The sequence below is a fragment of the Dama dama genome, chromosome 20, assembly GCF_033118175.1.
Source record: "Dama dama isolate Ldn47 chromosome 20, ASM3311817v1, whole genome shotgun sequence".
Classification (NCBI taxonomy): Eukaryota; Metazoa; Chordata; class Mammalia; order Artiodactyla; family Cervidae; genus Dama; species Dama dama.
This window is the reverse complement of record NC_083700.1, coordinates 114168357-114311460: the sequence shown is the minus strand read 5'-3', so window position 1 is coordinate 114311460 and position 143104 is coordinate 114168357. Positions and strand designations below refer to the sequence as shown.

The window sequence follows — 143104 nt, the reverse complement described above, 5'->3', positions numbered from 1 at the left end:
CCAGACAGATCACACAGTGATCCTGTGAACTGCTGACCCCTACGACTTCACGCTGTTTCATCACTCATGGAAACTGGATTCAAACCCTGCACAAGCTCCCCACGTGCTAACCACCAGAGTACACTCAGTTTCCCCACTTCTGTGGGCCTTCCATCATTTTATTGTTTGCCATCACTGACAAGCATGAGGAATGCCGAAGACGCTCAGAGTCAGCCACCAGAGAGAGCCCCTCCCCTTGATTTACAAATGAGGAAAGCAGGACCCAGAGCACAGATGACCTTTCTGAGACAGGAGTCCCAGGTGGCCCCAGGCCTGCAGCCCCCGAAGCCCCTCCGGCAGGTTCTCTGTCCACAGGAAGACCTGCTTTAGGTCAGGTGCATCCATCTCCTTCAGCATGAAGACCATACGGGACTCAGACACTGTGACCAGCCCCAGCAGCCTCTGCTTGATGTCTTGGCTCTGCGAAGTCACTGCTTTTGTTTTTCATTTCATTTTCTGTAAAGATTATGATAACGTCCTCAAGGTCCTTCTAAGCATCAGTGATGAGGTGACACTGGGCTGAGGGCTTTCCCTGAGGTGGTTGATGAGCTACGACATAGACTTCAAGTGTTAGTCGCTCAGTTGTGTTCAACTGTTTGTGACCCCAGGCTCCTCTGTCCATGGAGATTCTCCAGGCAAGAATACTGGAGTGGGGATTTTCCCACCCCAAGGATTGAAACCGTGTCTCCTGCGTTGCAGGCAGACTCTTCACCATGTAAGCCGCCAGGGAAGCCCTATAGTCTAAAGGAAATCAGCAGGGAATTCCCTGGCAATCCAGTGGTTAGGACTTGGTGCTTTCCCTGCTGAGGGCCTGGGTTCAATCCCTGGCCAGGGAACTAAAATCCCAGCATGCCTGCCTCCCCTCAAAAAGGAAATCAACTTACACATCATTCAAGGCACGGTCAGAGGAGGCCTCATGCAGAGCCAGGACTTTCACCACTGCCCAGTGGTTACAGGGCAGCCACCCTGCCCCTACAGGGTCCCAGGGGAGGCATCCCCTCCAGCCCCCATGGAGTCAACGGGGCCCAAGAGTGGTACCCAGACCTCAGTCCCAACTGACAGGAATAAGGCCACACTCCCTTCTCCCAGTGACAAGGTGGCAGAGGGTGCCTGCTTAAATAGGTTTTAATAAAATCCTGAATACCTAAAATGTCTGGAATACAACTGAAAATCACTAATCACATTGAGGAAATCTCAACTTGAATGAGGAAAGACGGTCAACAGATGCCAACACCAAGATGACACATGTGCTGGAATTATCTGACAAAGCTCTTTTTTAAAAATTTTATTTATTTACTTGGCTATGCTGGGTCTTAGTTGTGGCATGTGGGATCTTAATCATGGCATGCAAATTCTTTAGTTGCAGCATGTGAACTCTTTGTTGCAACATACAGCATCTAATTCCCTGATCAGGGATCAAACCCTGGCCCCGTACAGTGGAAGCACAGCGTCTTAGCCACAGGGCAGTTCCCTGACAAGACTTTTAAAGCAACCATCATAACAATGCTTAAACAAGGAACCATAAATACACTGGAAATAAATTTAAAAACAAAAGCCTCAACAAATAAACAGAAGATATGAAGAAGAAGCTAATGAAAATTTTAGAACTGAATAATATAATAACCAAAGCTTGAGGGTCTTGGGGGGTTTTTTTGGAACTCACTAGATGGCTTCACAGCAGACTAGAGAAGGCAGAGGACATAACTGGTGAACTAGAAGAGAGAACAACAGAAATTAGCTATCTCAACAACAGGAAAAAATACTTAAAAAATTAAAACAGCAGAGCCTCAGGGGTCTGTGGGAATTATTAATGAAAGATGCCACATTCGCATCATCAGAAACCTGGAAAGAGGGGCAGACTGACAAATCCTCAAAGACGTAACGGCTGAAATTTTCCCAAATTTGGCAAAATACACAAACCTACAGATTCAAGAAGCTAAGCAAGCACCAAAGAGGATAAACCCAAAGAAACCTGCACCAGAACATGTAACCTCTATGAGAAAAGCAATCTGAAAGACATGGTTTCTCATCAGAAACTGCAGAAGCCAGCTCTTCACAAAGACAGCACCGATCTTGAAGAAAGAAGCCCCTGCCCCTCCCAAAGCCCAAGCCAAGGCCTTGAAGGCAAAGAAAGCAGTGCTGAAAGGCGTCCACAGCCACAAAAAAGAGAAGATCCAGGCATCACCTTCCATTGGCCAAAAACACTGCGACTCAGGAGGCAGCCCAAACGTCCTGGGAGGAGCACTCCCAGGAGTAACAAGCTTGACCAGGATGCCATCATCAAGTTCCCCCATCACCACCAAGTCAGCCACGAGGAAAACAGAAGAAACCAGCACACTGGTGTTCACTATGGATGTCAAGGCCAGCAAGCAACAAGTTAAACACGCTGTGAAGAAGCTCTATGACACTGATGTGGCTAAGGTCAACACCCTGATCAGGCTGATGGAGAGAAGAGGCATCTGTTCGGCTGGCTCCTGACTATGGTGCTTTGGATGTTGCCAACAAAATTGGGATCATCTAAACTGAGTCCAGCTGGCTAATTCCAGATATGAAAGTTCTCACTATGTAAAATAAATAAATAAAAAGAACCTGCAGAGGCCATAAGGAAGTGGGACAGTATTTGTCAGGCACTGAACAGAACCGTCAGTGCAAATGCCCTTCAGAAATGAAACAGGATCCAAGACATTCTCAGATGAAGGAAAACTATGAGGATCTGTCGACAGCAGAGCTGCCCTAAAGAATGACTGAAGGAAGCGCTTGAAATGGAAAGGAAATGATAAAAGAAGGATATTGAAACAACACAAAAAGTAAATCTGTAAGTAAATACACCAGGTCAGGCTTTAGGAAAATATTTTGCTAAATATTCATATTTTTTCAGACTTTTTCAATGGTTACCATTATCAGAGGCATGGATGGTGAGCACCTGGGAAATAACTGATGCTTTTCTTATTTTTTAAAGCTAATTTAGAAGAGTTTCATTCAATTTTCATAAATTAAAAACAATGTATCTCTGGCTACTTTGTTTGCTTCTCAAAATACTCCCCATTCCTATCTATAGATCAGATTTCCCACTGACAGAATTACATATTTGTAAAAGCTTTAATTTTATCCCCAAGTTCACTCCAAATAGAATTGCCATATTTAACAAATAAAAATATGCGGTGCCCAGTTAAATTTAATTATTACATGGGACACAGTTACAAACTATTCCTTGCTTATCTGAAATTCAAATGCAACTAGGCATCCTGTACTGTCTGGCAACCCTATAGGGTTTAACTCACTAGTGTCTATAGGATAGGAGCTCTTCCTGGCAGGAAAACAACCCTCCAGGGTGCGGAGCATGGGGGACTGGGGGAGGCCACCACTTAGCTGGGAGGGAAGAGAAGGCATCCCGGCAGAAGTGGTACTGCCCCCCAAGAAGGTTTCCAGCACCGCTGTGGGAAGGAGCTGGCATGTGGTGGGTGGGAGGCAGGGAAGAAGTGGCTCCGGGTACCTAGGGGGTGGGGGTGGGGGGGCAGCGGGGCCAGGAAAGAACTGGAGATGATGCCATTTACACCCGCCTGCAATGCAGAAGACCCTGGTTCGATCCCTGGGTCGGAAAGATCCCCTGGAGAAGGGATAGGCTACCCACTCCAGTATTTCTGGGCTTCCCTTGTGACTCAGCTGGTAAAGAATCCACCTGCAATGCAGGAGACCTGGGTTCCATCCCTGGGTTGGGAAGATCCCCTGGAGGAGGGAACAGCTACCCACTCCCGTATTCTGGCCTGGAGAATCCCATGGACTGTATAGGCCATGGGGTCTCAAAGAGTTGGACACGACTGAGCAACTTGCACTTGCACTTTCACACGGGCAGGTGGGAGGTGAAGCCACCTTCAGGGAAGCTCCTTCCAGCAGTGTGGGAGGACGGAGTGGAGCAGACAGGAGGCAGGACAGGCTTGAGGATGCTGTCCCAGCTGGCATAGGAGCACCCAGGCAATGGACGTGGTGAGGATGGAAGGGAAGAGTTGGGGCAGGAGGTGTTGCAAGGCACCAAGGAGCCCCCACCCACCTCCCCACTCAAGCCTGGTTCAGCAGAATCTCTCTTGCACAGCATTCTCTGAGTCCCTGCCCTGGACCTGGTGGTGGGGACCATCCCTGAGTTGCCATAGCAACAAAGGGGGAGGCGGGAGATAGCTGAAGTTGGCAATGCAGCTCTACCAAGCTGTTCAAGGTCTGTCCTCAAGTCGCCCACCCTGGCTGTTACGTGCACGTTAAGTGTGGTTTCATCTCGCACACCTGGAATTCCGTTTGGGTTTTATAGGCCTGGAAACTCGAGCTCTCTGGGGCCCTGGGCCCCTCCATGCTCTGGAGCCGCCCTCGAACCCACTGCTCACCACAGCTTGGCTCTCATTCCTTCTGAAACCGTATGGATATGGCATTTGGATTAAGTGCACATTTTCCAACCCCCCCTCCCCAGGGCTGCTGGTCAAGAAGCCAGACACCCCAGAGAGGAGACCCTGGGGGGAGGCGGAGCCTGGGGACCCACCGCTGCACGCAAGGGTCTTAGCAACCGGCTCTCCAGGGGCTCTTTCAATCCACAACATGCTTTCACTTGTGTGGAAAGACATCACTTGCCAGCATCTATGAAGCACCTACTGGAAGCCAGCCATGTACGAGGGGCCAAGGACACACAGCCAATGAAGGGGCCGCCTCTTCAGAACAAAGGGCACTGGTTTCCTGAGAAAACCCCGGTTACTGTTCCAGCTCATTTCCCCCCACCTTAATCCCATTTGCAAAGTCCTTTCTGCCCCTCGCTGCTGGCTCAGATGGTAAAGAATCTGCCTGCAATGTAGGAGACCTGGGTTCAATCCCTGGGTCGGAAAAATCCCCTGGAGAAGGAAATGGCAACCCACTCCAGTATTCTTGCCTGGAAAATCCCACGGACAGAGGAGCCTGGCGGGCTGCAGTCCTTGGGATGGCAAGGAGTCAGACATGACTGACAGACTAACACTTTTCTGCACCTCAAGGTATCATATTCACAGGCTCCAGGGACGAGAGCACAGACATCTGAGGAAAGCCGTTATTCTGGCAGTCACAACATAATAGAGAGAATTTTCAATGAAAACTTCAACATAAACAGTAACTGGTAAACTACAAGAACTCTGAAGCCCAGACACACTGCACCCTGTTGCCGCTGGCAGCCCTGGGAGGTAACACAGCCTTGTTCTGCAGGCCTGTGAAGCCTGCAGGATGTGACCACTGAGCTCCCGAGAAGGTCTCTGAGAAGCCCACCGTCTATCACTCCCTTCAGACTGTGAAACGAATGCAATCAATGCCAGCTCCCTGGACTTTTTATGAACCTCTCCGGCGTGTTTCCTGAGGCTGCCAGGAGACCCAAGGGCACATGTTGAGAAACATCGTCCTGTGGGGCAAGACCTAAGCTCATCTCCACACATGCTCTCTGGGGCTCCATCTGCTTTCGCTCCAGTGCCCCTGCCCCTAGGGGGCACCCCAGCCATTCTGGATCTGCAGAATCTCCTGACGGCCACCTCCCTCCTTCTGGGACACCAGGCCCTTCCCGTTGCCCCTGAACACACACCAGCAGGCCTCCAGGCTCTGCCCAGGCCACGCTTCATCCCATGCATGACAGACCCTCATCCTGGGGTGCCAAGGGCATTTAGGGGCCTGTGTGGGCCATCTGAAGGTGTCAGGGGGTGGTCAGCATCAGGGGACTGTGGTATGCAGAGGGGCAGGGGTGCAAACAGCACGGGGGGCAGAGCGGGGTGGCGTGCCATGCCCAGGGGAGATGGCCTTTCTCTCCTCAGCTGTGATGGGCAGGAGATGGCACTGGGGGCCGACATGGAGGGCTTGGCAACCACCCCCCAAGCCAGAGCACCCACCAGGGGCTGCAGTCAGAGCTGGAGAAACGGGTTCACTGGAAACTTACGAGGCTTTTACTTTAAAGTAATTTGCAGTGCATACTATCGCAGTCTTCTGATCAGGCACTGGCAGAGTTGTGTGGTTTATTTTCCTTCTTCTTGATGGAATACAAGGTGTGTGGTTTTAACAGCCCTACTGCGAGGTAAAGCGACACACAGTAAATCGCACACGCTGAAAGTGTACCGATCTGTACCCTTTGGCCTCCACGTCCCCCCGGGCTGCCCTCACCAGGTTCAAGGCAGGGAACAGGACCGTACATCCTGGGAGTGCCTCATGTCCCCTGGTGACCCCTCTTCTGCACCGCTTCACTGCCTCACACCAGGTGACGCTGGGCAGCTTTCCATCACTATAGTTGGCGTTGTTTAAATTCTATGAAAGTGGAATCCTGGAATATTCGGACTTTTGTGTCTGGCTTCTCTCACCAAGCATGTTTCCAGGGTTCACGTCGCTGCAGTAGCGCTAGTCCGAGCCCCTTTAATCACGGGGCCGTTCTCCTTCATATGGGTGCATCATGGTTTACCTCCTCTCAATAGATACTGGGATCTTACCAATTAGAGAAAGTCGCTCAGTCGTGTCCGACTCTTTACAACCCCATGGACTATACAGTCCATGGAATTCTCCAGGCCAGAATACTGGAGTGGGTAGCTTTTCCCTTCTCCAGGGGATCTTCCCAACCCAGGGATCGAAACCAGGTCTCCCACATTGCAGATGGATTCTTTACCAGCCAAGCCACAAGGGAAGCCTTTACTAATTAGAGACTTATAAATAAATATGAATATGTGAATACAAGTCTGTGTGGACAAATGTTTTCATCTCTTTGGGGCAAACCCCTGGGAGTGGAATCGCTGGGTGCTATGGTCAGAGGATACCATGGGTAAGTTTACCTTTTTAGAAGCTGCTGCACTGTTTTGCAAAGTGCTAGGGCTAGTACTTGGATGCCATCTCAAAAATGACAGAATGATCTCTGTTCATTTCCAAGGGTTAGAACCGTGAACTTCCAGATGTTCAAGCTGATTTTAGAAAAGGCAGAGGAAGCAGAGATCAAATTGCCAACATCCGCTGGATCATCGAAAAAGCAAGAGAGTTCCAGAAAAACATCTATTTCTGCTTTATTGACTAGGCCAAAGCCTTTGAATGTTTGGATCACAACAAACTGTGGAAAATTCTGTAAGAGATGGGAATACCAGACCACCTGACCTGCCTCTTGAGAAACCTGTATAAAGGTTAGGAAGCAACAGTTAGAACTGGACATGGAACAACAGTCTGGTTCCAAATAGGAAAAGGAGTACATCAAGACTGTATACTATCACCCTGCTTATTTAACTTATATGCAGAGTACATCACGAGAAACACTGGGCTGGAGGAAGCACAAGCTGGAATCAAGATTGCCGGGAGAAATATCAATAACCTCAGATATGCAGATGACACCACCCTTATGGCAGAAAGTGAAGAAGAACTAAAGAGCCTCCTGATGAAAGTGAAAGAGGAGAGTGAAAAAGCTGGCTTAAAACTCAACATTCAGAAAACTAAGATCATGGCATCCGGTCCCATCACTTCATGGCAAATAGATGGAGAAACAGTGGAAACAGTGGCTGACTTTGTTTTTCTGGGCTCCAAAATCACTGTGGATGGTGATTGCCACCATGAAATTAAAAGATGCTTGCTCCTTGGAAGGAAAGTTATGACCAACCTAGACAGCATATTAAAAACCAGAGACATTACTTTGCCAACAAAGGTCTGTCTAGTCAAGCCTGTGGTTTTTCCAGTAGTCATGTATGGATGTGAGAGTTGGACTATGAAGAAAGCTAAGCGCTGAAGAATTGATGCTTTTGAACTGTGATGTTGGAGGAGACTCTTGAGAGTCCCTTGGACTGCAAGGAGATCCAACCAGTCCATCCTAAAGGAGATCAGTCCTGGGTGTTCATTGGAAGGACTGATGCTGAAGCTGAAACTCCAATACTTTGGCCACCTCATGCTAAGAGTTGACTCAATGGAAAAGACCCTGATGCTGGGAGGGATTGGGGGCAAGAGGAGAAGGGGACGACAGAGGGTGAGATGGTTTGATGGCATAACCGACATAATGGACATGGGTTTGGGTAAACTCTGGGAGTTGGTTATGGACAGGGAGGCCTGGGGTGCTGCAGTTCATGGGGTCACAAAGAGTCAGACACGACTGAGCAACTGAACTGACTGAGGGCCGTTTCACGTTCCCACCAACAGTGAGGGCTCTGTGCTTTCTGCCGACCGGTTAGGTGTGGGCTCCCACTGTGGTTTCCACCTGCATGTTTCCCTGATCACCACTGAAGGGGAACAGTCTTCATGTGTCCACTGGCCTTTTGCATTTCCTCTCGTATGAAGTTCCTGTTCAGATCTTTTCTATTTGGTTATCAGTCTTTCCTTCTTATTGGTTTGTATAAATTATTTACTTATTCTAGATATAAGACCTTTGTCTCATCCCAAGTATATCCTCCCACTTACTGCTTTGTCTTTCATTCAATTTATAGTGTCTTTTGAAGAACAGAAATTCATTTTAATGCAGATTAATTTGTCAGTCTTTTGCTCTGTGGTTTATAATTTGTGCCTTTTTTAAGACCCTGAGGTCATGAAGATTTTCCTTTTTATTTGCATGTTTTGGCCTTTCTCCTATCTATCAATAATGCAACTGGAATTGACTTTTTAGTATGGTGAAACATGGAGATTCATTTGTGCACGTGTGTGTGTGAATATGGATCCCCATTGTTCCAAGACTATCATTCAGTAGACCATCTCTCCTACTACTCTGCAGTGTCCGTTTCACCGTAAATCAAGCACAAACATGTGTACGTTGATCCATCCCTGGGCTCTCTGATCTGGCCCAGTGGTCCTCTTGTCTCCCTGCCTACATAACTCCACTCTCTCTTCAGCTTGATGCTAAGTCTTGATATCCGGGAGAGCATGACCTCTCAGGAAGTCCTTTTCCTTCCAGAACCTGTTGACTTTTATGCTTCCTCCTTTTATGCTGCCACGTGATTATCAGAACTGTCTTTCAAATTCAAAAAGAAATCACTAAGGATTTTCATTAGGATTGTGTAAATCTATACAGGTCAATGTGGAGAAATTTGACATACTTTATACTCTCTTTGTGTCTTCTCTGAATATTTCCCAAAGTTTTCTTACGTGTCTTTTGTTACACATATTCCTAGGTACTTGATTTCTATGCCATTGTAAATTGAACTTTTTAAGCCATTGTAAATTGAACTTTTTAAGTCTTAATTTCTAATTTTCTGGTTTTGGTGCACAGGATGCAATTGGCCTTCTAGTTGATTATGTATATTCAACAACCTTATAAGCTTTCTTATTAATCTAAAAATGTAACTGTAAATGCTTTTGGATTTGCTACACCTATTGTCAAATAACGAGTTCTGCTTTCACCTTTCCAATTCTATCATTTGTTTTCCTTTGTTTGACTGCTAATTGCCTCAGTGGACCCATTCAAAAGCCCGGCTCCGGGTGCCTTCCTTCCTCTTGGTTCCCCAGGTGCTTAACAGGACCGCTGTAAACCCAGGAGCTCAACCCTGCAGTGAGCCTGAGATGGAGCTCAATGTGCCCCTGCAAGTAGCTTCTAGTGGGTTCAAGGGCACCCCCTGGAGGGTTTCTCAGCAGCTCTCCAGCAAGTCCAGTCATGCCCCAGAAGGCTCCTAAGCAAAGTGGACAGCACCTCCCTCCACCATGCCAGCTTCCAGATGAATCATGCAGGCATCCCAAGTTCGGGGAAAGGGAGTGCTGGCGATGGAAGTTCCCACCTTCTGACAGCTCAGAGCTCTGGCCCATCAGTCTTGGACCAACGAGCATGGGCCACGGCTGGTCTAGATCAACCCTACCAACTTTTCTGCCATCTGTTGAGTTAAAACAACGCCGTCTCCAATAAAGTCTCGATCCAGCCTCAGGGAGGGCTCCCCACCCCCCTTCCCTGTCTGTTCCGTCCTTGGGTGCTCTCCCGTGAGGTATCTTAGAATCTTCTTTCTTCCCCCTGGAAATAATTAATGATCCTTCCTGGCTCAAATTATTGTGTGGTTCCTGTCTGCTAGACTGGACCCTGATACAGAACTGATGCCAGGAGTGGTGGCAGGAGATAAGACTGGCAGAGACGAGACCTGCGGATTGACCTGCTGTGATTTTCAGCTCTAGCAGTGTTGAGCTGTCAGTGGGAAACAGAATGCCCACAGGCACTGGCACCAGTTGATCAAGCCGTGGTCTTGGGTTGTTCGTGAAGTACTGACAGAAGCAGGGGACTCGGAGCACCTGTGACAGCTGAAGCTCTCTTTTCTTCCTAAATGGTAGTAACGATGACTACAGGGAGTACAGTCTGGAACAGAGCCTCCAGGGCACGAGAGTGTACACAGAGAAAAATTAACAAGTCATGGTGACTCAACTTCCAGGACAAGCAACAGTGAGAACCAGAATACTTCAATTCTCAAAATGATCTCTTTTTTCTTGCAGTCACAGGGCTGATAACTCTAAAAATAATACAGAAAAGTTCATTATGTTGCTTGTGAACAACAGCTGGATTCAGTCTCACCAGTGTCTCAAGGGAAAATCAGACATTGACTGGGAAAATGTGGGCGCATGAAGCTGGGAATGGGGACCTTTGGCTGGACCCAGGAAAACTGAACATCTTAAGCCCAACAGTTGTCCTTAGCCTCCCTCACCAGGAGAAGTCATTTGTCCATTACGTCTTAAAAGATTCTTCTTCCTTTGTTTGTAAAACCTTGCCAAGGGTAGATGCCTTGAAAGGGGCCTTGTGGGTCTCAAGACCCACAGCCACCGCTCTGTTGCCACCAGACACGTGACAGGTCAGATCACATGTTCCAGCGGGCCAGGAACACACCTGGTAACACCAGGTAGAACAGCTTACACACCTAGAAAAGTGTTGTTGTTCAGTCACCCGGTCATGCCCGACTCTTTGCGACCCCATGGACTGCAGCACGCCAGGCTCCCCTGTCCTTCACCATCTCCCAGAGCTCACTCAAACTCATGTCCATTGAGTCAGTGATGCCATCTAACTGTCTCATTCTCTGTTGCCCCCTTCTCCTCTTGCCCTCAATCTTTCCCAGAATCAGTGTCTTTCCCAATGAGCAAGCCCTTTCTAATATACATCTCGGGAACGTATATCAAAAACATGGGAAACATGTCAAGTGGACTCAGGATGTCAAACCACGGAGGGTAGAACATAACACTAGTTGAGGCCAAATTCATGGAGGATGGTGAAGTGACTAGAGTCCAGATTTAGGGCACTCGGGCAGCTGGAGGTGTTTCTAAACAACATGTCTGGTTGTCTGGCAAAGTTGCTACTCAGGAACAGTCTACATTTAGCAAGACTGAGATGCCAGAGCTGCCCTGGCACAGAAAAGGGAATCCAAACACCTAGAGACACAGGACGGTTGGACTGGATACAGCCTGTGTGACCCGCACACCCATCTCCCAGCTACAGCCTTCAGGAGATCCAGGAAGACTAAGGCGCTGAGAAACATGAGGAAGAGGAGCGCTCACATCCTTGGAAAGCTTCGCAGCCGCTCTCCTCAGCAGCAGATGGGATGGGGGGTTGCTGCACCGAGATGGGCTCCCCAATTTTAACAGAGATGATGAGATTCCAGACGAGTAGAGCCCAAATGGCAGGAATTGACCCTCAAAGGCCAGGGGCGGGGGGCGGGCAGGCATGTCTGCTAAGAAAGACAACAGATGTGCACCCATAATCAAAACAGCCTGATCCACAGGGATCTGACAGCAGTTAATTGAACATGGTACCCCAAGAATCAGCTTCCCAGATGGCTCAGCAGAGAACCCACCTGCCAAAACAAGGGACTCGGGTTTGATCCCTGGGTCGGGAAGATCCCCTGAAGGAGTGCATGGCAACCCACTCCAGTATTGTTACCTGGGAAATCCCATGAATGGAAGAGCCTGGTAGGCTATAGTCCATGGGGTCACAAAGAGTCAGATATGATTTAGTGACTAAACAATAAAAAAAAAAACCCTCAGACTATGAGCACTGGCTAATCTATAAAACAGGAAACAGTCAAACACCCGACCTAAGTCACAACTGTAATAGAGACTACCTCTCACCCAGTGCCCGGACCTAATTCAACTCACAGGCCAGACTCCCTGACTGAAGGGGAGGCTGGGGCCCCTGGAGGAAGAAGCCTGCCACGTTGCCTCGAGAACACTACATGAATCCTCTTCCAAAGCTTCCCAAATCCAAGCTCCACTGCTCGGCTGTGAGCCTGGAGCATTGCTAACTTGCCAGCTGGAACAATGTGAAGCTTGTCAGGAGTGGCTGCTGGAGGGACACTGGGAAGGAGGGCATTTCTCTTCGTGGTTCCACTGCACTTCACTTTCTCTGATTCCCTCGGTGCTTGGTTACCATGAGACACGAGTGGAGTTCAACTCCCAGCAGCACCCAGCAGGCAGCTTCCTGATTGGGGTCTTTAGGAATCCTAACTGGCTTCCCACCAAGTTCAACTTCCCCACAGGCAGCTTCCCAGCTCTCCCCAGGAGTCTGGCCTGCTCCCACCAGCTTCCCAACAAGTTCAGCAGAAGCCCCTGCAAGCAGCTGCCTGGCGGATTTCTTGGGCACGCCTACAGGTGGCCTCCCGCCCACCAGCCTTGGCCCAGCGGCCCAGGGCCGCCCAGTGAACCTCTCTGCCCTGGACTAGGCACTCAGCCACTGCAGAAACTTTATTTACTGACAGTGAGCTTGGTCGTAGGAGAGACATGCCATCTGGAGATCGTGAGAACTGCTGTACACTCTCATTTTTCAGAGCCAAAGTTACCCAAACATTTGTGAATATCCATTTAAAAGGGGCACATGCCCCCCAACTTTGGCACTCTCCCCTACTCCCTACTATCATGCCTAGTGTTTCTGCACTAGTTATGGCTCCTACACAGCCCCGCGGGCCTTACGGCCAATGACATACGCCTGTCAGTTTCTGAACTTCAGGGAACATGGCTCCTAGGCAAGCACTAGGAAAAAGCTTCCCGTCAGCAGTGCTGGGGAATGCGAGACACACCCTGCATTCAAGGGACCAAACTCAGGCAGCTTTGAGAGGCACTGGGGGTGTCATACCAACCATCCCAACTCGGGGTGACCTTTCTGTCCAAAAACAATCCTGGTTAAAGACCAAAAGACTAAGCCTCAAAACTTCAGTCATTCCCAGGAGGTCTTGGGCAGCAATACAAACCAGGCCAAAAGCAGAGAGAGTTCTCTCATTCTTTCCCCTCCCTCACCTGCACCCTTAATGCTGACAGCCCCCAACTCTGTTCTAAGCTCACCCTACACAGTAAGCAGAAATTCCCAGGCTCAAGGTGGCTTAAATAACGCCTTTATTTCCACCCCAGCAGAATAATAGGAAGCGAGAGTTCCCAGGAAGTTTAAGTCAGAAGTTGGACAGATTTATCCAGTCACCTGGGGACAACAGTGTCCCTGAAAAAAAGGAAAACCATCCTGAGAGCCAGAGAGGCCGGCTGAGGTGCTCCTGGTCTACACAGGTCACACCCATGCCTGAACTAGTCAGGAAGGGGATACAGCCCATCCATGTGCTCAAGCTGCTAATGGGGGCCTCCAAGGACCCAATGGATCACAGGTAACAAGTCCCTCCCGACTAGCAGAGAGGTGGTATGGCTTCTGCCACAGACACTGACAGTGAGAGAACTCTGGCAAGAGCCCCAGCGAGGTGAGCAAATCTGACGCTGCACCTCAAAGATCCCCATGCACACAGCACTCCTTAGGAATATCCTGTGTGGGCGTCTGACCACATGAAGCTCAACATCCAGCATCTTCACAAAGGCTATCAAAGCTGTGGCTGACACACAGCCTCTTCCGCTGAAGGAGAAGACACGTTCCCTGCATACTTCAGGCCTTTCTCTGGCACGAACTTCCTGATGCTTCACAAGGTGAGGCCTTTTGTGGAAGGTCTTCTCACATCTGCTGCTGGTTGGCCTTAATCTACGGTGAACCTGCCAGGGGTGAATGAGGTTGGACCTACAGCTTCAAACTTCCTTCCACTGGTCATACCTACCAAGCTTTTGTGCAGCACAAGTTGGACATTTGGGCAGGAGGCTTTCCTACGTTTGCTGCACTCCTAGCACTTTTCCAGGCTGTGAACTTTCCAGTGTAAATCGGGGCACACCTTTGGAAAAAAGCTTTCATTTCATGAACTCAAAGCGGTTTTCTCTGGTATACACTTCCTGCTGCTGAATGAGCTTAGACACGTGACTGAAGGTTCTCTGATAGTTACTGCATTCATCAGGCCTTTCTGCTGTGAAGCTTCTGATGGCAAAAAAGAACGGGTATCCTTCTCTGAACGCATCCTCCCCACGGTTTGCGCTCAGAAGGCTCTTCTCCAGCCTGGCTTCTCTGGTGTCAAAAAGAGGCCGGAGCTATTGCATTCACACCTGCCTCCGGTGTGGCTGCCGTGGGCTTCCCCACACCTGCTGTTCTGTCCAGGGAGTGGGGAGTGGGGGTGGTGAACGGCCCCCCCGCCCGCGGCGATCCGGGGCCGTCCTCCCGGAGCACTAAGGGTTTCTCTGACACGTGGACCCCACAGCGCTTCGCCTGGAGGCCCTCCCCTGCCCGCGTCCGCTCAGGAGCCGGGGAGGCGGAGGCCGGACCGGAGCCTCTCCCACACGCCTCCCCGCCGTAGTTCCTGCCCACGGCGGCTTCCCGGCGCTCAGCCTAGGGGCAGCCGGTCTTTCCAGCCTGGGCCGCACTTCTCACAGGCCGGGCCTGAGCGGGCTACACGCGCGGGGGAGTCCAGACCTGAGACGCTCTTACAAAAGCGCCCAGCGCGGGAGCGGCCTCCCGCTCTGCTCCACACCAACCACGCCGGGGACGCAAGAGCAAGTCCCCGCCGGCCCACCTCCCCGCAGCAGGGCCCGCAGCAGGAGAAGCACGGCCCACGTCCTCAGGGAGCATGCGCCCTACAACCAGGGAACCCTTCAGAACGGCCCCACCCAGCTCTCAGGAACCAGACCATGGCCCCATGGCCGTACCAAGGGCGGGCCGCGTCACCAGAGGACGGCTCAAGAAGCCCCGCCCCTACGTAGCCGCACGCACGAAAACACGCCCCTCCTGGGTCCTTCCAGGCCCGGCCCAGTCGGAAAGTTACCGGAACGGCGCAGAGAAGTGTTTCCATATGGGGCGGGGCTTCACTTTCTCTTAAAGGAGACGCGCCGAGATTTCCGCGGTAAGGACTCCAATACGGCTTCCTTCCAGTGGTGGCCGCCCGGATGGCTGTCCCAGCATTTCCTTAAATTAGAAGAGTTCTATTTTTCTGGGAATGTGTCCGTTTCCTCTGCATTTTCACATTTACTATCATAAAGTTGTTTGTAATATATCCTGTCTTTTTACGTAATTTATAAAATTGCCCTTTAAATTGTAGCTCAGTGGGTAAAGAATCTGCCTACAATGCAGCAGACGCGGGTTCGATCCCAGGGTCGGGAAGATCACCTGGAGAAGGGAATGGCAACCCACACCATTATTCTTGCCTGAAAAATCTCATGGACACAGGAGCCTGGTGGGCTGCCAGTCCATGGGGTCGAAAGAGTCAGGCAGACTGAGCGACTGAACTGAACTGAATTGAATGCCCTTTTTGCCTTCTGTGGAGGTGTATCAATTTTCTTTAGAAAGAAGCAACACTGGGCTTTGTTGCTGCCCGCCATTGGTTGTAATGAATTCTGCTCTTTTTTAGCTTTCATTCATACGCACGTCCCCACCCCTCCATCCCCACCCCCCCAACCCAGAGCATTTATGGTCGTAGGTGCATGTTGTATGACTACGTGAACACTAATCACAGCTGAGGTGTCTAGTATTACCATGGTAACTTTTTCTTTCTTCCCCAACCTTTTCTTTTCCTTAGAGTTATGTCCCTTGGTTTCTCAGGTATTTGTCAATAAGTCACTCCGAACTCCTATCTAAATATGTTCAGAAACGACAGGTATCCTAGTAATTAGGATGTCTTCTCTGGGGTCTCAGCCCCTCGCCTCTGGCCTAAACACACAGCTGCCATCCCCAAAGCTTTCACTATGCTTCTGGATTCACCTTCCTCTTTTGTGTTGGATCCACAGTTCCTGAATATTAGGTTTTCTCCTTTCTTCGTGTACTCTTTTGTCTAGAAGAGTACATCCTCCAAGTTTCTTAAGAAAGGGTGAGTGGAACAGACATTTTCAAATAACTACAAGTCTTTAGCATGACTTTTATATGTATTTCCTTCCAAATTTTGAGGATTCTGAAAGGTCTGATTCCTGTTTTGTCTGATGTCATATTTGAGGGTTCCAAAGCTATTTGGATTCCTGATAACCTGTGTCCTGATAACCTCAGTGATCAATGCAAAGAAATAGAGGAAAACAATAGAATGGGAAAAACTAGAGATTTCTTCAAGAAAATTAAAGATACCAAGGGAATGTTTCCTGCAAAGATGGGCTCAATAAAGGACAGCAATGGTATGGGCCTAGCAGAAGAAATTAAGAAGAGGTGGCAAGAATACACAGAACTATACCAAAAAGATCTTCACGACCCAGATAATCATGATGGTGTGATCACTCACCTGGAGCCGGACAACCTGGAATGAGAAGTCAAGCGGACCTCTTAGGAAGCATCACTACCAACAAAGCTAGTGGAGATGATGGAATTCCAGGCGAGCTATTTCAAATCCTGAAAGATGATGCTGTGAAAGTCCTGCACTCAATAGGCCAGCAAATTTGGAAAACTCAGCAGTGGCCACAGGACCGGAAAAGGTCAGTTCTCATTCCAATCCCAAAGTCAATGCCAAAGAATGCTCAAACTACTGCACAATTGCACTCATCTCACATGATAGCAAAGTAATGCTCAAAATTCTCCAACCCAGGCTTCAACAGTACATGAACTGAGAACCTCCAGATGTTCAAGCTGGATTTAGAAAAGGCAGAGGAACCAGAGATCAAATTGCCAACATCCATTGGATCATCAAAAAGCGAGAGTTCCAAAAAAACATCTACTTCTGCTTTAGTGACTATGCCAAGGCCTTTGTGTGGATCACAACAAACTGTGGAAAATTCTTTGAGAGGTGGGAATATCAGACCACATGACCTGCCTCTTGAGAAAACTGTATGCAGGTTAGGAAGCAACAGTTAGAACTGGACATGGAACAGACTGGTTCCAAATCATGAAAGAAGTATGTCAAGGCTGTATATTGTCACCCTGCTTATTTAACTTATATGCAGAGTATATTATGAGAAGTGCTGAACTGGATGAAGCACCAGCTGGAGTCAAGATTGCAGGGAGAAATATCAATAACCTCAGATATGCAGATGATACCAAACTTATGGCAGAAAGTGAAGAATTTTGATGAAAGTAAAAGAGGAGAGTGAAAAGTTGGCTTAAAATTCAACATTCAGAAAACTAAGATCATGGCATCTGGTCCCATCACTTCATGGCAAATAGATCGGGAACAATGGAAACAGTGACAGACTTTATTTTGGGGGGCTCCAAAATCACTTCAGATGGTGACTACAGCCATGAAATTAAAAGATGCTTGCTCCATGGAAGAAAAGCTATGACCAACCTAGACAGCATATTAAAAAGCAGAGACATTACTTTTCCAACAAAGGTCCATTTAGTCAATGCTATGGTTTTTCCAGTAGTCATGTATGGATGTGAGAGTTGGACAATAAAGAAGGCTGAACCCTAAAGAATTGATGCTTTTGAACTGTGGTGCTGAAGACGACTCTTGAGAGTCCTTTGGACATCAAGGAGATCCAACCAGTCCATCCTAAAGGAAATCAGTCCTGAATATTCATTGGAAGGACTGATGCTGAAGCTGAAACTCTAATACTTGGGCCCACCTGATGGAAAAAACTGACTTGTTGGAAAAGACCCTGATGCTGGGAAAGACTGAAGGCAGGAGGAGAAGGGGACAACATCGGATGAGATGGTTGGATGGCATCACCGACTCAATGGACATGAGTTTGAGTAAATTCTTGAGAGTTGGTAATAGACAGGGAGGCCTGGCGTGCTACAGTCCATGGGGTTGCAGAGTTGGACACAACTGAGTGGCTGAACTCAACTCACTCAACCTGTGTACGTCCTATTCTCTCCAGAAATTATAGCAGCAGTCCCCAACATCTTTGGCATCAGAAACCGTTGTGGAAGACAATTTTTCCACGGATGGTGGAGAACGCAGGATGGTGCACACAGGGGTGGTGAGCCTCCTGAGAAGTATGCAACCTGGATCCCTTGCGTGCACAGTTGACAGTAAGGTTTGAGCTCCCATGAGACTCTAATGCCTCTGCTAATCTTATAGCAGGTGGAGCTCAAGTGGTAATGCCAGTGATGGGGAGCAGCTGTAAATACAGGTGAAGCTTTGTTCGCGCACCTGCCACTCACCTCCTGCTGTGCAGCTAGTTCCTAACAGGCCGCAGGCTAGTCCGGGAGGTTGGGGACCCCTGAGTTATAGAATCTTTTCTCCCCAGTGATCTGGAATCCCACAGTAATGTGTCAGGGCTGGTCACGTGCCATAGTTAGTACTAGCTGATCCTTGTAATCTGGAGACACGGCCTTCATTCTCAGGAGTCTCTCGAATTCTTTACCGGTATCCACTGTTTGAAGTGTATGGTTTTTTTTTGGTCCCATTCAGTACTGGTATCTTTTGAGTGTTTCCTTTTAGGCTGGTAAGACTCCTTAAGAAGCCTCCTTCTCCTTTATTTCCTGCCTGGAGGACACGGCCTGTTTCCTGTGCTGAGGACTTTACGTACTGAAGGCTGATGTCTCAGCTCCCAGAGGGACAGCAACAAGTGCCTGACTGTGTGCAGAGGAGACTTACAGCTGCTTCCAAACTGGCATTTGGCCAGTCCTGCTGCTTTCACTCCTCACATCCACTTCTAGAGGTGCCTGGAACTGCCAACCCCATAGCTTCCCGGAGCTCTGCAGTAAAACCAGGTTCTCAACTGTTCTCATTTCTTTCCTACGAAGTCGTTTTCTCAGGCACTTCTAAGTCACTTACCATTCATCTATTTTCTTGAGAGTTTCCAAAACTTTGTTGCCATTTATAGGCATCCTAGTGGATTGATGCTTTTTTAAAAAATTAAAATTCCCTGTAATTTTAATGGGATTTCAGGAAGGAACTATGATAAACAACCACATGTAGTTATAAGAAGTCTGGGAAGTGAAGACTTTATTCAGAGGATTCAAGTCTCCAGCTATAACTGTGCATTCTGTTATCACAGACACAGACAACAGATAATGAAGGAGAACCAGCAATCCCTGCCACACAGGCAGCTGGTTTTTGAGACAAACTGAGGCCATTTTTCAGTAGAGCAGGAGAGGTGTACGTCTGCGGGTGGGTCTTGGGGACTGGTGTGAGGAACGAAGGAAATATCTGAAATATTAATAACAAATACAGAGACGTGTCACGGAGAAATGAATAAATGCTTTATTTAGTTCATTCATTCCCGAAGCTTCACAACTCACCCTCCCACTGTCAAATAAGTCACATATAACACAGTCCCTACCACCTCCCCACCCAAGAGAGCACTGTAGGGACAGTGTCACCATGATGGAAAGTCATGTGTTTCAAACATTTTAGAGGCACTTTCTCTTCAGACTAAAAACCCACTAAATAAAACAGGCTCATCCCAGTTTAAACCTGTGCAACACTATGAGTGCCTCCCTGGAGCACGGGGGCCCCCAAGCAGTGGAGAGAAGCCGTTTAGACTCCCAGTTAGAGATGCCCCTCTCTGCAAATCATGAGCAGCTCTCCAGAGAACCGCTGCCTCTACCTGAAGTGCAGCATATACAAAGATGTCACGTGATCAATTCTCCTCTCCAATGAGATAAACAGTACACAGAATTAAGGCATTTGGGGGGAGTCAACGGGGAGTAAAGCATTCATTACAGTTACAATAACCTACCAAAGATGTCCATCCCATTTCTGAAAGCGCCTAACCAAGCCCAAGTGCAGCAACAGCCATGGTCCCAGCTGCTGCAGATAAGTGTGGTCACTACCAAAGAGAAAGCAAAGACCCAGGGCTGATGCCAGTGCTCCCACAGCACGTGAGCATGTCACACCGCACGTGCACAACACCAGACAGAAACCACGTGGCTGTGCAAACAGTGCAGGGAGGAGCAGGGGTGCTGCTGGCTAAACCACAGCAGCAAACTGAGGTGATGACACACGGGAGAGCCACGCTCAGACACCACACAGACCTGGACATGTGCACACGCACACATCACATGGTAGAGGTCTGAGATCCATGCAACTTAATAAAGAAAGGATCCTCATGCCCTCCAGACACTGAGCAACTATGAGTTAAGGCAACAGAAGCCACCTCCACCCTCGCTCACTTCCCCATCCAACCGTCTCCCTACAATTTACGGCGTATATTCCGCAGACCACTGCACTTTAGAACCTGCGTGTCCCTCCCGCGGAACTCTCCGAGGACAGGATCCCACTGACCACTCGTGTGCATTTCAGTCATTTTATTCCACATCAAAGGAGTCAGGTTGGAGGATGGGGAGCGTGAGAAGGGGAGTGAGGCCTAAGTGAGTGAGGGAGAGATGCCAGGCAGCCGAATCAGACACTTCCAGGAGGGAGAGCCAAGCTGGTGGGGCACCCAGACCCCTTGGGCCCGGCTGCTGAGTGCCTGGCAGGCAGCCCCAGGGGCAGGGGAATAGCCTGAGCCCTGGCACCCGAAGGCCCACCCCACCACCAGCGCCAAGCCTTGAGGTGCCTCAGATGCCCAGGGTAAGCGGCAGCCCCACCAAGGAGCCACGCTAGCTTCCTGGGAGTGTCCTTCGGGGGTGGCCAGAGGCCCACCTCCCAGGGACAGTGCTGTCATCGGCACACACAAGCACGCGCTCCTGACCCGCCTGGGGACTGCAGAGCCTGTGCCTGGACTACCAGGCAGTGGAGCCATGGGCTCTCCTTCAGCCACAGACAGGCCACTGGAGACTCCAGGAGGAACTCCTCAGTCATGAACACAGGCTGTAGACAGACTGTGGGTCCCGACACTGGGTCTCAGAGCCTGACCAACTTAAAAAGAAGTTCTGGGATCTGAGGAAGGGCAGCCAACATTTTAATCTGCAACCAGGTGCTTTTAAAAAAAAACAATGTTGCCCTTTATTATCACCTTCATTACATAAAAGGACATTTTATCACCCAAATTAGGAAGAACATAATCTCAGATTAAAAGACAACCCTCTAAATGGAGTAAACTTGACTTCCTATGTTATTTCACACGTGTCCCTGCCCTTCTGACCAGTGCAGGAGGCCTGTGTCACGGTCGCCATGACTCTCGCTGTCCCCGGGGCACAGAGCCCAGCTGACCAGCAAGGCCACAGGCCGTCAGCACCTCAAAGGCACACCCACTGAGGAGAGGGACCACGTGCACAAAGACAGCCGCTGCCACCTCACCAGGACAGCTCACGTGCCAGTGCTTTCACAGACATTCTCCCGCGTGTCCGCCTGTCCTGCCGTCAGAAGGCGGCCTCCCCAGGGCCGGGCCCGCTCAGGGCCAGGCAGCAGGCAGCTCAGCACAGAAGAGCCTTCTTCTCCAAGGCAGACTTTCCCTGGCTCGGTCCAACCTTGCCTGCAGGCTCCTCTCTTAGACTCCTGCATGACCCTTCCATTTGAAGAGTCAATTCACAGAAGAAAGGGGAAAAATGATGGCACGTAGGCCTGATAACAGAAACATATTCAACATGAGGAAGTTGTACTGAAAAAAAAAATTGTCCTTTCTTTTTAAAACGTCCTGTTTAACAAGCGCATGTTGACTAAAACTTATCAAACGTCAAAAGAGAACATCAAAACTAAGCATGACGACCTTGAACCCTTTCCTGGAATACGGCAGGGCATAAATAAATAAATACATAAATACCAGAAATAATATGAAAAGGCACGGATACATATGACATTGAAGGGTTTCGGAAATACATTCGGGAACTCCCACCAGGATGCCAAAGCGGAACCCTCTCCACGGTCTCAGCGCCGCCGCACATCCCCAGCCCCACCCCCACCCGTCCACTGCAGCCGAGGCCGCGAGCACAGGATTCCTTCGGCCCGATGGCCCTCAGGCGCCCCAGGGACAGTGAGGACACTTCTGAGCCAGGCTGGGGGCCCCGGCTCCTGCCCACCGGTCGGTCTGTCGTGCCCTGCCCCTTGGGCATGGTGCTCTGGGCCACAACCTCATCACCCAAGTCCACGTTTCCTGGCTACGTGGCAGTAGGCACCCCGGGGCTTGGAGCCTGGGCTTTATAAAGTGCTCTGTGGAGAGAATGACTCCTTCCTAGTCTGTACCCTACCTATCCCTGCCAACAACAGAAAAAGGGAGCTTTAGTAACATGAGGCTCAAAACAAGGAGGAATGGCCTTAAGTATCTAGCTATGCTGTTTTCAGAGTCTTGTCTGGCACGTATGGAATTTCTAACTAGAGGCTGAACCTCAGTTGCTGGGATTCTGAAAAAATTATCTAAAGGCTGGCTGAACACAGAAAGTCAACCTGCCTCTATAAAGGACGACTGGCCCTGAGCCTACCTCGCTCTGGGGTGGTGCGGGGGGCCCCCACTCCCTGGCTCAGTCCTTCCCCAGTCCCAGTCCTCCCCAGTCCCAGTCCTTCCCTGGCCAGGTCTGGGCCAGGCCCAACAATGAGGATCAACTCAGTCCAGTCCTTCTAGAGGACCCCAGAAACAAGTCCTACACTCACATCACCCCGCACAGCAGCCTGACAGCCACCCCGCCAGGCCAGCAGGGGGCCCTTGCCTCCATGCAGCCCCACACTCCTGCCTGGCAGAGCCCCCGATGCTGCTTTCCAGGCCTGTGAACAGAGTCACCTCCTACCCCAGGGAGGCTCTGTCCCTAACAAACCCCTGCAGGAAATGCCCACCAGGGCACACAGGGTCCTACGAGCCTGAAGCACGGCCCCCAGGAAGGGAATCCAGGCCAAAGGGCAGCTGCAGCAGCGTAAAGGGAGGTGAGTGACTGCTCCTGAGACTCCTCTAGCCAGACTGAGAAAGAGACTCCTCTAGCCAGACTGAGAAAGTGACATGACGTGCTGCCTTGCGCCCCAGGGACACTCCCTCCAGTGGTTCCGCCCCCTCTCTGGCGGCTCCGCCCCCTCCTGCGGCTCCAGCTATCCTACAACCCTTCTCTATACCAGGGAGAGCCCTCCCCCAACAGCTGCAATCGAAACCACTGCCCAGAGCTGCTGAGTCCCACCACGAGGGCCACGGGCACACTGTCGCTCTCCCGAACCAAATCCCCGCAGCACTTGGATCTGGTGGCAAAGGCACCATCAGCCACCTGCTGGCGGCCCCTCCTCTCTCAGGACGCCTCTCCTGCTGCAGGTGGAACCCAGAGCTCTGAATGCAACCCACCCAGCAGGTTCGGAGCCAAAAGCGGCAGCATACAGCCCACTTTTGAGCCTCCAAGGCCGCAGCCTCAGCTTGCAATGAGCTCCAATGGCTGCATCTTCCCTTCTGAATCACTGATGACTTCTCTCCCCTCAGACCTCATTCCTGTGCACATGGGCCGGCCTGGCTTCCAACACACATCCATCCATGCCAGGAGGCGTACTCAGAATTCCTCAATCACGGAAGACCATGACCAGACACTGCCTGTCTGGTCAGTGAAGACACACAATAATGCTGATAATTAAATAAACCCATATCATTTGTTCAACTGTTACAGAAAATCTAAACACAGATGTGAAATCTGCCCATCTCTAAACACTTTCCATGGATCCACCCAATGGTCCTGAGGCCTCAACAAACAGATGTGATTTCCCTGCAAACAGTGGCACCTGGACGCTTCAAAGAGGCAGCCTCCAGCCCACCTGTGCCGACATGACACACACCTGGCCACGCAGCCCTGCCCACAGCCGAGCTGTTGGGTGATAACCCAGATCATTCCTCTCCCTTCCCCCAAACCCCGGCAGGCCACAGGAGACCTCTAACCTCACTGCTATCCCTCTTTTCAGTTCTAGAAGCAATTACCAAGACATTAGGTCCAAACAAATGAAGCGCAATCAACCAAACACCAGATATTCTGTCCACAGGACACCATAGAACTGAAAGCTCTGAACCACCCAGAAGATGAGTGAAGTTTCTATTTCGCAGTGCGTGCGCAGACTTCTGTTAGAACTGGCAGTGGATGCTGTTGGACGGTCCTTGGTCTGAGTGGAGGCAGTGGGCCTCCTGAAATCAGTGGACTTCTGGAAGCTCCCCAAAGTGAAATGGCAGAGAACTTGTGAGACTGTTGGCATGATGCTAGGCACAGCTGGGTGTGGTGCTAGGTGTCGAGCTCTGAGCGTTACCTAAAGAGACTGTGAGCACTGCAGGTACTGATCTTGAGACATAAAGCCAACCCAAGTGATCAGGAAACCATCCTTGAATGAAGCCAACTGACATGATGCCCCCACCAGATAGAGAGAACACTGAGGTGGCAAGGAAAGCATGTGTGTGTAAACATCACATGTTCAACAGAGGAGCTGGGAACACAAACTCACAAGTTCAGGAACTGCATTTCTGTACTCTACTTTTTACAAACTCCCTTTTCATCTGACTGCAGTCAAGCCACCAAGCTGAGAAGTGAACCCAGAAGCAGTCTGGAAGATGCCAGTCCTCTCCACTCAGGACATCAACAGGCCTCCAGCCTCGGCCCCAACTTGCTCACATTTCAAGGCCCACTGCACTAATTTCCAAACAGACTGAGGAAGCACAAAATGAAGTTGTGTAGGAGCCTCCTGGCTGATACTGATAATGACCCCAAGACTGTCCGATGCCCAAACACCTGAGATAGAACACAGTCCAGGGGAACAAAGCCAGTCCTGCTTCACCTGCAGCCAGGCGGGACTCAGCAACACACGATGTGGTCACGCGGCGAGAGTCGGTGTCAACTTGCACTGCAGGTCACCGCCGCCTCTTCACTGCAATCAACGGCGCTCCAGAATTCTACTCGTAAAGCAGAAACTTTTTTATGGGGTCTGGCAGAGGCAGCGAGGGGATCAGATGGAGGCGGTATTTGCCGAGTGCTCTTCTCACAGCCACGCGGCACAGATTCAGCAGGGACCTGGGGACACCTGGAACGCGGGGGAGGAAAGGCAAAGACAGAGGAAGAGGGGGTTAATACCATTTCTCCCCTATCGCCTCAGACCAGAGGCTGGTGGGGATGGCAGGCAGGACACACCAGTGCTTGCTGCCAGCATCCCAATTTCAGAGGAGAGCTGGCTCTGGTGACAAAGGACTGTAACCTGCTCCTTCATCTGCACAAGGAGCAGAATCTTCACTATCCAAGCATCTGCTCACCTCTGCTGAGTTCCCTAGGCAGAGAAACTAGAGCTGACCACTGCGAGCCCTGACCCTTGCCCTCTGTCAGCCTCTGCTCTTGGTCCACCCCAAAGCTCCAAAGGGGTTTGAGGGGGACAGACCAAGCAACTGAGGAAGGTAGGCTGAGAATTTTACTCTGGGTGAAAAAAAGCCTCACTGTGTCCCTGCCTTGTCAAACAGGCATGAACACAGGCAGCCTAACTATCAGCATGGCTCCAACTGACCAGTAACCAACTCTCAACAGGAGCAAGTTTTAATGACTGGATTAGGGAAAGCCAGTAACAAGAACACAACACACAGAAGTTCTGAAGAGGTAAGGGACTGGGGAAAGGTGGTCACTCAGATGCCCTCAAGACCCAGGTGGGAAAGAGGCCAGGTGTGGGCAGGTCAGAGGGAGCACCGAGGGTCAACTCCTGAGTCCCGGAGAATGATAACGAGACCAAGCCACGGATCAACCCCAAACTCCCTGTGCATGAACTTAACTCCCTGGAAAAGCCCTTCTTCATAAATAAGCAAACCTCAGACTTAATTCTAGCAAAAATCAGGCTGAATTCACAATCCAGAATGATGGTATTTGAGTGGAATTGAAGAAGGGGGAGTGAGGGGCCCTAGAGAAGGAAGAACTTGAAATCTATTGTAAAGCAAACACTTAAAAGCCATAAACGCATGAGTGAAAGAATTTCAGATCACAAAGTAGAGAAAAGGAGTAAAGAGAACATAATCCCAGGAACTTTGAGAACATGTATTATTACAGATTCCTTGCTATTAACCCCTGGTGTCCAGGAACTTAAAAAGAAACTAATCTAGAAGACCATTCTAAAAAATTCCTAGTCCTATCTGAAGGTTCTGACCAAGTGCTAATTAGGAGGTTTTTTTTTCACTGCTGCAACTTGGTTCATTCAACTGACTTAAAGAGACTGCCAGGCAGAGCTGAATTAAGGCCACTTACTTCTGGCTTCTTTAAAGACCTGCAGCGCCTCGGGGTCCACCTTCCTCCTGCCTCTCGACTCTGGGCCCAAGGACTCCCACTTGACCAGGTTCAGGTTGGCTCCGAACTCCACCAGCAGGCTGACGAAGGCTGCCTCGCAGCCGTGACGCAGGACAGCGTCCATGACACAGCCGGGCGAGCCCCTGTAGAAACCCTGCGTGTTGACGGGGCCGTTGCAGTTGAAGTCCGGGTTCGCCCCCGCCTGCAGCAGCAGCTTGAAGCACTGCAGGTTGTGGTAGGCAGCACTGATGTACAGCGGGCAGACCACCAAGGAGGTGAGCCGCCGTGAGAAAGGGGGCTGGGCGTCAGGAGTCAGGTGGTGGTTGACGTCGACGTCTGCCCCATACCTGCAGGGAGACACACGGAGTCAGGCCAGCACCGTCAGCAGATCTCAGCCGCGCCTGCAGGGACAGCCCGATGCCCGAAGCACCGGCGTGTCCCCTGCTTGCAGTGGACCCGTGACTCCCAGCAGGCACCACGGCAGTTCAGAACCTTGGGATCCTCTCACACAAGAAAACTCATAAGGGAATTCTTTCAAACCTGTGAAGGCCCAACAATCCCAAGACTATTTTAACTATGTCAAGCAAAGATAAAGAAGGAAAATCCCCAAATTCATCTTATGCAATTAACAATAGAATAAACCCCAAACCAAACAAAGGTCATACCATAAAGAAAAATTACCAGTGACTTGCACTTATGAGCATCAACTTACAACCTCCAATAAAATGTCAGCAAAGGGACTCCAAAAACATTACGAAAGCAACACATGATGACCTCATGGGGGTTATTCCAAGGGTGGTTCCTATATTAGAAACTCTATTAACGTAACCCATCATATTCACAGAACTAAGGGGAAAAGTTGAGGATGTGACTGGTGATGGAAGGAAGGTCCAGTGCTGTAAAGAGAAATATTGCATAGGAACCTGGAATGTTAGGTCCATGAATCAAGGCAAATTGGAAGTGGTCAAACAGGAGATGGCAAGAATGAACGCCAACATTTTAGGAATCAGCAAACTAAAATGAACTGGAGGGGGTGAATTTAACTCAGATGACCATTGTATCTACGGCTGTGGACAAGATTCCCTTAGAAAAAATGGAGTACCATCATAGTCAACAAAAGAGTTGGAATTTGCAGTACTTGGATGCAATCTTTAAAATGACAGAATGATCTCTGTTCGTTTCCAAGGCAAACCATTCAATATCACAGTAATCCAAGTCTATGCCCCGACCAGCAATGCTGAAGAAGCTGAAGTTGAACAGTTCTATGAAGACCTACAAGACCACCTGGAACTAACACCCAAAAAAGATGTCCTTTTCATTGTAGGGGACTGGAGCAAAACCAGAAAGTCAAGAAACACCTGGAGTAACAGGGAAATTTGGTCTTGGAGTACAAAATGAAGCAGGGCAAAGGCTAATAAGAGTTTTGCCAAGAGAACACACTGGTCATAGCAAACACCCTCTTCCAACAACACAAGAAGAAGACTCTACACATGGACATCACCAGATGGTCAATACCAAAATCAGATTGGTTATATTCTTTGCAGCCAAAGATGGAGAAGCTCTAAACAGTCAGCAAAAACAAGACTGGGAACTGACTGTGGCTCAGATCAACTCCTTATTGCCAAATTCAGACTTAAATTGAAGAAAGTAGGGAAAACCATTAGACCATTCAGGTATGACTTAAATCAAATCCCTTACGATTATACAGTGGAAATGAGAAATAGATTTAAGGGACTAGATCTGACAGAGTGCTGATGAACTACGGACGGAGGTTCGTGACGTCGTACAGGAGACAGGGATCAAGACCATCCCCAAGAAAAAGAAATGCAAAAAAGCAAAATGGCTGTCTGAGGAGGCTTTACAAATAGCTGTGAGAAGAAGAGAAGTAAAAAGCAAAGGAGAAAAGGAAAGATATACCCATGTGAATGCATTAGTTCCGAAGAATAGCAAGGAGAAACAAGAAAGCTTTCCTTGGTGATCAGTGCAAATAGAGGAAAACAATAGAATGAGAAAGACTAGAGATCTCTTCAAGAAAATTAGAGATACCAAGGGAACATTTCATGCAAAGATGGGCTCAATAAAGGACAGAAATGGTATGGACCAAACAGAAGCAGAAGATACTAAGAGGTGGCAAGAATGCACAGAAGAACTGTACAAAAAAGATCTTCACAATCCAGATAATCACGATGGTGTGATCACTCACCTAGAGCCAGACATCCTGGAATGTGAAGTCAAGTGGGCCTTAGGAAGCAGCACTATGAACAAAGCTAGTGGAGATGATGGAATTCCAGTTGAGCTATTTCAAATCCTAAAAGATGATGCTGTGAAAGTGCTGCACTCAATAGGCCAGCAAATTTGGAAAACTTAGCAGTGGCCACAGGACTGGAAAAGGTCAGTTTTCATTCCACTCCCAAAGAAAGGCAATGCCAAAGAATGCTCAAACTATTGCACAACTGCACTCACCTCACATGCTAGTAAAGTAATGCTCAAAATTCTCCAAGCCAGGCTTCAACAATATGTCAACTGTGAACTTCCAGGTGTTCAAGCTGGATTTAGAAAAGGCAGAGGAACCAGAGATCAAATTGCCAACATCCGCGAGATCACTGAAAAAGCAAGAGTTCCAGAAAAATCTATTTCTGCCTTATTGACTATGCCAAAGCCTTTGACTGTGTGGATCACAACAAACTGTGGAGAATTCTGAAAGAGATGGGAATACCAGACCACCTGACCTGCCTCTTGAGAAATCTGCATGCAGGTCAGGAAGCAACAATTAGAACTGGACATGGAACAACAGACTAATTCCAAACAGGGAAAGGAGTACGTCAAGACTGTAAACTGTCACCCTGCTTATTTAACTTATATGCAGAGTACATCACAAGAAACACTGTGCTGGAGGAAGCACAAGCTGGAATCAAGATTGCCGGGAGAAATATCAATAACCTCAGATATGCAGATGACACCACCCTTACGGCAGAAAGTGAAGAAGAACTAAAGAGCCTCCTGATGAAAGTGAAAAGAGGAGAGTGAAAAAGTTGGCTTAAAGCTCAACATTCAGAAAACTAAGATCATGGCATCCAGTCCCATCACTTCATGGCAGATAGATGGGCAAACAGTGGAAACAGTGGCTGACTTTGCTTTTTTGGGTTCCAAAAATCACTGCAGGTAGTGACTGCAGCCATGAAATTAAAAGACACTTACTCCTTGGCAGAAAGGTTATGACCAACCTAGACAGCATACTAAAAAACAAAGACATTACTTTGCCAACAAAGGTCTGTCTTGTCAAGGCTATGGTTTTTCCAGTAGTCATGTATGGATGTGAAAGTTGAACTATAAAGAAAGCTGAGCACCTATAAAAGCATCAAAATTGATCCTTTTGAACTGTGGTGTTGGAGAAAACTGTAGAGACTCCCTTGGACTGCAAGGAGATCCAACCAGTCCATCCTAAAGGAAATCAAGCCTGAATATTCATTGGAAGGACTAATGTTGAAGCTGAAACGACAATACTTTGGCCACCTGATGTAAAAAACTGACTCACTGGAAAAGCCCCTGATGCTGGGAAAGATTCAAGGTGGGAGGAGAAGGGGACGACAGAGGATGAGATGGTTGGATGGCATCACCAACTCAATGGACCTGAGTCTGAGTAAGCTCCGGGAGCTGGTGACGAACAGGGAGGCCTGGCGTGCTGCAGCCTATGGGGTCGCAAAGAGTCAGACACGACTGAGCGACTGAACTGAAGGGGAAAAAGCCATAATTCTCTCTCAAACTCAAAAGAGGCATATGACAAAATTCAACACTTAGACATGTTTTAAAACACTTGATAAAAACAGAACATGAAGAATACTTCCTTAACATGATGAAAAATATTTCCTCATGCCAGAAGTCAGCATCTCACCTAACAGGCAAACATGAGCAGCAGCTCAGCCAGGAGCAAGACACACGGTCCCACTTTCTGGCCCACTATTTCTAAAGGCGTGTTTTTCTTTTAAAGTATTAGTGTAATTAGACAGAGAAAGCAATTAGCTGATTAAAATTTGAAAGCAAGAGGTATTTTTTCCTATTTACAGAGGACATGACTATGTCTGGAAAGCCCTAAATAATTAATGAAAATACAATCAAGAAGCAATGAAGTAGCAGGTTTTATACCAACAGTCTTTACATATTCAAACAAAAACAAGTTACAAGATAAAGTGACAAATATTTCATTTCTAACAGCAAAATAAACTTTAAAGTGAGATAGCTAAGCATAAATGTAACAGTAAATGTCCAAAGTTTGCATGAGAACTGTATTTTATAATTAGAAAAAAAACATTTTTTTTGAAAGTCACAAAAGCAGACACAAGCAAGAAAAACATACCACAGTCTTGGATAAGAACACCCAACCTCATTAAGAGATCAGTAAGTTTATTAATACAAATGAAAATACTCTTCCTAGACCTAAATAAGTTGATTATAAATATAAATACATAAAAATAACATCCCTGAAGCTAAATAAGTTCATTATAAAGTTCATTTGGAAGATCAAACAGGACAAGATATAAAAACAAAGTTTTTAACATGAAAATTAAAGAAAAACTTTTTCATGCCAAAAAAACAGCAATAAGTGAAAAAACTGGAGAAAAGATAACAAACGGTTAACATCCTTACTCTATAAAGACCTTCTGAAAGGAGAAGATCAACAGTCCTACAGGTACATGAGCCAGAGACAGAGGAAAGGATGGTTAGCCTCGCTCATACAGAAACGCAAATTAAAACTACTCAGAGACATCACTTCTTACCTTTCAGACTGCAGAAAATCCAAAAGCTTACTGACCAGGCTTTAAAGAAAAAGGAAGTCCTATCCATTTCTGAGGGTCATACAAAATGGAGCAATCCCTGCAGAGGGAAATCTGTAACATCTGCAAAACTCTGAAAAGCCGTATACACAAGGCAGTTCATTAAAACAGCATCCACAGCAGCTGACGGCAGGTGACAACCCACAGGTTCATCAGGAGGGACTGAGTGATCGGTGGCCAACCCCAGGTGGACTGTCCGACAAGGGACAAGGGGCAGGGCAGTTGCTGCGCTGGGACGGTCTCCAGGTCACTGACGAGCGAGGAACACAGGACAAGGAGCAGGCAGTGTGCTACTGCCCACCTTGGGATGAAGGCTCCATGATCAGCGCGCACATGACACACACCTAGACACACAGGCAGGTCTGCTTAGTTTTCAGTGATGCAAGGATAAACCACAAAACTTCTTAAATGGTTCTCTACAGGGCAGGGATGAACCAGGTGAGGAGAAGAAGCTAAACTTCTTTTAATACACTTTGTTTTACAGATGTGACTTTGGAACCATGTAAATACACAATGTAAAAAACTAAACAGCAATTCCTAAAAACGGAAAGCAAAAGGAAACACCTTAACCCAACTGTGGGTCCAGCTGATGCCCGTCTGTCCTGCCCACCAAGCTGGCTCTTCTTTCAGGTCCATGGCACACTGAGAGCAGCCAGACTGTTCCGAGCACCAGATTCGCCTGCAAGGCCTGCAGCTTCGAGCAGCTCCAGAGGTGGGAGCACTCTCCCCGGCCCTGAACTAACCTTTACAGCTGTCCAGGAACTCCTCTCCTGACTCTCAGAGGCAGCCTGGATGTGAGGGTGAACAGAACACAGGCAGACACAGGAGCCACCTGACCTGGAAACCTCATTATCCACCAGAGCCTTCATGATCCCCTCGAGGCACCTGCCCTTGTCACTGAGCTCAGAGACACCCGAATACATGGCTTTCTATCAGGCATGTAAAGTTCTCTCAGGCCAAGCGCAAACTACCTACTGGTTGTTTCACTCTAAGCAGAGGCCACTGACTACAGCAGGGAGGGTGGCCTGGCTCAGTGTCGGAGTCCAGGCCTAGTCAAGACGGTGCCTGCTAAGGATGCTGCCCGGTGAGGGTGGTGAGGGGCCATGTGTGGGAGGGGCAGGAGCACAGGAACTGGTTACACTGAGGAATAAGAAGCAAGCACATCAGAGGTAAGGGGAGGGCTTCCCCCACAGCCCAGTGGTTAAGACTGCTTCCACTGCAGGGGGTGCAGGTTCGATCCCTGGTTGGGGAAGTTCTACATGCCATGATGTGTGGCCAGAGGAGGAGGAAAAAGAAAAAGTAAGGAGAACCAGGTCTCTCAATGTCAAAATCATAAATTTGGAGAGGGAGAAAAGCAGGATGACATGGGGCAGCTTCGAGCAGCCCCAGAGGTGGGAGTGCTCTCCCCAGCCCTGAACTAACCTTCACAGCTGTCCAGGTGCTGAACTGGACTAAGGCCTTGGGCTATACTCTTTAACCATCGGTGCATAATGGACACAGGAATGTAGATGGAAATGTGTCCAGTAAGAGGGCCTGCAAGCAGCAACACCGACAAGCAATAACCACTCCCACTGTCCAGATCTTGGCTTTTCAACATCATTCTCCTTGGAGAAATGACAGAGCCCAGGGCTGAACCAGGCAAAGTACGTACGAGCCGAGGATAAGTTTAACTCCACAGGAAACCATGAGTCGAACATAAATAAATGGATTAAAAATTTGATGAGGAATAAGATACATACATGGTTGCAAAGTACCTATCCACGAAAGTATTTATTAATCACAGCGGGAAAAAGAGGAGCTTCACAACAGAGAAACCTGGCAGACACCGCCCTGGTCAAAGAACAAAAGGGAACGTCAGCAGTACTGGGACCAATGAAACCAGGCGCCGCTGGATCGCATGCAACGAGAACAGAGCCTGGCTTCTGAGACCGCCGCCCTGGAGCAAACACTGGTTGGCAGCACTGTGCACGGAGCCCCACTGCCCTCCCAGCCCCGGGACGCCCCACAGATGCTGTCGGCACAGTCTGTCTCATCTGAGGGCAGGAGGGATGACGACGGGGTCCGCCGTGCCGTGCAGGGGTCCAGGGCTTGGTAAACACGCAGGCCAACTCTCACAGCCCAGCCGGCAAGCCTGTTTCATCATCAGTCTTTTCCCCAGAACTGACAGAGCTGAGGAAGAGCTGAGGCACGCGGACCCACGGGCTCACAGGACAGCCTGCTCCCCCACTGATGCCATGGAGCACCATCAGCCACTACAGATGCACAAGTCACCCGTTCTACAAACTGTCCTAGGAGCGACTAGAGAACCATTCTGACACACAAACCAAACCAGATAGAAACTGCTACTTCATTTCATACAACCAATTAAGAGACCCAGATTTCAAGCACTGAAATCTTTTTCCTCCTTATTCTCAGGAAGATGTTTTCCAGAATGTTTGTCATTTTGGGCAACACGACAATCTGGTATTAGCTGAGCTGTGGGAAAGACAGCCTTCATCCGCTCATAAAAACGTACTGGCTGGGATCCAGTTAATTTTAATCCTGAGTATTTTCCAAAATTCCCGTACTGCTTTTAATATCGCTTGCCAGGAACCATGGGACAACTGCATAAATCAACATAACTTTTGCACACACAGAAATACCACTCCTTACCTTTATAAAACAAAACACCAAGGGAATGAGAAGTAACAAAACGGAGGCTGCTTGCAAAGGGATATCAGACTACAACAGTGACAGAGAGCCCTGCCCATGAGGGACAGTGACACAGGGAAGGCAGGAGTTGCGTTTGGATTACATGTAGGCTTTGTTCAGTAACTTAACTCCATTCTTCAGAAGTCAATTACCGGGTCACTTAGCACATAGGAAGCTTTACGACAGAACAGTACATGCTCTCCGCGCCTCACAGCACAAGTAACATCCTGTGCTCCGGCAGGGAACAAATGTCTGAATAACGTGTTATCAAGAAGAGCATCTGGGTATGTATCTCAGAGTCAAGCCTGAGGCTAATTCAAAGCAGCAGTGCATCATGAATTGACTCAAGTGCCCCACGGGATTTCTGGAACCAGGACGAAATTTCACGGATTGATCCTGTGCCTGTGCTCAGTCGTCAGTTGTGTCTGACTCTTTGCGGATGGTATGTAGCCTGCCAGGCTCCTCTGCCCATGGGGTTTCCCAGGCAGGAATACTGGAGTGGGTTGCCATTTCCTCCTCCAGGAGATCTACCTGACCCATGGATCAAACTCACATCTCCTGCACTGGCAGGCAGGTTCTTTATCACTGAAAGTGAAAGTCATTCAGTTGTGTCTGACTCTTTGCGACCCCATGGATATACAGTCCACGAAATTCTCCAGGCCAAAATACTGGAGTGGGTAGCCATTCCCGTCTCCAGGGGATCTTCCCAAATGAGGGATCGAACCCAGGTCTCCCGCAATGAAGGCAGATTCTTTACCAGCTGAGCCACAAGGGAAGCCCAAGAACACTGGAGTGGGTAGCCTATCCCTTCTCCAGCAGATCTTCCTGACCCAGGAATCAAACTGGTGTCTCCTGAATTGTAAGCAGATTCTTCACCAGCTGAGCTACCAGCGAAGCCCTGGATTGACCCTACTGGATACATTTCCAAATTAATGACTTACATTCTCCAAGATGCAAAGACATGGGATTGAAGTGGCTTAGATTCTTGGGCTAGAAATCCTTAAAAAGAAAGGGGGCAAAAAGCATTGCATTCCTTTATCCCTCTAACAGAACAACCATATCACCCTCATTTATCTTTCCAAAAGCCAATTCCAGAGTCATGTGATACGTAAAACCTTCTGATATAATAAATATATTCTCAATACCTATATTTAAAAACCATGTTCTGCACTGGGTTAGATGCCCTCAGAACCTCCCACTGTGGCCTGTAACAATGCTATAGTCCTCCTCCGCAGTCCTTCCTGACACAGACAACCGGCTATATAAACTCCACTCAGTCCAACCACAGAACAAACTGCCTCCAGAGCAAGGGAGGGGAAAGAAAGCATCCGTGGTAGAAAGAATTCACTGGAGCACAGGACTAAAGATGCAATCTCGTTCAAACTGATTAAATGACAATCATTAGTGCAATTAAAGTAAGACCATAAACCATCTAAAACAACAGAAAGGGAAAGCAAAGAAAACACATATCATGGAACACAGACATAAAATAAAGATATAGTTAAGACAGAAAGATAACAGAAACAGACCTAACATCAGCTATGGCAATAATGTTAACTGTATTAAAAACAAAGAATCCCAGATGGTCAAATAGTAAAAGTGAGCACACAAAGAGTTACTTAAACCCACAAGATTCAAACTAAAAGTGACAGAATGCTATGTAAATGAGCCCTCAATGAAACCAGTGGTTTCCTCTTACTTTCATAAAGGGCATAATCCATAGGCAAGAATTTTTATGAGCCCAATTAGCATCAAAATACAGTAAGCAAAATTATGAGAAATACAAGAGGAAACTGACAAATCACAACAGTAATTAGATACTAACAGACTTCTCTGAATTTGGGGCAGATCCAACAATTAAAACCGTAAAAAACAGAGAGAGGGACTCTGAATAGCATTAACTGAGGCTACAATCTTGTACTATGAAACTACAACACCTGTGGTTTGTACTTTGTTACAAGGATCCACAACAAAGCAGTTTGATATTAAAAAATAATTTTTTAAAAAAAGAATCTTCAACATGAACATTATATGGTCTGTATTATCTGGGCACTATACAATAAAGTTAAAAGTTCACAGAAGTTTTTATTAAACCAGTAAGAGCCTCAAAACCTATAAAAACAAAGAGGAAATCAACTTCAATTATACCTATTTTACAAGTTTAGCAAAAACAAAGCTCTAGGCAAAGGTAATTTAATAACCTTAAAAGTTTACATTGTTAATCAAGAAAACAATGAATAAGCATGCAACTCAAAAAGTTAAAGAAAAAGTAAAGTAAGATCAAGGAAAACAGGGAAAAGATAGATAAAAATAGAAATTAACCAGTAAGAAAATAAGAGAACTGATAAAGCTAAGAAGCAACTTTAAAAAGACAAAACAAGATCACCAGCCCAGGTTGGACGCATGAGACAAATGCTCGGGGCTGGTGCACTGGAAAGACCCAGAGGGATCGGGTGGAGAGGGAGGTGGGAGGGGGGATCGGGATGGGGAATACATGTAAATCCATAGCTGATTCATGTCAATGTATGGCAAAAACCACTACAATACTGTAAAGTAATTAGCCTCCAACTAATAAAAATAAATGGAAAAAAAATAAATAAAAAGACAAAACAGACAAATCCTGTCACAAGTCTACTTTGAGATCGGGAGAAAATAAGGAATGAGAAGGTGGCTGCAGGCACCGGCAGACAGCCTTGGCCCTGCAGTGGCCGCTGCGGGCGGCGGGGCCCAGCCTCTCAGCACTGACCTGATGAGGGCCTTCAGGATGTCCGCCCGGCCCACCCGCGAGGCATGGTAGACGGGCGTGCTGCGGTGGTGCCGGCTTCCATTGGGGTCAGCGCCGGCCTCCAGGAGGATCTGGGCACTCTCCAGGTGCCCGTTCACCACAGCCACGTACAGGGCCGTCTGTCCCTTCACGTCCACCAGGTCCACCTCGGCCCCCTTGCGGATAAGGAAGTCCACGCAGTTCCCGTGGCCCGCGGTGGCGGCGATACGCAGGGGCGTGCAGGGGAGCCAGCCGCAGCACCACACGGACTTCTCGTTGATGCGGCTGAGAGAGAGAGCACAGGGAGCCGGGCTGGGAGGTGCGGGATACGCCGGCCGCTCCGCCCTCTCCCGGGTGGCCTGCGAGGCCGGGAGCAGGGGGCAGCCTTCACTTTAAGAACGCCTCCAGGTGCTCCGCTGCAGAAGCCCCCATCCCACGGACAAGGAAACCTGAGGCACAGCTAGACAGCACCGGAGCTAAGAGCGCCAATTTCCGGACATGCCGTCAAAGCTCTGTGCTCTACAAAGAGAAGGGCCTGCCCGGGGAGGGGGCTGCAGGATGGAGGACAGGGCCCCAAAACCCCTGGTCACCAGCTGCCACCTGGGACAAGGTAGAGGTCGGACTGCTCCCCGGGACTCAATATCACCCCTGGGGCTAGGTGACCACTGTGGTCCTTCCACCTAACACCACACACATGACGGCCTGCGGGATTCACCACCCTTCCCAGCAGCAGCAGAGGGACATGGTCCAGGCTCAGCCCGCATGGAAAGTGGCACTCAGAGTGAGAGCCCTGTCAAGGAATGCCACGGCCGTGCAGTACACGGACCCACCACATCACCAGCTGAGGCACACATCACCTCAAGCTCCCAGCTCTGAACAAAGCCCCAGGATCCAGATCACCGAAGCAGTGACCCAGAAACATGCAGCAGGTCAGGGTTCCTCCTTCAGCTGTGAACTAGCTTCCACTGGCCAAGGAGGCCAAGGAATGCTCCAAGGACTCATCACCAAAGAAACACATCCCAAAAGAAAAATACCATCAAAACACCAGAGATTCACAGAACCCAATTATTAGAAGAAACAAAAACAGTCCTTGAAAAAGCAATATGAAACTACCTGGTCTAACTGCTAGCTTAACTCTCCTTTATTCTATTGTTATATCTGCAGTACCACAAAAATTTAATGTTTTCTTCGGACTTGAGTCATTGATATCAAATATTCAAGTGCAATCCGTCTATTTGTTCTGTATGATGATCCTTTCCGGGTATTTGAAACTTTTTTATTTTTAATAAAATACCCGTTCTAATGAAATGATGCTAAGACATTAGGAGCGGAGGAAGAAACCTATTTCTGTGTTGTTAGAAATCCTCCTCTCAGGAATGACCCACAAAAAGGGTACAAATATCAGTATCAGTACACAAGCATTTCTCCCATCAAATCGCTGCCAGCCTAGGCCTGAAGGGGAAACAGACACACAGAAAAAGCCTGCAGTTTCCAGATGCAGATGAGCTTCAAACCTATTTGAGACTCCAGCCTGAGACACACAGACAGCTTACAGTCTCTGTGCTCCCCCGGGTGTCTCGAGGAGGGAGATGTGATAGCAAGACTCTGATGCTATTAATCAAGGAAGGGCTTGCACTGGTCACAGGATATGGCAAGGCAACAGGCAGGGCACTATCAACCAAAGGAGCCAGAAGGTGGGCACCCAGATCTCCCTGGGCGATGAGACAGCGGGCCAGAGGCTGAGCCCTGGGCCCTGCAGGCCAATGCCTGAGGCCCTGAGAAGCCAGGGAGAGCATGTCAGGAGTGGGCCGTCAGGAAGGCTGGATACACGGTGGACCCGATGCAATACTTCAAGGAGACTTTCTGTACCCAACTTAGGATAAAAGCCAGACGAGGCTCGCAAAGGGGCAGGGCCGCTGCTGAAAAAGTAACGAGGCTGGCACCAGAGGTAACCTCAGGGAAGCGGACACCCGGACCGCACCAGACGGTCACTGACGGAGCTGGACCTGAACTGGGGTCTCCCCACCCTCCCTCTCTGACTACCGCCCCCAAGCCTGATGGTGCTTCCCTCAGTGCCCTCTGCCCCCACCCTCTGGAGCTGGAAAGCACCAGGGGCTCGGCACCTCGGCAGCGCTCACCTCCGGTAGCTCTCTTCCTGCAGCAGGCTCCGCAGGGTCTGCAGGTCCCCCACGTAGGCAGCGTCGTGCAGCCTCGTGTCCTCGCAGTGCTCCAGCGGGTGGTCACAGAACTGCTCCCTCAGCCACTCCTTCAGATTAGGACCTGCACTGAAGAGAGGGGCGCCTGTCAGCTCCGGGCGGCCCTGCCGGGCCCACCAGCAGGGGGCGCCGCCCACCCAGGAAAGGGTCAGCCTTCAGTGTGCCCCACCTGTGGCGACCCCACGGACTGCAGCCCACCAGGCTCCCCTGTCCACAGAACGCTGCAGGCAAGAGTACTGGCGTGGGCTGCCACTCCCTTCTCCAGGGGATTTTCGGACCCAGGGACTGAACCCACATCTCAGCACTGCAGGCGGTTTCTTTACTGCCTGAGCCACCAGGGGAGCTCTTCCCACCAAGAGGGTGCTCTCCAACTCTCAACAGTACATCATTCCCCTGCCTCCAGAAACTTCCAGAGCCAGAGAGAGGTAGAAAATCTCCCCGAATAAAGCTAGCATGTGCCCAACATCAAACCAGGCAAGAATATAATGTTTAAAACTTTGGCGGGGTGAGGCACCAAAAGAAAAGAGAAGATCCTAAATAATATATTAGCGAAGTGAACTTTAAAATATACATCAAAGTCACCACAGGACTTCCCTGGTGGTCCAGTGCTTAAGACTCCAAACTTCCACTGAAAGGGGCCTGGGTTCCACCTCTGGTCAGGGAACTAAGATCCCACATGCCTCAGTGTGGCCAAAAAATAAAAAATAAGTCACCATAAAATTATTTATTTTTCATTAATTATTTATTATTATTTATTTATCTAATTTATTCCAAGAATGTCAGTATTGGGGGAAAAAAACATATAATCCTCTCCTACATTACAAAAAGATGCTTGAATTTAGCAAAATTCAATACCAAAAAAAGTACTGCTCCTTATAACACAAATGACTCTGCCATACTGATCTAGGTAACAGCCTTGCCACATGGGAGTCCCCGTGAGTGACACACATTTTGGTACCTCAGATGGGTGCACTTTATTGAATATAAGCTATACCTCAGTAAAAAGGAAAAAATTTTAAAATAAAACGATATAAATAGAAAGCCAAACCAATATAATGAAGACTATAAAACTGAGAAACAACAAAGGCTAGAATGAATGGTGAAAACCACACAGTGTATTTTGATGAGAGTCAATGCTAGGAAAATTTTAAGTGATACCAAATAAATTATGGGGTTTAACAAATCTCTTTGGGGACTTTACACAAGATGTGACTAAAATATTCTAAAGGTTTATTTGGAAATAAAAATAAGAAACACTTTCAGCCTTTTCAGTATGTATGAGAAGACATCTACCCTACTAGACAGTAGAAATTACCTCTCATTAGAATATAAAGATAAATAAAACAATCAACTGCCCAGAAAAGAGCTTAGCATAAATAAAATTATATGTAAGAAAGGGGCATCAAAGTAAGTGAGGAATGGGAAGAGTAGTTGCTATAAATGGAATGCTCGTGTCTCCCAAAATGTTCTGCCAAACAATACGCTGGAAGTCCTAACACCCAGGTGATTATTATGGGATAGGTAGGACCTTAGTAGTTAATTAGGTCATGAGGGTGGAGCTGTCATGAATGGGATTAGCACCTTTATAAAAGAGACCCTGAAGAGTTCCATGGCCCTTCTGCCACATGAGGACACAGCAATACGACGGCCATCTATGAACCAGGAAGCCCTCACCAGACACGAAATATGCCAATGCCTTGGTCCTGGACTTACTAGCCACCAGGGCTGTGAAAAATAAATTCCTGCTGTTTGTAAGCCATCCAGTCTATTCTGCTATCACATCCTGAATGGACTAGACCACAAGTACTGTTCACTCTTGAACAATGCAGGTTGGATCTGAAGGGGTCCACTTATACATGGATATTTTCAGCAGTAAATACCACAACACTGCACCGTGGTCAGTGCCTGGTGGAATCCCCAGATGTCCAGGAAACTCAGATGCAGAGGACCCCCAAGTTGTCCCAATGGTCAACTGTAGTCAACAAATTTTGTACAGTGACATACCTACAGCTAACCCTTGAATAGCATGGTCTGAACTACGTGGGTCCACCCACACACCAGTTTTTTTCACTAAAAACACACTACACGACACAATACATGGCTGGCTGAGTTCTCAGATGCAGAACCTCAAATATGGAGGGTCAGCTGTGAAGTCAGAGGATTTCTGACTGTGGCAGAGCTCTGGCAACCCACTGGGTTGTCAAAGGTCAACTGTAATTGAGCTCTTCACCTCACCGTGGAGCCCTAAATGTCTCCAGATAATTAAGAGTTCTATTAACTTAACTACACAGACAGGAGGCAGAAGGAAAGAACATGAACTCAGACTGCTTCACCAAGTCCCCACAGTACCAGGTGGCCTAGCATGTGACCCCGCCACAGGTGGGCTCTCCAATCCTGAAGTTGCTTTTCATATCCAAATCAAATGTTTTGAGTACCTATTGTATACAAGGCTGGGCCACAGTACACTCCAGAATTTGACAGTTCATTAGCGGAGGTTAGACACAAAGGCCCCAGGTGGTTGGGCAGAGCAGGGAGGGTACCTCAAGCACCCGCCATGACCTGGCCTCAGTAGATCAACAAGAAGGCATCGAGAAGCCCTTGGGCCCCCAGGCCAATCCTCCTTCAGAAGTTATTCTCCACTGAGTTATTCACCAACAGAGTGGAAAAGTTCGAAGGAGGAATAAGATTCAGAAGGTGTAAGGAGACTGACACACTTTTGCTAAGTTCTCCTCCAAGCCTCCCTGCGTTGGCCTCTTCCAACCCACCACCTGCCCAGCTCCAGATCCAACATAACTTTACGTTTGCATTTTTCTGATCAGCTTCTCCAGCGACAATACACCACTTAAGCATCAACCTTGACTCCTCTACTCCCAGGCCGGCAACACAGTAAATGCTAAAACAGCATCGCCTGGATATTAAAGAGTGCCTATGTGTAGGGCAGAGTCAGTCTGCCTTCCACCAGATCATCCTCCACACCAGGAAGCAGCAGGCAACCCTCTTCCTCCTACTTGACACCTCTCAGTCCTTCCCTCACTCTCACAGGAGATGATGTCCAGGACCCTAAGGTCTGGCTGTACCTGGGGCTAGTCGATACCAACCAAAGCCTGGGATGGAAAGGGCTTTGTTTGTGTTTTTGTTCACTGGGGTATCAGGTCCTCAATGAACCGTTTACTGGATGAATGAATGGAGGGAACGATGAAAAGTTGCACCTGTCTCTTAAATTCTGGCACATTTAGGAGTAAGGGGTAAAAAAATTCTTAGTTTATTACTAACTAATGAACTCTGTGGAAGGGTGTCTCATTGGATGTGCATGTACCGACCGCAGCACACAGAAGCGCTTGGTACCCAAAGCCAACTCAAAACAGGCAAGGAGGGGAACCGCCACCCACCCACCTCAGCCCACAGGTTAAGAGGAAGCGGCTCCCAAACGCGAGCAAATGCTCTCCCCCTGCAGATTCACACCAGCACAGCAGGAAGATTTCAAGGTGGAGACCCCCAGTCCCGTGGCTATTCTGGGCAGTGGGCGTGAGCCTTTCTAGCCCTCTAAACTAAACTCTGTCGGGGCTGCCTCCCCGGAGGTGGGCAAAGGCCCCTGCAGCGGACCTGCTGTGTCACTGACAGCTCGCTGGGGGTAGCGTTATCGCGTTCCCTTGCCCGTGCTAGGGCTGGAGTCGGAGCAGCATGGAGAAAAGGTCACCCGCCCTCTCAGGGGCTGACCCCTGGGGCTTTCCACACCTCTGGGTGCGCTCAGAACTGGAGAATGACCTACGTCCTCTCTTTACGGTTGGGGGCGGGTTGGGGGTGTCCCCTCCAACCCCACAGGCCAGCGGGCAGACAGTGACCAGGCAAGCTCCACAGGAGGGGAAGCCGAGCACCCGGGCCCCGGCGAGCCGCGCTGACCAGACCCCGGCGGCTCCGTGAGGCCCTGACGGTCACGAGTCGACGCGGCTTCGGCGCGACGGCCTCGGCTCCCCCCACCCCGCCGCCCCCACCGCCCGGCAGCCGCGCGCGCACGTTACCTGCGGGCGCCGGCCCGGCCCGCCCGCCGCCCTCCGCCATGGGCTCCGGCCTCCGGCCCCTCCGCAGCCGCCTCCCCCCTCGCTGCCCGCCTCCGAGCGCGCCCCGCCGGCCGGAACCACTTCCGGAACCACAGCGCGCGCGACCGCTTCCGGCGCCGCGGGCAGTGGCCGTGCCGGGGACGAGGCTTCCGGCGGGCGCGCGCCTCCCTCAAAGGCTTTTGGAGCCTCCCGCTCCCGCTACGCACGCGACGTGAGGCCCAACGGGCGCCGGCGCCTGGGCGCGCGCTGCCGCGGACGAGCTCTGGGGAATGGGGGTGGGGCGGGGGGGGCGGAGCGAGCTGTCGGAGCCGCGCGCCGTCGGGCCTCGTCTGGGCTGTGTTTGTCCACAGAAGAAGCGGAGGAGTCTGGGAAAACATGCCCGCCTGGGGGCGGGGCCTAATTTGCATCTCCTGGGAACTCGGGTTAGTCGGGCCCGTCCCCGCCCCCACTGGGAGGGCGTGGCCTTCTGCACCGAGAATATGGGCGGGACCGAGGGAGGGTCAGCTCTGGGTGCGAATCCCAGGGGAGCCAGTCTGATGGGTCAGTGTTCTGGGGTTGCTTCAGTCCTGTCCGACTCTGCGACCCCAAGGACTGTAGCCCGCCAGGCTCCTCTGTCCATGGGATTCTCCAGGCAAGAACACGAGTGGGTTGCCAGGCCCTCCTCCAGGGCATCTTCCTGACCCAGGGATCGAACCCACATGTCTTAGGTCTCCTGCATTGGCAGGCGGGTTCTGTACCACTAGCCACCTGGGAAGCCTAATTCCTTCCTTGAAGTCAAGGATCTATCTATCAACGTATAGCCCAGTGCCTGACACAAAGTGCTTATTGAATAAATTAGTGAACAAGGTGATCATTTTCTTGCACACTCACTTATTGAAATATTGTCAGACCTGAGTTTTGGTTTGTAAGCATGGATTCCTTTGGCTCCTTCCATGCTTCCCACCCAATGTGGAGAAGGTCTCCAGCAGAATGCGGGGGGGGGGGGGGGGGGGGGGCAGATGGCTGAGGACAGGTGACACTGGAGACCCCCAGCAGTTGTGCTGTGACCCACTGGCCTGCCCTGCTTTGTGACTACTGGACCAGTTCAGTGTAAGGGGAGCCACAGCAGCGGGGCTGATGATCCCAGGGGGTTACTCAAATGCACTAGGTGGTGCCACCAGGCTGCAGGTCTGCAAGGGTGTTGGCTGGGGGAAGGGAGATGCCTCCAGCTCTGTTTGGACTTGATAACACCAGAGAGCACCAGTGTCAGGAGGGCTGGGCGTGGTGCCCACATGCTACGCTTCAGGGAGCCAGGGGCATGTCCAGACCCACCGGGCCTGCACCTCAGAACACCTGGGAGCTTGAAAGACAGGGAAACCTGGAAACAGTTCAAGTGTCCATCAGAGATATTGAGTAAACAGTGTGGCCTGTCACAGGGTGGGTTATTACTAGCTTTAAAAGGGGAGGAAATCCAAACAGGTAGGAGGCCATGCATGAACCTTGAGGACACGATGCTGAGTGAAAGAAGCCAGTCACCAAAGCTGAAGACTGCTGCTTGATTCCACTCACAAGAACTAGAGGAGTCAGTTCACGGAGACAGAAAGTGGATGGTGGAACCAGGGACTGGGGGAAGGGGGAGTTGTTTAATGGGCACAAGTTACAGGTTGGCAAGATGATGATGATCCGGACAGCAGTTGGCTGTACAGCAGTCTGAATGTACTCATTACAGAACTGTACGCTACAGTTAAAATGGTCAAAGGTCCGTCTAGTCAAGGCTATGGTTTTCCCAGTAGTCATGTATGGATGTGAGAGCTGGACTATAAAGAAAGCTGAGCGCCGAAGAATTGGTGCTTTTGAACTGTGGTGTTGGAGAAGACTCTTGAGAGTCCCTTGGACTGCAAGGAGGTCAAACCAGTCCACCCTAAAGGATATCAGTTCTGAATATTCATTGAAAGGACTGATGTTGAAGCTGAAACTCCAGTACTTTGGCCACCTGGTGCAAAGAACTGACTCATTTGAAAAGACCCTGATGCTGGGAAAGATTCAAGGTGGGAGGAGAAGGGGACGACAGAAGATGAGATGGTTGTATGGCATCACCGACTCAATGGACATGAGTTTGAATAAACTCCAGGAGTTGGACAGGGAGGCCTGGCATGCTGCAGTCCATGGGGTCACAAAGAGTCAGACACGACTGAGCAACTGAACTGAACTGAAAATGGTCAAGTTTATTATGTATATCTCACCACAGTTATTTTTTTTTGAAAAAGCAGGCCTGGTACCACCCCACCCCAGAGATCCTGATGCAGGCAATATCGGGTGTGGGCTGGGCATGGGGATTTTGGGGGCTTGCAGGTGATTCTCATGCAGCCAGGCTGCAACCTCTGTCCCCGCCAGCTTCAGCAACCCTGTCCCCCAGCCCCCTGTCCCCTCATGAGGGCCTGAGCTCCAAGGGGTTAAACGGCCTGAGCAGGTGTCACTTCCTCTGTGTGCCTGGCTCTGAGGCTGCCCTGGGGTTCTTGTCTGTTCTCTAGATAGACCTGAGATCCCTCTGGATCAGAGGCGTCCCACCCCTTCCCCTAACTGCCTGCTGGGCCTGGTGCTCTCGACACCAGCAGGGACTGGAGGTGGCATTGACCCTCACCCTGGTTGTCAGGGCCCCGAGGTCAGGGAGGCTCGGTGCTGTGCCCATAACACACAGTGGTCCAGCCGGGGCTCAGACCCAGGACTGTCCAGCCCTGCAGCTTCTCCTCAGGCCTCCCCTTCCCACTAGGGTCCAGAAAGCCCAAAACACCCACCAACACCAGGCTGCGGGTGGATCTACAGACAGAATCATCAGATCATGCAACCGCCCTGGGCACAGCCGTCCTGAGTGGACGCAGGGCCAGCGCTACCTCTGGCAGAGTGGGGGCTGTCCCTACCCCGTCCAGGTCCCGGGGGCATGCTAGCTTTTTCCCACCCCCATCGCCTCCTGCTGCCATCTGGCGGCTCAGGGCTGCCCCACAGCCACCCACTCATCTGTGTTCCCAAAATAAAACACCCAATGTCCCCAGATGACGCCTCCTTGAAGTCTGGCCCAATCTTTCTGGAAGGTAGCTTGGCATAAAATGTTCGTAATCCGTAACCAGAAATTGTCTGCGCACCCCGGGCGCCCCCTGTCTGCACCGTTGGCCGGGGGAACTGCCCACCAGCTCACCAGAGGCTCCCCCAGCCCCCACCCCACCAGCTGGGTGCCTGGGCTCCCTGCCAGCCTCCAACCGCACGTTCTGGGCCCCCATCTCTTCTCACCTTGACTTACAGCTCGGGAGGAGCCGTCTTATCTCTCCGGACAGAGACGTGGCTCCCTTGAAAGCTGTTTCTGTTCAGACAGATGTCTTAATTCCCTCACAAGAGCTCGTCGGGACTTGATATTGAACAAATTGGACTGCTAGGAGATCCAACCAGTCCATCCTAAAGGTGATCAGTCCTGAACATTCATTGGAAGGACTGATGCTGAAGCTGAAGCTCCAATACTTTGGCCACCTGATGGGAAGAGCTGACTCATTAGAAAAGACCCTGAAGCTGGGAAAGATTGAGGGCGGGAGGAGAAGGGGATGACAGAGGATGAGATGGTTGGATGGCATCACCAACTCGATGGACATGGGTTTGGGTGGACTCTGGGAGTTGGTAATGGACAAGGAGGCCTGGCGTGCTGCGGTTCATGGGGTCTCACAGAGTCATACATGACTGAGCGACTGAACTGAATTGAACTGAACTGAAATGGTCAGAAGTGACAGCCACTCGGCCTGGTGCGGGTGAGCCAGAGTGGACGCTGACCACGGAGCCTGTGGTCCAGTGAGGGATTGAATAGGGTTCTCCAAAAAGATGAGGCCCCCCTCCTAACCCCTGGGACCTGTGAAAGGGACCTGATTGCAGGAAAGGGGGTTTGCAGATGTAGTTAACTTATTGATCTCAGTCATCCTGAATTTAAATCCAACAGGCCTTTGAGTCTGAAACGAAGAGGGATATTTGAGACTCGGACATGGAGCAAGAAGGCCATGTGAGCAGACAGAGCCTGGGGGGATGTGGGCCCAAGCTAAGGAAGCCGGGCCCACCAGGGGCTGGAAGAGACAGGAAGGGTCCTGCCCGAGAACCTCCATAGGGATCATGGCCCTTACAACACCTTGAGTTCAGACTTCTGCCCCCAAACTGAGCAAGAACACATTTCCGTTGGTTTCCGAGTGTGTAGTAATTGTCATGGCGGCCACAGGAAGTTCACACCCGGTCGTGGACCAGAATCACAAATCACTGGGAGTGAGGGCCAAGGATGGAGTGAGGCTGGGGAACAGGAGGCAAGGTGTAGGGAGTTAACCACAGAAAAAGGCCTCGAAATCAAGGGACCAGGCAGGCGGGAGAGGCCCTTCCTGAACCCAGGAGGGAGGCTCTGTGGGCCGGAGGATGTCCGGTCCTGTCCTGTGTCGCCGGGTTTTACCAAGCAGTGTTGTGATCTGACCCAGGTTTGGGCGAGCCACACTGACTGCTTGGGAAATCAAGGAAGAGCAGGGTGGGGGACTCCAGAGAGACCCAGGCGAACTTGCCAGCCACGCCACCCAAGGGGACAGAAGTTGAGGGCCTTCGTAGGGTCGCTGCCCCCACGTCCAACACTGGGTGGTTGCATGCATCCCTGTGAGCTAAGAGTTTGTCCTGCAAGAGACAGTCAGGTGACAAAACACAGAACAGACGTCCCCTAAAGCTGGTTCAAGTCCAAGGAGCCTTTGGTTTGGTCTGGGGATGCAGGGTGGCCAGGGCGTCTGGCCGAGCTGACCTCGGAAGCCTGGCTGCCTGGGACCCAGGAGCCTCTCTGATCATGTCTCTCTCCTTGACCTGCCGAGTCTGTGTCTCTCTGTGTCACCGGCTAACAAAGCCACAGCCTCAAACCACAATCAGCAGGTGTCACCGCGTGTCACAGCACGTGGTTTCTGTGGACAGGAGTGTGGACAGGAACAGCAGGAGCGGCTTGTCTCTGCTTCATGACTGAGGCCTCGGCCGGCAGACCCCGAGGCTGGGGTGGGGTCGTCTGAAGGGACAGGGCTCACAGGCTGATGCTGGCTGTGGACTGTCCAGTCTCTTGGCTGCAAGGCCTCCTCTCTGTGGTTAACTTCTCACCTTCCCTGCCTCCCACGGAAGCCCCCTGATCCCTGGCTCACTCCATCCTTCTCAGCCCTCCATCCCAGGGGATCAGTGATTCTGGGTGTGCGCTTCCTGTGGCCGCCATGACGATTACTACACACTCAGAAACCAACGGAAACATGTTCTTGCTCAGTTTGGGGGCAGAGGTCTGAACTCAAGGTGTCCTCAGGGCCATGATCCCTATGGAGGTTCTCGGGCAGGACCCTTCCCGTCTCTTCCAGCTCCTGGTGGTCCCGGCTTCCTTGGCTTGTGGCCGCATCCCCCCAGGCTGTCTGCTCACACGGCCTTCTCACTCTGTCCAAGTCTCAAATCTGGGGCTGCACTAGGAACACCCACACTTGGGGCTCCTCACAGCATGGTTACTGGATTTCAATGGGAGGTCTGGGGGTGGGGAAGACAAAGAAGAGCAGGCAGGGGGAGAGAGGGAGAGAGTTGGGGGGACGCCTGTCTTATGACCCCTTGGAAGCTGCAAGCATCACTCCCACCACATTCTGTTGGCCCAAGAAGTGACCAATGTCCACCCGAGGTCAGGGGGCCAGCACGGACCCCACCCATCTCTGTGTGCAGGAACGTCAGTGTCACTTCCAGAGCAAAGATGTGAGAGGGGATGTATTTTGCTGGAGCTGTTTGGGGTCATACAGTCTCGCCTTCTCTGTCTCTCTCTTTGTCTCTCACTGTTTCCCTGATGCTTGGGGTCTCGCTCTCTGTCTCTCCATCTCTCTATCTCTCCAGCACCCTCCCTGTCTCTCTGCTGGCTTGTGCTGTGCACATGCCCACCCCCTTTCTGCAGATGGACTTCCCCAGGCTGGCCGTCTCTCAGCTTCTGCCCTGGCAGCCCTCAGTCTCACTGTGTGAGAAACTCCAGCCTGACCCTACATGGCCATCAGTTCAGGCATCCACCTCCCCTGTGTGTGGACATTCTGGGGACAGAGCCCCAGCCAGCCAGTTGGCCATGGTCAGCTTCTTGTGGCCGAGGAACCACTGCTCCAAGCCTGGACTCCAAAGGCTGTGCTGCCCGGCAGAGTCTGGCCTCCTGAATAATTAAAAGCCTTTGGCATGGTCTATAGGTGAGGGTGAGGGCGTCCCTCATTCACAGAGGGAGTGTCAGAAGAGGCTCTGCTCAGACCAGTGAAGGACAATAGACTCTGTTGGCCCGCTGTAGCCCACGGGCTCTGGAACGTCTGCAGCGGGAGAGAGAGGAGGCCCTGGGAGTGGCAGCCCTTATTAAGGCAGGGCAAACTCACTGTAGCTCACACCTCAGAGCCCCCAGGATCCAGCCAAAATCAGAATCCACCATTTCCACCCTTAATCACGTACACACAATCCTTGCCTCGGGGTCTGTCCTGGGGACAAGGAGTTTGCTGTGTGAAGGCTGGCAAGTCTGAAGTCTGGCTGGCAGGCAGAAACTCAGACAGGAGAGGGTGTTGAGTGCAGAGTCTGCAGGGCAAACTGTTGCTGTTGCTCAGCCACTAAGTTTTGTCTGACTCTTTAGCAGGTTAGCAAGCTGGACACTCAGACAGGGTTTCTGTGCTGCAGTCTTGGGGCAGGATTCCTTTTTCTCAAGGAAACCTGTTTTTGCTCTTAAGTCCTTTGACTGATTGCCTAACACCCACCCAGATTATTCAGGGTGATCTTAATTTAAAGTCAAAGGGGAGGCTGATTCATGTCAATGTATGGCAAAAACCCCTACAATATTGTAAAGTAATTAGCCTCCAACTAATAAAAATAAATGAAAAAAAAAAACATAAAAACAAAATAAAATAAAGTCAAAGGGGTACTTCCCTGGCCAGTCCAGTGGTTGGGAGTCCGTGCTTCCAATACAAAGGGCATGGATTTGATCCCTGGTTGGGGAGCTAAGATCCCACATGTTCATGGCACAGACAAAAGGTTTAAATAAATAAGTCAGTGGATTGTAGATGCTGATTCCATTTATAGTATACCTTCACAGAAACACCCAGGCGGGTGTTTGACCAAATAACTGGCATCGTGACCTAGCCAAGACAACACACAGAACTGAATCATCACCCCACCAAGACATCTCTAGAATGGGAAGTTGAGGATGGGATGGTCTTCAGGCACAGCTAGATCCAGAAGTTCAGGGTCTGGCACTAGTGCTCATCCTTCTCCAGACTTGCTTTCCTCCATGTTTGTTCTGTTGCATCCCCACAGGCCTTCAAGCTCCTCACTCAGTGACTGCAGGAGAAACCTCTCGGCCTGCGTCACACACCCATCCTGGAGAACACTGTGACCAGCCTGCTGGGCCACACGCCCACCATGAGGCCTGGTGCACACCCGTGGCTGTGTCCCCTACCAGGGCACTGGGATGAAGAAGAATTCCCCAGCAAACTGGAAAAAGGAGCCCACACAGGGGCTTCTCTGATGGTCCAGTGGTTGGGAACCTGCCTGTCAATGCAGGGGATATGGGTTTGATCCCCACAGGCCATAAAGCAACTGGGCCCCCAGAGCCACAACTACTTAAGCCTAGAGCCTGTGCTCCACAGCCAGAGAAGCCTGCACACCGCAAATAGAGAGTAGCCCCTGCTCGCCGCAACTAGAAAAAGCCCTCACACAGCAAGGAAGACCCAGCACAACCAAAAATAAATAAATGAAAAAAATCTTTTAAACGGAGACAACACATCACGTAGCTCCCTAAGCCGCGTAGCTCAAGGCTTATGACTCTGGTCACTTCCTCCTTTAGAATTTATGATGTTTGAAGATAAGATGAATGTATTTTATTTTGTCAAAGGTGGCAAGTCAGAAAACACAAGCCATTCAACCGTCCGTGGACCCTGAAACAGTCACCTTCATCCTAGTGACACCGCGCGGGCTGCTCTGCTTTTCCCGGCAGCAGTCGGTCACACCGGGGTCAGGACCAAAGGCACGTGCCCTTCACCAGGGTCCCAATGAAAGGCTGCTTCTGAATCCACAAAGGAACAGAAGAACGCCCTGGGTTACAGTTAATAAAGCTCATTGTTCCTAGACATGAACAAAGCCGGCCTTCATTTCTTTATTTGGTGGCCCATTTGGTGAAGCACTTAAGACGCGCCCAGGCCAACATACACATATAATGGTTTTAATTACATCCTGTGAATTTATTTTTCCAGAGAGAAATATTTCTCAGGGAAATGTCCATAAAAGCAACGTTCGCGGCAGTGTGATTCTGTGTGTTTCCTAGAGGAAGTCTGTTTAGTTTAAGTCCCACTTTGAGCACAACTTTTTACAAAGACAGGGGTCCTGAGAAGGCGGCCAGCAGCCTCAGACATGGCGATGTCATGGGCGGGGATGCCGGGGTACGCTGGGCGAGCGGTCCACCCCCCACGGAAAGAAGGCAAAGTGAGGGAGGGCGGGGTGCTTCCCACTGGCTCATCAAGCTTTAGTGAGATGGCAGGGCTATTTCCACCCAGTTCTGCCTGCTGCATCATGGGTTCCTTAAAGGAAATTTTGAAGGTTTTGAAGTTTCAAAACTGTTTTGTCCAGTTTTTAAAAAGGACACTTATAGAAAGTAGGAAATGGTTCCAGATGGAAGGTCTAAGATGCAAGAAGGAATGATGAGCAGACATTGGTAAATTCATGAATGAATGTTGACAAACCTTGGCTGCCTAAACAACAAAATACTTAATTTGTAAAACTACAATGAGGTGCCACCTCACACTAGTCAGAATGGCCATCATCAAGAGTCTATAAATAATAAATGCTGGAGAGGCTGTGGAGAGAAGGGAACCCTCTTACTCTACTGGTAGGAATGTAAATTGGTGCAGCCAGGATGGAAAACAGTATGGGAGGTTCCTTAAGAAACTAAAAATGGAGCTACCACATGACCCTGCAATCCCACTCCTGGGCATAAATCCAGAAAAAAACATGGTCTGAAAGGATACATGCACCCTGGTGTTCATCGCAGCCGGGGTACAACAGTCAGGGCACGGAGGTGACCTAAATGTCCATCAACGGAATAACGGACAAAGAAGATGTGATACATGCATACGATGGAACAGTACTCAGCAGTAAGAAAGAACGAAATAATGCCACTTGCAACAGAGATGGACCTAGAGGTTATCATACTGAGTGAACTAAGTCAGACAAAGACAAATATATGATATCACATGTGCGGAATCTAACAAACATACACATGACCTTATTTACAAAAGAGAAACAGGCTCACAGACTTCAAAAACAAACTTAAGGTTAACAAAGGGGATAGGGAGGGGGAGGAAAAAATTAGGAGTTTGAGGTTAACCTATACACAATACCCTGTATAAAGTAGATAGTGAACAATGACCTACCATTATAGCACACGGGGCTCTAGCCAATATTCTACAACAACCTACATAGGAAAAGAATCTGAAAAAGAATGGACGTATATATACGTATAACTGAATCACTTTGCTGTACACGTAACAAACACAACATTGTAAATCAACTCTAGTATAAAATAAAAAGCAAATTCAAAAAAGGAAATCTATAAAATTTTAAAAATTAAAAAACTTTAAAAACAATTTGTGAGCAAAAAACAACAGGATACAGCTAAAAATCAGATGATACAGTATTTAAATTGAGGTTGTCCTTGTATTATTGGAAAAAAGTAAAGATATTGATCAAACTTAGTGGCATTAAAGTAGATTAGATATCAAATTAAGTGCAAAACTCCCAAATTAGAGGGCTCTAGGAAAACTGAGAAGGCAATGGCACCCCACTCCAGTATTCTTGCCTGGAAAATCCCATGGATGGAGGGGCCTGGTAGGCTGCAGTCCATGGGGTCGCTGAGAGTCGGACACGACTGAGCGACTTCACTTTCACTTTTCACTTTCATGCATTGGAGAAGGAAATGGCAACCCACTCCAGTGTTCTTGCCTGGAGAATCCCAGGGACGGGGAGCCTGGTGGGCTGCCGTCTATGGGGTCGCACAGAGTCGGACACGACTGAGGTGACTTAGCAACAGCAGCAGCAGGAAAACTGAATATGAAAAAGAGGCTAAACACTTTAACAAGGCCAGAGAAACAAAACCAAAAGAGTGGGGAAAGTAGAGGCTTCTTAATAAGACAGAATAATAAATCCAAGTGGAGTAAATTATCCAGGTGAAAACAAAGGCTACACAGCTTGAGTGTTTACAAGAGACACTGTTAAAATGTAAGAATTCACAAAGATTTAAAAGCAAAGGATGAAAAAATACATCAAGGAGAAATCAATCATCATAGTCAGTTGTTGTTTAGTCACTAAGTTGTGTCCGACTTCTTGCAACACCATCGTTTATAGCCTGCCAGGCTCCTCTGTCCATGGGATTCTCCAGGCAAGAATACTGGAGTGAGTTGCCATTTCCTTCTCCTGGGGATCTTCCGGAACTGGAGATCAAACCCATGTCTCCTGCGTTGCAGGCAGATTCTCTACCACTGAGCCACCCAATAAACGTACAATACTCTTTTTTATAAATCCTATATATGTCGACAGTCGAGTTGCTACCCTTTGTTGCGATGCACAGGCTTCTCACTGCAGCGGCTTGTCTTGTCAGGGAGCCCAGGCTCTAGACACACGGGCTTCAGTGTTTGCCATGCGTGGGCTTATTTGCCCCACAGCATGTGGGGTCTTCCTGGACCAAGGATCGAACCTGTGTCCCCTGCATTGGCAGGCAGACGCTTTACCACTGAGCCAGCAGGGAGGCCCCTGAACAAACAGTAACCAGGCGGAAAGCTAAAACAGTGAAGGCCGTTAAGGCAAAGTGGAGCAGTGGTCGTGTGAGCAGAGCGCAGGGGACCCCCAGTGCCGCCTTCTGGTCCCCGGGACCAGCACTCAAGCAGGATCAGTGGAAGGGCACTGGGTGGTCAGAGGCCTGCGCCTCCACCCCCTGCCTTCCCAGGTGCGGGATGCCACAGGCGGGACGCCGGGTGGGGGCAGCCTGGACCCGCCCCTGGCGTCCATGAGGCCACAGTGCCCCCACCCCACCCCGCCCCCGAGTCCTCCGGCTCTCCTCTGATCCTGGAGACCCAGCTGACCTCGGGGAGGACCTAGGTACCCCTGAGCCCACGAAATCCAGGGGCAGGGGCCCACACCCAAAGCCCCTGAGTCTGTGTGTTTGAGAAAGCAGAGCCTGGAGGAGCCCTGAGCTCAAGAGGCTGTATTGTCGGGAAGTGGGGCAGGTGTGGCCAGTTAGAAAGCAATCAGCACGCCTCCCCTGCATCCCCTGCAGCTCCAGCCGACCGGCCCCTTACGAGGACCCAGGGGCCCGGCAGAAATGCAGCCTGAAGACCCCGCTGCGGAAGGTCCGGTCTGGGAGGGAGGACAGACAGCCCCACCCCCGCCGTCACTGCTCCTGAGAAGGGTTTGCAGACCTGCCCAGGGGTGGGAGCCTCTGACCTTTCCTGGAGCCCAGATCCTCTGCCTTCCGCAGGGATGAGGCCCAGAACTTTGAGGAAGCCCAGGCAGAACCGGAGGCCACACGGGAGACCTCTCCTCTCCTGATTCGAGGGAGGGGAATGACAAATAGCATCAGTGAGACAATATGCAACAATATATTCTCAAAATGGTAGTGGTGTAAATATGTGTAGCACATAATTTACAAATAAGAAAATATACAATGTTGTTTAGTCACTATATCTGACTCTTTTGCAGTGCCATGGACTATAGCCCGCCAGGCTTCTCAGTCCCCAGGATTTCCCAGGCAAGAATACTGGAGTGGGATGCCATTTCCTTCTCCAGGGGATCTTCCCAACCCAGGGATGGAACCCAGGTCTCCTGCATAGGCAGGTGGGTTCTTTACCACTAAGCCACCTGGGAAGCCCTATGAAATACACAATACTCTTTATTATAAATGCCATCTAGGTTGATAATCAAGTCTCATAGAATGCTTTTGTGGATTTTTGCTGAACACTTGTGTTCACAGTCAACCTACGGTTGCAATTGCCAAATGTAGCTCTGGCCTGAATGTGAGTTAACAGTTTCACTTGTTTTCACGAGTAAGAGGAAAGATATTCAACCAGTTTCTGCAGAGGATCCTAGCTTGTTCGGTAATGACATGAGTGATTACTCTGCTGAACTGAATGATCATTTTTGAATACTGGAATGAACTGCCTCAATTTCTTTTGTGCTATTCCATGTGGAATGGCTGCAGATACATACACTTTATTAACACTCTCACTCTGTCAGATCTTCCAGTTTCCCTGATGTAAATACTTCAGTCTTAGCCCAAAGTAACAGCTGACTTCAGATCAGGCAAAGTACAGATAGTCTATACTCTACACACCCGACAGGTGGCCCCGAAGGTGCAGACGAGAGCAGAAAGTGATCAAATAATTAAGCTAAGCAGCGATGAGTTTTCAGCATCCAATGAGTTTCCAGCATCCACTTCCTTCATTTTTAACACAACACCTCAGAGTTCTGAAAGGGTTAGCAATCACTCGTGCAGGCAGCTTCAGCCCACTCTGTACCCCCTGACCTGTGCTCGGGCCCTCGCAATGCCAGTGTCTGCAGCGGGGGGCTTTGGAGGTCCAGAGGGGTCTCTTGGGCAGGGCCCTGCCAGATTCCTCCTGGAGGGTCAGTGAGGGGAATGCTCACCCCGGAGACCTCACTGCTCTTTAGAAACTGCGACCCTTTCCTTCTGTCACTGAGGAGTCTAAGAATCTCACTTTAAAACCACAAACGGTGTTTTGGCAGGTGTCAAAATAGGGGGACCCTGAGAGGGGCGTGCAGTTTTACAGGTGGTAGAGGAGAGTCTCCGGGGGGTGGGTGCTGGAGGCTAGTCCACAAGCCCTGTCTGGCGGGCATGCTGGCAGAGGGACACAGAAGCCACCGCTGAGGGGACAGGCCCCTTCCCCGGTACCGCGGGCTGCAAGGACCACGTTCAGGCGGGGAGGTGTGATTTTGCCCCCAGCTGAATGCACTTAATGCCTGCCTGAAAGCCATGGTTTCAGGGTTTCTATTTGCAAGTTCTATTTTTAAGTGCATCCCGGTGTTTGTGTTGAAACTGCCCCAAAGACGCTTTCCTTCAGAGCCCTAATCCCTGGAAATGGAAAACCCACCGGAAGAACGGGGCTCCGCTCTGCTCCCGGGCACGTCCGGGTGGCATAGGGGTGAGGTCCCCTCCGCGGTGGGTCCAGCCACACGGGGGCCGGGACGGCTTGAGTCCCAGCGGCTGGGAGGCCTCAGGCTGCACGAGGGCCCATGGCAGCTGAGCCTCCGGGGGCCCTTCTTCCACAAAAAAAAAATTAAAAATTCTATTTTACAACCACATTGCTATAAGGGCAGATATATAACTGTTACACACTTAAACATTTACTCTGACCTGAAAGTTAATTTTTTATTATAAGAAAGCACTTCCCTGGGCCGCTAGAAGCGCCATGAGCACTGGTGCTGTGCCTGATGGGTCGGTGGGTCCAGCCCACAGGCGGATGGGCCAGGCACTAAGGTCTGGGCTCTGGTGTCTGCTTTGAAGCCGGACAGGGGGTGACCCGTGGCCGCTGCGGCTGGTCACAGCACCCTCACCGTGCGCACAGCGGCCGGGGCTGCCCTTGCCGTGGCACCAGACAGAACACCCACCCGCCCTTTCTTAGCCATATGCTCAGCCAGATGACAGAACAAACAAGAGGAATGCACCCCGGGGACCCGCAGGCCACGTGTTCTCAGCCCAAAGGCCAGCGGTACCCTCTGAGCTACCTGCCCCCCTGGGCTCCGGAGCCAGCCTCATGCTCTGACACTCAGCCCAGGCCTGCTCACCCCAGAGGCCACCAGACAACATGCCTGGGACTTAGACCTGGCCAAGGCTTGTGCTCTCACGGCCTCAGTTTTCTCATCTGGAGAATGGGTAGCTAAGGCCTGACTCCGAGCCCCGGAGAGGCTCACAGGATAAAGTGTGTGTGTTGGTTGTGCCCGACTCTTTGCGACCCCATGGACTGCAGGATGTCAGGCCTCCCTGTCCATCACCAACATGACATGAATACTAGTCAGAGCTTATAGAGAGCCAATCATTGATCTCTGTACCTTATAACCAGTCACACATTTATCCTGTGACAACATCCTATGAAGCAGTAACCATGTGGATGAACCCAACCAAACACAGGGGGAAAAGTGAGGCAGAAATGTAGGCTGTTTGCCCAAAGTCACCAGCTAACAAATGAGCCCTCCCTGGGCTGAGGGCTGGGGCACCCTGACCTGTCGGGGTCCCAATTCCGGTCACTCTCTCCAGCCTGGATTCCCAAACTCTCTGCCCTGTTATTCCTGGAGAATAAGGCCAAATGTTGGTTTCCGGATTCTCCCACGAATTGACTGCTTATTTATATCTTCCTTCTGTCATTCTACTGGGCTATACGTATTTTTCTTATTAAAGAATATTATGGATATTAACTCTTTGTTAGAGATATTGCAAATATTTCTCCCAGTGAGCCATTTTTTACTTTTGCTTGGTTACATAGAAGTTTTTATTTCTTACAGAGCCAAGTATCAATATAATTTTTTTCATTTATGGCTTCTGAAAAAGGAAGTTCTTTTTCACCCTAAAATATGTTTAGCACTTCGTATGCTCTCATCTTTTTCATATGTCTATATTTATTTATTTGTCTGTGCTGGGCCATAGTTGCAGCATGCGGACTCATTGCTGGGGCCTGTGGAATCTAGTTCCCTGAGCAGGGATCCAACCGGTGCCCCTCGCATTGGGATCGCGGAGCCTAAGCCCCTGGACCACCAGGCTCTCCTGTGCTCTCCTCCAGGGCTTTATTCCCATGTATCACACTGCCTCTCACAAACTAGATTATCACAAATAAATTTATAAATAGTATAAAGCATGTATCAATATATTATGTAAAGAGTTTTACACATGCTATACGTATTCTCTGATTATTTTCTTCTGGTATTCTCATATTTTTGGAACTCTTTAATTTTTTGGAATTTATTTTTGTATGTAATATTTTTTGCCATATGGAGAACCACATGTTCCAATGCCATGAATTTGGACAATGATCTGAATTATTTCTGCTTTGAAGTACCACATTTATTAGAAATTAAAATTCCGAGAATTTCTGTGCCTGGCTGGGGGTTCCTATGCTCTTTCATTGATTAATCTACATTGTCCTATTCCAGCACCATTCTGCTTAATTCCTAGTGTTACAGTGCGTCACCAGCTCACACTCCTTCAGTAACGTCATGGGGGTTTTGTCTTTCCTCTCCAGCTTAGACTGGGGAGAAAGGCTGGCCTGTGTCCCCGAGGGCGGCACGCTCCGTGTACGCTGCACCCACCCAGCATGCAGGCCTGCCTGCTCTCGGGCCCTGCCCTGTGGTGCGCCCGGGCCCACCTCCACGGCCCCCTTCTCCACCTCCCGGGCAGAGGTACCCAAGGGTCCAGTCTGCAGCCTCCCGTCCTGGGCGGGTGTGGGCACCCTCCCTTGCCTGCTCCCGTCCCTCCACGCTCCGTGGCTAGGACCAGGAGGACGGCTGGGCCCTGGGGAGACCCGTGCCCGCCTGGCCCCGTCTGCCTGTCCACCAGGCAGGGTTGCCAGCGTCTGCTCGGGGTGCTGGCTGCTGCCTGCCCAGGCCAGAGGGCTTGATGCACTTTACGGAGAACGCTCAGCCCCGCAGGGCCCCACGCTCGGCTTTGGGACCACCTCCCTCCTCGGCACCAGCAGCGAGGAGGCCCGAGGCCCCCCAGCGGCCACAGGCCGAGGCAGAGACGGGTCTGCGGCGTCCAGCCCTGTGTGTCCTCGGGCGGAGGCCTGGGCAGGACTCGCCTCGGCTCTCAGCACGGTTCCGGTCTCTCACAGGAAAATGCGTGCAGCTGGCACTCCACACACGGGAGAGGGAGCAGTCCCGCCTAACGTGCGTTGGGGGCACGCTCACTCCACGGGGCAGGAAGAAGATGCGGGGCCCCCTGCCAAGCTGAGGATGGGGCCCAGCTGCCCTGCAGGATGGAGGGGTGGGCAGGAGCCCCGTGTGAGCCAGAACTCTCGAGAAGCCCTTGATGCTGAGGGGCTGGTGACCCTGTCCTGGCATCTGAGCCCAGGGGTGGGGTGGGAGGCGTTCAGGTCACACAGACCCAAAGTACCGAGCTCTCCCCAGACCCCTGGCCTCCTTCCCACCAAGTTTCCTGCCTCGCCTGTGGGGTTCAGGGGAAAGAAGAGCCTGAGCAGAGACGACACCTTGACGAGGGCAGAATTCACCCGGAGAGGCGGGGTCCGGCCGGGAGCGGGACCTGCACTCCCCCGCATGGTGCACCCCGGTCCTTCTCCGCCGGTCAGCGGGCTGGGGGAAAGGTCCAGGAGCCACAGGGGGAGGGGGGCACATCTCGGCCATAACCCCGGTGGCTAGTGAGATGCACCCCCGGCCAGCAGGCCACCCCCGGCTTCAATGACTGGCCCATCTGCCCCTTGCTGTCCATGATGAGCCTTGCCTGGGCTTCGAGACACTGTGGTATGACCCACAGACCCAACAGAGACCAGTGATGGGAGCAAGTCAGTGTCCAGGCCCAACCTTCGGTCTTCGGGTCTGCTGGGGGCCTTTCTGTCTACAGTTCAGAGCCAGGCCCTGGAACAAGCCCCGCCTGTGTGCAGGCCAGGGCCCAGCAAGGGAGGTCTATAGTTACTGCCTGTTACCCAGGAATAGGGCCAGCCTTGATGAGGACTGTAAAGGGCAGAGATGTGTCTTCTTGGTTTGTTACCTCGCAGTGACAATGCTGAAAGCGTTTTCTGAGCATTGGATGGCGAATCCAAGAGTGCACCAAGGAACAAGGCGGATGCTGTGAGTTAACCAACAACGTGTGGCTGAGAACCGGTGCTGCAGAGTGCTCCAAACTGCCCTGCCTCGCTGGCAGCAGTGGTCGCCGGGGAGCAGCCGTGGAACCTTGGCTGAGGGGTACACGCTGTACCACGCTGGTCCTCAAAGCCGACTCCTCCTCGCTGGCCGGCACGGCCTTCTGTGATTACAGCCTTAACTTTCTTCTGCACCCCATTTGCTCTCTTTATCTGCCTGCAGCCAGCTTGTGGGATCTTGGTTTCTCCACTCGGGATTGAACCTGAGCCCCCGGCAGTGAAACTGTGGAGTCCTAACCACTGGACCACCAGGCAAGTCTCTGAACCCCATCTTCTTACCAGAAAGACCAACTTGCTCGGTTCAAGAAGCTGATAATCAATCTGGAACTCTGTTCTAAATATGGACTTAAACACTAGTTTTTATAGCTTCAAAAGCCATTTAAATATCATTTCTGTCAATGAATTAAAAAAAAACAAGGTCCTCTTCAACTTCCATCCATGGAAACACACATAACCAGAAGAGGGTTCTTTCAGGAGCTTCCTTCCACCCGCCGGTAAAGCCTGTGTTAAACTGTGCTTGCCAAGACACTTTTTGGAAAAACACGCAGCCTTTTTATTAATAAAGAGCATCATGGGACAGAGGTGAGCTCACTCAGGGAGTGGATGCGCTGGGGGCTTCCTCCTGTCTCAGCAGCCCTGGGACTCACACACCTGCTTTTCTGGCCCGTGGGCTCCTGGCGGGGTGGAGGACGCAGGGGGCCATGAGGAATGAGGCGACCTGTCTCTGCCTCCCTGCGAGTGGGTGGAGGATCCTGGGGCTGGGAGGGGAGTCCAGTCTGTGCAGAAACCCTTCAGGGTGGGCCGCCTGAGCACAGGGTCCTACGGACAATATCATTCTCTTTTTTTTTTCTAGGAAAAAGGAGAAACCGAATATCTTTATTCCTTTTTTGATTGTTTCTATAGACTTTCAGGGAAGATACATCCAAAGGCAGTCTCATTCTGAGCCTGGTTTTTGTGGGAGCTCAAGCGGGCTGGTCACCCTAAGCCTGTGCCTGGGGACACCGCGCTGTTTATTCAAAGGCCGGGAGAGGTCTGGCCGCCCCTCCTCTGACTCGAGTCCCCCCACGCTGCCCACGTCAGCAGAAGACACATCCCGGCCAGTTCAGGGCGGCTTGGAGAAGTAGTCCAGGAACAATGCAGGGGCACCTGTCGACAGACTGAGGACTCCAGGCCCCCCAAGCCCCCAACTCCACTTACACTGTCACTAAAGACCACCACCTCTCTTCCTAGATTCCAGTTACTAGTTTTCAAGTTGCTTATTGAGAAGAAAAATCAGTATGAATATCAAAGCAGAAAGCTTGAATTTTAGTCTCCAAGTTATTTTTTCAAAGGTTGCTGTATTTCCTTTAAACATAAATGTGTCAGTTCAATCAGCTCAATTGTTTTTAATTAAAACATCTAAAGTATGACTCCAGTGCTTCCGGAAAACTTAACACGCCAAAGCAGAGGAAAACATTTAATAATCTTATTTGCGTATTTTATCGAAATCATAGATAACAGGATTTATTAATCTGTGTCGAGGTACAGCCATAACCACATGCAGCAACTTCCTAGGACTTCATGAATGATCTTAAAATTCCTGAAAAGTGTTTACCTGCCTTATGTAAGACTCCAATTTATACAGAAAAGGGGTGTCATGAGTGAAAATATAAATTTCCCTGAACTGTCTTCACAGAAAAACAAACTGCACACATGCTGAAGTTTTAAAAATCCAAATGCTTTTTTCCAGGTGTGAACTGAACTGCACAACCCCATACACTGATAGGAAAAAACAGGTGATTGTTTTTAATGATTTATGTATAAAAGAAAAATAAATTTTATGATACAATTTGAGAGACTATTTCATACAAAATTTGACTCACATACAATGTATGTGATTTTTTTGCAACACAAAAACTCTAGTCTTACATACAAATTCATAAAAGGCAGACTTCTTAACCTGACCCAAAACAGGGTCCCTTTGGGGTGGGGGCTGTCACTTGAGTCAGTGGAAGAGAGACTGTGGACAGAGGAAGACCAGGGTAACTGGTACACCTCCCCTCCTCCAATGACGTGTTAATATTTAGTGTCATCTCAGCAGACAGAATTTTATGGTTAGCTACGGAAAGGAGAAAAAGACCAATGTTTCACAATGGCACATCTTAATAATCCAATCTTGAACTTCACTTCAAAAATCATAGAACGACCTTTGTAACAGATTTATTTTGGAAATTACACTAAGGAAAAACTTAACTGTGCTAATCTTTTAAAGAAACAAAACTTGCTGAAGAAATTCTAACATTTAAAATGACACTGCTTGAGTTACATCATAAATAACAGTATCTAGAATACAAGTGTCAGGACCCAGACTTTAAGACCCGTAAGTATGTCTCCAAACAGTGAAATCCTTTATACACAAATATAAGACTTCAGTATTTACAATATTATATGTAGTGAAAAACTAAATATAAACTGTTTAAAAAAAAAACTTTTGCTTTAAAAAAAATTTCTAAAAAAATGGTAACATCAAAAAATTTTGCAAATCTGTGCATCCTTTTAAGTCTTCCTTCTGGAGGTTTTTCCTATCCACCTGTCTCTGAGGCGCACAGGTGCTTACACCTGGGCAAAGGAACAGGCCTGGGCCGTTGGCTTGAAGAGCAAGCTTCGCTTCTAGAGAGGATGAGGGATCCCGCAGCTGCACTGAAGTGCTTGCAGGGAAGCCCAGGGGCTCGACGTTGAAGAAAGTGGGGATGCGGCCTATGACAATCTCAGGTCAGACGACGCCCGCGAAGGCCGCAGTCAAATCTCCTTTTTAAATGTATGAACTTTAAGGGTTGGAAAAATAAGCAAAACATAATAGGGAGCAAAAAGAAAATTGCGTTAAGGTACACGCAATGACAGAGAGGTTAAAAACTAGAGTTCGTGGGTACTTTATAAAGACACAGGCTGAAATGAACTCTTTGCAACTGGGAGTGAGCTAAAAATATAAGTCTTTGCTTTTCAGGCCCACTGCATTTATAAGGCTCCTGTCAAAATGTGCAGCCAGCCTTCACTTGGGGCTCCAGCAGTCCTGTCAGCAGGCTCGGAGTTGGCTGTCTCGGACTCCCGTGTCCCGGGCGGTCCCAGCACCGCTCACTTGCTGGACAGACTGGCACAGAACCCAACAGCCGACGGCAGAGACCAGGCTTGCAGAGAAACGTCTCACACCGGCGGCGTCTGCAAGAGCTGCTTATAACTAGCAAGTTTCCAGTGGAGGAAGGCAGGGAAACACGGTCTCTCCTACACCAAACGTGCCTAAGGTGGTAAAGCTCTGAAAACCAGGAGGATGACGTTGTGAGCTGCTCACCGCTGCCTTCAGGCTGAAACCTCGCACGGGGAGCGAAGTGCCAGCCTCCTCCTACGTGCCAGTTGAGGGACCCCCTGGAGTCTCTGCAGCTTTGAGCCCTCACCTCCTGGAACTCAGGTTGATGCTGTACACCATCTTCTGGATCTTCTCCTCGTTCTTCAAGATGTTGGCCTTCACGGCACAGATCTTGTCCTGCTGGTCCCTGACCAGCTGCTCCAGCTCCACCAGCTCTGCCTTCAGGGGCTCCACAGCGCTGTCCGTGATGCTGCCGGGACACAAGCCGGGGCTCATGAGGACCTCTCTCCTTTCCCATCTGATGCTTTTCTTTTTGGCTGCATCGTCATCGTGCAGCATGCGGGGATCTTAGTTCCCCGACCGGGGACTGAACCCAGGGCCCCTGAGTTGGGAGTGTGGTGTCTTAACCACTGGACCACCAGGGAAGTCTCTACACTGGCTTCTTAATTAAAACAATGGGAGGTTAACAAAAGTAAATTACTCATTGTATCCAAAGGGGGGAAATAATTTCAAAAAGGATAAAATATAAATGTACTTTTCTCAAGTAAAACATTTAAAATACTTTCAAATTACAGTCACAAAACTTTGGGGATTTTGATAAGACACATGATAAACATGGTATCCAAACTGCAAAGTTTCCTGTCTTTGGAGGGTTTCTGAACACCAAGAGCAGCTCTTCTCTAGCTGCTATGGAGAAATGCACATTATGCTGTGAATGAAGAAACAATGTACTTTCCTTGGGGGAGGAGGTAAGAAAGAGGGTAGAGAGGGCTCTGTTCTCCAGAGGTCTCCCCGCCCCCGCCCCTCCCCCTCCCCCCACCTCTGCTCCTGCTGCAGGGTCTCCACTGGCTGCCCAGGGCTGTGTCTCCCCCCGCCCCCCACCTCTGCTCCAGCTGCAGGGTCTCCGCTGGCTGCCCTGGGCTGTGTCTCCCCTCTCCCCCCACCTCCGCTCCAGCTGCAGGGTCTCCTCTGGCTGCCCTGGGCTGTGTCTCCCCTCCCCCCACCTCTGCTCCAGCTGCAGGGTCTCCGCTGGCTGCCCTGGGCTGTGTCTCCCCTCCCCCCACCTCTGCTCCAGCTGCAGGGTCTCCGCTGGCTGCTCTGGGCTGTCTCCCCCCCCCCCCCCACCTCTGCTCCAGCTGCAGGGTCTCCGCTGGCTGCCCTGGGCTGTGTCTCCCCCCCCCCACCTCTGCTCCAGCTGCAGGGTCTCCGCTGGCTGCCCTGGGCTGTGTCCCCCCCCGCCCCCCACCTCTGCTCCAGCTGCAGGGTCTCCGCTGGCTGCCCTGGGCTGTGTCTCCCCCCGCCCCCCACCTCTGCTCCAGCTGCAGGGTCTCCGCTGGCTGCTCTGGGCTGTGTCTCCCCCCCCCACCTCTGCTCCAGCTGCAGGGTCTCCGCTGGCTGCCCTGGGCTGTGTCTCCCCCCCCCCCCCCCACCTCTGCTCCAGCTGCAGGGTCTCCGCTGGCTGCCCTGGGCTGTGTCTCCCCCCCCCACCACCTCTGCTCCAGCTGCAGGGTCTCCGCTGGCTGCCCTGGGCTGTGTCTCCCCCCCCCCCCACCTCTGCTCCAGCTGCAGGGTCTCCGCTGGCTGCCCTGGGCTGTGTCTCCCCCCCCCCCCCCCCCCCACCTCTGACCTCTGCTCCAGCTGCAGGGTCTCCGCTGGCTGCTCTGGGCTGTGTCTCCCCCCCCCCACCTCTGCTCCAGCTGCAGGGTCTCCGCTGGCTGCCCTGGGCTGTATCTCCCCCCCCCCAACCTCTGCTCCAGCTGCAGGGTCTCCGCTGGCTGCCCTGGGCTGTGTCCCCCCCCGCCCCCCACCTCTGCTCCAGCTGCAGGGTCTCCGCTGGCTGCCCTGGGCTGTATCTCCCCCCACCCCAACCTCTGCTCCAGCTGCAGGGTCTCCGCTGGCTGCCCTGGGCTGTATCTCCCCCCCCCCAACCTCTGCTCCAGCTGCAGGGTCTCCGCTGGCTGCCCTGGGCTGTATCTCCCCCCCCCCACCTCTGCTCCAGCTGCAGGGTCTCCGCTGGCTGCCCTGGGCTGTGTCTCCCCTCTCCCCCCACCTCTGCTCCAGCTGCAGGGTCTCCGCTGGCTGCCCTGGGCTGTGTCTCCGCCCCCCCACCTCTGCTCCAGCTGCAGGGTCTCCGCTGGCTGCCCTGGGCTGTGTCTCCACCCCCCCACCTCTGCTCCAGCTGCAGGGTCTCCGCTGGCTGCCCTGGGCTGTGTCTCCCCCCTCCCTCCACCTCTGCTCCAGCTGCAGGGTCTCCGCTGGCTGCTCTGGGCTGTGTCTCCCCCCCCCACCTCTGCTCCAGCTGCAGGGTCTCCGCTGGCTGCCCTGGGCTGTGTCTCCCCCCACCCCCCCACCTCTGCTCCAGCTGCAGGGTCTCCGCTGGCTGCCCTGGGCTGTGTCTCCCCCCCCACCACCACCTCTGCTCCAGCTGCAGGGTCTCCGCTGGCTGCCCTGGGCTGTGTCTCCCCCCCCCCACCACCTCTGACCTCTGCTCCAGCTGCAGGGTCTCCGCTGGCTGCCCTGGGCTGTGTCTCCCCCCCCCCCCCACCTCTGCTCCAGCTGCAGGGTCTCCGCTGGCTGCCCTGGGCTGTGTCTCCCCCCCCCCACCTCTGCTCCAGCTGCAGGGCCTCCGCTGGCTGCCCTGGGCTGTGTCTCCCCTCTCCCCCCACCTCTGCTCCAGCTGCAGGGTCTCCGCTGGCTGCCCTGGGCTGTGTCTCCCCTCTCCCCCCACCTCTGCTCCAGCTGCAGGGTCTCCGCTGGCTGCCCTGGGCTGTGTCTCCGCCCCCCCCACCTCTGCTCCAGCTGCAGGGTCTCCGCTGGCTGCCCTGGGCTGTGTCTCCACCCCCCCACCTCTGCTCCAGCTGCAGGGTCTCCGCTGGCTGTCCTGGGCTGTGTCTCCCCCCTCCCCCCACCTCTGCTCCAGCTGCAGGGTCTCCACTGGCTGCCCTGGGCTGTGTCTCCCCCCCCCCACCTCTGCTCCAGCTGCAGGGTCTCCACTGGCTGCCCTGGGCTGTGTCCCCCCCCCCCCACCACCTCTGCTCCAGCTGCAGGGTCTCCGCTGGCTGCCCTGGGCTGTGTCTCCCCCCGCCCCCCACCTCTGCTCCAGCTGCAGGGTCTCCGCTGGCTGCCCTGGGCTGTGTCTCCCCTCTCCCCCCACCTCCGCTCCAGCTGCAGGGTCTCCGCTGGCTGCCCTGGGCTGTGTCTCCCCCCGCCCCCCACCTCTGCTCCAGCTGCAGGGTCTCCGCTGGCTGCCCTGGGCTGTGTCTCCCCACCTCTGACCTCTGCTCCAGCTGCAGGGTCTCCGCTGGCTGCCCTGGGCTGTGTCTCCCCTCTCCCCCCACCTCTGCTCCAGCTGCAGGGCCTCGGCATGCTGCTGGCTCTCGCTGTGCCACAGCTGCAGCTCGTTCTGCATGGCGTCCACGTCCTCCTGGATGTAGTCCATGATCTTGCCCAGGGGGAGGGCGCTCCGACACAGGGTCTGGATGGACACCCGGAGCTTCTCTATCTCCTTGGCGACGATGTCCTTCTCCTTCTTCCAGGCCGACTCGAAGACGAGCAGCTTCTCCTGGGAGGAGTGTGAAGGGAGAGGAGCACGCTCACTCCTGAGCACAGAGGGCATGGGTGCGGGACCCGCCGGCCTGCAGACAGGGCTTCATGCCTGTGAGCCCGCGGCTCGGCCAGTAGCACCCCGTGAGGGCTGGCACAGCAAGATCTTCACCTCCCAACTGACCAGAAACCTACAGCTGTTCTTGTTACAAGAGCTCAGGCAGGGACACAGAGGACGGTCCCCAAAAGAAAAGGGGTCCGGGGGTGCATGTCACTCCCTGAGGGCCCCACCCCCCCACTTCACAGGGCTGCAGCCCCGCCTGCCCGGCCAGCGGAAGGCAACCCACCCAGCAGAGGAGGGGAGGGGAAGGGAGGATCACCGCAGAGGGAGGAGCCAGAGTGTGCGGACGGAGGATGTGGCCGGGCCACCACAGGGCAGCAGTGAGGCCCAGGCCCGCTGCCCTGGGCTGGCCAGCCTGGGGCCCCAGGGCAGGGTCGGTGGGAGAGCGGCTCACACGGCCGCTGCTGAAGCAGGGGAGGAGGGAGGCGACCGGAGACCTTCACTCAGTTCTGGCCAGGGGTTCTTGGGCTCTTTGACACAAGCAATACCTAGGATTCTCTTCGTATGAGACTTTACCACTGACATCTCTGAATCTCAAGAACCAACAGGTATTTTGGCTTGGGGACCTCTCCTGGGGAAATCAACACTCTTCAGGAAACCCCACCCACCCACCCATCAAATGCTCCCACTCCACACAGGCTGACTACATGCCGCTGCTTTACCCACGGAGAGCATGAGTCATATGCATTAAGTTATAACTGATCAACTTCTTTTATTTCTAAACTTGTTTAACGAAGTAACACATAACTGCTCGTGTCACTTCCAATCCGGTTTCAGACCAAGACCCCAGAGGGCAGGAACCTGCGTCTGGTCCATGTAAGTGCTCCTTAAATGCCTGCCAAATGAACGTATGAAGTGAGTAAGAGATTTATGAGTCAAGATCTGAGCTCCACTGTGTTCTGGCCTTTAGCAAACACGTGGAAACCCTTAACACAATGCCTGGCACACAGAAGCACTAAACAAATAGGACTACAAACAAAAGGCAAAGCTCACAGAACTAGTGAGTTCTGCAAGGTTGCGGGATACAAGATAAACATACAAAAATCAGCTATTTCATTTGCTGGCAATGAACACACGGCTACCAAAATTTAAAATACACTGCCATCTATAATCGCTCAGAAAAGAGAAGTACTATTCGTAAATCTAACAAAATACATATAGAACTTGTGTACTGAAAACTACACAACGTGGATAAAATAAATCAAAAGAGGTCTACAAAGACAGAGCCAAACCCTGTCCATCAACTGCAAGATTAACATAATAAAGATGTCAATTCTCCCCAAATTTATACACAGGTTTAATACAATTCCTACCACAGTGCCAAATGGTTTGTAGATGTGGACAAGATTGTCCTAAAACTTATACAGAAAAGCACAGGATCTAGCATGGCTGAAACATTTTGAAAAAGAAGAAATTAGCGGGAAGCATCAGGCTACCGGATCTCAGGACTTACCACAGAGCGCTAGCACTCGGGATGGTGTGGTCAGGGCAGGGTGGACACACAGATCCAGGGGACAGAGCAGAGAACCCAGGTCCTCCTCACAAACATACCCACCTGATTTCTGACAAAGGTGCTACAGCAAGCCAGCGGGGAGAAGCAGACCTCCAACACACAGCACTGCAGCACCTGGACACACGGGCCGACAGAGCCCTGACCCGAGTCTCATCTCACACAGAAACTGCCCTGAAACGGACCGTGGGCTCAAATGTGAAACATAAAACCGACTGGACACATGGGCCGATGGAGCCCTGACCCGAGTCTCATCTCACACAGAAACTGCCCTGAAACGGACCGTGGGCTCAAATGTGAAACATAAAACCGACTGGACACACGGGCCGACGGAGCCCTGACCCGAGTCTCATCTCACACAGAAACTGCCCTGAAACGGACCGTGGGCTCAAATGTGAAACATAAAACCGACTGGACACACGGGCCGACGGAGCCCTGACCCGAGTCTCATCTCACACAGAAACTGCCCTGAAACAGACCGTGGGCTCAAATGTGAAACATAAAACCGACTGGACACACGGGCCGACGGAGCCCTGACCCGAGTCTCATCTCACACAGAAACTGCCCTGAAACGGACCGTGGACTCAAATGTAACACATAAAACCAACTGGACACACGGGCCGACGGAGCCCTGACCCGAGCCTCATCTTACACAGAAACTACCCTGAAACGGACCACGGACTTAAATGTAAAACATAAAACCATAAAACTTCTAGAGGAAAAAACCTAGAAGAGAGTCCTTGGGATTTACCGTCAGGTAAATAAACAGTTCTGATTTTACACCAAAAGCACGATCAGTTGAAGGAAAAACTGATAAATGGGCTCTGTCACCATTAAAAACTGCCCATGGGCAAAACACCCTGCTGACAGCATGGAAGACAAACTAGACAGCGAGAGGATATGCGTTCAAATCACAGACCTGGCAAAGGATTAGGACCCAGGGTGTAAAAACTCCCAGACATCAACAGCAAAAAAGCAAACAATCAAGTTAGAAAATGGACAAAAGAACAGACATTTCACCAAAGAGGACACACAGACGGCCAAAGAGCACGTGAAAGATACTCAAAATCGTTACCCATCAAGGAAATGCAAGTTAGAAACACAACGAGATGTGACTCCACACCTATCAGAATGGCTAAAACAAAACACACTGACCACATCAAACGCTGGGAAGGATACAGAGAAACTGGACCCCTCATTCACGGCTGGTGGGAATGCAAAACGGTACAGCCGCTCTGCGAACAGTTTGACCAGGTCTTTAAAACTAACCATGCAAGTGCCATGCAAGCCAGCAACTGTACTCCTGGGCACTGATCCCGGAGAAGTGAAGACATGTTGACACAAAAACCTGTGTAGCTATGTTTACGGAAGCTTCATTCCACATGGAAGCTTCACTCAGAGCAGTCAAAAACTGGACACGACCCAGATGCCCTTCAGGGAGTGAATGCATAAACTATGCTACATCCATATCACAGAATACTACTTGGCAAGAAAAAAGGAACAAACTGCCGATTCATACAACAACCTGGATGAGCCTGCTAAAGAGTTATGCTGAGTGAAAAAAAGCCAGTCGCAAAATATACATGCTGCATGATTCCATTTCCATGAAGTCTTAAAATGCTAACACTATAGAAACGGAGAACGGATGAGCAGTTGCCAGGGGTTCCGGACAGGGTGGGGTGGAAGGCAGAGGGTGGGTGTGGTTATAAAAGGGCAACAAGGGGGGTCCTTGGGATGCTGGAGATGTCCTGTATCCTGACGGCATCAAGGTCTGCATCCTGGGTGCAACACTGCACTCAGCTTCGTCAGATGTCATCAGCGGGGAGAACTGAGTCAGGAGTCCCCGGGGTCTCTGTTATCTCTTACAACTACATTTGAAATTAGTTATCTCAAAATAACTTCAATTAAAAACAAAAAAGGTAGTGGCTATTAAAGTGCTTTTGAATTAAAATGCTAAGTGACTAAAATGAATCAATACAATGATAAATTACTTCCTGGGAAAAAATGTGCTGTCCTTATCATACTGACTACTTTATTATGAACTATACAAAAAAGATCTTCATGACCCAGATGACCACGATGGTATCATCACTCAACTAGAGCCAGACATCCTGAAGCCTGAAGTCAAGTGGGCCTTAGGAAGCATAACTATGAACAAAGCTAGTGGAGGCGATGGAATTCCAGCTGAGCTACTTCAAATCCTAAAAGATGATGCTGTGAAAGTGCTACAATCAATATGCCAGCAAATCTGGAAAACTCAGCAGTGGCCACACGACTGGAAAAGGTCAGTTTTCATTCCAATCCCAAAGAAAGGCAATGCCAAAGAATGCTCAAACTACCACACAATTGCATTCATCTCACATGCTAGCAAAGTAATGCTCAAAATTCTCCAAGTCAGGCTTCAACAGTACATGAACTGAGAACTTCCAGATGTTCAAGCTGAATTTAGAAAAGTCAGAGGAACCAGAGATCAAACTGCCAACATCCACTGGATCATCGAAAAAGCGAGAGAGTTCCAGAAAAACATCTACTTCAGCTTCATCGACTACACTAGAGCCTTTGTCTGTGTGGATCACAACAAATTGCGGAAAATTCTTCAAGAGATGTGAATACCAGACCACCTTACCTGCCTTCTGAGAAATCTGTATGCAGGTCAAGAAGCAACAGTTAGAACTGGACATGGAACAACGGACTGGTTCCAAATTAGGAAAGGAGCACGTCAAGGCTGTATGTTGTCACTCTGCTTATTTAATTTATATGCAAAATACATCATGCAAAATGCCAGGCTAGATGAAACACAAGCTGGAATCAAGCTTGCCAGGAGAAATATTAATAACCTCAGATATGCAGATGACACCACCTTTACGGCAGAAAGCAAAAGGGAACTGAAGAGCCTCTTAATGAAAGTGAAAGCAGAGTGAAGAAGTTGGCTTAAAACTCAACATTCAAAACACCAAGATCATGGCTTCCAGTGCCATCACTTTATAGCAAATAGATGGGGAAACAATGGAAACAGTGACAGACTTTATTTTCTTGGGCTCCAAAATCACTGCAGATGGTGACTGCAGCCATGAAATTAAAAGATGTTTGCTCCTTGGAAGAAAAGATATGACCAACTTAGACAGCATATTAAAAAGCAGAGACATTATTTTGCCAACAAAGGTCCGTCTAGTTGAGGCTATGGTTTTTCCAGTAGTCACGTATGGATGTGAGAGTCCGACTATAAAGAAAGCTGAGCACAGAAGAATTGATGCTTTTGAACTGTGGTATTGGAGAAGACTCTTGAGAGTCCCTTGGACTGCAAGGAGATCCAACCAGTCCAGCCTAAAGGAATTCAGTTCTGAATATTGTAGTTGAAGCTCCAATACTTTGGTCACCTGATGCAAAGAACAGACTCATTGGAAAAGATCCTGATGCTGGGAAAGATTGAAGGCGGGAGGGGAAGGGGATGACAGAGGATGAGATGGTTGGATGGCATCACCATCTCGATGGAGATGATTTTGAGTAAACTCCGGGAGTTGGTGATGGACAGGGAGGTCTGGCATGCTGCAGTCCATGGGGTTGCAAACAGTCAGACTGATCGACTGTACTAAACTGAACTTTATTATAGTGACCATACTGACGACTGACTTAGTTGACATGTTTAAAATTCTAGTTAAACCTACTCATAATGATGTGAAGTAACTCCTATGTATCTGGCATCGTACTGCCTCTAACACAAAACTGTCCAGAGCAGAGAACTCAGGATGGAGACTAGCGTGCACAGCGTCTTATGAGACCGGCGAGCCCCGCCTGGGACAGGCACACTGCGGGGCTGTCCAAGCCCCTCAGGAATCTGTGTCGGCACCAAGTGGCAGAGGCGACACACACCCTGAAGTTCACAGTCTCACTTTTGAGAGGTTAGGGACTTTTAAAACAAGAGGCTTTGGGGCTAGGATCATGATAGCTGGGAGAGGCTTTTCCTATTGCTGCAAAATATCAAAATTCTGGCATTTCCCAAGCTTTCACCTAAAGCAGCAGGTAGAATGGGTAAGTCAAGACTAACTCTGTGCTTTAAAAAGCACCCCCACTGACGACAGGCTCTGATTTATACACAGCTCGTTCTGCTGTATCAGCAACTTTCCAGACAAACGCAACCATTATAAACCCCAGTTTTATAGACTTTTAATATGTACAGTAAAATCTGAGAATCCACCACTGTACTCACCACACAGGAATTAGTCATATGAAATATGCTTAATTTTTGAAAATGGAAGAGAAAAAAAAAAAATAACAGAAACTGTATCATTACCCCCAAATAGTGCCTACAACCCGCTGGAACGTGGGCGGACTCGGGGTGGACGTGGGTGGTCAGGACCCTGTGCCCTGCAGGGAACGAGCCCGCCTCCCCGCCTCCAGCTTTACAGCCTCCGGACGGCGGCCTGACCTGCCCTGCCTTGGTCTCCTCACAATAAACTGGAAATACTAACATTTACCCCGCAGGCAGGATTAGATGGGATAACATAAGGCAAGCAGCTCAGCGCCTCGCACATAGTAAACCCTGGACAAACCCCGGTCGTCATAAATGTCCCCGCCGCGAAGGGCAGGCGCCCGGCCTCGGGAGAGGGTGCAGATGTCGCTCCCGCCGGCGACACCCGCGTGCTGTGTGGTCAGCGCCAACCCACGCGGCGTTCGCCCGGCTTCGGGCGGACGAGTTCTCCTGTAGGGACGTCGTTTACCTTCCTCCCTGACACGTCGCTTCCTGTCGTCACTTTCTAAAACACACACAGCCCACAGCACGAGATGCGCTCTTGAAGCCCTTCACGGAAAGGCTGCGGTTCTGGGCGCGGTTCTGGGCGCGGAGCTGAGCTGGGGGCCGCTGCAGGTGACACGGGCTCCCTCCTCCCGCGGGCTGCAGACTGTTGCCTCCGTTGGTGCCGGGCAGCGGGGACCTCTGGCACAGCATTTCCTCCTTTGGCTGGGCACTTCACACGCGTGCTTCGGAAGAAGTGACTTTCCAGGATCTTTCAGGGGAACAGGTACCTCTGGGACTGAATATTAATTGCATTTACCCCACACGTACTTGTCCCCAGAAGTGTGGGCATTTAATTGTGTTTATAGTGACTTTTTAAATTTGTAATTATTTATTATTGTAAGTCATATACGTAAAAGGCATTGACCTGAGAGGTTTGTTTCTTTACATTTCAACACTAGGCTTCAGGAGAAGAAAGTACATGTCGTTAAAATAATGCGGCAAAGCCTGACCCGCAGGTCTCGCCAGAGTCTCTCAGGAGCACGAGCAGGCACAGTGCTGCCCTCTGCTCGGCCACTGATCTGAGGGGTCCCAGGCCCTCCTGGGAGAACTCTGCCCCACGTTAAGGAAACCCACCTGATGAATCGAAGAAGGGGCAATAAATCAGAGCATGTGGGCATCTGCTTTAAATAGCACGCTCCCCCATGACCTCAGGAAGTGATTCATATACAGCTTGTCAAAAGTTCCTTTTCTTCCTAAACCAAGGAATGCCTGCATCCAAGCCACACGAGGAAAGCAGAGACCCCCAGGAGGACTATTCCGAGGATCCTGTCCACCCAGAGACACTCCATCATCAGACTTCTCTGCAAAGCACACATTCATGTCCAGTGTGGGTCAAAGTGAACACTCGGGACAACGGTCTGGAACCAAACAGCTTACCCTTTAACATACCGGACAGCGCCTGAGAGAAGGACACGGCGCCTCCTGCAGCCACCGCCGGGGTCAGGACAGCAAACCCTGCCGGGCCCCGGGGCCCAGGGGGCCACTGCCGGATCAAGTCCCGGGTCTGCGTGACCAGCTGTGCCGTCCGCGTACGCGCCTGCCTGTTCCATGTACACAGGGTGGATGGAAGGACTCTCTCTCACACACACACACACACACACACACACACTCCTGTATCCATGTGTGCTGGCCTCTGTCCCTGGGCACTGCTGAATGCTGACGTGGCCGCATGAATACACCGAGGTCCCCATCCACTCCTGTGCTGGTGGACACGCGGTGGTTCCATACAGCTCCGAGCCGTCTTGCGCGTGTGTTCCAGCACACACACGCACAAGACCCTCCAGCGCATGCAGCGCGAAGCGGCGCTGCTGGGTCAGCGGGCACGTCTGTCCTCAGCCGTGTGACGTCACGGCACAGAGCTGTACGATGTGGTTGCACCAACATACATCAAGTGTTTTTCACCAGCCAGGACTGTATTTCTGTGCTCTGATGCCAGAGCTGGTACCTGTGGGCCCAGATGCCCTGTTTCTTTGGCACGGTGCCCTAGCAAGATGCTGTGACTATCCTAACTCACCCACATGTGGCACTGAAAAGCTGAAATCTGTAACTAATCTGTCAAGGAATAAAGAGAATAACAGGAAAAACAACAGCAGCACTGATTCCAACGGCACTACCACACCCTGACCGCTGCAGGTAACGACCGCTGAGCACGGGCAGCAGACAGAAAGCCACCGCTCCAAGTCAGGGACATGCTGTTAAAAAACCCCCGATGGTTAAAAATCGCTCACGGGGACTTCCCTTGTGGCCTTGTGGCCCAGTAGTTAAGAATCCGCCTGCCAACGCAAGGGACAGGGGTTCAGTCCCTGGTACGGAAGATCCCACATGCTGCAGAGCGCCTAAGCCTACTGGCCACAGAACTGCTGAGCCCGAGCGCTGCAGCTGCTGCAGCCCACACGAACCTGTGGCCGGCAGCAAGAGAAGTCACAGCAGCAAGCAGCCCCCGCACCAAACATGAAGAACAGCCCCCGCTCACCACTAGAGAAAGCCCGGGTGCAGCAACAAAGACCCCGGGCAGCTAAAAAAAAATCCTGCTCATTGCGGCCACTACAGATAAGAAAGAAAACACAAGCAGGAAGCCTTCAGAATGCACAGGTGAGAAGCTAAATAGTAAGAGGCTAACTCCCAGACTGGATGCAGGCAGGCCTGGGGTGACCTCCTCCCTTTGAGACTGTCTATGTAACCTCAGACACAGTAACTTTGGCCCCTCAGTTTCCAAACTTAGAAAATGGGGATGACACCTATCTCATAAGTTCACATGAGAATTAAATGAAGCGATGGATGCAATTCCTTAGGGACAGAAATTGCTCTACTGATGTCAGCTGTTGTTATAATGATTATATCATCTACAACTGAGAACAACTAATGGGTAAACTTCTACAGGAGAAGAAATGCATATATGGAACCACCTAGCACCTGGTGCAGAGAGAAATCAAAAGATCATTAAATGTCAGCTACTTTTCAAACATTACTGTCCTTGGAAAGGAACAAGGAATGCTCTTGGAAGGCTGGATGAGTTCACTGCAGCTGAAGCCTGAGGTTACTGCACAGAACAGAGAAGATGCAACTTTGGACTGGTCTTTCTGACTGACCCCAAAATGGAAATAATTAAAAAATCATCTTGTCACATGGAAAACTGATGAAAACGACACTAACAGAGCAGGCAACAGGGAAATGACAGGCAACAGACTCCTAGCTAAAGAGATTCCTTCTCTACTTAAAGGAATGAAAGTGAAGAATACATTACTGGCCTAAAACTGGTCCTTTCAAGCATTTTTATGAAAGGCTATGACCATGTATTTATTCTTTCAGATAAAACTTTTTCTTTTGGCTGCACTGCGCAGCAAGTGGGATCTCAGTTCCCCAGTAAGGGATCAAACTTCCACCCCCTGCACTGAAGGCAGAATCTTAACCACTGGACCACAGGGAAGCTCCTCACAGAAACTAGAACATCCTTCACCAAATTCCAAAACATCCATTGAACATTTATTGGGATTGCATTACACTTGCAAGTTAATTTGAGAGAAGTGACATCTCTATATTGAGTTTCCATGCAGAACACAATGTCTCTCATGACTTTTTCCAAGCCTTTTATACTTCTTGGTAGAATTCTGTGGCTTCTCAATACAGTTACTATAAATTCTTACTAAATGCACACATGCTTTGGAAATTTACATTTTTGTTTCCAGTTCTGGAGGAAGAGCTTGATACACATTGTTTCCAGCTGGCTATTGCTGACATATAGGAAAAATACTGACTTTTGTGTATTTATTTTGTCCCTGGCCACCTTACATATTTTTTTTAACATTTTTAAACTTTAAGGGGTTGACTGACTTGATAGACCTCTGTCATCTTCAAATGATGATGACCCCGTCTCCTTTCCAGAATTCAGTCACATTTCTCTTTGCACCAGTTGGCCCTCCAGAGTATCTCACCCAGGTCTCACTTCACATCCTTGTTCCTGAATTCCATGGAGACACCCACAGCCCCGTCCTGCTGTGTAGGATGCTGACTGCTCCAAGCAGGACCTCTCCCTCTTGCAGCCACAAGGACCCTCCTGCCCCAGTTCACTGCAAGCTTCAAGTCCAACGTAATAATGGGCATTGAGTTCTGCAGTGCCATTTATTCTAGTTGCTGTTGTTGTTGTTGCACTGGGTCTTTGTTGCTGCACGAGAGCTTTCTCTAGTTGCTCCCCGTGAGTGTTCTCTAGAGCTCACGGTGGTGACAGTGAGCTTTGATGGACGGCTAGTGAACTCCAGCAGAGAGCCACCCTGAGTCTGCAAAGCGAGAAACCACACCTTCAGCGTTAACTCCACTCCTGGGAAGGCAGAGGGAGGCTGTGAGTACCCAGCATGGAGCTGCAGGACACAGAGAAGGCACCAAAGCTGAGGAATTCTGCAAGGGAGGAGCAGGAAACAGGGAGTGAGTGCATCCAAAAGAGGTGACAAAGCCTCGGGATCCCTAGGCGTGCTGGTGGAGTATTTATCTCCCAAGTCGGTTAATAAAGACTGGAGGGGATGCTGCTACTTCAAATGTGAGAACAGCAACATAAGGCACGAGGAACGTGAAAAATCAAGAAAATATAGCACCACCAAGACACTTCCAGTATGACTGACTGCAAAGACATGGAAATCTGCAATTCAGCCAACAGAGAACCCAAAATAGCTATTTTAAGGAAATTTGATGAGCTGCAAAAAGACACAGACAATTCAACAAGTCAGGAAAATAATACAGGGAAAAATTGAGAAGTTTCACAAGGAGAAACACAGATTCTGGAGCTGAATAACATAGTGAATGAAATGAAAAATGTGACAAGAGCATCAGCAACAAAACAGTTCAAGCAGAAGAAGAATGTGAGAAGTAGCAGACAGGACCTTCAAAATTATCCAGTCCAGGGGGGAAAAGAGTGAAGAAAAGACAGTGAAGTAAGCCTGGGTAAGCAATGGAGGGAGAAAGAGGCAGAAAGCTTACTTAAAGAAATAATGGCTGAGAACTTCCAAAATCTGGAAGACATTTGGACATCCAAGTTTTGAAGCTCACAGTTCATCAAACAAACTTCACGTGAGGAGATCTTGGGCTTCCCAGGTAGCACTTGTGGTAAAGAACCTGCCTACCAGTGCAGGAGACATGAGAGATGTGGGTTGGATCCCTGGGTCAGGAAGATCCCATGAAGGAAGGCATGGCCACTCACTCCAGTATTCTTGTCTGGAGAATCCCCATGGATAGAGGAGCCTGGCAGGCTACAGTTCACAGGGTCTCAAAGAGTCAGACACAACTGAAGCAACTTATCACACACGTAAGGAGATCTTCTTTAAGATGTATTATAATAAAAGTGCCAAAAATCAAAGACAAGAAGAGACTCTTAAAGCAGCTGGTAACTTCCTGCTATAAAGCAATCTGCAGATTTGCCAGGAGAAACTTTACAGGCCAGAAAAGGGTAGGGCAAGATATTCAAAGAGATGAAGGGGAAAAAAGGCCAATAAAGAATACTCTATTCAACAAAGCTATCTCTCAGAAATAAAGGAGAGGTGAGACTTTCCCAGACAAACAAAAAGTTGAGGGAGTTCATCACTACCAGACCTGCCTTAGGATAAACACTGAAAGGAGCTCTTCAGGCTGAAACAAAAGGATACTAATTAGTAAGAAGAAAACATACAACATAATGGGGAAGGTAAGTATACAGTCAAATTCAAAATACTCTAATGTTATAATATGATGGAGGTATTAAGCACTTAACTCTAGTATGAAGCTTTGAGGAAAAGTATTAAAAATAACTAAAGCCACAGTAATTTTGCTAATAAATAAACAATATAAAAAGAGGTAGACCATAACATCAAAAACATATGAAGAGGGAGTAAAAACATATGAAAGGGGAGTAAAAGCATAGAATTTTTGTATACAACTGATATTAAGCTGTTATCAGTGTAAAATAGACTGTTATGTCTGCAAGATGTTTTATGTAAGTTTCAGAATAACCACAAAGCAAAAACCTACAGTAGATACACAAAGGATAAAGAGAAGAGGACCAAGGCATACCACTATGGAAAGACATGAATTCACAGAGGCAGGCAAAAAAGATTAAGAAAAAAGGAACACAGGAACTACAAAAAGTCAGAAAACCAACAGGGTGGCATTACTAAGTACTTTGTTGCTGTTGTCCAGTCGCTCAGTCGTGTCCGACTCTTTTAGACCTCATGGGCTGCAGCACACCAGGCTTCCCTGTCCTTCTCCAACTCCCAGAGCTCGCTCAAACTCATGCCCATTGAATCTGTGACATCGTCCAACCGTCTCATCCTCTGTCGCCCCCTTCTCCTCCTGCCTTCAATCATTCCAAGCATCAGGGTCTTTTCAAATAAGTCAGCTCTTTGCATCAGGTGGCCAAAGTATTAGAGCTTCAGCTTCAGCATCAGTCCTTCCAGTGAACATTCAGGGCTGATTTCCTTTAGGGTAGACTGGTTTGATCTCCTTGCTGTCCAAGGGACTCTCAAGAGTCTTCTCCAGCACCACAGTTTGACAGAATTATTCTTTGGTGCTCAGCTTTCTTCATGATCCAACTCTCACATCCATACATGACCACTGGAAAAACCAGAGCTTTGACTATACACATATTTGTTGGCCAAGTGATGTCTCTGCTTTTTAAAATGCTTTCTAGGTTGGTCATAGCTTTTCTTCCAAGGAGCAAGCGTCTTTTAATTTCGTGATTGCCATCTGCATCCACAGTGATTTTGGAGTCCAGAATATAAAGTCTGTCACTGTTTCCCTTGTTTCCCCTTCTATTTGCCATGAAGTGATGGGACCGGATGGCATGATCTTAGTTTTTTGAATTTTGAGTTTTAAGCCAGCTTTTTCACTCTCCTCTTACCTTCATCAAGAGACCCTTTAATTCCTCTTCACTTTCTGCCATAAGGGTGGTGTCATCTGCATATCTGAGATTATTGATATTTCTCCTGGCAATCTTGATTCCAGCTTGTACTTCATCCAGCCTGGCATTTGGCATGATGTACTCTGCATATAAGTTAAATAAGCAGGGTGATGATATACACCCTTGATGAACTCCTTTCTCAATTAGGAACCAGTCCATTGTTCCATGTCCAGTTCTAACTACTGCTTCTTGACCTGCATATAGGTTTCTCAGGAGGCAGGTAAGTTGGGCTGGTATTCACATCTTTTGAAGAATTTTCCACAATTTGTTGTGATCCACACAGTCAAAGGCTTTGGCATAACCAATAAATTCTCTTGTTTTTTCTATGATCCAATGGATGTTGGCAATTTGACCCCGGTTCCTGTGTCTTTTCTAAACCCAGCTTGTACATCTAGAAGTTCTCGGTTCATGTACTGTTGAAGCCTAGCTTGAAGGATTTTGAGCATTACTTTGCTAGTATGTGAAATGAGTACAATTGTGCGGTAGTTTGAACATTCTTTGGCATTGCCCTTCTTTGGGACTGACTTCCCCAGTGGCTCAGATGGTAAAGCATCTGCCTACAATGCAGGAGACCCGGGTTCGATCCCTGGTTCAGGAAGATACTCTGGAGAAGGAAATGGCAGCCCACTCCAGTATTCTTACCTGGAGAATCCCATGGATGGAGGAGCCTGGCGGGCTACAGTCCATGGGGTCGCAAAGAGTCAGACACAACTGAGCGACTTCACTTTCTTTCTTTTCTTTGGGACTGGAATGAAAACTAATCTTTTCCAGTCCTGTGGCCACTGCTAAGTTTTCCAAATTTGCTGGCATATTGAGAGCAGCACTTTAACAGCATCATCTTTTACGATTTGAAACAGCACAATTATTCTACATGTAAATGGATTAAATTCCCCAATCAAAAAGACAAGAGAAAGACAAGTCCTGTATGATAGGGGGTGAGGGGAGAGCGAACTGGAGGCACCAAATTCCAGTTATCAGACAAATAAATACTGGAAATATGATGTTCAATGATGACTACAGTGAACAGTGTATATTATATATGACAGTTGTTAGGAGAGTTCCCTAAAAGTTCTCATCAACAAGGAAAAGATTTCCTTCTTTTTTTCTATCTATATGAGATGATGGATGTTAGCTAACCTGTTCTGGCAATTATCTCACAATATATTTAAGTCAAGTCATTATGCTGTACACCTTAAAAGTACACAGTGCTATATGTCAATTACATCTCAGTAAAACTGGAGGGTGGGGAAAGGCATAGAATGGGTGGGATAGATAAAGCAAGACTTAGGTATCTGCCCCCTACAAGAGATTCACTTCACCTGTAAAGCCATACAGAGGCTCAAAGTGAAGGAACAGAAAAAGATATTCCACAAAAATAGAAACCAAAAGAGAGCAGGGGTATTTGTACTTGTAGCAGGCCGAATAGACTTTAAGCAAATAACTGTAACAAGTGACAAAAGTGGTCACTATATGATGATAAAGTGGTCAACTCATCAAGGGATTACAGCAATGACATACATATGTGCCCAACACTGGAGCATCTAAATAGAGTAAGAAAACGCTAATAGGAGGGGGCAAGGCAAACTCCTGGGCTCCAAGCTGCCCACCTGACCTAGAAGTTCCACAGAAACAGAATTCTGGAAAACTGCCAAGCCTCCTACTGAGTCCTGCCATCGAGGCAAGAAAACCCGTGGCCCAAAATTTTGTAAAGAAGACAGAAGACTCCGGGAGTACTCTCAGAAAATCAGACCAGAGGTGCCAGGCAGAGAAAACTGGAATCGAGCACGCAGAGGAATTTAAATCTAGAGAAGACATTCCCAGGAGGGCCACGCTTTCCACCCATGGCATCTCCATGGCCCCAGTGCCCACATTTAAAGAGGCAACTGATAAATCCTCAACGACAAAGTTACTAACATCCTTTTATGCCATTTTCATTACATCTCACATTCCCTTAGCCTCTTTACAATCCTATATTTGCTATTTAGATTTCTCAGGAGCTCAGAGATTAAAAAGGGGTGTGCAGGCATTTCTTGTTAAAAAAAAAAAAAAACAACACAGTTAGGATGCTCTCACCTTGGGCGAGTGGGGAGCACCCTCGGTAAGCGCATAGGGTGGAGGGGCCCACAGGACACAGCCCTGCCCCACCCCCGAAACAGCAGGCTGGGCCGACACACCGGCTGCACGGCAGCAGGACGAAGATGCCGTTCCTGGGACACAGCGCAGGAGGGGGTGTGCACTGTTGGTCAGGATGACGCTTTAGGTCTGCCTCAAGCGCAGAGCTCCCCATCCCCACCCAAATGAGCCAGGTCCAGGAGGATGGAGGGAGTGGACAGGTTCCTTCCTTCCCAAGCATGAGGGCCCTGGGCCTGTGTTTCTGGCTGTGCCTCTGAATCACCTGGGAATGTTTTAAACACATCTACCCCAGCATCCTGCCCAAAGACTGACCCGTGGGTCTGGGGCAGACCCAGCACCAATATTTAACAAACTCTCTCTGGATGGGTCTCACGCACAGACTGCTCTGAGCAGATGTACCTTAAGTAAATTTCAAAGGATACAAGGTTCTAAAGTTCACTTGCTGTATGTTTTACAGTTGCCTCCCATGATACAGGCAGTGGCAGCGAATGAACCTAAGTTTAAAAATACACGTTAAAAGTATTTTTCTCTCTCCACAATCATAGCTGGCAACACCCATTAGGATTATTAAATTATTTTGCTTTTCCTTTCCATCCCTCTATTAACTAGCGGAATCCGCCATTTTAAATGTCTTCTAAAATATTTATCATTTTTCTATGGAGCCTATTGATCCAATCTTTTCTTACAAGTTTGGCTCTAGTTTCATTTTTATATATTTGGACTTCTAAATTCAGACCACAGCTCCAAAGATACCAGATAAAACAATCACAGCCAAATTAACCATTAATCCCAAAAGGCCGTGACTGGGCGATGGGAACCCCAGTGGATTTCCCGGTTGGCATGTGAGCTGGAGAAGAAGTAAGACCTGTAACTGGAAGCAGCCGGAATGTCAGCGATCTCAGCAGGAAATGACCTTCACAGAATTAACAGTGAACGTTAAGGAGTGTGCCCAAGGCCAGGAAGAGCAAGGCACATTCAGATACAGGAAGTGGGGTCCCACACACCCCTGGGGCAGGAGCACGGATGCAGACGTCTTGGTGAGACTAGGCTCAAGCTGGGACTCAATATTAGTTGTGCCTACAGCAACCAAAAGTCAACCCAAAGATACACCCTAGAATTCGACAAATTTCACCCTACAGTTCCTGCATCCTTCATGGCAATTGACATCACGAAGAGAATAGTCGGGTCGGAGACTGGTGGGTGATGGCTGCATGGAGGACCAGTGTAGCCAGCAGACAGGCAATGCCCCTGTGAAGAGGGGACATGTGGGCAGGGACCCGATTGGGGGTTTTCTGTTGACAGGTCCTGATATGGCCCACCAGGCCCGAGAGGCCGGGATCGTCTTCAGACACCCGCAGCCAAGGCCACTTGCACAAATCAGGGGAGGAGGAGGCCTGGTCGCAGGAGAGTACACTCCAGACAGCCGCCCCACCCTGCCTCCCATGGACAAAACTTGAGCAAGCACAGAGGGACAGACCTCAGCTCTGGGACACCGCTGAGACTCCTGGGGCAGCTGGCCCAGAGTTCCTTCCGGGGCTTCCCAGGGTGGGGGCGGCGAGCTGAGCCCCGTGTGTGGGAGGAGCACAGACATTCCAGGTGAATTTCACTGGAACACAGATATAAACTTCCCTCTGAAAATATCAGCAAAGTGAATATAGTTTTGCAGGGGACAAATAATTATCTCTGAGCAAGCGAAGACACGATTGAACAACAAAGCCAAGATCATTTTAGGAATATAAGAACTGCTCAACATCAGGAACTCTATTAATATGTGATCATCTCAACAGCTGCCAAAAGATATCTGATACCAGTTAGCATCCATTTCTGATGAGACACCTAGAGCAGTGCCCAGGATACCGCAGGGGATGAATTAAGTGGCTGATGAGTGAATGAACACTGACTTTTAAAACCAGATAACTTATCATCACAAAACAAGTTAACATTAAGATTAAAAAGAGGCTAAGTAAAAACCAGTAACTGTGGGAATCAAGGTCAAGGTCAAGGAGCAACAGTTAGAACCAGACATGGAACAACAGACTGATTCCAAATTGGGAAAGGTGTACGTCAAGGCTGTATAATGTCAACCTGCTAATTTAACTTATATGCAGAGTACATCACGTGAAATGCCAGGCTGGGCAAAGCACAAGCTGGAATCAAGATAGAGGGGAAAAATATCAATAACCTCAGATATGCAAATGACACTGCTTTTAAGGCAGAAAGCAAAGAGGAATTAAAGAGCCTCTTGATGAAGGTGAAAGAGGAGAGTGAAAAAGCTGGCTTAAACCTCAACATTCAAAAAACTAATATCAAGGCATCCAGTTCCATCACTTCATGGTAAAGAGATGGGGAAACAATGGAAACAGTGACAGACTTTATTTTCTTGGGTACCAAAATCACTGTGGACAGAGACTGCAGCCATGAAATTAAAAGATGTTTGCTCCTTGGAAGAAAAGCAATCTCAAATCTAGACAGTGTATTAAAAAGCAGAGACATCACTTTGCCTACAAAGGTCTGCGTAGACAAAGCTATGGTTTTCCCAGTAGTCATGTACGGATGTAAGAGCTGGACAATAAAAAAAGGCTGAGCACCAAAGAACTGATGCCTTCAAATTGTGGTGCTGGCGAAGACTCTTGAGAGTCCCTTGGACAGCAAGGAGATCAAACCAGTCAATCCTAAAATAAATCAACCTTGAATATTCTTTGGAAGGAATATTTTGTCCACCTGATGTGAAGAGCCAACACATTGGAAAAGACCCTGATGCTGGGAAAGACTGAAGGCAGGAGGAGAAGGGGACGACAGAGAATGAGATGTTTGAATGACATCACCGACTCGATGGACATGAGTTTAGCAAACTCCAGGAGATGGTAAAGGACAGGGAAGCCTGGCGTGCTGCAGTCCATGCAGACACAAAGAGTGGGACACGACTGAGCAACTGAACAACAAAAACAAGGGTAACAAGAGTCCAACTTAATTTAAAACAACAACAACAGAATAAACCCAAAGAACAAAAGGCAGGAAATAAAGAAAATTGGAGAGTTCAGTGAAAAGGAGAACAAAGAAACAAGCTGGTGGTTTTAAGAGACTGACAGACAAATTTCTGGAAAAATAGAAAAACACAAGCAAGTGGTATTGTTAATTTAAAAAAAGAACAGAACTAAACTACAAATAAAGCAGACATTTAAACAAATTCTATCAAAAGCTTCTTTGCAATAAGCTTGATAATTTAAAAGAAATTAATAACCAGTACTGACTGTGTAGAGAAGGCACCCACGCAGGGAGACAGTCCAGGAGTGACCGGGGGCTCATCCGCAGGGGAGCAGTCACCCTGGTGCTCCAGTGAGGGTCACTGGAGCCCAAGGTGGGTGAAGCCACATAGGCCAGGTAACAGCAGCAATGGGAGATGGGTTCCATACAAGGGGGATTCATGTAATAGGTTCGTTTATGCAGGACAATGAGAGCCAGGTTTCACACTGTTGGAGAAAGGAGAATACAGAAATACAGAATACACACACACAAGAGGAATAAGCCCTGCCATGTGTGTACACATAAACACACACACACACACATTTCATCTGCGGCTCTGACCCAACAAGAGGGCCTGAGAGAAGAAACACTTGAAACGCAGTGAGCACCCCTAGGAACAGACCATGGTTTCTAAACACCATTCTCCACTGAAAGGAACCAGGAGGAATCGGCTCATGCCAGGGCTGGGACAGCACAAGAGAAGCCTAGAAAATCCTGGTGGGCCAGAGAGTAAGGAAGGGCTCCAGGAACGACACGGGCAGAATGAAAGGTCACAGGAGCCTATCTGAAGGAGCCCCACTGGGCATCAAATCAGAGGCAGTTCGAGTGTAAAATTAATGATAGAATCAAGTAGGAAACTGTGGTGAGCCCACAGTGATATAAAGAATCAAACTGAAAATTAGTGAAGAACAGGTTACCTACGGGGTTTGGAAGCACTTCCCCACTATGCAGCATTAATCACACAGAGTAACGGGACAGTGGAGAGAGACCCAAGGGCGCGCCAGCCATAACGGGACAGATGAGAACACGTGCCGCGAGACGGGACGCGGCGAGGAGAGCAGGCCTCCCTTCTGGGCGGTCCCCACCCAGGATGACCACGATGCTGAGGAGGTGCCCGCGCTTACTTCCTGGGCGGGGTGGCCCTGCTGCAGGGATGGAGAACGGCCCTGTTCAGAGAAACTGTTCAGGAACGTATCTGGGGGTGATGCCTGCAATCTGTTCTCAGAGCACAGAATTTCTTTGTCCGTTACATGCAACTTTTCTCCAAGTGAAAGAGTCCTGTGACACTCACTGTGGCCCCATACAGGCACATGTTCGGGGCCTGGAGCACTAACAGAAGACCACCAGCTCTGGGACCTGGTGATCACCGCCACCACCTCCAGGACGGGTTTCGCAGAAGGCCTTCCTTCCCTGGAATCCAGCTGGCTTCACTCCCCCGGGGGCTGGAGGTGAAGCCAAGACCCACCAGAGGAGCAGAGCGGGGTGGGGCAGGGGGACCCGAGCGGGGGGACCACAACACACGCTCCTTTCTCACACAACACACACCCGACACACGCTCCTTTCTACACGACACTCCCGTCGGTCGTCTCTGAAGCATCTGAAAGTTCTCAAAAGCGCCCCTCACAACCTTAAACGGTTGACCCGCTTCTAAATCTGCTTTTCTTCACAAGTAGCTTTTAAAATTGTTTAAAAGCATTTGCTTTGCTTTGCTCGGCTGTACTATTACAATATAATCATCCATCATTTTTCACTGCCAATGACCCTACTTGTAGCACAATCAAGCTTTTTAAAGCTACTGAGAAACCCAACCAGTTCCCAAACTATTAATATGTGGAAATTACTCCTGAGTACCAAAACCTAACAAATAAACCTTTTATAACACGTATGGAGTATACCTGAAAGAGTATTAAAACACAGTGTATCTTATTTGTAAATAATTTATACATAGCAATGTCTAAAATAAACACATTGCTGCTTTAACATCCTTTCTCTCTTTAAGGGATTTAAGAGTACTCTCTAAAAATGGATAGCTTACACAGAGCAAAGCCCTGACACAACACAGGCCCTCCACTAAGTGGCCGTCGGTCCTGGCCTCTGTGCCAACAGGAAGGCGGACAGGCTTTATCAGTCATCAGAGGGTTCCACCTGGTGGGGAGGGGTCTTCAGAAGCCAGAAGGAACGTTCTGGAGATTTGATCACAACACCTTGATAGTGCTGCAATATGAAAAACTGTCCATGCACTGCTGCTATAAAGTAAGAAATCGAAGCATTTTAACACCAAGCCTTTTTAGTTTTTCCTCAACTCTGAAACATCCCTGTGACCTGGACCCCGGAGACAGAGACAGAGCCGCGCCCTTGGGCCATATTCTACTTCAGTCCCTCCAACACAGCCGTTTTGCCCGGATTACATTAAAAAGTCAAGAAAACCTAACTCGTGCATCCAGGCCTGGTTCCTCCAGCAACAGCGCTTCCCCGGGAGCTGCTTTGTTTTCAAGCCAGAAGGAACGATAAAGAGATGGGACCAGAAAAATAAAAGTGTTTCTCACCTAAAACAGTAAGCACAGATTGGGCATGTTTTAGGAAGGACAAAAATAACTAAGAATAAGAATAGCTGCCGGGAAATACATCTCTTTGTTTCAAGGAATGATGAGTAATTACGGGACCTCGGGATTCAAACGGCTCCAGAGGGAGCAGGCGGCTTTGCTTCATGCACACGGCACAGGCCCGGCCCCTGCAGGGCGGGCAGCTTCTGGTGAGCCCGGGACAGGTCCCCAGTCCACGCACAAGCTCTGCCGCCTCCGAACACTCTGCCCAAGGGGGCAGGGAGAGCTCGCACCTGGGCCTGGGGTTGGAGACCTCGGCCGAGGACGCAGTCACCCAGACCCCAAGTCCCTCAGCAGGGCGGACTCCCCGGGCATCTGGGGATGGGTTCAGGGCCCCCATACACACCTCAAAGTCTTCGGATGCTCAAGTATTTGCATAACCTAGCACATCCTCTCATATACTTTAAATCACCTCTAGATTATTCATAATACCTAATACAGTGTAAATGCTACATAAACAGTTGCCAGCACCGCAAATTTAAGTTTCGCCTTTTGGAACTTTCTGGAATCACTTTTCCCTCCAGATATCTTCTGTCTGAGGCTGGCTGGATCCCTGGGTTCGGAACCCACGGGCGCAGAGGGCCCAGTGTAAGCTGTCAGTGGTACTGGGCGGGGCTCCGAGCGCAGTGCTGAGATACAGGACACGCAGGAGGGACCAGGGCTCGCGGCCTCTGTCACCCCTGGGCCCGCAGAGACACGGAGACCTGCCCGTGAGGCTGCCCTGCGCGGTGCCGCAGGGGCCAGCGGGCCGCCCAAGGCAGGCGGAGAGAAACTCCAGGAGGTGGTGAAGGACAGGCAACCTGGCGTGCTGCAGGTCGTGAGGTTGTAAAGAGTTGGACACGACTTAGCGACTGAGTAACAAATCATTTTTGTGGTCTATAATACAACCAAGGCACATATCTGTAAATATTCTGAAGCGATACTGTTGATAATTGTGGTGACAATTCAATTTTATACCCAAAACCCAAAATCTCCAGCCTGCGTATTAGAAAACATAAAACTATCAGCTTATTTCTAAATAAATAAATACAAAAACCCTGTAACCCTTCACGATTAAAATTAATTTTGTAGTTTCCCAGTTCAGCTATTAAAAGTCTCATCAGTCTAGACATATCGCAGCACATGTCCCTTTTATTTCTACCACAGAAATTTAAATGGGAACAATATTCCTAGTACAAGAACATCCAATAAGACTAGGACCATAAACTTTCAAACAAAAAATACGTTTATCAGGTGCAGGACTTCAGTTAAGCAAGGTTGTAGAATAGCTTTTTTCTAACAGGGTTATGGAATTTGTAATGAAATTGCACCATCTAGCCACCAAAATAAGAAATAACTATTTCAGATCTATTCAGATCACCAAAGTAAAAGAGAATATGACCCAAACCCCTGACTTTTATATAAGAGTTTAGGTAATTACTGTTAGCTATATTCTCTTTATTACTGTTAAAATATAACATGTTTGTGACATGGTCATTTTATCCATCAACCCTGCGCAAGGATGACACGCAAATTCATGAAGCGTTCCATATTTAAAAAAAAAAAAAAAAAGAACCATTTCATGATACAGAGGTTCTCAAATTCCCAGATAACAGCTTCTTCGAGACAGTCACCCACAGTCTCTACTGACGTGTGGGTGTTACATGGGCCCTTAAGACTGCTTTTCTTCAGAAGAGCAGCAAAACAACATGTGGAGGTCCAATTCAGCACACACTCAGGTTCTTGTCTGTGGAGACATGTGACTTCTAGCAGCCCCAACAACACGTGGTTCATGTGACCAAGAAGATGAAGAGAACAAACCCACCAAAACTTGCAATACATGAAGAGAAGGAAATGTACAAAGAGGAGTAGACTCTCTGAGCCTACTTCAAAACAAAGAACTCAAATGAAAAGAAAAAGCAGCTGAAGTTTACAGTCACAGAACAGATATAAAATGAAGAAAAAAAATATCACCCGAGAGAAGACTGTAAAAAGGAGACTGAAAAACTAGGAGTGAGAAATCTTTAAACAGTGCTTTAAAGTGAGTGAACCGTCTCTGACACCACTGTTATTACTCCAAACCGTCTTCATTTATAAAGCTTGAAAAGCAAGCATTTTTAAAGAATAAGAAACACTGTAGTAAAACTGCTTTTCTGGTTGTTTTTTCAAAAACTTCATAAATCTGAAGGAAAAAAAATGCTTGGCATGAGCCAGTATCTTCCTATTAACAAAGTTTATATTTCCTCTTGAAAAGAGAGCAAGTAAGTCCGGATGAGGAGAAAAATGCTCAAAGCAATCCGACTCACATATTTATTCCATAATGTATTCCTCAAGTCCATTAGCACAATAAGAAAGGGCTTTTCTTCCAACACAACTTCAAAGACAGGCTGGAGGGATGCCCAGATTACAAATATGTATTTCCTTAGCATTGAAAAAAAACACTCCCTCAAAAAAGTACAAAGTGCCGAAACTCAGGGCACACTACAAGCTATGTGAGAGCAGAGAAAACACTATTTGAATTTTTGAATGAGCTAGAGAAGATAAACAATTAATATTATGATTAATACATATAAATCAAGAGTGACCACAGGTAGATATGGCCTACAAACAGATAGTCTTTCAATCACCTCCCCGTGAAATCCACTGTGTACACTGAATCCACCGACCCCAAAAAGAGAAAGAAGACATACTCTGCAGGCATGAAAGCAACATTTATAATAACTGACCACAAACTAGGCCACAAACAAAGTCTCCATTCCAAATAATCAACATCACAGAGACCACATTCTTTGAACATACAATCATACTAGATATTGGGGAGAAAAAAAAAACTTAAAAAAAACCTCTATGTTTAAAAGCTAAAAACCAAACTCCCAAATAGTTCATGTGCTAAAGAAGAAATAACAACCAACTACTTCATACTAAAATTCAAGTAGTTTTCAGTATTTAAAAATTTTAAATTTAAGGATAAAACATGCTTAAAGGGAGATGTATAGTCTTAAATATATTTGTTGAAAATGATGAAGACTAAAAACAAATGGGTTAAGTGTCTTTTACTCAAGAGGCTAGAAAAAGTAACCCCCCGAAGAAATTAAGAGGAAGAATAGAGTAGAAATCAATGAAAGGAAAACAGAAGTCAATGTCTACAGAACCAAAAGCTGATGCTTTGCTACACAGTGTCTCTTTGAAAAGTTTTTTCAAAGTCTTATCAAAGGAAAAAAAATACAAAATTTTCGGAAAGAAGAAGAAGAACTACAGACCTATTTTTTAAATTACAAAAGTTATCTTGAGGCATCTTTTTGCCATGACTTTGCAAAATGGGCATGAAATAGTGATTTCCTAGAGGAACACTGTGGAAGGGACTGCTGGCTGGCCCCCGTGCCTGCCCGCCCTTCTTTCCTCTTTTTTTAGTGAGGTTTTTGGTTTATTTGCTGTTGACTGAGGCAGAGTTGTACTGATCTCCCTTCTCAACAGCAAAGCTTCCCGCCCTGTGAGCAGCCCACACGTGGTAGACATGCCGGTTCCGAACCCTCAGCCCTTAGCCAGGCAGGCGGCCTCCGCCATTTAACCCACATGCCTTGCAAAGCTGTCGTTTTCTGCCCAGGCCAGGCAGTGAGAAAATCTGGTAAGTTTTGGACTGTATAATGGAACCTCTCATTGCTAGCTAAGCACATGGATGCCTGGAATTAAGAAGTCATTTCACAGACCCCTTAAGCGACGAAGATCTGACCAATATAATGAAAGCTGAAGTGGGGTGCATTATTCCATTAAACAGTCTAAAGGATTAGTTTGGGAGAACAGAAAAGCTAGCAACTCAGGGGCTCCGATACTAAGAAAACAGCAAGAAGAGAAGGAACTAGCAACGGAGTGGCTGAACCAACATCAGAGGGTTGCTGTGAGGACCACAGCAATGAACACAAAGTCCCCCTAGCACAAAGGAAGCAGCCACGAATGTGAGTTTATATTAATATTAAAGAAACAAAAAGATACAATTGCACATCTCTCTGATCAGCCAAGAAAAATTGCAAAGTATGACAATTTAACAAATGATGCTGGAACATCTGGTTACCATATGCAAAAATAAATAAGCTTCAATCCATACCTTGCATTCTATACAAAAATCAACTCAAAATATAAAACCTAAACTATAAAATCTCCAGAAAATATAAGAAGAAACCTCTGTGACCAAGGGTTTGGCAAGACTTCTTGGATACAACACCAACATTTGACTGCTTTAAAACTTTAAATTTCTGTTTAAAGACACTTTTAAGGGAAAGAAAAGACAAGCCATGGACTAGAAGAAAACACTTACGCACTGTATCTGGTAAGAGTCTTATGTCCAGAATATATGAAGGATTCTCAGAACTCAACAGTAAGAATACAACCAGCCTAACTTTCAAAGGGGCAAAAAAAATGTGGACACTTTACCAAAGAAGATATAAAGAATGGAAAATAAGCAGGAAAACATATTTAATATCGTTAAGTTCAGTTCAGTTGCTCAGTTGTGTCCGACTCTTTGCAACCCCATGAACTGCAGCATACCAGGCCTCCCTATCCATCACCAACTCCCGGAGTCCATCCAAACCCATGTCCATTGAGTCGGTGATGCCATCCAACCATCTCATCCTCTGTCGTCCCCTTCTCCTGCCCTCAATCTTTCCCAGCATCCGGGTCTTTTCAAATGAGTCAGGTCTTCGCATGAGGTGGCTAAAGTATTGAAGAAAATGCAAATCAAAACCACAAGAAATTTTTTAAAACTGACCAAATCAAGTGTTGATGAGGACGTGGAGGAACTGGAACTCAACTGCTGGTCGGAAGTTAAGTGGTGCAACCACTCTGGAAAACAGCCTGGCAGTTATTTTAAAAAGCTGAACATACATTTACCACAACCCAGCTGTCCCCTCCTAAGTGTTTACCCAGTTGGATGAAAGTACTTGTTCACACAGACTTGTTCACAGCAGCTTTATCTGGAATCATCCCAAACTAGAAGCAACCCAAATGCCCCTCAGCTGATAAAAGGGTAAACACACCACGGTACATCCATACAGCGGTAAAAGAAGTGAACTGCTGACACACGCTGCAACATGGATACGCTGCAAAATAATTATGGCTGGTAAAAGGAACCAGACCCAATAAAGAGTATTTGCCAGATGAGTCCATTCATATGCCATTCTAGGAAATCAAACTAAACTACAGCAACAGAAGGAAGGTGAGCGGTTGCTGGGGATGGCGGGGTGGAGGGAGGAAATGGGCGGGTGGGAGGGGTGAGGGAGGACACGGGCCACTTCTGAGGGCTGTGGGCATGTTCGTTATCTCGGCTGCGGCTGCAGAGATGTGTGTAAACAGGGACTTTCATTCCATTGAGAGAACAAGTCAGCACAGCCTCAACGGAACCTGGTGAAACTGAAGCCCTGCCCGTGTTCTGGCCTCGAGAGTTGGGGGGGGCAGGGATGCCACAAACCACAGGCCAAGGCCAGGTCCTGCTGCTGTGATAAAGCTTTATCGGGATGCAGACACGCCTTCGTGTACTAGTGTCCACGCAACAGCTGCTTACGGAGGCATCAGGAGAGCCGAGAGGCTGCGGCAGACACCATATGGCTCTGAAGCCTCAAGTATTCACTGTCTGGCCTTCTACAGAAAACATCTGCTGATCACTGCTGGAGACCAACACTGGCTCTTGTGTGCCAGGACACATGCAAAGGAGCCCACGGAAGCGCTCTACACAACAGCGAAAGGCTGGAGAACCCTAAGTGCCCATCAGAGAAGGGACTGATTACTAACAAACACTGGAATACCATTCATCAATTAAAATGAATAAACTAGACCTACAGGCATCAAAACGGGCAGGGTCTCAGAAACTCCATGCTGTCTGAAGAAAGCTGCAAACAGACCAACAACAAGATGAGGTTACACACCTCCAGGAGGAGGCATCACACCGAATCCCCATCAGCGGCCGCCCTATGGTGAGACCAGGACTGCGGCTAGCCCAGAAAGGACTTCAATTTTTCCTTCACATTTTCATTTATTGTTTAAAATTCTAATTAAGATATTTTAGAAGACCCACAAGTTAAATTTAAATGTGACGTCTATAACACACCAAAGAAGAAAAAGCAGAGAAACTTGCTGGGTTTTCCCATCTGACTGTAATACACATCACCCCCAACTTTAAAAATGCTAACTATACTTTTCAAAGCAGCAAATGTTCACCGAACAAGGGAATTTTTTCCCTTTTATCTTCTGAAGGCAAAGGTCTACCCATCTGAAATTTACTTTCAGAGGAAACTGAAACACAGGCCTAGTGCGCTCTGCATAAAAACAAAGAGCTATAAAATTTAAACCAACTGACGCTTCAAAGGCCACCTACAGGACCAGCCTGAGGCGCACACACTGGAGGTTCCTGACAGGTCTGCACAGACCTGCCAGGACAGCAGAAAACTCTCCAGGCCCACGAGAAGGACGGCGACACAGTGAAACTCCACAGCAACAAACCACCAATGGCAGGAAGGGCCTGTCCCCTTTGAGCAGAGCACTCTTCTCCCGCTAGTGGTGTGAGGGGCTCCCTCTAACGGGGGCGGGTGTCAGCCCTACGGGTCTCCTCGAAGCTGCTTCGGGCCAGATCTTTGTGACAAACCAGGACACATTAAGCAGAATTATCTAAAATAAGTAACCGTTAATTCAACTAGAAGGAAAGAGAAACGGCTGCGTGAGTGTCTGCATGTAAACTTACTGGATTGTTGGCTCCTAACAAAGCTAAGAAACCCAGAAACTTACGTTAAAAAACCAAAAAGCGAAGATTTATTCTTATACTTCTAAGGCGCTACGACAGAAAGCTCTTGGTAGCATCTGAGGCTCACTACCTGGCCTGCAGGTATTCACCCCACATCACGTGCCCCAGGGCAGGGGCTGGTGGGAGGCAGGCGGGGGTCCTAATAGAGCCAAGCCACACACCTGGACAGGAGACAGCAGGGAGACCAGACACAGATAGCACGCGCATTTCAAAAGTCAGATCTGAAAACTCAGATTTTCACTCTGTCACTAGCTGGGGTCACGTGGACGGACAGCCTGCCCGCCCCCACGGCACAGAGAGAAGGGGTGGGCCGGGTAGGAAGGGGCTGGCATGGGGTCAGAGCAGGCCAAGGATGGGACTGGGTGCAGAGGAGCAACATCAGGCCCCCAGAGCCCCGCGTCGTCCATCCTGCCAACTGGGGGGTGGGGAGTGGGGGAGGCTTGTGAACACACCCACTGACGTCACTGACAATCACAGGATGTGAAGGGTGCGCCTAGTCCTTGAAAGCAAATGTGTGAGACAGAGGCTAAACACTAGTGTTTACAGAAGTCATTTTGTTACCTTCTCTCCAGGTCTGGATGACTGCTGCAACTTCTCATAATCTTTCTTAGTCTCCAGAATTTTTTTGACAAGTCCTCCTGTTGGAAATCAGTTGGTTTCATGTTAAAGCAGTTCTCTGCCCTAAGAAGCCAGCTTACTAAGTGCGGGTGGGGTGAGGAGGAATGCTAAGGTTCTTTCTCTTTCTATACTGAACCAGTTTCAAATACCGTTTACAAGATAAAAGAGCAAAGCAACTCTTTCGGTCTGTTATAGACTAAGTACTAATATTTCTTTATATTGGGGAAAGAGCCATCAACTCATGAGATAAATACCATATGAAAAGTTATTTGAATATACTTTGTTTGGTACGTTTCACCTCAGAACCATGTGACTATTTTACATTAATAAAACAAAATTAAATCAAAAATTTTAAAGCCTAAAGAGCAAAAGCAAAAGAAAACTACAAACGTAGCAGTGTCATATCGGCATGCATAACCTAACAGAGCAGAGTTATCTGACCATTTAAAAACAGAGTCACTGGCTGTGCATCCCTAAGGGGGTGGCTACTAAGAACCAGAGGCAATCAGACCCAAGAACACCCTGGCGTGTTCGCAGTGGACACACATTTGTCAACCACTGGTTCCATGCTGGGCTTTGTCGCTCAGCTGTGTCCAACTTTTAGCGACCCCATGGACTATATGTGGCCCGCCAGACTCCTCTGTCCATGGGATTCTCCAGGCAAGAATACTGGAGTGGGGTGCCATTTCCTTCTCCAATTAACCACTGGTAATTCTGTTTTAAATTGCTGAGCGTGCAAAATGCAGGGTAAAGAAACATACGGCTGACATTGTTGGGAACCATAATTGCTGGCACAAGCAGAGATGTCCACGGACAAATCAAAGAACTTGGGAAAAACCCTGCAATCATAAATCTAAAGTGAAAATACCAACATGAACTCAGGATTTAACTTTCTTACAAAAAAATTAGAAAATCCCTAGATACAATGACGAACCCAGAAGTGACATGCGACCAGGCTCCTTGGAGATACGGGGAGGGAAGGAAGTACACAAAGGAGCCTAACACCTTTGTCCCACCAGACACCAGGGAGCCAGAGTCTACTGGGCAAACATGGGCAGAAGGACGTGGAGAAAATGCAGGTGGACCGAGACAAAACCACCAAGCATGTTAAAGCTGTGACTTCAGACAGATATCAAAACCATCACCAGCACCGGCACAGCCCTCATCAATCACCCCTCAAGGTGCCAGGAGACAAGTGCCCGGTGAGGAAAACCCATCAGTAAAGGGGGAGCGCGGAGCAGCAAATGCCTGGGGAGGGAAAGCCTGCCGACGTGGAGGCACCAACCAAAATGTGCTGGGGGGCGGGGACGAGAGGCCACTCCCCACAACCCCTGAGGAGCAACAGAGACCCAGAGACCCACGTCCCAGCACAGAGGCAGCAGGCGTGACGCAGAGCCAACATCGCCGCCACCGCCTCATCCAAACAATCGGAACCTGAACAAGTCTCCAGAACCAATTCACAGGAACAGAAGAAAAAGGAAAAAAAAAGAAAAACCCATAACCCCAGGGGGAACAAGCCACAGCCAGCTGTGAAGACCCTGAAGGACAAGCAGCCAGCCTATTCAACAATAAATCACGGGGGCATGAGCCAGGGGGGGGCGGGGGGCGGGGGGAATTCTACAGAGAGAATTCAGAGCTCGACCAGTCAGCTGCACACACAGGGCCCTCACCTGGATTCTGACTCAAAGGAACCAGGAAAAAACACAGAACAACTGGGGGAAAAAACAAGCACTAGATGATACAAGAAGCAGGAATGACTGCTTTTTATAGGCAATAATGGAAATATGGATATTGTTCTTTTTTTTTAAAAAAAGAACATGTTTACAGCAGAAATGATGCTCTCCAAGACGTGAAAAGTGTGGGGAGTGGGGGGTCACCTCAGGTGGAGACTGAGGTAAGACAAGATGACCACTGACTGCAAAAGCTGCATGACAGCCCAGGGCTCGCCAGACAACTCTCTCAGCCTTTACGAACGTTTGAACTAAAAGAAGACACTGTGGGGACCTCCTTCGTGGTGCAGGGGTGAAGACTCTGCATTACCAACGCAGAGAGCAGGGGTTCAATCCCCAATCGGGGGCACTAAGATCCCATATGCCTCATGGCACAGCTGGGAAAAAAAAAAAGACACCGTGCTTGGGAAGAAAGCAGCAATAGAGAACTGTCAACCTGGAGCAGGCCTCAGGAGCCCTCCCATCCCAGGGTCTAACCGTGCGGGTAAGAAGGGACGACATCTCCACAGCTGCCCACCGCTGACCTCCAGGTCCTGCCCGCACCCCCCAGCAGCTTGCATCATCTCCAGGATGAACCACACGCCGAGGATGCGTCGGTGCCCATGGCGTCCTCTTTACTGCTACTCAGACCCCCGAGCGCAGACCAAGCTCACTTCACCAGGTCCTTCCAGAGCAGAGAGCACCCCCCGGGGCACGCACACCGGCCCACGACTCACCGTGCTTCTCGTCTTCCTCCAGTTCCACTGCCTGGGCCTGAGCGGGAGAGGAAGCAGAGAAAACGGAGGCTCAGGCTTGCTGAGATCTCAAAACCACGCCCGCGTAGGTCTCATCATGGGGACTGGGTGAAAGAGGGCGGAAAACTAACTCAAACTTCAGAGGAGAACTCCGCGCACACAGTTCTCAGAGCGGGAGGTCTCGGCCCGGCGTGTGATGCCCCAATGCGCACCGCGCCTCACCCACCATTTCGAGCTCCGACATCTCGGGCAGCTGCGGGGCGGCCTCCACCACAAACTGATCGTCGTCCTCATTGTCAGAGTTCTGCGACTCAGTGATCACGTTGGACACAGTTTTACCACTCCCCGTCCTAAACGAAGAGATACTGGGTTCCATTAGAAACCTTCTCCCAGTCACATGCCCCCATCAACCCCAGGCATCTGGAATTGTATTCCAGTCCTCCCCAAGTCTTCCCCCCGTCTTCACCCACATGCACTGGGAGGCCTCCCAGAGCCCTCAGGCAGCAGCTGACCTCCCCCTCAGGCCTCTACTCTCCAGGTGCAGGGGAGGGTCGTGGTCTTCCTTATGTTACAGTGGCTTCTAGACTACGCTCCCTAAAATCTGCCAACTATGAATTTCGTGTTGTCTGAGCTTCTCTGACAACAGATTAATGTCATCTGTCATTTGACACAGGATGAGATGGTTGGATGGTATCACCAACGTGATGGACATGAGTTTGAGTAAGCTCCGGGAGTTGGTGACGGACAGGGAAGCCTGGCGTGCTGCAATCCATGGGGTTGCAAAGAGTCGGACACGACTGAGTGACTGAACTGAACTGACTGAGCTTCTCCGAAAACCAGCACTCTCGCCCTCACCCACCAGCCCCGGGGCTCACGCTGCGCTCCGGGCTGCTGCCCTAACTCCAGGGGGTTCCCAGAGTTGGAAAGGCCCCACCCAGTCCCTGGGTTCTGGGGCCCCCAAATGCTCTGGCATCCCTCTCTCAGCCACAGGCCAACGGCGGGGCCTGGTCACCGCTGTGGACAGCAGACGCTCAGACCCGAATCCAAGCCCCTGCTCCGTGACCACCCCACACCACCCCAGAGTCTTCCCATCTCTGGCTGGAGAATAGTCCACGCGAAGCTGACTGGATCCTTCACCTTATGTCCTGGGGGCGCCCGTGAGTACACCCTGCCTCTCCACGCTCTGCGGACCTCTGGGGTGGGCGGCCTGTTCTCGGCAGGAGGTTCAGCAGCACCCCTAGCCCCAAGCCCAGCTGGATGCCGGGAGCCTCGTCTCCACGTCCTCCTCAGTCCCAATGCCACAAAACATCCCCGGGGCAGCCCTGAACAAGGACCTCGGCACCGGTCCAGTCCAGCCCCTCCTCTCTTTCCTCTGAGTCCCACACCTCCATCCCCAGACTTACCGTCAGCTCAGGAGAAAGACAAAGAGCCAGGAGCTCACCGCCCAGGATCTCACCAGCCCACCAGCCTCCTCTCCATGAGGCCAGTCCGTCCACCCGCTCTCTGTTCCCACAACACCCCGCCCCCAACCCACACCACCTGCGTCTCCAGTCTCCCCTCCCGACTGGGCCATTCCCACCACCAAAGAAACGTGCTGCTGGTCCCACCTTAAAAACAGGAACTCTTAGGGATTGCATTGAATCTATAAATTGCTTTGGGTAGTATAGTCTTTTTGACAATATTGATTCTTCCAATCCATGAACACAGTATGTTTCTCCATCTGTTTGTGTCCTCTTTGATTTCTTTCATCAGTGTTTTATAGTTTTCTATGTATAGGTCTTTTGTTTCTTTAGGTAGATATACTCCTAAGTATTTTATTCTTTTTGTTGCAATGGTGAATGGTATTGTTTCCTTAATTTCTCTTTCTGTTTTCTCATTACTCGTGTATAGGAATGCAAGGGATTTCTGTGTGTTAATTTTATACCCTGCAACTTTACTATATTCATTGACTAGCTCTAGTAATTTTCTGGTAGAGTCTTTAGGGTTTTCTATGTAGAGGATCATGTCATCTACAAACAGTGAGAGTTTCACTTCTTTTCCTATCTGGATTCCTTTTCTTTCTTTTTCTGCTCTGATTGCTGTGGCCAAAACTTCCAAAACTATGCTGAATAGTAGTGGTGAGAGTGGGCACCCTTGTCTTGTTCCTGATTTTAGGGTAAATGCTTTCAATTTTTCACCATTGAGGATAATGTTTGCTGTGGGTTTGTCATATATAGCTTTTATTATGTAGATTCAATGCAATCCTTATCAAGCTACCAACACTATTCTTCACAGAACTAGAACAAATAATTTCACAATTTGTACGGAAATACAAAAAAAACCTCAAACAGCCAAAGCAATCTTGAGAAAGAAGAATGGAACTGGAGGAATCAACCTGCCTGACTTCAGGCTCTACTACAAAGCCACAGTCATCAAGACAGTATGGTACTGGCACAAAGACAGAAATATAGATCAATGGAACAGAAGAGAAAGCCCAGAGATAAATCCACGAACCTATGGACATCTTATCTTCGACAAAGGGGGCAAGAATATACAATGGAAAAAAGACAACCTCTTTAACAAGTGGTGCTGGGAAAACTGGTCAACCACTTGTAAAAGAATGAAACTAGAACACTTTCTAACACCATACACAAAAATAAACTCAAAATGGATTAAAGATCTAAATGTAAGACCAGAAACCATAAAACTCCTAGAGGAGAACATAGGCAAAACACTCTCTGACATGAATCACAGCAGGATCCTCTATGACCCACCTCCCAGAATATTGGAAATAAAAGCAAAAATAAACAAATGGGACCTAATGAAACTTAAAAGCTTTTGCACAACAAAGGAAACTATAAGCAAGGTGAAAAGACTGCCTTCAGAATGGGAGAAAATAATAGCAAATGAAGAAACAGACAAAGGATTAATCTCAAAAATATACAAGCAACTCCTGCAGCTCAATTCCAGAAAAATAAATGACCCAATCAAAAAATGGGCCAAAGAACTAAACAGACATTTCTCCAAAGAAGACATACAGATGGCTAACAAACGCATAAAAAGATGCTCAACATCACTCATTTTCAGAGAAATGCAGATCAAAACCACAATGAGGTACCATTACACGCCAGTCAGAATGGCTGCTATCCAAAAGTCTACAAGCAGTAAATGCTGGAGAGGGTGTGGAGAAAAGGGAGCCCTCTTACACTGCTGGTGGGAATGCAAACTAGTACAGCCGCTATGGAAACCAGTGTGGAGATTCCTTAAAAAACTGGAAATAGAACTGCCATATGACCCAGCAATCCCAGTCTGGGCATACCCACCAAGGAAACCAGATCTGAAAGAGACACGTGCACCCCAATGTTCATCGCAGCACTGTTTAATAGCCAGGACATGGAAGCAACCTAGATGCCCATCAGCAGATGAATGGATAATGAAGCTATGGTACATATACACTATGGAATATTACTCAACCATTAAAAAGAATTCATTTGAATCAGTTCTAATGAGATGGATGAAACTGGAGCCCATCATACAGAGTGAAGTAAGCCAGAAAGATAAAGACCAATACAGTATACTAATGCATATATATGGAATTTAAAAAGATGGTAACGATAACCCTATATGCAAAACAGAAAAAGAGACACAGATGTACAGAACAGACTTTTAGACTCTGTGGGAGAAGGCAAGGGTGTGATGTTCTGAGAGAATAGCACTGAAACAAGTATACTATCAAGGGTGAAACAGACCTCCAGCCCAGGTTGGATGCATGAAACAAGTGCTCGGGGCTGGTGCACTGGGAAGACCCAGAGGGATGGGATGGAGACGGAGGTGGGAGGGGGGATCGGGATGGGGAACACATGTAAATCCATGGCTGATTCATGTCAGTGTATGGCAAAAACCACTACAATAAAGTAAAGTAATTAGCCTCCAACTAATAAAAATAAATGGGGGAAAAAAAAAACAGGAACTCTTTAACTTCTCTGGGGCCTTCCCGCCACCACCTGCTGCCTCATTCCTTCCCTTCCCTGGGCAACAAGGCTTAAAAGACACACCCACGCTGCCTCCAGGCCCTGCATCCCAACCCAGCTGAAGCCCACTCCGACAGGCCCGTTCTCCTTTTCCTATTCCTTCGTTTTGATGTTTTGTACTGTGTCCACACTGGATCCACAGGGAGATTCGTAAAATTTATAAAAGCCCTGCGTGTGGCTTGTCTTTATACTGCTCGTGACTTTCTATCTTTTGTTTCTAATTTTTGTGCAGTTAAGCCTTTAAATTCTTTTATCCCATTTCCCCCCTGATTGTCTTCATGCTCAGAAAATCCTCTTATCTAGAGATGGAAGGCACACACCTTCCGCGTCATGGCAAAGATGTGACTGCAGAGCACGAACCCCTGTGTGGAGGTGGTCTGGCCCGTGCTTAGAGGTCAGGGCCCCCCACAGGTGCTGTGCTCCCCGCCTCAGCATGTGCTCCACCCTCGCCAGCCCCACCCGCGCTGGGGAAGCCCCTTCCCGGCTCCAGGTGCCGAGACACCGACGTGGCTGCCCGGGGCCCCACCTGTCCGTGGTCAGCGCCTCCGCACTCTCCTGCCGTCGGACCCGGGGAGGCGCAGGCCGTGCGCTCCCAGGCCGAGGTATCCGCCTAAAAAGAGACACAGAACACTTGCACGTTTCCGAGTGGACAGAAGAACAGCCACGCTAATGCCAATTTCCAGGCCACCTTCAACCTGCCAGTTAAGACATGATCTGCAGAATATTAAGAATATCCCACTAACCTGACAAGTCTAAAAGCACCCACCTGTTATTCTCATGAAGGTAAAAAGAATGGTAAACATAAGTACCAGGAATCAAACCTGTGACAAAATTTAGCTGTGAGTGCGAATCTCCCTTAGGCTCTGAAACGCTCTACAGGAGTCAGGTGCATCTCAGGTACAAGAAGATTAAGCGGGCTTTGCTGTCTCTGAACAAACACTTGCTCACGATTGAGCTCAAGCAGCACACGAGCTGGGGCGGCAAGGAGAGGCGGGGGCGGAACCGGGGTGCACAGACCTGACCGCCGCAGGGAGCTCGCCGGGCGGGGGCTCGGGGTTCTCCGGCGCCTCGCTCTTCTCCTGGCCGGGAGCTCCAACGTCTCCTTCTGGACAGGCAGCCGGCCCACCAGCAAATTCACGAAAGAAAAAAAAACAACAAGTAAACGTGTGAAGAGACAGCCATCAAAACAGTAACAAATATGAATGAAATTTTCCTCATCATTTTGATGAAATTAAAACAGACGCTTGGTATCTAAATTTGGGGTAGGTGTGTGGGGACAGGGGCAAACTCGAAATACAAACTGGGTCAACTTCTCAAGAAAACAGAACTCAACAGGTAGGTCTGTCAAGTAGCTGAAAGGAAAATACAGCCTAACGGCAGACGTGGACACATATGTGCACACACGCACGTGTCAGGATGCTCAGCCGCCACCATCACCACAGGGACAGACACTAGGAAACTCAGGAGACTGTGGTCTGGTCCCGGGTCACACCCTCGTGTAAGACAGTCATCACGTAATACACGCGTAATCAACAGCGTGCGGCGCCCAGTCGCTCAGTCGTGTCCGCTCTGTCCGCTCTCTGTGACCCCGTGGACTGTAGCCCGCCAGGCTCCTCTGTCCATGGGATGCTCCAGGCAAGAATACTGGAGTGGGTAATGTATGTTACATAGCATAGATGGGGGTCTAAAAGGACTTTCATTCAAGTTATGAGCACTGGGATTACCAATGCTTTTCATTTTCTTCATGTTTTTCTGCATTTTTAAACTTTTTTTTATTTTGGCTCTGTACCATATTATTTTTATAATCTGAATAAAGTTTTGTCCATTTTGATAAAGATTTCATCAGTAAACAATAAACCCAAACTATTAAGACAATTAAATTTACTCTACTATTTAAAGTAAAAGTGCTTTATACATTAGAAAATAGTAAAACCAGAATTTGATTATTGGAAATATAATTTATACTCAAGAAAAAAATTCCTGAAATACATTCTTTTAAAACATAAAAAGTTAAACCTTAAATTGTTGGTTACGTTTCCTTAAGCTACTTTCACTAATACAATGTATAAAACATAAATCTGAGAGTACATGTTAGAATCTGTACAGATGGACACAATTTATACCAAACAGCTCTATTTAAGGCCATTACTTACCTGCATCACTAGGACAATCACCTAAAAAAAAAGTACATCAGAGAATCAATTTCTGTCAGAAAACTTCAGTATATTAAATGATCATAACAGGATTTGAGAAAAATATATTAGTAATAACTTTGGATGTCCATTGGGGAAAAATGGTCATTTCCTCCTAGTCTTTTTTCCAGCTTCCTACTGCCACTGTTTTATTTTTAGAGAGAGACAGACAAACAAAACCACAAATCATAATATATCATTCCTTGAAAACAGGAGATAGGAATGAGGAGAAAGTGTATCAGTCACGGAGATGAGTGACAGACACAGAGGCGGGAGGTGACAGAGCCAGCCGCAGGCAAACGGGGCCCGTCTTACGTAAGTCAGTCACGAATGTCTTTCCATCGGCTCCCAGAAGGGAGGGCGTCTGCCCTCAGCAGTCGCCACCCAGGACTCTTCCTTCAAGTGCCACGTTACAGGGACAAACGTGACAGCCGAGGCCACGACCAAGGAGGGAAGCGCCATGGGGTGGGTGGACCCAGGACGGTCTCTGTGCTACACTCTTAAAATACACAAACACATGCGCGGAAGAGCCAAAACTCCCTGGATGCAGGACAAGAACCGACGCCGCCAGGGACGGCACAGGTGACCCGGAGGACACATGCATCAACGTGGGGAGGGCCAGACCGCAAGGGCGGCCTGCGGACACCGAGGTCAGAGTCACAGACACGCTGCCCCAATCTTCAGAGCCGGGAGGGGCTGTGGGCCACAGGGGCTCCGAGGGCGGCGGAGGCAGCCCTGCACACACAGGCAGCCTGCCCCCAGCAAAGCGCGGTGCCCCGCCTCGTGGACGCCCCCGGCCCTGGGCCCCACCTGCACCACCCGGCCTCCACCCGGACACCCGGACTGAGGCCCCTTCTCCCTTCCTCCCTCGTCCCTGGCCAGCGCACCACCGCCCTGGTCAAGGCCGCCAGCCCCTCCTCTGCACTCGGGCGTATCCGCCCTCGGGCATCCACACGCCTCCAGGCGACCCCGCTGCTCTGTCCCACCCCATCGCCCCAGAGCCCGGGCGGTCTGGCCTCTGGACCACGCACTACGCTTCCCACATGAGCTGAGCATCATGAAGCCACTCACCCCTAAAAACGGCATCGGCGTCCTGTCTCTAAGCTCCCAGTTCGGCCACTGGCCCCGACTCCCGCCCCTGCTCTGCCCTGAGGCCCCGAGGCCCTCCCTGACCCTGGTGTGACGTCTCCCCGCAGACCACCCCCAGCAACTGCTGCTGTGCCTGCCCATCAGCTCACTCAGGCGCTCTCTGCCCGAGGGCCAAGCGCACCGCAGGCCTACGACAGACACTTTCTGCCGAACAGGCTGGCAAACACCGGCCCTCCCCTGCCCACACCCCTGCGGCCCCGGCGCCGGGGCACGGCCTGGGGGCTGCAGGCAGGGCGCCCCTCTGCACCCAGCAGGAGCTCCAGGGCTGAAGAAGGACATGCTGGTCCAGAAAACGGGGCATGTGTGTGCATGCACAGCCGGTTCACTGTGCTGTACCACGGGACCTAACACAACACTGCAAAGCAACTGTACTCTAATAAAAACCTTTTCTTAAGAAAAGCAAATACTGAAGGTATAACTTTACTACAACTTTTTTTTTTTTTTAATGCTGAGAAAGAAAATCATGCTTGAGAGCAGAACCCTAGAGAGGGAGGACTTGAGACAGAGAACATCACAGAAAAGTCACAGTGGAGACAGCCTCCGAGCTGCTGGGAAGTCCTCTTTGGACGGGAAACCTGGGGCTGCAGCCCGGCCTCCAAGAGCCCCAGCAGCAACTGAGGCTTGTCCCTGGGTCACCCCGACACTTCTGGGCTCAGGGGGAACTCGGGACACAGGACGGCCTGCTGCCCTCGGGCTGGGTCTAGGACGTGCTCCTCTAGTTTATCATACAGGCAAGAGCAAGTCACCAGCCACGTTCAGTCCTGAGTGTGGACGACAAGGGGCTAGGCCTCGGAGGGTGGGGGGGTCAGAGGCCTGGGAGCCTGCAACTGCGGCTATGACCCCGGGACACCCTGTGTGGGGGACACGCGGGTGACCAGCCTCCCTCTTACCTTTCTGCTTCACGGCTGGCTCTGACTCAGCGCTGCCTCTCCACAGACTGGCTGCATTGTCATCTGAAATACTAGCTGAGTTAGTATTAGCTTCTTTCGTTCCTGACGTCAGACAGTTAAAGCGGGTGATTAAGACAGAAGCATGCAGCGGGGTCACGGGGGGCACCTTACACGTCTGTGCCTCCCCACCGACAGCGCGCCAGGGATGACCTGGGGCAGCTTTCTAGAGGATGCACCTGGACCGCTCCCCTCAAGCCTGGCTCTGGGATCAGGAGCAGGGAAGGGGAGCCGGGAAGTGGGCAGGCCCCACCCACTCAGCCGAGGCAGAGGCCGGGCACCCCCCATTTCCAGGACAGCCTGACACCACCAGTCCCCCCTGGGCTCCCCACGACGGCCCGGCCTGGGAGTCATGACCTGAGGCTGCAGCTTCAGGACGGCAGGAGCAAGAGGGAAACGCCCCTGGCTCTGCACAGGCCTACACGTCAGACGCTCCGGGACGCCTGCCTCCTGTTTACTGACTGACGAGCAAATGTTGACCAAAATAGAAAAAAATATCAAGTACCCAAGAAATAAAATATTTCTCCTATTAAAAACAAAAGCAGGGGGGCTGAGGGGACACACTGTGGATTGTGGCAAGAACCAGGGAGAAACCTGACCCATTACTACAGCACTGACCCCCCCACATCTAAGAGGAATCCGGAGACAGAGGAGTCAGCTCTTCGCATCAGGTGGCCAAAGTATTGGAGTTTCAGCTTCAGCATCAGTCCTTCCAATGAACACCCAGGACTGATCTCGCTACTCTCCCAGAAACGCTCCAGCCAGCATGTGGCCCACAGCACATCACAAGCGCCCCGCTCTCTGCCAGGGCTCTGGGCAGCATCTAGCCACACAGAGCCGCTGACCGTATCTAAGTGCAAACGCAGACACCCAGGACTTATACCAGGGGAGCAGCCTGGCACAGGGATCAGCCTCGGCCTCGCATCCTGGGGTGCAGAGACGCTGAGTGCATCCTGACAGGACGTGAGGCAAAGGGCACAGTGTCACCTACGCAGGGTGAAGGCAAGCACGCTCTTCAGCCCAAGTCTGATCAGGCCTTTAGATCGAAGGGAAATATGGGAGGTGGGGGGGGTGCTCTAAGCTAAATGACGCCACGAGGAACAAGCGGACAGACACGCTGCACCCGACCAGCAACCACACCGCTCTGGAAAGTCAACGTTCCGGGACAAAAGTTGGTGGGTGGGTGGTATATTCCAGATTCAAAGAGGTTGAAGAGACAAAAAAGAGGATAAAAAGGGAGACTGCAGCCTGGGTTTCAGACGCTCCAGGGGGATCAGTGTGTTAGGTGCAACAGTCACTTCATGGCTCCGTAAGTGCATGCCGAAGTGTTCAGGCGGAATACTTAAAAGTATTTAAATATCTTTTACATACTTTGAAATCATTCATAAAATAATGTCATTATAGATGAAGCAAACATGCCAGAACCTTAGGACCACCGAGTCCAGGTGAGAGGCACACAGGTGCAAATCGTTCTATCCTACTTTCATATATTTTTCATAATAAAAACTTCTAAACAACAAAAGAACATGAAATGAGGGAACCCAGGCAAAATAAAGAGATGGATGGATAGGCTCCAGGAGATCGCAGACTGTCAAATGGCTGCAGGAAGACTGAGTCTCCTTAGACAGCCTGCATGACAATGGGAGCCAGGAAAGACAGTGCTTGTGTTTTGAGAAATAAACGGACAAATCTTTTGATGAACTTTTCAATCTGCCTGAAAAGGCAAACAACATGGAACAACAGACTGGTTCCAAATAGGAAAAGGAGTACGTCAAGGCTGTATATTGTCACCCTGCTTATTTAACTTATATGCAGAGTACATCATGAGAAACGCTGGGCTGGAAGAAGCACAAGTCAGAATCAAGATTGCCGGGAGAAATATCAATAACCTCAGGTATGCAGATGATACCACCCTTATGGCAGAAAGTGAAGAAGAACTAAAAAGCCTCTTGATGAAAGTGAAAGAGGAGAGTGAAAAAGTTGGCTTAAAACTCAACATTCAGAAAACTAAGATCATGGCATCTGGTACCATCACTTCATGGGAAGTAGAGGGGGAAACAGTGGAAACAGAAGCTGACTTTATTTTTCTGGGCTCTAAAATCACTGCAGATGGTGACTGCAGCCATGAAATTAAAAGACGCTTACTCCTTGGAAGGGAAGTTATGACCAACCTAGACAGCATATTAAAAACCAGAGACATTACTTTGCCAACAAAGGTCCGTCTAGTCAACGCTATGGTTTTTCCAGTGGTCATGTATGGATATGAGAGTTGGATTATAAAGAAAGCTGAGTGCTGAAGAATTGATGCTTTTGAACTCTGGTGTTGGAGAAGACTCTTGAGAGTCCCTTGGACTGCAAGGAGATCCAACCAGATCATCCTAAAGGAGATCAGTCCTGGGTGTTCATTGGAAGGACTGATGCTGAAGCTGAAACTCCAATACTTTGGCCACCTGATGCGAAGAGCTGACTCACTGGAAAAGACCCTGATGCTGCGAAAGATTGAGGGCAGGAGGAGAAGGGGATGACAGAGGATGAGATGATTGGATGGCATCATCGACTCAATGGACATGGGTTTGGGTGGACTCTGGGAGCTGGTGATGGACAGGGAGGCCTGGCGTGCTGCAGTTCACAGGGTCACAAAGAGTTGGACACGACTGAGCAGCTGAACTGAACAGGCAAATAAGAACCACCAAGCCCATGCACTCTCTCGGGACTCCCCACAACAACGCCGGCTGGCTGGCCCGGGAGCAGTCAGCGTGACGAGGCACAGCTTCAGTTTGAAGCGCTGGCCGGGAGTGGACAGGGACTGAGAGAGACCAGCGCCACTGGACCTGGAGGCTTCAGGAACTTGACCACCGGCTGGCAAGCCCTGGGTTCCGAGAGTCCAGGGACGGCCGGGGCAGGATGACACATGTGATGACGGGCACCCGGGGTGGGCGCAGGGACAGGCTCGAGGGCGGAAGGGCCTGTGGGGAGGGCCCCCCAAGCCCAGGTCGCCAGGACCTCACCCAGGCACAGCGAGCGCATGGGACTCGGCTTGTGGCCAGCAGGTGGCACCAGGCTTCCCCTCATCTCCACAAAGCACTGGTCTGAGGCCCCCGGCCAGAGCTCTGTGCTCCTTCAACACGCAACTTCCATTATTTTCACAGCTGAAGATAAAGGTCTACAAAGATCGTACAGTGCTGAAGAGCTCTCCGATGTGACTTTAAACCCATCACACCCTCTCCGGACAGCACTGGCTTACCCTGCCTGGGGGCTCCGCAGCTGGATAGGTGATCAGCACCGAAGCCCTTGTGCACGGCATGCCCATGACAAGGCAGCCACCGCACGGGCCCCCAGGCAGGTCCCCTCACACCCGGCACCCACGAGGAGACGCCAGCTCAGCGAGCACACCCTGCAGCTCGCTCCAGGCCAGCGGGTACACGGGTCTGGGTCTGGAGGCGAGGTGCGTCCACGTGGGCCGCCCAGCTGCCGGCACGGGGCAACCTCTCACTCCGGCTTCACCCCCAGCCTGCTCCCCTCTCCTGAGGCTCCGGGACCCCCGAGGGGCTGAGAAAAGCTCCCGCAGAAGTGAAATAAACCTTCATGAGATGCGGCTGAATGGCACCACCCGTGGGGTCACTGAGAACGGGGTGTCCATCCGTAAGAAAGCGCCCTGCCCCGATGTAGGTCATTCATCCCCCACACTGCTCAAGACCCAGATACACCGCACAGGGCTGACCTACTTGGAACAGAACCACCACGGATCGTCACTGCTGAACTGATGATGGAGCAGAAGGCTTGCACACACATCTCTTAGAAAAGCAAAAAAACAAGGAAAGTAGAACGCAAGCACAGAAAGACGGGCCTGCTGTTACTCTAGTTACAATTACTAAGTTTTTACAAACCAGACAGAGCTGAGGCCATCTCAGCCCAGAAAAATGTTTACCTTTCCCTGAAGTCAAGATTTACACTATTTTCTCCCTTAAATGTCACTCAAGAATTGCCACATTTCTGAAGAATTGAGTTTATCACAGGGGATGACACTCAGTTGTCATCTCGGATGATCCCACTGAAATTCCAAATCCGCATATCTGTCCTCACCATATCAGCAGGATGAGGACGTGCGCACACGTCATGCTGCCAGCCTCAAACGTAAAGGGTGCGCCACGGGGACGCCGTCCCTCAGACGTAAAGGGTGCACCACGGGGACGCCACCCCCAGGTGCTCCGAGCAGACATCTTTAAGTATTTACTGCAGCAAGGCCGTGTGCATGCTCAGTTGAGTCCGACTCTTTGCAACCCCTCCTAGGCCCCTCTATCCAAGGGGGTTTCCATGCAAGAAGACTGGAGCGAGCTGCCATTTCCGCCTCCAGAGGGTCTTCCCAGCCCAGGGATGGAACCCACATTGCAGGCAGATTCTTTACCGCTGAGCCATGGGGGAAGCCCATTTATTGTGGAGCATTTTCTTAATAGAACACAACAGAACAGTCTGGAGAAATGAAAGATAATTCTTTATCTATCCACACCATTTCATAAAATTCCAGCAGCAAGATAAAAGAAAGCACTTTGAATTAGATTCAGAAGTTTCACACATAAAAAGGCAATGTCAATGTTAAGGTTAACCTCAGTGAAAAGGTTAATGTCAAGCTGAGTTACTCTTTCTCATCGTAAAACTTAGCAGATGAAAGCAAACAGAACATCAAGTCATTTCGGGTCTTCAATACATTGTGAAAAGAATCGGATGAACATTAAAGTGGTGGGAATAATTATAAAAAAAATGAAAACCACACTAAGATGTAAATATTTCTTATCAATGCAGTGAAGAATTTAAACTAAAGAATATGTTTTTCTCACCTATTTCTGAAGTTATAGTTTCCTGATCTGGTTCATTATTTAATCCAGACACTATGGGGTCTAAAATTTTAGCTGAAATGTTATTGTCCTTTCTTGCTGACATGAAATAGCTAACAACAGATTAAAATACTGCAAAGGCTTTTGCGTCCAGTTGCTTTGGCTTGTTGGGATTTACAGGGGTTTCTGCCAAGGTCACCAACTAGCTGTCCCGTCCACTCAATGGTCGGTTCTCTGACTCCACGGGATGCTGGGTAATACACCCCCCTTCCCTGGCTTCAGGACACCCGCTCTCCAAACTCCCCTCCACTGTGCTGGCCTGTGTCTCCTCTGCCAGAGCCGCCCCCTCCTCTCCGAGTCTCCCTGGAGGGGAGAATCCTGGGTGCCCTGCTCCCCGAGATGAGGCCCTACGTGAAGGTCCTATGCCACCCTGGGAACCCGCAGCTTCTTCACATTAACGCTGGCTTCTCCAGGTCTCTCCCTGAACCCCAGGCCACAGCCCACCCGCAGTCCCAACACCTCTACCCGGCTGTCTCATGGGCACCTTGAACGCAAGGCCTCCAGAACAGAAATCCTGGCCCAGCCACCCCATCCGCCAACCAGCTTCTCCCAAAGCTTTCCCCGCATCCATAAGCAACACCATCTAGGGTCAGACTCCGGAACCCAGGACTGACCCTCCCTCTTGACTCCTCTCCTCGTGAACAGGGGCCGCCTGCTGCGTCAGCACGCCCACCACCCCACCCCGGTCTTCTTGGCGGGGACCCTTAAGCCCCACCATCACAGCCTGCCACCCGCACACAGCCACAGCCCGCCAGTGGCTCTCCGCCTCACTCCTGCTCCCTGCAGTTTTAATGGGGGTGCTTCTCAAGCCCGGGCCAGTCTCCGTCCTGCTGGACACCCCCAGGGGCTGCGTTCACACTTAAATAGCCCATCCGGCAGACGCAACCCCTGAGGACATCAGCCTGCCACACAGGAGCCCAGTCTCCGGTCACTTGCCCTCTGCTCCAGCCTCTCCACCTGGCTCCCAGGCTCGCAGACAGGCAGGCCTGTCCCAGTGACGGGCCTCTGGCCAATCCTGGACACCCTCAGCTCATGTGCTCAGCGACCCGAGCCAACTCTGTGCAGACACCCCCCCCCCCCGCCCCCCACTCCTCTAGGCTTCCTCTCCCTTCAAAAGACTCTGCTAAACTAATAGGAAGGTGTACACCTGACCTCTCCTTATTATCTAACAGAGGGTGTACACCCTGACGTCTCCTTATTATCTAATATAGAGTGTACACCTGGCTTCTCCTTATTATCTAATAGAGAGTGTACACCTGACCTCTCCTTATTATCTAATAGAGAGTGTACACCCTGACCTCTTCTTATTATCTAATAGAGAGTGTACACCCTGACCTCCCCTCATTATCTAACAGAGAGTATATACCCTGACCTCTCCTCATTATCTAACAGAGGGTATATACCCTGACCTCTCCTTATTATCTGATAGAGGGTATACACCTGACGTCTCCTTATTATCTGATAGAGGGTGTACACCCTGACCTCTCCTTATTATCTAATAGAAGGTGTACACCCTGACTTCTCCTTATTATCTAACAGAGGGTATACACCTGACCTCTCCTCATTATCTAACAGAAGATATACACCTGACCTCTCCTTCTTATCTGTCTTCTCCCTCTAAAGCGTACTCTCCATGAGCACAAGGACCCCACAAACATTTGCAGAACAACGGAAGGCTCCAGTGGATCACGGGCCAGGGCCTGAGCCGTGGCAGGGAACCTTCACTTGAGGGGTGTGGAGGCCCCCTGTGGCTCAGACCCCTGGGTGGGCGGCCCCTCTGCCCTGCTCCGCCCCGGCCGCCCGAGGGCAGTGCTCCAGCGCCAGGGCCCCTCCCAGAGCCAAGCAGGTGCATCTCTGCTGCAGCAGCCACAGGGCTCCGTCTGCTCCATGACCAAGCAGAGGATCCGGCAGCTAAAGGTCTCAGCTCGCCAGCGCGCACTCTTAGCCTCCCCTGGGGCTCACTCAGTCTTACCGAACTGTTTCACGGTATGCTCCTTCTTAGCTTTACTGTAGGAAGAGTTATGTTCTTTTTCAGGGGAAAGACTGTTTTCACTGGTTCTAGAGTCCCTTCTTCCTGACATGAAATTGCACAATGAAAATATGTATTAATTGGTAATGCTGCATATTATTGAACAAATTAAATTAAAATGCATTCACTAGCTGAAAGTGCTTCACTTTGCTACAATTCACCAGTTAAGAATAAGCAAAAAAAAAAAAAAAACTCTCACATTCTTAGGCAGAATGCTTTTTGGATCCTCTAGAGATTCTGGAATGACTTTCGGATTCTCAGTATGTCTAACAAACGTGATACTCTCCCCACCCCCACGCTTCTAGTAAACTCAAGGCTTCTCTTCTCAGCAGGAACACAGAGCGCCTGTGTCTCTCACACCTCCTGGGCGCCAGACACGTGCCCGAATGCTACCCGTTACAAGAGGGGGCAGTGCCAACTGTGCTGGGTGAGGACCTGGGGTTATCAGGTCCGCGCTCGGCGAGCGGGCAGGGAAGAAAAAGAGTTTACCAATGTGTCAACAGCTCAGCAGAGCTTAATGTCATAAAGCCAGCAAATCTCTGATAACCAAATCTCTTAAAGACCAAATAAAAGGAACCTTATGGTACAAGCTTACTCATCAACTCAGATGCAAACATCCTGGGTTATTAGAAAAGAAAAGCAGATGACACAACCGTCAGCTTAGAAAATGAAAAGAACCAATGTAACAACTCTGCATCAAGATTCACTACAGGCTAGATTGAAGATACAGCCACATAAATCAATAAAGCTTCTATGTATATTCCAACAATGATCACCAAAAAATTAATGAGGAGAAGAAAGATACCATTTCCAGAAATCTGAAAACAAAACAACTGAGCGATCCCTGACTGGCAGACACAGCCAAGCACCGCACACACGTTTCTGGAGAGGGAACCCTCATCTAACTTGAAAGCAGCAGGATCCAGGCTTCCCAAGAACAAAGCCTAGGCTTCACCCAAGTGCAGGCGCCTCCTGACAAGTCTGTTTCGTGGGAGGTGGGAATCTCTGACTCATGGAACTCAAGTAACTGGAAAATGTCTCTGCAACAATAAGCAAATAAAATGGCTTTGCAATTTTTTTTTTTTTTTGAGAAGAAAAATGACAGGGAACTGACAGTGAAACAGAAAACAGTAGAGTAAAACAAAAACAAAAACACCAGGCTCCAGACTCCAAAAGGCCTGCGGGGAGAGCACAGAGCAGGAGAGAAGGTATAATTAGTCAGGAAGTGACCCTGGAACACCTGGTGAGTGACTATGAAAAAACAAATTCAGAGCCTCGTTTTATATCATGAATTAAAGAGATAATCAAAAAGTATAAATATTAAGACACATGAGAAAACACAAATCTTCATCTCTCAAATCTCTGGACAAACCACAAAAAAAAAAAGACTGGTGGTGCATAAAAATCCAGTGCATAAAAATTAAACACCTAGGCAAGTCAGAAACCAAACATATTTAGAATTAAAAAACTGAAAAGATACAAGAAACAAATAATTATTTAAAAATTGGCAACTATACAGTGCATGGAATTCTCTAGGCCCGAATACTGAAGTGGGTAGCCTAACCTTTCTCCAGCAGATCTTCCCAACCCAGGAAATGAACCAGGGTCTCCTGCATTGCAGGCGAATTCTTTACCAACTATCAGGGAAGCCCCCCAAAATTGGCAGATGTCCATAACATTAAGGGAGCACACAAATTAAGAACACTCAGACTCCGTCTATGGAAATCAGCAAGGGCTCAAAACAAATCCTGGGAGAAGGTGTGGGGGAGAGGGCAGGGACAGTGCCCACCGCAGCTGAAGCCTCAGGATGTTCATGCTGGCCCCTGTGCCAGGAATCACACCTGGGAACCTGTCCCACAGAGATGGCCTGAAAGACAGACGAAGTTCCTGGCACAAAAACGTTCACTAACGCTTTTATCAATGTCAAAGATTGAAACGTACCATCTAAGTTTAACGTCTCAGTGAAGAATTTCAACTACTACATCGTTACTACACTTACTTTTAAGTTTTACAACTTAGGGAAAAGATGACTTTTTCAGGAACCACTACTGCTCATTCAAAGTTACTCCATGCTTCCACTCAAAGTCCCCAGCACTGCCAGCCTCCATCTGTCCCTCCCCGCCCTGCACAGACTGGCACTCTTTCCCTGGTCTGTCATAACAAGGCACCACTCTCGGGCAAACCCAGGCCAGGCTCGTCTGCATCAGCTCCAGCTTTCAGCATGACCCCTAGGTACAATTTCTGCTCTTGTTTTAAACACTGTTTTAGACAGCCCATAAACACCACCTGTCTAAGGGCAGGATGCTCTCCACGTCCACCCTGTATCAGGACAAAACTAGCCTACCCAGTCAGAAGAGTCAGAGAGACACAGAAGACTAACAGATACTTCTGGGAAAATCACACTGAATCATATCTTTTAGATCAGAACACAGCTCTCCAGCAAAGAGTGTCCCCTGTCCCTGGTGTCGGGAGTTCACACGTGTGCAGGTGCACGCACGTGCGTGCGGGTGTGAAAGCCACACATCTGCATCGTCATTGCAGTCTCTGTTCATGCCTTCCAAAGGCAAAACTGCTTTCTATCCACAAAAGCTTATCCCTAGTGGATGCTGTGGTTAAGGCCAAGAGTCTAACACTTTCAGATACATTATATGATAAACCGTGCAGTACCTTCCACTGAATTCTTGGATCGCCGCTTTGACGTCTTTGTTGTCACTGACCTGGATGCTCTAGTGGAAATTTCAGTCTTTAGGAAAAAAAAAGGAAAAAAAAATTAATTGATGCCCCACACAGCAACATCATGCATCATGAGCAGATTTATTATTCAAGCTCAAGGAAAAAGCCAAACATGGCAACACCCAGACGCTCTGAGAGGTGAGCTGAAGGCAATCAGGGAGGCAGGACCTGAGAGTGGGGATCAGAAGGAAGCTGAAACCTCCTTCACTCTAAACGCAGAACTCCTCATTTTTTGTACAGCCCTAAAAAGGTCAGCCACCTACTGACCATCCCTTGAGAATCTCTGTCTTATCAGCTGAGTTTATGAGGACTCAACCTCTGTCGATACAAGCTCAATTATTTCAGTGTGCTTGTGAACAACTCTGAGAGTGCAAGCCTACTCAACGTTGTGTAAACAGGAGACAGCACAGGCCACCCCGCTGGCCGCTGGTGCAGTTCCCCACCCGACCCCTCTCTCAAGCTGCCATGTGGACCCCTAGCCAGCCCCGCGGCGTCCACTCCACGCCTGTCCATCTTCCCTGTGGCTGCCCGGATACACTTTCTGAGATGCAGTGTGGATGATGAAGTCAGGGGGACTCTAAACACCCCCAGGAGGCACGGCCTGGACCGTACCCCATCCACGGGGAGCATGGTGCAGGGTCCCCCAGGGCCAGGCACAGCAGGACAGGCCCCTCCAGCCAGCCCTCCGTCCCCGTCTGCCTGGTGACTTAATCCCCCCACACTGACCTGAAGAGCCACCCCACCTACTCCCACACCATGACCCGGTCCCTCTGCACGCCGCCCGTCACACCTGTTACACAAAGGTACAAGGAGGCCCTGGAGTCTGCCCCAGAAACCCAGAGGATGCACACGCCCCATCTACTCCACAGGCAGGAAACCACCGACACCGTTCCTCTTACAAGAGAACAAACGTGGGCCCCCGCGGTGAGGCTCCGGACTCCGGGGAGGACCACGGCACAGCATGTCCTGTTTCAGCACAGCTAGGGGTTTACATCTCTTGTAGTTACATTTCAAATTTTACCTCTGTTTCGGCTTTGGGGTCTTTAAAAGATCCATCTGATAACTTTTTAGACATCTCTCCTGAGCTTGATGACTGTAAAAAAAAAAAATTCAAACTGTAGAATTACTCAAGTCCATAACATCTAAAAGAGCGTCAAGACGCTTTCTCTAAGGCTGACGGACAGCAAGACAAAACCCTCACACGGGAGCACCAGCACCATGCCCCAGCCCCGACCCCCAGTGGTGGCGGGGCAGCCGGGAGGCCACGGGCTTCAGAGGCAGGGCCCAGGGGGCAACGGCAGGGAGCAGCATCTCCCGGACCCCGGTCACTCCGCCAGGCCAAGCTTCCCGCAAACGTTCCAGGGACACACAGGGGATCTGGTGCGGACAGGAGCTCCGACACCCAGGGCAACATCCCAGCTTCCGAGAGGAAACCACTCTCACTTCCCGATGGAGCAAAGGCTTCAGACTCTGCAACAGGAATGCACTCTCAAGACAAACATGACGTGAAAACTGTAAGAGGTTAAAGCAACACCTTAGGAAGCCTCGCGCTTAAGTCAACTCTCAGACACGTGTCAACATAAGGAGGAGGGACACAGCTGCTGAGATTTTCCTCTGTGAAAAGCGATGGGTGCCTCCTCAATATTTCAACAATTCAGTGTCCTCACGACTTCATTATGAAGCAGCAGACTGCATCCAAAGCAGTTCCTGTGTGGGCCAGGCTCCGTGCCCGGGTCCCCCACCCACAGCACTCAGCTGCCCACAGACACACAAGGAGGGAGCACCCCGATGTGGCCACTCCAACCTCACACCTCCACTGTCACACAAGAACACACTTGGGGGTTCACAGGCTAAGAACATCTCACCAGCATCTCTTCTACGTCAAGGGATCCCCACCCGGCAGGACCTGAGTGAGAGCCACCTCCTCCTCCCAGAGCTGCCCTCACAGAAGCCTTGGAGCTCGGGCCTCTGGGGGACTCCTGGGGGAGAATGCCGCCTGCCCCCCCGCCCAAACCCTGCTCCACAGAGGAGCCCCAGACAGACACAAAGGAGCCAGGCCAGCAGGATCACCATGACAGGTCTGTGCACACCCACTCGGGCCAAGGACGACCAGCTGGGAGCAGGATCGGTCCCATCACCCTGTCTCAGAAGCTCACTCACTGTCCAGCACGGCCCGGGAGTCCACCCCTAGCAGCAGGCACACCACCAGCAACCCCGGGGCACATCACAGGGGGACCCTGGGTCTGAAGGCCCAGACGGCAGAGAAGGTGCCCAGCCAGGGGCTGCCTTGTACAGCAAAATGCACGAGAATGTTTGAGCGCCACAAAAAGCCAGGTCAGAGAAAAAGACTTTCCTTAAACCCCATTTAAACAGAGGCAAAAATGGGGGGGTGTCTCGGTTTTTATGACACACACAGCATGGCAGGCTACCTGACTTCTGGACATTCCTGGGAGGACCCCAAGGTTCCAGGCGGCGTGCTAACATTACCAACAGAACCACCAAAAAGACCAGCTTCCAGGCCTGGTGCTGGGCTGGTCCCAGGAGCCTGCTCACCTCCCAGAGCCACACCCCGGAGATGCCAAGTCACAAAACCAGATGGCCATCGCGGCAGGACAGAGGGGCTCAGCCTGGCCCCTCGCCACCTGCCAACCCCTCCGGTGGACCTTGAACTGGTCCAGACCTCAGCTTCCTCCTTCCCAGTGGCTGGAGAATTTCCAGAGCCGTTCCAGGACACTTTACAGTTATGCAACATCCCCCAAGAACCAGAGTCCACGATGCCAGCCCTAACAGGAGGCTTACCCTATCTACAGAGACTCCAAAATAACCTGAACACCTAGGGGAAAAAAAAAAAACTGCCTGAAACCAAACGAATTTTCTAGAAAATCCTAAATTTACCGGAGAACTTGAATTGAGCAGGAATTCAGTACGCTGGGGTCTCACCGTACTCAGCGGCTAATGCCTCTCAGACTTAGAAAGCGGCCCTCACCCTGAACGCTGGGGGCCAGGCCCACGGCCAGGGAGGGCCCCCGACACGGAGGGCGGCCTCGGAACACCGCTCACGAGGCCACGGGGTCCGCGGCTCCCCGGCGGCCAGAAAACACCCCAACACGCATGCACACTGCAGACAGCGCCCTCGGGTTCTGGAGGGCTTCGGGCTGGCCGTGGTGGGCTGGCCGTGGTGGGCTGGCCGTGGTTTTAGGTTGGGCGGCATAACGAATGCCGTTTCCTTGTCACACGGCAGCGAAAAGCGGTCTGAGTCTTAGAGAGGAGCAGGCGGGCCCCGGGGCGCGCACCTTCTTCTCCGGCCGGTCGCGCTCGCGCTCGCGGCTCTGCTCGGGCTCAGGGTCCCTGCAGAGCTCCCCGTTGCGCAGCCGCCGCCGCTCCCGCTCCCGCTCCTTCTCCTTCCCGCCCTCGCTCCGGCGCTCCGCGTCCTTGTCGCGCTCCCGGGGGCCGCGGTCCCGCTCCCTCTCCCTGTCCGTTCGCGCCCGGTTCTTGGCGCGCTCGCGGTCCCCTTCGCGGTGCCTGTCTCGCTCTGGCTCTTTGTGCCTGTCCCGCTCGTTCTCCTTGGCCTTGGCCTTGTCCCTTTCCTTCTCCCGGGGCTTGCTTTCTTCTTTTAATTCCTCTTTCTGTTTCTGATCTCTGCTTGTACTTCTCTCGTTTATTTCAGAATTTCCTCTATCCTGGGAAAAAAGCCAAACAACAGCGTCACTTATAAATTCTCTACCTGAACCACAAAAAGCCCCGCTATTTTAGACACACGTAACCTGCATTCACCTCTTTGTCTTTCCGGACCCTGGACTCGTCTTCCCTCACGTTCTTATTATCCAGTTCCTGGGGTCTGGACGTCAGTGAGGGCCGTCCTTTCACATCCCCCTTCTCTCCGGCCAACACCCTCTTCACCGCGTCATCACTGGAGAGCTGGTCCCAACGGGAGGAGATAAAATGCAAGGTTGCAATGAAATGAGTTCGTGTAATACACTTGAGTGTCAGCAAAGACTGCTCATTAAACGGACTCTGTCTCCTAAAGAAAATGAATTTTATCACAGACCACGTAGGGCATCGCCTAGAACTGTCCCCTCCAGCATTTCCAATCCTTAACACCAGAGTCCACTCAAGCTAAGCGCACCCCACTTCCCCTCCACCCAAGCGTGGCCATATGTGCTGTCAAGGGCGTCGAAGCTGCCCCACACCTCTCACAGGGTCACAGAGCCCAGCTTAAGCGACCATCTCACTGGAGCCCCATCAGATGCCAAAATCCCCCAGGCAGCGCCCCTGACTGCCCCCAGAGTCCCCCTCGCCCACACACTTCCTCTCTCCGCAAGCCTGCGCTGAGTGCCGTAGCACGCCGGGCACTAGACCAAGGGCCAAGGCCACACTGCGCACCAGCGAGACGGCCAAACACAACAGCCAAGTCGGTGCAGCGTGCCCGGGGGGCGTGACGGGGACCCCCGGGGGGAGCAGCCGACCCCACAGGCTGCCGGGGAGGCAGCTCGGTTGGCCCTGAGAAACCAGCAGCGTGAGCGAGGGAGCGGGCAGGGCAGGAGACCTGGGGGCAGGCACCAGGGGGGCGCAGAGGGCGGAGGACCGGAGGGGCGGGGCTTCGTGAGGCGCCAGGAGGATTAGGCGGGAATCACTGGTCAGATCCGCTTCTGGAAAGGGGGCGTCGAGCAGGATCTGGGGCAGCTGAGTCGCCAAGCCTTGGACCCACCGGGCGGGGGTCTCCTGCAGCCCCAGGAGCCAGTCTGACCCCACTCCCCACTCCCTGCCTGCTGTGTGGGCTGGAACCCGCCTCTCCCACCTCAGCAGCGTGGAAGGTGAACCCAGCCTCCAGCCCAACAAGGGCTGTATTCGCCACGCCCCTGACAAAGGTCCAGCTCTGCTCCACTGGGAGCTACTCAGATCCCAGGAAGGAGGAGGACCCGGGGGGGAAGACCTCCTCCAACGGCCCCAGAGGGACAGCAAGGCCAGAGAGGCCCAGATTCCAGCCGGTGGTGAGGACCCCAGGAAATCCAGCCCCCGCACGAGGGCTTCTGGGTTTCTCGGAAGGCAGCAGAGCTCCTCACACACCCCTCCAGGGAGAGAGAGGGGAGGACAGGAAGCGGAGCAGGGCTGTAAAGGCCAGTAGAGAACAGGGACACCCCCAGTAAACCCCACAGACGGAGAAAAGCAGCTCCTCTGGCCACCCCCGCCACCTGAGCTGGAAACACTCACAGGCCCTGAAAGGTGGCCCAAGAGGAGGAAGGCTGGACACGCAGCCTCCAGCCATGTACCCCCGGCAGGGTGCCTGGGGCACCCCGACAGTTCAGGGAACCTGCGCCCAGCACTTGTTCATCTGTTCACTGCTGCTGCTGCTGCTAAGTCACTTCAGTCGTGTCCAACTCTGTGCAACCCCATAGACATCAGCCCACCAGGCTCCCCCATCCCTGGGATTTTCCAGGCAAGAGTACTGGAGTGGGTGCCATTGGCTTCTCCGTCATCTGTTCACTACGGAGCTTTAAACCACGGCTGTAACCCCCGGCTCCAGGAGAGGGGGGGATCAGACAGCAAGGACAGGGTTAAACCCCCTCCTCCAACGCTGCGCACTGCCCGGGCTGGCCTGCCTGCCAGTGGCCTGCCTGCTCCGCCTGGTCACCCTCCCGGCGTGTCGCCCTGCCCTCCCGGGGGTGCATAGCTCCCAGCTCCGGGGCAGGCGGCGCTACCTTGCTGAGACAGCACTTTCCGATTCTCTGCAGCAGCTCGTTCGTCCTTTCGGGCTCGTGCCCCGCCACGATCCGAGCCGGTTTCGCCGACAGCGGCTCTCCAGAGACAATGACCACCACATCTATGGCCTTCTGCAGGAAGCTAATTTTTGCATCTTTATCCTGAAAGATTTCCATTTGAAAGACAGATATTAAAACATTTGAAAAAGAGCTTGCACTATCCTAAGGATGTTCAACAGGCCTAATTTCCTGTTTGGACAAAAAGCTATTTTTAGGTGCGTGTCCGATTTAGAACTCCTGACTCTCTATAACCACCACCACCAAATAAAAGTGGTGATGGGCTGGCACCCCCCTCTGGAACACTAGCTGCATTTCTGAAGGCTGACATAGCGTGCTATGCAGCTGCTGGAGGAAGCTGAGGTGAGGAGGGCACGGGGCACTCCCGGAGCCACCAGCCTTGTGCTCCAGTCCCAGGTCAGCCCAGGAGCAACAGCTTCTGAAGTCCGTGGGGAGAACACCTCCCACCTACCTTGACGTTGTCAGACTTCATCTCGATGTCTGTGTAGAGGCCCTTCATGAAGCCCGTCATCCTGATCACCTTCAAAAGAAAAGGCGAGGCCACGGTCAGCACCCTAGGACAGCCTGGGGCTCAGCTGCACCCACCACCCCACGCTGGCACCAGGCTCTGTTCACACCCAGACGTCATCCGTCCACTGACATGACACGTGTTCCAGCGTCTGCCACGTGCGGGGGCCTTGTCCCAGGCAGAGTCCGCCTGATCCTCACGAAGTCAATTTGGCTGCGAGGACACGTAAACACAACGGACCTGCAGGGCGCTAAGTGGGCACAGGATCTCCCCTGATGCAAGTGCAGGAGGGCCCGCAGTGTCCAGGAGCACTTCCTGGAGCAAAGCCTATTCAAGCTGAGACCAGAGCAGAAATGGGGGAGCACATGCCAGGCCAGACAAACAGTCCCACAAGGTCCTCAGCCAAGCGGGTCCATTCAAGGGGCAGATGGCCTTCGACAGGATAGGCCTGAGGCCAGGGAGCCAGCAAGGGCCTGACCCAGATGGCCTTCGAAGCCATCAGGAAATATGGACTCAGCCTCAGGACCACAAGGAGGCCCCGAGAGGTCCAAAAGCAGAAACAGGCATCTTTTGAGGGTCACTCAGAGCAGTGGAGAGCAAGGATCTGGGGAAGAAAGGGGACTTGCCGGCCTGGGTTTCTCCGCACCACTGCATCAATCGCTTCCTGGGACCAGTGGGGCTGGGGGGTGGTCTGTTGCCACATCACTTTTTTTTGGTGCCTTCACCACTCCCTCTCCCCAGTCAACCTGCACCTTCCAGCTACCCCTTAGTCAGGTTTGGGGGTGGTGATGCTTTCTGCCCCTTCCCACCCCGAGACACACCAGGGCCCTGGGTCCTCTCATACCAGAGGTTCTCTTGTGGCAGGTCACTATAAAGTCAATGCAATGGGTAGCAGTAAGCCTATTTTTAAAAATAAAACAGATCGGAAAATATCAGACTACCCTTGTATGTAGTAAGGATGAGTATACCTATAAGTGTGTGTCCTGGCGGATATAAAGACTACTTATTACCATAAGACATGCTTTTAGGAAAAAAAAAAAAAAGAAAAGACAGTGCCACACTAATACCAAGTTCCTTCTTTAAGACCAAGCTACAACTAGCCAGCTTATACTCCTCAAACTGCTCAACAGCTGTGCTGTTATTTTCCCTAATAAGACAGGTAGCACATAAGAGTTGTTGTTGTTCAGTCATTAAGTTGCAACCCGACAACTCTGCAACCCTACGACTGCAGCACGCCAGGCTTTCGTGTATGAAGTAGAATATTAAAAGCATCTAATATTCCTAAAACTTCTTCATCTTGTTCCTTTTGAGATTTTTCTAGTGTGCTGACAGTGTAAACTTGCGAGCAATCATTTCCAGCAACAAGAGGCATTAATTTCACAGGATGAATGCTTCAATTTATGAAAGATACAGAGTTAGCTTAGCAGTAACTAAAATTCTAAAATATGGCAATTTGAACACAATACTCAGGAGCAGTAAAGAATTTTGCTAAGAGAATCAGCATGTATTATTTGAAAACGCTTTCCATATATATGTCAACTGTTCTAACATCTTTATCAAATAAGTGACAATTAACATACTTTTCTTTACACAGGTAGAGACAATACTTTTGACCTTAGATTAGCAAAAAAGCAGACCAGTAGATCCTGATGGGGAACACGGAACTCCTTCCCCACAGTCTGGCTACCTGGCAACGGAGTCAATTGCTGCCTGAACTCTCCTCCCGCCTCCAACTTTGCAGGAGGTGGGGACAGCAGCCACCATGATAAGCCCACACCAGGACCCACAGAAAGAGGCAGGGCCCCTCCAGCCTCTTTCCTGGCTTTCTGGTTTCAGTGAGAAAACAGGACTAACACAGAAAATCAAAGTGTCAGGCTGGGGCAGCAACTGGTGCAGTCAGCCACTCACCACCTGGCTAAGTGATTGGATCCCTCCTGGGTCAGAGGACACCACCTGCCCATTCCACACGAAGAGGTGATGCCACTCAAGGCCTGGCTCCCCCCAGAGGCTCCCTACAGAGCCTTGTCCCTTCCCCAGACACTGTCCAGGGCAGTCTAGGTGCTGCACTAGCTTAGGAGGAGAACAAAGAGGCCAGTCAAGATAGCCCTGGGGATGTGGGTCAGTTTTGAGAGTTTTAAGCACAGCTTATGAGCACAGAGAGGTCCGCATCATAAGCTAAGTTAAGAGAGCAAAGACAAGTAAAGCACAGTTTGTGGAAGACTAAGATGCCAAACCTGTTGGAAGGATTGAGAAGTGAAGTTTAAGGACCAACATGGGCAAGAGTAGGAGCCCAGGACACCTGCAAGTTGAACCTGATTCCTGAAGTCCAGAGAGCATGCCTGGGTTCCCAAGGGCAACACCACACTTGGGTGCACCATGGAAATGGGCGCTGACACTGGACTGACTCCACTCAGCAGTGAGTGTTTGCTGCGCACCTTCTGTGTACCGTGCCCGGGACGTGCCAACAAACAAGTCTCCATCACTCAGGAACCCGCCAGCCAGCGGGCAAGAGAGTGAGACAACTAATCTCAAGGCATGCTCTGCCATCCATCAGCAAATACAGCCCTGCTCTTTTACAGTTACATCCTTCCAAGTCCCCCAACAACCACCTTCAATAAATCCACCCACAGGCATTGATTAAACATCCAATATGGGGAAGAGCTGACTCATTGGAAATGACCCTGATGCTGGGAAAGATTGAAGGGTGGAGGAGAAGGGGATGACAGAGGATGAGATGGTTGGATGGCATCACCATCTCAACGGACATGAGTTTGAGCAAGCCCAGGGAGATGGTGAAGGACCGGGAAGCCTGGCAGTGCTGCATGCAGTCCATGGCATTGCGAAGAGTCGGACAGGACTTAGCGACGGAACAACAACAATGAGGTGACCACAGCAGGAGCAGGTGGAGGGAAACTTGGGTGGGGCGCTAACAAAAAAATAATGTCCTTCTTCTGGGATTTGTAAGCACTCTCCATGTGCCAGACACTGCAAGGGGGAAAAAGTCACAGAAACAGCCCTGCCAGGCTGAATGGAAGATCTGCTCTAAGAAGAGTGGGGCAGGACGGAAGACATAAGAATGCTCCCCAGGAGCCGGGACACTCCCGGGAACGGTGGCCCAGCGGGTCATCCGTCCGGCTGAGGCCGGGATCCTCGGGCAAAGGCAGTGCTCGGCGACGCGAGGTCCGATCCCGACGCCAGCTTTGGTCCGAATCCCCCAGCCCCCGCTCTCCGATTCCCACCCCAATACCGACCGCCGATCCGCATCCCGGTTCCCGGCCCGCACCCCGACACTCCACATGGGCCCCGACCCCCGGACCTGCACCCTAGCCCGCACCCCGGCCCGCACCTGGTCCGCGCTCGGGGACCCGGCCCACACCGCTGTTCCGATCCCGGCCCGGCGCTCACCTCCGTGATGATGTCGTGCAGGTAGCGGAACGGGGGCTTGTTCAGCAGCTTCTCGGTCAGCGGCGGCCTCCGGATCACCTTGCCCAGAGCCTCCTGCGTCCGCTTTACCACCGCCGCGTTCATGGCCGCGCCCCGTCAGCCGCAGAGCCTAAGCCCCGCTCCCCGGCCGCCGCCGGCCCCGCCGCCGCCGCCGCCGCCGCCGCCCGCTCCGGCCTCGACGCGCCGCTCGGGTTCCCATCCCACAGTGCACCGGAGTCCGCCCAGGCGCGTGCGCGGGGCCGCGGCCCTCGGTCGCCAGGGGCGGCGCGGCCTTAGCAACGGACGCGCCGCGGGGCCCCGCCCCCTGCCCGGCTGCGCGCGCACACGGCGGCGCCGACGCGGGTGGGGCTGCGTGCCCGCGTAGTGACAGCGCTCAGGCCCCGACCCTCTCAGCCGCCGCTAAAGGAAGATGCTTCTCCCGGCGGGACTGAGGAGACGGCCGGAGGACTGGGCGCCGGCCGCAGCGCTTCCAGGATTCCCGGGACCTGTTTCTCAGGTTTAAGGCGGACTGGACTAAGTTCTCTCGAACGACGCATGCCCTTTCCTGTGTGCTGCTTAATACGGCTTCCTGAGCGAATATTAATGTCTCTGCTAGCAGAGACATTACTTTGCCAACAAAAGTTCGTCGACTCGAAGCTATGGTTTTTCCAGTAGTCATGTATGGATGTGAGAGTTGGACTGTGAAGAAAACTGAGCGCGGAAGAATCGATGCTTTTGAAGTGTGGTGTTGGAGAAGACTCTTGAGAGTCCCTTGGACTGCAAGGAGATCAACCAGTCCATCCTAAAGGAGATCAGTCCTGGGTGTTCATTGGAAGGACTGAAGCTGAAACTCCAATATTTTGGCCACCTGATGCAAAGAACTGACTCATTTGAAAAGACCCTGATGCTGGGAAAGATCGAAGGTGGGAGGAGAAGGGGACTACCGAGGATGAGATGGTTGGATGGCATCACCAGCTCAATGGACATGAGTTTGAGCAAGCTCCGGGAGTTGGTGATGGACAGGGAGGCCTGGCGTGCTGCAGTCCATGGGGTCGCAAAGAGTCGGACACGACTGAGCGACGGTAATGAACTGAGCGACGGTAATGAACTGAGCGAGTAACTCCCTTTCTCTGAGCCTCTGTTTCTATAAAGCAGGGGAATCCGTGCCAGCCTACCTAGCTCCCAGGGAGGTGAGGACCAAATGATGTGCCAGGGCTGTGTAACCAGCAGGAAGCCACGCCCGTGTTCTGCCGAGTGTTTGTGGTTGTGTCCCATGTGTCTTCCGCCCACCGCGCACAGGCTCGCAGTAGGTCCTTCCCACGCTTTGTGGCCTCTCTTTAGTTCTCCTCCTGGATACCTTTGGGCCTCCCTGGTGTCTCAGATGGTAAATAACGCCTGAAATGCGGGAGACCTGGGTTCGATCCCTGGGTTTGGAAGATCGCTGGAAGAGGACATGGCAACCCACTCCAGTATTCTGGCCTGGAGCATCCACATGGACAGGGAAGCTTGGCGGGCTGCAGTCCATTGGGTCACAAAGAGTCCAACACAAATGACCGATTAAGCATGATGGAAACCTTTATAGTTTTTATTTACATTCATTTTTGCCATTTTCAAAGTGCTCCATACTTTATGTGTTCTTTGCTCGTGATGTATCTAGATGTGGCGTTTTTAACTTAAAATTCATATCTGATTATTATTGACATTCAATAAAATTCACCCATTTTACATGTAGAGCCTGATGCATTTTGGTAATTATATACAGTTGTTCTATCACCACCACCACCACAACCAAGATACAGAACATTTCCAGCACCCTGAAACATTTTCTCCTGCTCTTATGCCATTCATCTCCTCCCCCATGAACCCCAGGCAACTGCAATTGTCATTATAGCCATGCCCATCAAAAGATGAATGGATAATGATGTAGTACATATACACAATAGAATATTACTCAGCCATAAAACGGAACACATTTGAGTCCGTTCTAATGAGGTGGATGAAACTAGAACCTATTAAACACAGTGAAGTCAGAGAAAGATAATATTATATTCTAGAGCTAATACCCAAAAAAAAAATGTTCTTTTCATTATAGGGGACTGGAATGCAAAGTAGGAAGTCAAGAAACACCTGGAGTAACAGGCAAATTTGGCCTTGGCGTACGGAATGAAGCAGGGCAAAGGCTAACAGAGTTTTGTGAAGACAACGCATTGGTCATAGCAAACACCTTCTTCCAACAACACAAGAGAAGACTCTACACGTGGACATCACCAGATGATCAATACTGAAATAAGACTGGTTATATTCTTTGCAGCCAAAGATGGAGAAGCTCTAAACAGTCAGCAAAAACAAGACCAGGAACTGACTGTGGCTCAGATCATGAACTCCTTATTGCCAAATTCAGACTTAAATTGAAGAAAGTAGGGAAAACCACTAGATCATTCAGGTATGACCTAAATTAAATACCTTACAATTATACAGTGGGAGTGAGAAATAGATTTAAGGGACTAGATCTAATAGAGTGCCTGATGAACTATGGACAGAGATTCATGACATTGTACAGGAGACAGAGAGCAAGACCATCCCCAAGAAAAGGAAATGCAAAAAAGCAAAATGGCTATCTGAGGAGGCCTTACAAATAGCTGTGAAAAGAAGAGACGTGAAAGGCAAAGGAGAAAACGAAACATATACCCATGTGAATGCAGAGTTCCAAAGAATAGCAAGGACAGATAAGAAAGCCTTCCTCAGTGATCAGTGCAAAGAAATAGAGGAAAACAATAGAATCGGAAAAACTAGAGATCTCTTCAAGAAAATGAGAAATACCAAGGGAATATTTCATGCAAAGATGGACTCAATAAAGGACAGAAATATTGTGGACCTAACAGAAGCAGAAGATATTAAGAAAAGGTGGCAAGACTACACAGACTACTATACAAAAAAGATCTTCACGACCCATATAGCTCACTTAGAGCTAGACATCCTGGAATGCAAAGTCAAGTGGGCCTTAGGAAGCACTACTACAAACAAAGCTAGTGGAGATGATGGAATTCCAGTTGAGCTATTTCAAATCCTAGAAGGTGAGGCTGTGAAAGTGCTGCACTCAATATGTCAGCAAATTTGGAAAACTCAGCAGTGGCCGCAGGACTGGAAAAGGTCAGTTTTCATTCCAATCCCTAAGAAAGGCAATGCCAAAGAGTGCTCAAACTACTGCACAATTGCACTCATCTCACACGCTAGTAAAGTAATGCTCAAAATTCTCCAAGCCAGGCTTCAACAGTATGTGAACCATGAACTTCCAGATGTTCAAGCTGGTTTTAGAAAAGGCAGAGGAACCAGAGATCAAATTGCCAACATCCACTGGATTATTGAAAAAGCAAGAGAGTTCCAGAAAAACATCTATTTCTGCTTTATTGACTATGCCAAAACCTTTGACTGTGTGGATCACAGTAAACTGGAAAATTCTGAAAGAGGTGGGAATACCAGACCACCTGACCTGCCTCTTGAGAAATCTGTATGCAGGTCAGGAAGCAATAGTTAGAACTGAACATGGAAAAACAGACTGGTTCCAAATAAGGAAAGGAGTACGTCAAGACTGTATATTGTCACCCTGCTTATTTAACTTATATACAGAGTACATCATGAGAAACACGGGGCTGGATGAAGTACAAGTTGGAATCAAGCTTGCCAGGAGAAATGTCAATAACCTCAGATATGCAGGTGATACCATCCTTATGGCAGAAAGTGAAGAAAAACTAAAGAGCCTCTTGATGAAAGTGAAAGAGGAGAGTGAAAAAGTTGGTTTAAAGCTCAACATTCAGAAAACTAAGATCATGGCATCCAGTCCCATCACTTCACAGCAAATAGTTGGGGAAGCAGTGGCTGACTTTATTTTGGGAGGCTCCAAAATCACTGCAGATGGTGACTGCAGCCATGAAATTAAAAGACCCTTGCTCCCTGGAAGAAAAGCTATGACCAACCTAGACAGCATATTAAAAAGCAGAGACATTACTTTGCCAACAAAGGTCTGTCTAGTCAAGGCTATGGTTTTTCCAGTAGTCATGTATGGATGTGAGAGTCGGTCTATGAAGAAAGCTGAGTGCCGAAGAATTGATGCTTTTGAACTGTGTTGTTGGAGAAGACTCTCGAGGGTCCCTTGGACTGCAACCAGTCCATCCTAAAGGAAATCAGTCCTGAATATTCACTGGAAGGACTGGTGTTGAAGCTGAAACTCTAATACTTTGGCCACCTGATGAGAAGTGACTCATTTGAAAAGACCCTGATGCTGGGAAAGATTGTAGGCGGGAAGAGAAGGGAATGACAGAGGATGAGATGGTTGGATGGCATCATCAACTCAATGGACACAAGTTTGAGTAAACTTCGGAAGTTAGTGATGAACAGGGAGGCCTGGCATGTTGCAGTCCATGTGGTCGCAAAGAGTCCGACATGACTGAGCAACTGAAATCAACTGAATGCATATAAATGGAATCTAGAAAAGTGGTACTGAAGAATTTATTCACAGGGCAACAGTGGAAAAACAGACATAAAGAATAGACTTGTAGACATGGGGAGAGGGGAGAAGAGGGTAAGATGTATGGAAAGAGTACCATGGAAACTGACATTACCATATGTAAAATAAATAGCCAATGGGAATTTGCTGTCTGGCTCAGGAAACTCAAACAGGGGCTCTGTATCAACCTAGAGGGGTGGGATGGGGAGGGAGGTGGGAGGGAGGTTCAGAAGGGAGGGGATATATGTATACCTGTGGCTGATTCATGTTGAGGTTTGACAGAAAACAACAAAATTCTGTAAAGCAATTATCCTTCAAGAAGAAATAAATAATTTTTTTTTAAAAAAGCCCATGCCTTTTCTAGTGTGCTGAGTCATCTCTGACTCTGCGACTGCCTAGACTGTAGCCCTCCCACTGCCCCCCACCCCCCGGCTCTTCTGTCCATGGAATTTTCCAGGCAAGAATGGAGCAGGTTGCCATTTCCTGTCTAGGTGATCTTCCCTGCTTATGGATGGAACCCTAGTCTCCTGCATCTCCTGCATTGGCAGGCAGATTCTTTACCACTGTGCCACCTGGGAAGCCCTGCCTTTTCTAGAGTTTCATATAAATAGAATCAGGCAGTACATAGTCTTTTGTGTTTAATTCTTTCTCTTATAGTGTTTTGAGATTCATTCATATGTCATTCCTTTTGAGTAGAATTCCATAGTACAATTTAGTTATCTGTTCACCAGTTGATGGACATTTGAGTTACTTGTAGCTTTTTATTTTTGTGACTAACACTACTAAGATCATTCACATACAAGTCTTTGCATAAACATAGTTTTCGTTTCTCTTGGATAAATACCTAGGAATAGGATTGCTGGCCTATATGGTGTGTGTGTGTGTGTGCGTGTGTGCGTGTGTGTGTGTGTGTGTGTGTGCGCGCGCGCGCGCGAAGGCGCGCACATGTGCATGAAGAATATGCTTAACCTTTCAAAATACTACCATACTGTTTTTAAAGGAGCTGCACCAGTTTTCATTCCCATCAGGAACAGATGGGCTTCCCAGGTTGTGCCAATGGTCAAGAACCTGCCTGCCAATGCAGGAGACACAAGAGATGTGGATTCGATCCCTGGGTCAGGAAGGTTCCCTGGAGTAGGAAATGGCAACCCACTCCAGTGTTCTTGCCCGGAAAACTCCATGGATAGAGGAGCCTGGCGGGCCACAGTCCATGGGGTCGCAGAGCCCGACATGACTAAGCACACATGCACATACACACAGCAACATATGGGATTTTCAGTTGCCCCTTGTCCCTCGCAACACCTGATGTCCGTCCTTTTAATTCTAGTGATTCTAGTGTGTATGTAATGGTATCTTATTGTGATTTTATTTTGCATTTATCTAGTGATTACTGATTCTGAGCACTTTTCATGTACTTATTGGACATTGATATATATCTGGTGAAGAGAGCCCATCAAATGTCATTTAGGCATTTATTAAATAACTGCTATGTGCTGAGGGCTATCTAGATGCTGGAGATTTTTGCAAGTGGGCTGGCTGTTAGCGATTTTACTGAGAGGCTGAGAGAAGCCTAAGAGTTGACAGCCCTCCAGGGAAGGCAATCAATAACACTGCATGTGTAGAAGTACTCCATGGTCCATGGGGAAGAAAGTTCCTGGAGAACCACACTCTCAGAGAGATTTCCTCCTGGGTGGCCCTTGGTTATTAACCCTGCTTTCCAACCTCCAGGTCCCCCCTTGGCCAGGACACTTCCATCCTCTGAAACCTGCCTTATCAAATCTCCCTGTCTCCCAGGAAACCCCACTCTCTACCCAAGGTGGCTGTTGTCTTCCCTTCCATTCCCGCTCTCCCAGCCGTACACTTCCCGGAGTCTGGGTTCTTCAATCCAAACTTTAATCCCAGAGCCTCAGCAGAGCAGTCCCTGCAGCATTCGGCACTTTGGTCCCTTGGGTGATGGTTTTCACTATAAACTAGGCTCTGTCCAGGGCTCCCAGATTCCTCCTGTCCTTCTGATTGTCCACATCATCTTTATCACGCACATACTGTGCTTCCCCAAAACAAACCTTCCTTCTTAAACTGTCCATCAAGCCCCTTGAAGAAGAATAAAATAGTTTCCCGAACCGCCTCCTCATTTCTGAGCATCCTCACCCACACTGATGCTAATAATTCACATGACAGTGAAGAACAGTATTCACCCCCTTCCTTCCCCTTCCCCACCCACCACCTGGCCCCACCTCGGGGGTCCCCCCTGAAAGTCTGTTATTAAAGGGGAAGCCATTGTGAAGCTGTGCATTTCTTCCTGGCTGGGCCCTTAGTTCACGAAGGTTGGCCCCATGCTCTGAGGTGTTAGGGAGAGAGGGAAGGGGCATCCCTGGCACAGCGTGGCACAGCCTCTCCCCTATGTGCTCCCTGTGGCCAAACTGGGAGCCCCCTCCTCTGAGCTTTGAACCCCAGCTGTGCTTGGCCTGATCAGGGGGAGCAAAGGGGGCACTCAGGGAGCTCTCTGACCCCAAGTCTCCCCAGCCTCATGCCCAGAAAGTCCACGCCGGGCAGAGCCCTCCTCTGGGCCCCGGAGCAGGCAGGGCCGCTGTGGCCCGTTACCGAGTGGTCTGAGGAGTGGGGGGCGGTGGCGAGCCCTCTGGCCCCGAGGGTCCCCCGAGGAGCCCGGCCAGTGCCACCCGAGGTGGAGTCCTGGCTCCAGTTTCTCCCACAGCCTGGGGACAGCAAGTGGCCTTCCAGGCTGAGGAGGCCTCCTAGGGGCCCGAGGTCACAGGTCCCACTGCTTCCTGTGGGGCCACAGGAGAGGGCGTGAGATCTGAGGAGGTCTGGGACCAGAAGGCAGGCTCGCCTCACTCCACTGAGGGCCTGTCCCGGGGGAGCTGGCTGTGGAGGGTACGTGAGTCCCTGTGGGTCGTGTCCTTAACGCTGTCCCTAGGCAAGTCCACACTCCCCACCCCAAAGGCAGGCCGGCCCTGGGGAAGCAGGGCTAGCGATGCAGCTGAGGACTCCTGAACAACAACAAGAAAGACACCTGGAACCAGGGCCTCAGGAGTTGGAGAGGCAGGAGGAGGGGGTGGGAGGCCAACCGGAGCCCCCAGTTCTGGGAGCTGGCTGCAGGGGTGGGGGGCTGTCTGTAACCTGAATTCCCTCTAAGCTCCTCAGAGTCATGAAAGGATTAGAGAAAAAGGGCAGGGAACATTTTTTTTTAAAGTGTCACTCATAACAAAAGATAATTGATTGAATATCAATAACTCGAGAAAATAACAGCTGAGAAAGTGTTTGAAACATAAAAGCCTGGCAGGAGATGCTTCTGAAATCAGCAGTGTCTGAAAGAATGAATGGGATAGCCGTGGCCATGACTCACCCCGGGAGAGAAAGTCCACAAAGCCAGGTGGCTTCCAGCCCCACCTCCCCTTGCCCGAGAGAGGCAAACATTCCTAGAGACAAAGGCCCACAGAGGTAGAGAGGCAGACCCCTGAGCTGCACATCCGAGAAGAGCCCAGAATGTAGGTCAGCCAGAGGGGCAGGCCGGGAGGCAGGTACCAGGAGAGGAGAAGTGGCCGGAGCCTGGGGACAGCCTCCCGGGGCCTGGGGCCCCGACGGACTCAGAAGAGCGGGCATCACTCTGTATGGCCAGCCAGGCGTCTCGCTGTGTACTCCAGCATCGAGACCTCAAGGTAACTGACATCATTCTGTGAAACCCGAGGGGCCTGCCTAGAAGGCATTGTCCCCTCCTCTCCAATTGAACTTGGAAGACAAAACCTTTGATCTGTTCCTAAGCTTGCTAAGATCATTTCTGCCCCAGGACCTTGGTAACTTGCAGGTCCTTTCTGCTGAAAAACAGTGATGCCCCAGATTTTCACATGGTGGCATCCTTGCCACTGTCTGGGTCTCAGAGATGGCGAAAGCAAACCACATCTGGGACTTCCCTGGTGATCCAGTGGTTGAGACTGTGCACTTTCAGTGCAGGGGCACGGGTTCCATCCTCGGTTGGGGTTCTCAGATCTCACAGGCCACATGGCATGGCCAAAAAAAAAAAGTAAACCACATGTGAACTCTCCAGCCAGTTATCTTGATTTTCTTCAAAGTACTTACTGCTCTCTGGAAGTGATTTTTTATTGATATCTGCCTTTTTGTTTTCTGTCTTCTCTCCCACACAATCACCCCCAGAAACTCAGTTCCTTGAGACAGGTCAATTTGCCCAGCCCTGAATCCCTACACTTACTTCCACACTGTCGGACATACACAGTACTCAATACCTATTTGCCAAATGCTGAATAGATTATATGTTAGTAAAATGGCTCTTTCCTAAGGGCTCTAAATAATATGGTTTGATTATAGCACAATTTTATTTTATTTTTAAAAAAAAAACAAAAACAAAAATACAGTTTGTATTTTGGGGTAATTAAAATGTACAGACCTAATACTAAAAAGAATGAAAAACACACCCAAGATTATTATTCTGTATTTGTTCTGTTTAGCTCTTTTTACTCTAAGCATGTAGTCTTATTTGGAGAATGAGAGCTGGTCAAATTTTTGCTTAAGACATTTATCCATACTTAACCAGAGGTTTCAGAGATAACACCACTCACATATTCTGAATTATTTTATGTTAAATAGGAACATTTTCTCAATAGTCATAACATTTTCTCTTAAGTTACATCTCATTTATCTTCCTCCTAAAGAACTACATAGGCTTGTTTTAAATAGTTTAAACACCTATAATAAACTACAGATTGCTAAGAGTTGAGGTACTCTGGTTAATGCTCAAAATGATATAGCCAGAGGAAAAGCCAGCATTATTAAATATGAATGCAATCCTTACCAACACAAATTGAAACTTTTTTCCCCCAATAAAAAAGCTAGTCCAAAAAAAAAAAGATCTCATTCTATAAAGATTTATCATTTCCAAATCACACTGAAAGAAACTTGAATAATTTACCAATTTTGTTTTCTACTATGTGCCTTAAAGATACCTCACTAAAAACTGGTATCTGGCACAACAGAATGACATATGCAGAATGTAATATTGTAGTGACAGTACTGAGGTTGACTGTTACAGACATATTTAAATTCTGAGTATTAAATGTTGCATCCTAATTATTTATACAGAACATTGGTCCAATAACAAAAATAGAGAATAGCAGCTGAAAGTGTAGCTCATTAAATGTTCAGAGATAAAAGGGTTAACCATTCTTTCCATTATTTTTGGCAGATAGTCCTTTTTTGTCATATTTAAATCTGATGGCAACTGAAGAATTCTGGCATTTTTTCCAAGCAACTGTATGAAAAGGATGCTGAAGGCCATCACGATACAGCATACTGCAACGTAAGGACTCTTCCGTTCACCAATTCTGGCACACTTCCAAAATATACCCAACAACCCAGTTTTATTTCTGTCCAGGAGGCTGGGTGCCAAGGATCGGATATAAGCACAGGTACATATAAGCAGCAAGATTACCGTCAACAGACTCTGAAAATTGAAAATGGCAGACATAGTGAGGCCGGCGAAGCCCCAGCCACATCACCCTTCCAGGCCCAGGGCCTGATTATACCACAATTTTAAACGAAAAAGTCAAAGTAATGTGTTATGTAGACTATATGATCTTAGTAATGTTAAGTGTCTCCTGTGTGAGTGTGTGAATAAGTCCAGCAGTTTCAAGGTTTCAGACGTGATCTCAGAGTTGAGGTCATGGGACATTTCCTCTGCTTCTTTGTACTTTGTTGTGATTTAGATGTATTTCTCAATAAATAATAGCTTTTCAATAAAAAACAAAAGTTAAAATTTGTCGGAGGAGGCCCCCTCTTAGGGGGAAGCACAGTATTGATGCCTTGTTGGTAAATGCCCTGGATGGCCACTTCTACCCTGTTCACATGGAACAATGTCCATCAGGGTCACGATGAGACTGGCGTTTACTTGGTCCTGTGGTGAGTTCTCCAAATCAGCAGTGACCAGCTGCCACTTTACCTGTAACCAGCACTGTGATTTTCATCCACTCTGGCTTTTTTAATCCTTCTCTATTTCACTAGGAAAGTAAGGGATTGGAACCAAATAAGTTCAAACACAGGCTTCCCTTGTGGCTCAGCTGGTAAAGAATCCACCTGCAATGCAGGAGACCTGGGTTCCATCCCTGGGTCAGGAAGACCCCCTGGAGAAGGGAAAGGCTACCCACTCTAGTATTCTGGCCTGGAGAATTCCATGGACTATATAGTCCATGGGATCACAAAGAGTTGGACACGGCTGAGCAACTTTTTTCACTTTCAAGTTCCAACACCGTTCCGATAATTATCCCTAAAGACAAACCCTTTTAGAAACGCCCCACAGGAGAGTCCAGGCAGAGCCAGGATTCCACCGATATTGCCACAAGGGAGGGTCTCCCAGGACCTGGGGAGCTGACGGAGAGACCTTGAATCCATGAAGACTCACACAGAATAACGGGGGCACCTTCCTGGAGTGGGGGTTCATGGCTGCCATCTTATTTGCCCAGGGGAGGACTGGTTCTCAAACGAAGGGCAAGAATCAGCTGCTGTCAGAGTCCCCAGCAAGCCCTTTCCAGAAAAGTCTGGTTAACTAGTGTCCAGAGTCTGTCTCTGTATGCCCAAAAGCGCAAGGACGGCACACATGTGACTCGGGGCTTCCTGCCAGGGTAGGTGTCACAGGAGGGCAGGCGGGCAGGTGCCAAGCTGGGGGGGGGGGCGCCACCTCCTCCCCATGCCCAGCCCTCCACAGAGCTTACCAACCACACCTGACGGAGAAGTTGAAGCACACAGCTTCTGTCTGAATGATATAAAGCCTTTTATAAAGGCTTGATATAAAGCCTTTAGAGTTTTCCCCCAGAACTATGCCAGCCTACCACTCCCGCATGACCTGTGGTCTCTCATTGGCTTGTGGGTCCCTTCTCGGGGAGCCTCCTCGGACCTGCATTCCACAGTGCCTCACCAGGGGACATGCAGATACCCGTCAGCTTCCTCCGGGCGGTGCTTCAGTGAGAACTGTGTAGCTTGGGTGTACAGCGTCTCCTCCACACTAGAACACAAGGCAGGAGCCGGTTCCACTGTCTCCTCACTGTGCACGGTGAGTCTCGGCTGAACAGAGCCAAAGTCTGGAACCACGGACGTGGACGCTGTGGACGGCCACCCAAAGCCTGCTCCGCAGGACTGTTGGTCCTTATGGCTCCCGGCTGACTTCCTCTCTGGGGAGACTTAACCAAAGGGGCTTAACCTCACTCCTTGGGAGGACTCCAGGGCATCCACGCGAGAGTTGGGGATACAGACCCACTTTCCCGGGGGCCACCGCCTAATATAGTTGCTGTCAGGAGCCTGAGGAAGTGGCTCGTAACCTGAGAGTGTGAAGCTGAGTCAAACTGGCCAGCTGAACTGAAATGGTCACAATTTTCATAAGAGGGAGAGCTGAGCATCTGGTGCAGAAGTGATGCCCTGTGAGAAATCACCGCAGCGCTGGAGGGATGGGAGTCCAGCAGGGGGCGATATCTGCAGTACTTGAAAGGACCCCCGTATCTGTTGGTGGTTGCCAGGGATTGCCAGGACAGTGGATAAAGACCGTGAAGACCCGGGCTGAGAGTCAGAGGACCTGCTTGGCAAGCTGTAGAGAAACTAAAACTCTTGTCTCTTGAAGCCAAAGGTCAGAAATAGCCGAGGCTCTGGTTCAAAAATCATTTTAAAGGCAGTGCAGCTCCAGAGAAGGTTTGTTTCTCAACTCCAGGAAGTCTGGTGTGCCAAGAGGAAGCATCCGATTCGGGAAGGAATGGGACTGAGATTTTGAAGACGAAGACATCTGGATTGATGTGCTCAAATATCTAAAATCCTGCATGCCCCCAGAATCTTCTGGTCTTCCAGAAGTGGTGCACTCATCCCTGCCAAGGGCTAGAGTTTCCCCTTTGCTCGAAGGCGACACAGAGGTCACTTCACTTCAGGCAAGACAACACACACCTTTCTCAGGGTCTTCCCCATTAGCCCCCTGCTGGCCCCAGACCACTCACTAGGGTCAAGTCACAACATCTCCCATCTGGGCCTGCTGGGCCCGCTAAGGAAGCAAGGGGCTGGACCCCACAGGAGCGGCAGGACCCAGCAGAGGCTGGAGACCGTGCATGGGACTCATCCCAGCATGCTGGGTCAGCAGGGGACGGAATGAAAAGCTGGGTGAGGGAGAGTTGGTCAAGATGGGAGGACTTTCCCAACATAGGATTTATGACCCTGGCAAGGGCCCTGGGAGATGGAACCAACCATTTTAGCTATTTGTATGGTTCTTGAAAGCCTACCCAAAGCCGTGGCCTTCACTAAGTGAAGAAAAACCACCAACCCTGCCACAGGAGATGGTAGAGGAAAGGGTCGAAGGGCTCAGAGAAGTAGGCCTGCTAGATTCAATAAAGTAAGGCCAGCAAACCCACCAGCTGACTTGCTTCCATGGAAGGTCCTGGAGGAACACTGTTTTTTTTTAATTAATTAGTTTATTTATTTTGGCTGTACCGAGTCTTAGTTGAGGCATGCGAGAACTTTAGGCTGCAGTATGCAAACTCTTAGCTGTGGCATGCGGTCTCTGGTTCCCTGTTGTTGCTCAGTCGCTCGTCGTGTCTGACTCTTTGTGACCCCATGGACTGCAGCACGCCAGGCCTCCCTGTCCTTCAGTATCTTCCGGAATTTGGTCAAAATCACGTCCATTGAGTCAGTGATACCATCCAACCATCTCATCCTCTGTCATCCGCCTCTTCTCCTGCCTTCAATCTTTCCCAGCATCAGGGTCTTTTCCAGTGAGTCAGCTCTTCACATCAGGTGGCCAAAGGATTGGAGCTTCAGCTTCAGCATCAGTCCTTCCAATGAATACTCAGGGTTTATTTCCTTTAGGATTGATTAGTTTGATCTCCTTGCAGTCCAAGGGACTCTCAAGAGTCTTCTCTAGCCCCACAGTTTGAAAGCATCAATTCTTTAGCACTCAGCCTTCTTTATGGTCCAACTCTCATATCCACACATGACTACTGAAAAAACCATGGCTTTGACTGGACGTTTATCTGTTAGCAAAACGGTGTCTCTGCTCTTTAGTATGCTGTCTAGGTTTGTCATAGCTTTGTCTAACCAAGGATCAAACCCGGGTCTCTTGCATTGGGAGCGTGGGGTCTCAGCCACTGGACCACCGGGGTAGTCCCCTGCATCACTTCTTTTACCACAGCAATGACTGGTGAGGCATGCACTCAGTTGTGACAGGAGATGCTGTTCTAAGTCTGGGCTCCCTGCTAACAAAGGGGATGATGGGTTCTCAGAACAATAGACGCCAAGTAGCAGTGCTTAAAGATCAGAAACAAGGCAGATACAATTACAGTCAAGAGCGGCAGAGTTGGGGTGGTAGCCAGGAGGAGCTGACATGCAGACAGCTATGGAAACGGCTAACAGAGCACAGCGTTCCTGGGGGCCAGATGGACGGGCAGCCAACAAGGTTTAAGCAATCAAAGAAAGACAACCCAGAGGTTTAGAGTATCTGCCCCAACGAAATGCCTCAATCCCTTACTTTTCAGACTTGGACCCCACTGACTGATGGAAAGCCCAGATTCCTATCACTGCCACTGTATACAGTTGCAGTCCTGAGCAGTCTTTCTCCATACTGATCTAAATTCACTCATCCAGGCAATGTTATACCGGGGGAGAATATATATAGGGCCAGGGGACCTGAAGCACCATCTTGACCCCTATTAGGAGAGTCCAGACCAAGGTTTGCTTAGGTTAGGTTTAGGTTTGTTCAGATTTTGTGAGTTCCTCTGAATCTATTGACCCAGCTGGTCATCATTTCCCAAGCCCTTAAATGCACAGTTGAAATGGACATATTACCAGGTGGGATAACCCCCATGTTGGCCAGGTCTAGACTATGGAATAAGAGCCACAGCAGTGAGGAAGGCTGCCTGGGAGCCCCGATATGGCTCCCCCCCAAACTGAGCCACAAGGGTAAGCCCAAATGACACTGTATACTGGCCCGAGTGACAGCGGTTGTATGAACGGGTTCTACCCCGCTCTTAAAATGGATCATTTTCCCATCACATATCCATTCACCAGTCTAGCTCCTATAAAATTCAGAAGGAATCCTGGACAATGACAGTGGACGACTGCAAACCAAGCAAGCAGTACCCCTAGTCACGGAGTCTTTGCTAGAGCAGGTCAGTACAGTCTCAAACCCACGGTCCACGCTTTTCCACCCCTACTGAAAAGGACCACCAGAGGCAGTTTGCATTCATTAGGATGGACAAGAGGACACACTGGTGGTCTTGCCCCAGGGTTATGTTAACTCTTTTCCCTCTGCCTATATGGGCTGGACTGCATAGTCTGGATTGTCTGGGCACTCAGCATGACATCATATTGGTCCAGCATATTGATGAAATTATATTAATTAAGCTGGATGAACAAGAGGAAAATACATCAGAGGCTGGTAAGATCTATCTGCTGCAGAGGGTGGAGGAGAAATCATGGGATGATTCAGGATACTGAAACGCCAACATTTAAGAGTCCAGTGCTTTGGAGCATAGCAAACATCTGCTCCAAAAGAAAGGACAAATACTACATCTCATACTCTGCACCACTAAGAAGGATGCACAATGCCTGGTAGCCTCTTTGGATGCTGGAGGCAGCACGGGCCACACGTAGGAATAATGCCTAAATACATTTGCTGACAAAGGTCCATTTAGTCAAAGCTACAGTTTATCCAGTAGTCATGGATGGATATGAGAGTTGGACTATAAAGAAGGCTGATCGCTGAAGAATAGATGTTTTGAATTGTGGTTCTAGAGAAGAACTCTTGAGAGTCCCTTGACAGCAAGGAGATCAAACTAATCAATTCTAAGGAAATCAACCCTGAATATTCATTGGAAGGACTGATGCCAAAGCTCCAATAATTTGGCCACCTGATGCAGAGTCGACTCATCAGAAAAGACCCTGATGCTTGGAAAGATTGAAGGCAGGAGGAGAAGGGGTGACAGAGGATGAGAGGTTGGATGGCATCACCAACTCAATGGACAGGAACTTGGACAAACTGGGAGTTAGTGAAGGGCAGGGGAGGCTGGTGTGCTGCAGTCTTTAGGGTCGCAAAGAGTTGGACATGACTAAGCAACAACATTTTACCAAGTGGCTCCGGGAAAAGTCTCGGCACACCTCTGAGTAGGTCCCAGAACTGAAAAAAATTCTAGCAGACGCAGGCTGTGGTATAAACATCCCTACCACTTACTCCATACAATCTGGAAGGTTCTATGGTTATAGAGATACCTATGCTGGGAAAAGAGGCTGTGTTCCTTTAAAGCACTCAGTTCAGTTCAGTCACTCAGTCGTGTCCGACTCTTTGCGACCCCATGGACTGCAGCGCAGCAGGCCTCCCTGTCCAACACCAGCTCCCAGAGTTTACCCAAACTCATATCCATTGAGTCGGTGATGCCATCCAACCATCTTATCTTTTGTCGTCCCCTTTTCCTCCTGCCTTCAATCTTTCCCAGCATCAGGGGTTTTTCCAATGAGTCAGTTCTTCGCCTCAGGTGGCCAAAGTATTGGAGCTTCAGCTTCAGCATCAGTCCTTCCAATGAATATTCAGGACTGATTTCCTTTAGGATGGACTAAGCCTGTGGTAACATTATGACAAGCCCCTGAAGGAGGATCACAGAAGCCTAGGGTTCTGGAGCATGGCCACACACTACCTGCAGCCAAAACCAATGGCTGCCGGCATGCCTCTGTACCCCAGCAGAGATGGAGTGCCTGACCACGAAATGCCAAGTGGTCACCAGGCCACTAGAGCTGGGCTCCCCCAGACCCTCTGAGTCACACGGTCAGGCACAGCCAACAGCCAACCCCGGAAGAAGAAAGTGGTACTTCAGGAGAGGGCACAAGGAAGGCCAGCAGACAGAAGGAAACCACACAAAGAGCTTCCCTGGTCATCCAGTCATTAAGAATCTGCCTTGCCATACAGGAGACTTGAGTTCGACCCCTGGTCAGGGAACAAAGCTGCAGGGCAAGTAAGCTTGTGTGTCGCAACTACTGAGCCCGCATTCCACAACTGAAAGTCCGTGTGCCCCAACAAAAGATCCCCCGTGATGCAACTAAGACCTGATGCAGCTAAACAAACACATATATAAATTTTTTTAATAATTTTTTTTAAAGTAAACCACCTAAAGCCAGACCCTCACATCACCCACCGCTCTTGTCCCCATTGCCATACCTTACCTCCACTTATGACCATGTTGGGTTGGGATGGCTCCATCCACAAAGGAGGATGGGAGCTGCGTTTCCAACAGGAACAGGTTGGCAAAAGGTGCCTGAGAATAGCAGCTGCCACACTCCAGCCTCACTCAGTTGTCTCTGAAAGGCACAGGTGAAAGGAAGTCATCCCAGTCTCCCAGGCAGGAGACACTTGATGCGTTCGTTCACTGTTGCTGCTGTGATAAATTCCCACAAACTTTAAAGCAATGTAAGTTTAGCATCATACAATCCCAGAGGTTAGGAATCCAAAATGGGTCTCGTTGAACTAAAATCCAGGTGCTGTCAGGGCTGTGTTCTTTCTGGAGACTCGGGGGAATCCATTTCCTTGACTTTTCCAGCTTCTAGAAGCCACCTAGGCTTGTTGGCTAGTGACTCCTTTCCAGCCATCACATCATTTCAACCTCTGCTTCCATCGTCACACCTTCTCTGACTTTGACTCTCCTGCCTCCACTTCTAACTTTTAAGGACACCTATGACTATGCCAAAGCCTTTGACTGTGTGGATCACAATAAACTGTGGAAAATTCTGAAGGAGATGGGAATACAAGACCACCTGACCTGCCTCTTGAGAAACCTGTATGCAGGTCAGGAAGCAACAGTCAGAACTGGACATGGAACAACAGACTGGTTCCAAATAGGAAAAGGAGTACGTCAAGACTGTATATTGTCACCTTGCTTATTTAACTTACATGCAGAGTACATCATGAGAAACGTTGGGCTGGAAGAAGCACAAGCTGGAATTAAGATTGCCAGGAGAAATATCAATAACCTCAGATATGCAGATAACACCACCCCTATGGCAGAAAGTGAAGAGGAACTAAAAAGCCTCTTGATGAAAGTAAAAGAGGAGAGTGAAAAAGTTGGCTTAAAGCTCAACATTCAGAAAATTAAGATCATGGCATCTGGTCCCATCACCTCATGGGAACTAGATGGGGAGACAGTGGAAACAGTGACAGACTTTATTTTGGGGGGCTCCAAAATCACTGCAGATGGTGACTGCAGCCATGAAATTAAAAGATGCTTACTCCTTGGAAGGAAAGTTATGACCAATCTAGACAGCGTATTAAAAAGCAGAGACATTACTTTGCCAACAAAGGTCCATCTGGTCAAGGCTATGGTTTTCCCAGGGGTCATGTATGGATGTGAGAGTTGGACTGTGAAGAAAGCTGAGCACCGAAAAATTGATGCTTTTGAACTGTGGTGTTGGAGAAGACTCTTGATAGTCCGTTGGACTGCAAGGAGATCCAACCAGTCCATCCTGAAGGAGATCAGTCCTGGGTGTTCATTGGAAGGACTGATACTGAAGCTGAAACTCCAGTACTTTGGCCACCTCATGTGAAGAGTTGACTCATTGGAAAAGACCCTGATGCTGGGAGGGATTGGGGGCAGGAGGCGAAGGGAATAACAGAGGATGAGGTGATTGGATGGCATCACCGACTGAATGGGCATGAGTTTGCGTAAACTCTGGGAGTTCGTGATGGACAAGGAGGCCTGGCGTGCTGCAATTCATGGGGTCGCAAAGAGTCAGAGACGACTGAGCGACTGAACTGAACTGATGATTAAGTTGGTGCTTCCCAGGTGGCTTGGTGGTAAAGAATCTGCCTGCCA

General features: G+C 49.8%; 3 protein-coding genes, 1 long non-coding RNA gene and 1 pseudogene across 10 annotated transcripts; 2 read left to right on the top strand and 3 right to left on the bottom strand.

Moving 5' to 3' along the window:
* Positions 1-542: 542 nt before the first annotated feature.
* Positions 543-2577, top strand: LOC133040014 (large ribosomal subunit protein uL23-like; annotated as a pseudogene).
* A 16552-nt stretch (positions 2578-19129) lies between these two features.
* ASB1 (ankyrin repeat and SOCS box containing 1) lies at positions 19130-42866 on the bottom strand. Of its 2 annotated transcripts, XR_009689282.1 has the most exons (6): positions 42795-42866; positions 38698-38839; positions 36542-36844; positions 26234-26619; positions 24795-25037; positions 19130-19343 (listed from the first exon to the last, which is right to left on the bottom strand). XR_009689282.1 is itself a non-coding variant. In XM_061122623.1 (5 exons), exons 1-5 carry the CDS (start codon positions 42832-42834, stop codon positions 24910-24912), a joined length of 999 nt encoding a protein of 332 aa, XP_060978606.1. In that variant the 5' UTR covers positions 42835-42866; the 3' UTR covers positions 19375-24909. The 2 variants fall into 2 exon arrangements, 1 of the variants encoding a protein (XP_060978606.1); XM_061122623.1 differs by lacking the exon at positions 19130-19343 and having other exon boundaries at positions 19375-25037.
* Positions 42867-61941: 19075 nt separating this feature from the next.
* Positions 61942-124920, bottom strand: TRAF3IP1 (TRAF3 interacting protein 1). 6 transcript variants are annotated; one of them, XM_061122617.1, is made up of 17 exons: positions 124736-124920; positions 121274-121342; positions 120745-120906; positions 118820-118963; positions 118339-118725; positions 116067-116138; positions 114980-115055; positions 112256-112357; positions 105335-105409; positions 103257-103277; positions 102121-102208; positions 101630-101713; positions 97320-97443; positions 97076-97112; positions 94573-94649; positions 66437-66660; positions 61942-63348 (listed from the first exon to the last, which is right to left on the bottom strand). In XM_061122617.1, the coding sequence occupies exons 1-17, from the start codon at positions 124856-124858 to the stop codon at positions 63183-63185; spliced, it is 2031 nt and encodes a 676-aa protein (XP_060978600.1). In that variant the 5' UTR covers positions 124859-124920; the 3' UTR covers positions 61942-63182. The 6 variants fall into 6 exon arrangements, with proteins under 6 accessions (XP_060978600.1, XP_060978601.1, XP_060978605.1 ...); XM_061122618.1 differs by having other exon boundaries at positions 105335-105397; XM_061122622.1 differs by lacking the exon at positions 112256-112357 and adding an exon at positions 110227-110322 and having other exon boundaries at positions 105335-105436.
* Positions 124921-125141: 221 nt separating this feature from the next.
* Positions 125142-129400, top strand: LOC133041672 (uncharacterized). Its single transcript, XR_009689281.1, has 2 exons — positions 125142-125853; positions 126846-129400. It is a non-coding gene; the product is annotated as an uncharacterized LOC133041672 (long non-coding RNA).
* A 4768-nt stretch (positions 129401-134168) lies between these two features.
* On the bottom strand, positions 134169-134796 carry LOC133040413 (protein kish-A-like). Its single transcript, XM_061120135.1, has one exon. The coding sequence runs from the start codon at positions 134752-134754 to the stop codon at positions 134362-134364; it is 393 nt and encodes a 130-aa protein (XP_060976118.1). The 5' UTR covers positions 134755-134796; the 3' UTR covers positions 134169-134361.
* Between the last annotated feature and the right edge of the window lie 8308 nt (positions 134797-143104).

Bases quoted from the DNA above. Each gene is read 5' to 3' on its own strand.
- ASB1 (XM_061122623.1), bottom strand. From the start codon at position 42,834: ATGGCGGAGGGCGGCGGGCGGGCCGGGCCGGCGCCCGCAG. The intron at 36,845-38,697 runs GTGAGCGCTGCC...TCTCTCTCTCAG, and splicing joins CAGGAAGAGAGCTACCGGAG to CCGCATCAACGAGAAGTCCG. The intron at 25,038-26,233 runs GTAAGTGGCCTT...CCCGCGTTCCAG, and splicing joins GGTCTTTAAAGAAGCCAGAA to GTGTCCCCAGGTCCCTGCTG.
- LOC133040413 (XM_061120135.1), bottom strand. From the start codon at position 134,754: ATGTCTGCCATTTTCAATTTTCAGAGTCTGTTGACGGTAATCTTGCTG.
- TRAF3IP1 (XM_061122622.1), bottom strand. From the start codon at position 124,858: ATGAACGCGGCGGTGGTAAAGCGGACGCAGGAGGCTCTGGGCAAGGTG. The intron at 120,907-121,273 runs GTAGGTGGGAGG...GAAATCTTTCAG, and splicing joins TGAAGTCTGACAACGTCAAG to GATAAAGATGCAAAAATTAG. The intron at 105,437-110,226 runs GTGAGAAAAACA...GTCTGACGTCAG, and splicing joins AACTATAACTTCAGAAATAG to GAACGAAAGAAGCTAATACT.